The 108,786-nt window shown below is 41.1% G+C and overlaps 2 protein-coding genes across 5 annotated transcripts; one reads left to right on the top strand and one right to left on the bottom strand.

Moving 5' to 3' along the window:
• Window positions 1-11,150: 11,150 nt before the first annotated feature.
• On the bottom strand, window positions 11,151-70,981 carry DNAI3 (dynein axonemal intermediate chain 3). The gene is made up of 23 exons (XM_081144601.1): window positions 70,811-70,981; window positions 68,571-68,669; window positions 68,149-68,187; window positions 61,757-61,938; window positions 60,666-60,770; window positions 56,969-57,127; window positions 55,720-55,919; window positions 50,258-50,374; window positions 46,073-46,263; window positions 44,965-45,089; window positions 42,710-42,799; window positions 41,291-41,377; window positions 39,982-40,110; window positions 37,011-37,084; window positions 33,627-33,771; window positions 31,902-31,989; window positions 27,706-27,830; window positions 24,244-24,307; window positions 20,774-20,904; window positions 18,803-19,007; window positions 17,276-17,367; window positions 16,105-16,227; window positions 11,151-11,449 (listed from the first exon to the last, which is right to left on the bottom strand). Exons 2-23 carry the CDS (start codon window positions 68,653-68,655, stop codon window positions 11,306-11,308), a joined length of 2,700 nt encoding a protein of 899 aa, XP_081000727.1. The 5' UTR covers window positions 68,656-68,669; window positions 70,811-70,981; the 3' UTR covers window positions 11,151-11,305.
• A 3,590-nt stretch (window positions 70,982-74,571) lies between these two features.
• Window positions 74,572-102,073, top strand: MCOLN3 (mucolipin TRP cation channel 3). 4 transcript variants are annotated; one of them, XM_081145156.1, is made up of 13 exons: window positions 74,572-74,771; window positions 77,753-77,982; window positions 81,467-81,634; window positions 86,272-86,425; window positions 87,582-87,666; window positions 87,746-87,842; window positions 91,939-92,038; window positions 95,036-95,148; window positions 95,232-95,381; window positions 97,475-97,576; window positions 97,686-97,808; window positions 98,621-98,827; window positions 100,659-102,073. In XM_081145156.1, the coding sequence occupies exons 2-13, from the start codon at window positions 77,755-77,757 to the stop codon at window positions 100,791-100,793; spliced, it is 1,662 nt and encodes a 553-aa protein (XP_081001282.1). In that variant the 5' UTR covers window positions 74,572-74,771; window positions 77,753-77,754; the 3' UTR covers window positions 100,794-102,073. The 4 variants fall into 4 exon arrangements, with proteins under 4 accessions (XP_081001282.1, XP_081001280.1, XP_081001283.1 ...); XM_081145154.1 differs by lacking the exon at window positions 74,572-74,771 and adding an exon at window positions 74,809-74,979; XM_081145155.1 differs by lacking the exon at window positions 74,572-74,771 and adding an exon at window positions 75,803-75,907.
• The last annotated feature ends 6,713 nt before the right edge of the window (window positions 102,074-108,786 follow it).

Here is a 108,786-nt window from a genome sequence, read left to right as displayed (position 1 = left end):
TCCACATGCTGCTTAGGCTGGGAATCCTGCTCTTCAAACTGAACTCTTCCAAGGAGAGTTTGAAATTCCAACTCTAGAAGGCACAGTGGACAGTCAGTCAAGAAAAGGGACAGTCCTTGGCCTCTGTGTGAAAGTTACGAGACAGCCAAGCCCGCTGCCCACATTCTCCCGCAGCTGCCGCGATGGGACAGCGGCCCCTCGTTCCCGACCTTTGCTCACGCCAAGGGGGGCCGGCCGCCAGCCTGTGTGTGTCTGTTCTTGCCTCCCTTCCCCCCCATGGCCATTGTAAAGCCCACATTTTAACCTAGGAGCAAGTTTGAATCATCGGGCAAATAAGTGAAAACAGCTTGTCTAAACTGGTAGATAAGAAATGTCAGAGCATAAAGTGCCATCTGTCCAAGGCTATGAATTTGCGTTTGATCTGTACCCGACGTCAGAGCTCACTTGCAAAGCCAGCCGAACTACACGTAAAAGAAGGTGCATTCGTGTATTTTTCTACCAACATTTTATTGTGACCATTTTAAAATATAAAGATAAGTTGAAGATTATTCAGTGACTACCCATGTGTCTACCAGCTAGATTCTATAATTGTAAACATTTTGCTATATTTGTTTGATCATCTATATATCCACCATTAACTCTCTAAATTTTTTTTTTTTAATGTATCTTTATTGATTTCAGAGAGAGGAAAGGAGAGGGAGAGAGAGAGACAGAAACATCAATGATGAGAGAGTCATCGATCAAGCCCACAACCGGGCATGTGCCCTGACTGGGAATCGAACCCTGATCGCCTGGATCACAGGTCGACGCTCAACCGCTGAGCCACGCCTGGCCAGGCAACTCTCTAAATTTTGGTACATTTTAAAACAAGTTGAAGACTTCAGTACACTTCACATTGTGTCATTTTGGAAGCAAAGACAAAACAAAACAAAACTGAGTTGGAGATGAACTCTGTGTGATTATGATTAACCTCTAAAAGAGTCACATAACGTGCTCACCACAAATCCTAGGTCTCATCATGGTTAGAAAGATCCAACATTGCTATCAATAAGCTCTAAGAAGTAATACGTGTTTGGGGGACCTTGGGATCCTTTCACCTCGCTGCTAGCCATCCTGACTTCATCACTCACAACCTTCGCAGTTTCCACCAGATTCAAGTTCTATGGGGAATATTTTCTTATTTTCTCTAAAATATTTTTTTTTCAATTAAGTTTAACTTTAGAGTCAAACTTTATATTGCCACCATCAATGGAAAATCGGTATAATTTGTCACAAGTTCACCATATATTTTTTCCATATACTAACATACATTTATTTATAACATACACCTTGGCATGCAATACCACACTTTGGGAAATCCTGAGTTCTGGTTCCCATCCTTCCCCCTTTTCTATCACAACTATTGGACACGAGGAAAGTCAAAGCTGCATTGGAAGTTGAACACAGATGACACCAGGCCGTTCTCTTTTTCAGGGACAAAAACACCAAACTCAGGTTTGCTGAAGTCTCACCTTGACCCGGCAGTGGGAGAGCTGAAGGGTTTCCTGTAGCAGGGCTGAGAAGGGTCGGCAGCCTGTCTGAGATTTTGTCCCAAGCAGGGCCCATTCTTCATGAGCCATCGGTTGTCAATCCCAGCTGCCCTGAAGGCCCCACCCCGACAAGAACAGAGGGAAAAAAGCCCAGCCCTTGCATCCTGAGTTTCTACTTTGTGGACGTCTCAGAGCTACGGCCCCGACCACACTTTCGTTTGGTTTCCTCTTGTACTTCTATCCCTCGCCCACCAGCGGACGTTCTCCAAACTACCTGTGTGTTACCATAGGTGTTGGGAGACCACAGCACACGTATCTTCCCTTCCTGAAATCAGAACCAAGATGTAGGAGGCAGGCATATGGAGGTCAGAAGGCCAGGTTGACTACCGATAGAGGTGAACTGGAGAACGCAGCTTGGGCGTATGGCCCAGTGGGCTGCTTCCCACATCCCCTGTGATGTGATCATTTCCACTCAGTCACTGGCGGCGCTGGTTGAAAACAAGCCTTTCCTGGCAGAGGTAGAGGGCCTGTCAGTGCTACAGAAAAACATGTGCTGGCGCTGCGGGTGAGAACACAGGAGGCATCCAGCCAAGCATGCGAGAGCCCTGCTCGCTTCGCCACCGGGTGAGTCAGTCTTGTGACTTGGGAGCAGTAAACGAGGGAGGCAGAGAGAAGCTGGAAGGGATCCTCTCGAGGCGGAGAAGTTCCCTCCCTTTTATGGAAACAGAAGTCCAGGATGTTATCCCCTGACAATTACCTCCTATTGCTTCCTCCTATAGTGACTAAACGTCACAGGATGAACTTTGGGACCCTGCGGCACATGGAGCCGGAAACGGGACTGCCAACTGCGAGCTGCAGCTGGCAGCCAAGAACAACATGCAAAGATTTTGCAGGTACTTGCTGGCATTGCTGCCATTGGGCACTCTGGTTAATCTGCAGAGTGGCCAAAACTGGGCATATTCTCCCCTCTCTGGATAAATCCTGTGGTCCTGAGCCAGCTCTGAGCCCCAGGACCCCAAATAGGCATGCCCTTTTCTCCCATTCTCAGGGGAATCTGCTTCCTTCTCCGCCTCCAGGGAAAACTTGCCTTCCATTTGGTTCTACAGTCTCCCCTGTGAGTATGCAGTCTGATTACCTGATTAAAATCCTAGGGTGCTAATGGTGGTAGGGTTTATTTGTACTTCATTTTTAAATGAGAGCTTATTAAACCACTTTTAAAGAATATGCGTGAGAGAATATCTGAGGAACTTCTTTTGATTCAGTTTTGTTAAACGTGGGTCCCTCGATGCTGCTGCTACCTTCCAGGTCATGTTCACTTCTGAAAGATTGTTAGCTTTTGTATTAGCTGTCTCACCTTCCCATGTCTGCTTATGTCCTCAGCTGCCAGAGAACTGCACGTAAGCTGTTGTTAGTGCACTGACACAGGGCCTGAGTAATGAAGAGGTTGGGCTTCTAGCAAATCACCTAGTGGAAATTTTATAAAAGTCAGATTTGCATCTGTAAATTAGCATAAATATACGCACGAAGGGCCTAGACTAGCTAGAACAACTTTGAAAAACACAAAACAAAACAGTGTTGGAAGACAAACACTATCTGATTTTATGATGACTTATAAAGTGACAGTTATCAAGATAGTGTGGTATTGCCCAGCAGGCGTGGCTCAGCATTTAAGCGTCGATCTATGGACCTGGAGGTCTGGGTTCGATTCCTGGTCAGGGCACATGCCCGGGTTTCGGGCTCGATTTCCAGTGGGGGGCGTGCAGGAGGCAGTCGATCAATGACTCTCTCATAATTGATATTTCTATCTCCCTCTCCCTCTCCCTTGCTCTCTCTGAAATCAATAAAAAAATATATATTTTTAAAAAAGACAGTGTGGTATTGGCATCAGGATAGACAAATAACTCCATGGAACACAGTGGAGAGTTCAGAAATAGACCCATACCTATACGTAGAACTGACTTTTGAAAAAGGCAACCCAGTGTAGAAAGAATAGTCTTTTCAACAAATGGTGCTGGAATAATTGGATATTCATATGCAAAAAAAAAAAAAAAAAACAAAGCAAACTTTGATTCACACCTCATACTACATGTAAAAGTCAACTTGAAATGATCATAGACCTAAAAGTAAGTCCTATAAGTATAAAATTTCTAGAAGAAAAGCTTGGGTTATGCAAACATTTCTCAGGTCACCAAAACTCTGATTCACAAAACAAATTGATAAACTAAACTTTATCAAAATGAAAAACTCCGCCCTTTCAAAAGACACTGTTGAGGAAACGAAAAGATAGACCACAGATGGGGAGTAAATGTTCGCATGTTTCTGGCAAAAGACTTATATTGAGAATATGTAAAGAACTTTCAAATCTCAATAATAGAAAAAAATAACCCTTTAAAAATAATGAGCAAAATATGTGAACAAACATTTCATGAAAGAAGATATGTGGATGGGAAATAAACACCTGAAAGTAATTCCGCATTACCAGTCATTAGGGAAAGGCAAATTGAAACTACTATGTGATAACACTACACCTTCGTTGGAGTGGCCGCATTCGCAGGCTGAGCACACCGGCGAGAAGGGAGAGGAGCCGGGCCCCTCGTGCGCCGCTGGCGGGAATGTGAATGGCACCATCCCCTGGAAAACACTTGGCAATGTCTTAAAAAGCTGAACATACACGCACCATATGACCCAGACATTCGACTCCTGGGTATTTATCCAAGAGAAACGAAAGCATATGTCCATAAAAAGACTTCTATGTAAGTGATCATGGAGGACTAATTTGTAATAACTTGAAACTGGAAATGACCAAATCAAATGTCCATCAAAGACATTGTGGTAGTACAGGGTGCGGCAAAAGTAGATTTCCACATGTTGACATGAAAAAATAATACAGTAATTAATAAATAATAATACAAGAATAAACTGTTTCACATACAACTGTAAACCTACTTTTGCCCCACCCGGCATAGCCGTGCCGTGGAATACTACTCAGCAGTAAAAAGTAATGGAGTATCGCTATGATACACACAACATGGGTGAATCTCAGAAGTGAAAAAATAAGACAAAAATAAGAAAATACCATATGATTCTATTTACATAAAATAGAAAACGCAGAGAGACTAATCTATAGTAAGAGAAAGCAGACCAATGATTGCCTGAGAATTGGGAGAGAGATGCTAGAGGGAGCTATTAAAAAGGGGCATGCAGAAACTTTTGGGGGTGATGGATATGTTTATTTTTTTATCTTGGTGACAATTTCATGTGTATGTACATATGTCAAAACTTAACCAGTTGTATGCTTCAAATATATACAGTGTATTTTATGTAAGTTATAACTCAATAGCACTATTAAAAGTGTGTATATGTGTGTATTATACATGAGACTCATGGAGGAGCATAATATTGCAGGTGAAAGCATAAACTCTGGAGCCAGACGGTCTTGCTTTGTGTCTTGTTATTTATCTTGGGAAAGGAACTTACTTTTTCAGTGTCTCAGTTTTCTTAACTATAAAATGGGCATAACCATAGTCCCACTACCTCATAAAATTGTTGAGGGATTAAACAAGTTAATATATTTAAAGTATTTAGAACAGTACCTGACCCTGTAGCAAGGGCTCATGAAATGTTAGCTATTGTTATTAGTAGTGTGGCATCTAATTTTCAGCAGTAAACACAACCACTGTCAAATCAGAAAGGTCTATTATAAAATATTCAAATAATACAGGTCTATTAAAAGTAAAAGTCCCTTTGCTTCAAATAATCTGGAAGAAAGGGTTAATAGATTTAAAAAGATTAGCTATGCACTGATCTTTATTAGAGCTGGAATGGTGAAGTTCTCGTCTCCCATTCCATCCCTCAGAAATAAACATAATTAACATTTTGATGGCTATACTTCTAGGCCTTTCTGTACATATACATTGACATATGAATATCTACATATTTGTACAAATACATATACAAACTTGATATATGGGGTCATATTATATAAATTGTCACACAACTTGATTTTCCCCTAAATAATTTGTGGCTATCTTTGTTGTCAGAATGAATAAATCTGTATCATTCCTCAACTCAGCTGAAGAGTAGCTCTTCCTCTGGTTGAATATAACATATTTTGTCATTTTCCTATTGATGGGCATGTGGATTCCTTCTACACGTTATGAGTTTGTTCTGGCTCATTTTTACTCTGTTTAGTACCAGAAGTTTACACTTCGTCTTAGTCAGCAACTCCATCAGCACTCTTAACAATAAGACTCTTATTTGTCTTCTGTTGTCATAATAAATGTTCATTGCAGAACTAGGAAATAATGAAGTTCTAGTTTTGGTTGTTAGGGTTCTCGAAAATGGGAATTTTATTCTCTTATTCTCTTAAATTTGTTATATTTAGAGCCATACAGTCTAGATAGCTCATTAAAAGTGAAAAAGAGTTACCAATTTCAATTGTTAATTTAGTTTGTTTATTAAGGCTGAAATAAAGCAGACACTGGCCATATTTTAGATTTCACTTAGTGTTGTTTTCTTTTTAGAGGTTTGTGTGTGTGTGTGTGTGTGTGTGTGTGTGTGTGTGTGTGTGTGTCGGGGGGGATTCTTCTTTAAAATATGGCTCCTAAAAAGGGCTGGAAAATGTATCTTTAGTTGATAGGCAAGAATGTGAAATCTTCTGTTTTACTAAATCTTCTTGAGTTCCCTTTAAGAAAAAATAATAAAAGAGCCTAGAATGTCACCTGGACAGGTGACTTAGAGCAAACTGATTTTCTGTGGTTTTAAGTTTGGAGCATTGGCATTATTGCAGGAAAACACAACCTATATTATTTACCATACTTACTGTGTCTATTTTTAATGTCCTCTTTGTGAACAAGAAAGCATTTGGAAGCAATGACACTTATTTTTCTTAAACCATTGTTTCCCCCAATAAAGTTGCCTGGTTGGTTTCTTTGGTGTTTGGGATTCTGCTCTGATTGTGTGTGCGGTTCTTTTACACGAGCCTGTGACCCTCAAACAGCTCATCAGCCATGGGAAGCATGAATTCATCGCACAGGGTTTAATTTGCCCTTCGCTGAGATATTTAATTTCCGTTGCGGGTCCTTGCTCAGTTGCATGGTGCCTGACCTGGCAATGGCAGCCTAGCAACCTGGTGGGACTCCACCTCCCCAAGCAATGCTGCAGGGTTGAGGGCCCACAGAAATGTTAATTATTTACAGTGGTGAATGAAAGAAGCTGCTGGAGTGGACCGGGCCACCATCTACTGGAGTCAATTGCCTTTTCAACTTAAATGCACACAGGTGATGTTTATCTGAGGACCTGAACATTGGCTTAATCTACAACATTTCTTCGCCAGTAAAAGGCAGCTTGTAAAGTTGAATGGTAATTAAACTTAATCTAAATAAATCAAGCATTATTAGAATGATTAATTTTCTGAGTATCCATTAGCATTTTAAGTTATGCAGGAAAGAAAGCTACTGTTCAGATTTTAAATACTAGGTCCAATATGTCTGGTCATACTAAATGATCAAAGACTAATTTTAAACTAGGCATGTGGGACCCCTGCGTTTTAAGTCCTATTTGAGAGGGAGAGATGCTCCCATTATTATTATTAATAACAATGTTAAAATGAAAGATTATTGCATAGGACAGACAGAAAACACTACGGTTTCTCTGGGGTCTGTGTGTGGGTGGGTGGGTGTGTGTACGTACCTGAGACCAAGCAAGAAAACAAGGCACTACATTTATTAAGCACCAACTATATGCCAGGCATTTTACATATATTGTCTTTGTATGAGACAGGTACAATTATTATCCCCATTTTACAGATGATATAAGTAAGACTCAGGAGACAGTGCAGCTTGCCTAGGGTGATGAATTTGGGATTTGGACTCATCTGCTAGGATGCCAAGCTCCCTTTCTTTTCAGTACATTGCATGCCAGACTGAAGGGCAGAAAAAGAAGGCCGGATTGAGCCCATGGTGCACATGGAAAGGGGAAAAGGTTGGAGTCAAGGGGAATGCAAGGAGGCACACCGGTTAATTCCGTTTTTATTCATGCTTAATATTCCTACATCTTCAGTTATAGGCATTTAGCTTCCTGGCTTGAGACTTGACTGCTTTCTTCTGGGATTCAGCAGGTCTGGCCTGTCTGCCCAGTGGAGAGTCTGGGCCAAAGAAAAAGCCATTAGCCTGAGGAGCTGAAGGGCGGAGGGACCTCATCCCAGGGGAGGGGGAGGCAGCAGGTGAGTTTGCCCCCAGTGCCACAGTCGGAGGGAAGTGCACATGCGGAGCGGTCCGAGACATTCCACCCTGTCTTCTTTCCTTCCCTCCCTCCTTCCACAGGCACCAGGCCCGCGGAGGTCTGAAGGCTCCCCCTGGCTTCTCCTGCTCTCTCCCCCTGCACCTCTTCTACCTGTGAGCCTACCTTGGCCTTTGCTTTTGCAGGACCTGGGCTAGCACAGGGGCCTTGTCCCAGCATCTCCTCCCCATGTTACAGGCCATCAGACATATTGAGAGATGGGAGCCTTGAGTGCCTGGTGATTTCAGGCTTGTTTTTAAACATATTTGACTCCACCTTTGTCCCAGGGACGACAGGACACACCTGGAGGCCCTTTGCAGAAGATGAGATACCCAGTAAGCAGGTGGGGCAGAATCTCATAGAACTTGGGCTGTGGCTGTTTTATGTGATCCCACGGGTGGCCATAGGCTGGTGAGTGGGTGAGCCCTGGAAAAACTGAGGTTATGAACACACAATGCAAATATCATACTGAATCAATAATAATTGCTGTCATAAGTAAGACGAACCCCATGTTTTAGTTTCTATATCAATAATACTATAATCATGTTGTATTTTTAAATTAGGTGAAATGATAGCAAACATGTTCACTGCTTGCTGCATGCCAGACGCTATACTAAACTTCACTTGATAACCCTGAGACACTTATTCGTTCTTCATTACCCACTTCTTCTGTGCTAATAAAACCTTGCTTTTGTTTGAGACAACAATGTGCCAGCCCCAGGTAATTGCTTTTGTCACACAATCAGGACACTCCTGTTCTCTGTAGTCCCAGCTTCTTCTGCACTGAGGGGTGTCCTCACAGTCCAGTTCTGTCCAGCAGACCTAAGCAGTAGTCGGCTGGGGGTGGGGATGGGGCGCTGGGTCACAGAACATGCTTCTTCTGGAACACTGCAGGGCACAGTCCCTCACCCTCTGGGGTCTTTGCTTAAATGTCACCTTCCCAGTAAGACCTACCCTGGACACCCTGTTTAAAACTATAAACCCTGGCCCAGCCGCGGCTCAGGGGTTGAACATCAACCTAGGATCCAGGAGATGGAGGTTCGATTCCCAGTCAGGGCACATGCCCGGGTTGCAGGAGGCAGCCGATCAATGACTCTCATCATTGATGTTTCTCTCTCTCTCCCTCCCCCTTCCTTTCTCTGAAATCAATAAAGATATATTAAGAAAATAAAAAAAACCTATAAACCCTGGCACACAGTAGGCACTCATAATGTATATTTTTTTCTTTGCATGACCACTTGAAAACAAAGCAGGGAAAGTGACTGGAGAAAATGCAGCGCAGCAAGCACAGATATCCTGGGACAATCACATGCCTGCCGTGTGCGGTGACGAGGAGGAGGCCAGCGTGACAGGTGGTGTGGAGGGGAGGACAGTGAGAGACGGAACCAGGGTGACAGTGGAGAGCCTGACCACAGAGGGCTTGTGGTCACAGTGAAGCCCTCGGCTCGTACTCTGAGTGCTCTGGGAAGCCCAGGAGGCGGCCGACAGCCTTCGAGTTGCATCAAAACTGCCACCTGGCTGCTGCTGGGAAACGGGAGCGGGTCACAGACGCAGGGGGAATAGTCAGGGGGTTCCCGCAACAATCCAAGCCAGTGGTGAGGGTGGCTTGGTCCATGGTGGTAGCAGTGAGAAAGGAGAGCCGTGGCCAGGTCCTGTATATATTTTAAAGGTACGGTCAGGAAGATTTGCTCACAGGTTGGGTGTAGCTTGTGAGAGAAAAAGAGGAATGGAAGATGACTTCAAGGTTTTTGCTCAAGAAACTAGAAGCAAGGTGCTTGGGAGGACTGCAGAGAAAAAGTGGGTTTTGGAGGGAAAACCAGGCACTCACTTTTGGACATGTTTCAATGTGAGGTGCCTACGGTCCATTCCGGCAGAGGCATCAAGGAGTCAAATGGACATACAGCTCTTGATTTCACCGAGAGGTCCAGGCCGGCGACACAGGTAGTGTTTAAAGTGATGGGACTGGATGGGTTCGCCCAAGACATGAGTGTGGTTGTTAACAAGAGGAACAGGAAGAAGAAAAATGTTTGAGTGCGAGAATGAATCCTGGGACCTTCCCACCGCGGTGATGACAGGTGCTGGGTGCTGGGTGTGGCCGCCCCGACGTGCAGGTGCTCACCCCTCATCCAAAACGCTGCAAGGTAAACACTCAACCCGACTTGATGGAAGTGGAATCTGTTACACAGTGAAGAAACACCTGTCCCAAGGGACCCAGCTGGTATCTACCTGACTTTTGTAGGAAATAAAACTTTGAGTTCATTTCCTCTGGCGCCTTAACTTACAAATCTTAGCGTCAGCCCTCCTATCCAATCAGCCTTTCATTCTCTCTTCACGCTGAGCTTCAGTACCGGCTATGCCAACCTTCCCGCTGGAACCTTCCCTACAGTTTCCTGATGGGATTCCCTGCCGGGAGCCTCCCCCTCGGCTAATCCATTCCGTATCTTCCTGAATATCAGGTCGATTGCGCCACCTTCCTGCTTAGCCCTCCTGTGAATCCCTCACTATCTGCAAACTATAATCCTTCTCTAGTTTGGCTTACAGGAGCCTTCACAATCTGGCTCCAAACTGCTTCTCCAGGCCCATCTCCTTCCAGCCTCCCCCCAAGCCTACTTTTCTGACATTGAATCTCTTCCTGAGGTACGCCGAGCTCTTTCGCCACTGGGTTTCACACGCGGTTTCCTCCTCTGCCCACACGGCTTAACCCCCAGTGCAATGTCGCCGAGACGGTGGGCACCGTGTCTTGTTCCACGGATCAGGGTCAAGCTTTCAACTTCGCACCGTGAAGTGGACGCTTGTTGTATGACTGCTTTACCTTCCCTGCGTCAGACTAAGGAAGTTCCCTTCTTTTTGAGGTTGCCAAGAATTTATTGTTGCTTTATCAGGAATGGATATAAAATTTTATCAGATGATTTCCTGCATCTACTTGGTATCATAATTTCTCTCCTTTAATCAATCATTGATTTATTTTCTATTGTTAAATGAACTTTATATTCCCTGGATGAACCTGGCATAATCTTCACTTCTTGTCCTTTCTTGATACATATATTTCTGGATTCCTTTTGCTAATGTTTTGTTTAGCACATGGCCTTACAATCTGTGCAGTGGCCCAAAGGGAGCTCTTTTTGGAGAGGTGACCAAAAGCACTCTGACAGTTAGGAGCAAAGTTTAATTTCCACTTCTGTCTGGGATTGGGGCCCTGAATGGATGTCGAGGACTGGGGGTGGAGGGGATGTGTGAAGCTGTGTGTTTCTATAGGGAAATGAAAGTTCCATTATCCATAACTTTCATATTTGGCACAAAGTTCAGTATACAATCTAAAAAATCAAAGCAATACTAATTGTTATAATTCAAAAGTTTTAATAGCAATGAAATAAAAGCCCACCATTTATAAATAACCTATTTAATGTTTAGTTTCATAGTTCACCTTACATTAAAATAAGGAGTAGAAAGAAAAGAAAGCCTCAGGAAGCCCCCGAGACACCCCCCCAGGAAGCTTTCTACATCATCTCCATGAATGGCATCGTGTCCTGCGGTTTGATTAGGCCCAGCTTGATGAGGACGGACTTCTCCAGGTCCAAATAAGTCTCGTAGTCCATTTTCAATTCAGCCTCCAATTGTTCTTTTCCCTTGTGATACGTTTTCTAGGGAGCGAAAAACACAAGTCATCCCTACAAGATACTGACAGCTAGAAATACCGAAGGATGAGACCGGGCTGTTTCTGAACAGTGGGCCTGGAGATGTTCCCGGGAGAGGGGCGTCTCTTGCCCAGTCGGGGAGTGGCCCTGCTGGCTCTGAAGGGGGGTGGCAGGGACAGCGCGGGGAAGTGCGTGCAGATTCACGGTGCCTCCCGGAGGTTGCTGAAGGGCTGGATGTGGGCTCCCGGGGACAGCGGGGAATCCAGGCTGGCCTGCAAGCTCCTGCCACTGACTGAGGGAGGAGCACACGGAGAAGGGAAGTAACGACGACTAGGAGCATTTATCCCGCTAATGTTCCCAGTACCACTTGCTGAGTAACCTGGATCTTTGACCCGTCAGTGTTTGTAATTATTGTGGCCTTTTAATTCTTTGTAACACCGGCTAGGGCAGTCATGATTTTTAAGATGAGTCTTCTCACCCGTGTCTTCTTTCAGAAGCGTTAGGGACGTTCCGCGTTGGTGTGTCGCCCCTGTGTCGCCTGTGTTTCTCCCCCTCTAGTCATGTTCTTACCCTGCTGCCCTCCTGTGCCTTCCCCTCCTTTGTCACAAAGCCCTGTCTTCGTGGATTCCATCAAGGGGACCAGTGCTCTGGGCTTTTATTCTAGTGTCTTTAGAGAATCATTTTTAAGAGCTATCTTCCTCTTTTATTTTTATTTACTTATTTCTTAAAATATGTCTTTATTGATTTCAGAGAGAGGAAGGGAGAGGGAGAGAGAGAGACAGAAACATCAGTGATGAGAGAGTCATTGATCGGCTGCCTCCTGCAGGCCCCTGCCCGGGGATCAAGCCCGCAACCCGGGCATGTGCCCTGACCTGGAATTGAACCTCGATCTCCTAGATCATAAGTCGATGGTCAACCACTGAGCAACGCTGGCCGGACTATTTTCCTCTTTTAAATGTTCACAATGATTGATGCTCCCTTCCCTTTGCTGTATTCTTTCCATATGTTTGCTTTTCTCTCTCTTTTTTTTAGCTGCTGTCTCAGATTCCTTGTGTCTAATTGTTGTTGTACCTACTTCATAGCTCTATTAGGACTAAATGAATTATTAAACACGTCGAGCCCTCAGAATAGTGCCTGACACCCAGTAAGCACTCAGAAGGTGTTAGCTATAGTAACCAATTCACAAAAGAGCAGGACTTGATAGGGTGAGAGCGGAAAAATGTTATTCTTTTAACCCCAGTCTTTGCAACATATGGGACAGATCCCGTAGCATTTCCTATCACTTTTAGATACTAGGAATAGTGTAATTTTCAGGTATTGGAAGACCCAGGCCAGTCTAATATTAAAGTGGCAACTGCCCCTCAGGGCCACTGCATTGTGCCCCTTCAGCCTCTTTCTGCAGGGGTTTACTCATCCCAGTTAGAAATCCTGTTGGCACTTTTGAGCCTCGCTTCTTTCCAAGGGTCTACTCAGCACCCCTCACTCTGTCACCAGTAGAAGCTCATTTCCCACGGGCCCTCTCTCCACCCTCTGACAGAGCAGTTTAAATCAATCTCTTGCCTGTAGACCTTCCAGCCTTAGGAGTCCAGGCCCTAGTCTCTGGGTTCCCCAAACTGCCCCTGGATATTCTACTCTGGTCACCTGGTAATTCCTGGCTTTGGATTTCTGTGGCTCAGCAAGTCTGCGGTTGCAGAAGTGGGAAGTGAGGAATACGTAGCCCTCTGACGCCTCTCTGCAGAAAAACATGCCCTCTTTCAGTCTTCTTCCACATAACGTTTGCTTCCCTTACGGAGCCTGGAGTGTGAATTGACTAGAGGTCGGGGAATTCTCTTCTAAGCCTCATATAGGTGGCATAGCTTATGGATCCATGGAAACTGCTATCTTCCCCAGCTTTGGGTCTCCGGCTGAAATTCCAGTTAGGAGAATTCCTATTTCATGTGCTGTTTGAGCTGTAATTACTATTGTTTTTCAAAAAGTGAGCTGTATCCAGACTCAGTGTTTACAAGGAGGTGGGTGTGTGATGTCCCTGGGATCCATGGGCTGAAGTGCACAGCCCCATCCCTGTCAACTGGGGGGCAGACGTGTGGTGTTCTTCTGTCCTCTGTAGTAATACTAACGGTAAACACTTACTAGCACTTTCCATGCGCCAGTTACTGGCTAAGTGTTCTCAACATTTTAATTCATTTTAACTGCACTCCTCTGAGGTTGTTACAGTTTGTTTCCATTTTCCCTTTTATCAGCAGTTGCTTATGAACAGGTGTGTCTGACTAACGTTAGTTGTTTATCCTTAGTGACCTTTTCGTGTTCTAAATGTAACAGAGGAGCCCTTTAAAAATTCATTCACTTAGCCACAGTCTAGCTCCAGAGAAAATCTGAGAAGTGGTAGCAATGTCAAGTGGGAATAAAGTCACAAGAAAGAGTTGGAAAAGTTTTGGAAGCTATTATTATTATAACATTCAGGTGTTTTAATAGTATTTTACAGGGAAATTATTTTTGTATTATCCACAATTTTACTTGCTTCTACTGATGTGGATAATTAGGAGCTGTTGCTATGGTACTTAAACACTCATAATAGTCGGAGATAATTGCTGGCACAGTGAAAGGGAGGCAGGGTGTCTCCTACAGCAAAATTTCAACCAATATTTGGAGTGCACAAAAAAACAAACCAAGACCTTTTTTTTTTTTAGCTGGGGAAAACAATGAGAAGTTAGTTAATCTGTATTCTTTTATACCTTGTCCCCACTAAACAATTTGTGAAATGAGGCCCTCTGCTTTTATTACATTAGTTAATATCTATCTATAAGTGATCATGTTAATTCAGCAATTTTTCAACCGTGTGTTGCAGGAATTTTTAAAACATACAATACCTGACTATTTAGTCAGGGGCACTGACCTCTTTTTCCTTAGATCGGGGTTGGGGAACCTTTTTCTGCCAAGGGCGATTTGGATATTTATAACATCATTCGAGGGCCATATAAAATTATTCACTTAAAAAATTAGCCTGCTATATTTGGTCAAACATTTAATGTGATGGCTGAAACTGCTTCTCTTTGGTGAGGCCTTGGCAGGGCCAGACCAAATGATTTCGTGGGCCAGACGTTCCCCACCCCTGCCTTAGATTGTCAAATAAAAAAAAAAAAAGACAACAGCCAACACAACAATAGCCATACAGTGTGAATGAATCAAAATTATACCTATTTTTTCTGTCATTTCAGCAAAAAATAGATTTTTTGGCATGCTGCAGAATTTTAGTAATTAGTTTATGTGTGCCATGAGATGAAAAAGCGTTGAAGATCGCTGTGTTAATCTATGTGCTAATCCGCTACATGAAACTGTTTCCACCTACTTGTGCTTTTGAGACCCAGGATCTCACATGAGAAATTAGGTGTGAGGATGCTACATATTTGGCTAGAAGGAAACTACAGGTGGGATCAGTGATGAAAATGCTGGTGACAAAAGGGCAAGGAAGAGAATGAATGAGAGAAATAAAAATATGGGCTAAGATGACCTCAAGTGACAGAGAGAGAGAGAGAGGGAGAGAGAGAGAGGCTGAATTCACAGAATATTTAAAGGCCTCACATTCTGTCAGGCCAAGGGAAGGCCAACAGAGTGACAGAATTCATACCAAACAGCGGGACTGAAAAAGGGGAGGATGGGGCATATTCAGAGCATTGGGTTCCTTTTTGGTAGAGTTTAAGATGAACGGGAACTGGAACAAATTCTCTCAAGTTTCACATCGCCAGTATTTTATAGTGAAATTCCTATCTATCTGTCCTCTGTTTGTATACTAGCTCCCATTTCATGAAAGTTTACTATTTGTCAGGTTACTTAACTGAAAGCCTTATAGTCATCTGAAAAGGTAGTTATTAGTTTTTCCATTTAATTAATTATTATTTTTTTTTTTAAATCCTCAGCTGAGGATATTTTTTCCATTGCTTTTTCAGAAAGAGTGGAAGGGAGAGAGCGAGAGAGAGCGAGAGCGAGAGAGAGAGAGAGAGAGAGGAACATCGTATGTAAGAGAGACACATCGATCGGTTGCCTCCCGCACGAGTCCCAACCGGGGCTGGGGACACAGCCTGCGACAGAGGAACAAGCCCCTGGCTGGAATGGAGCCCGGGACCCTTCAGTCTGCGGGCCGACGCTCTAACCACTGAGCCAGGCCGGCCAGGGCTGGTTTCCCATTTTAAAGACAAGAGAATGGAGGCTCAGCAAAGATCTGAGCCTTGCTCCGGGTCTCACAGTAGGTAAGAGGCGGAGTTGGGATTTGAGCTCACGTGTCCTGATTCCATATTCCACTTTTTTTTGTACCACCTGTTTTAATGCATTATTTACCAGATATTAAAATTCTGTATAATGAAAGCATTCAGATTTTGAATCATTGTGCGTATAAATGGTATTGAGGTGCCGCTGTATCTAAAAGACTTCAGCGTTATAGAAAATTTCAGAAATTTCAATTAGATAGAATCTTCCTAGGGGTCCAGTGATAGCTGCTTACTCATAGTAAGCTAGGAAATCAGGGAGATGCCCCCTTGACCCTCTTGAGAATGAGAGAAGAATGTGACAAGGCATAGTTTTCCCATTCAAATTTCAGAATGAGCCAAAGATACATGTTTCCACTGGGGTTAGAGGAAACCAACTTTCGTTTCTGAAATTTAACTTACAACTTTTTTCTTCTCCATCTCCAGCTCCATCTCTTCCTTTTCTTGCTCACGGATTTTCTTGCGCTGTTCCACATATTCCAGGTGCTTGACTTCTCTTTCAAAGTAGTGGCTTATGCTTGATACCTGTTAGAAACACAGGCCCACGAGAGAGGAGCGCCCCAGCCCCCCGCCATGCTCTTTACAAGGCTCTGGAAGAATTCCTGCTGCTTCTAATTGACCAGATAGTTTACCTACTTTGGGATGCTGCCCACAGGCCCACCACCAGAGAAGCCAGCTCAATTTGGGGGCAACTGTGCTAAGTTTTACACCAATAGTGCGAATTACACTATTCCCAGAAGGGAGTGAGGTTGGAAAGAGAGAGCTGCAAAAAACTTTTTACAATTTCGTAGAAGGAAATTTCAGGGATTGCTTTTTCCCCTTTCCTTCCTTCTCATCCTAACACTGAAGGAAGTTTCATATTATCAACACAACTTGAAAAACCCAGATGAAGGCATCGCTGTAGATCCTAAAAGCCCTGGGAGCGGAGTTGAGTTGCTGGTCCCCTGGAGGGTGTGGCATGTAGGCATAAGGACAGAAACAGGAAAATGGACAAGAGACCTTGGACAAGGTGACCAGGGGAGGGAAAGCTTTTTGCCCGACATTAGCTAGGCTGATGTTGTTGGGAGTTGCAACAGATTGCAATCTATACATTCAATGTTGGGTGTACGTATATTTATGTATTTCTAGTTACTGATCTTTTCATAACCTCCTTATGAACACTGCCTGCAACCCTTGGGTGGTAGGTATGGTGGGGCAGAATCTTGCCACCTCAGACACCCTGCTGGCAGCACACCAAGCTAGGGGAAGATGAGGTGGTGACGGGCAATGAAAACATGCATAAAAACGTCAGATGTGCCCTCTGCGAAGGGCATCACTAAAGTAAGGGTCCCATGCTTCAGTTACAACCTGAAAATAACATCTTATGAGTATTGACTTGGCCTCCCTCTCATTGCATGTTTGTTTTTTTCTAGCTTCAAACTATTTAACTCATCAAACAGAAATACAACCCTTTATTTTCGACTGTATGATTCTTCTGTTCTCTTATAAACATGCTGTCATTTCTGAACACACTTTTAAAACATGCCACAGTCATATTCAGCCACATAAATCCTCAAAATCAAAAGTTACTGACCTCATTGAGGGAAGGGTGACTTAACGTCCAAGGAATTTCTAATATATGCAGTGTCCCATAATAATCAGCTACGGCTAAGAATTGCTGCTTAGCTGAAAGATTAAAAAAAATTGGGGGAAAAACAACTCAGCAACCAGAAAGCTGTAATAGAGGTTAAACAGGAAATGTGGTTTGTTTTGTGGTCTCCCAAAAGGCCTACAGTGCTTACGATCTTGGCGTCTTCATCAGACATTCGTGACTGGGGACCATATTAACATGTAAGTCGCTTTTTCCAGTTGATGAAATGAAGGCTGAGACCCTGAGCCCTTGTCAGCCCCCCTGCCCCCCTTAGATCTTCTTTTCTTGGTGTCTGCGTGAAGAGTGTGGCTCCTCACTGAGGCTGACTCTCGCTGTGGTGGGGCCCAGTGGGGGGACTCGGGAAGAAAGCAGGGAAAACACATGGAAAGATTTTCAGAGAAAAATCATGACGCCAACATTTGCCAAAGACACAGCAAGGGCTAAAAGGATACCATTACACAGATGAATTTCAAAGACACAGCCAGAACCAGAAGCTAGAATAAACACCACATTGTTTCCTTTGAGCATTTAAAATGGATATGAAACACAAATGTGTTTGAGCATTTAAATTTTCTGTCTCATCATGCGAATTTTTTTCTCTTCTCGTTTTCAGAAAATCTGGTTCAAATTGCTAAATTCTACATTTGTAATCCCTGTAGGTATACAGTTTTGTAGCAAAGATAGGAAAACACACTTTGGTGACATATGGCTCAGCAGGAGCCAGGCTGTGACCTTCTAGAGACCCTGAAGGCTGAATTTCTCAAGGTGATGCTTCTGAGAGAGAAATGAATAGAAAGACAATTGTATGCCTGCACACCTTTGGAAACAAAGAAAATCTTTTTTTAAAAGAGGCGAATATGCCTGGCCGGGCGTGGCTCAGCGGTTGAGCATCGACCAGGGATCCAGGAGATGGTGGTTCGATTCCCGGTCAGGGCACAGGCCCGGGTTGGGGGCTCCATCCCCAGCCGGGGGCGTGCAGGAGGCAGCCCATCAATGACTCTCTCATCATTGATGTTTTTATCTCTCTCTCTCCCTCTTCCTTTCTCTCTTTAAAATCAATAAAGATATATATAAAAAAGAGGTGAATATATTGGATTTACATAGAAAGCAGTGCTTGGTTGAAACAGAGAAATTAGGACAAAGGAAATAAATTATTAGGAGGAGATGAGAAAGATGCTTTGTGTCGTGTGGTTCAAAATCCCCCTCTGCTTGGCATATTTAATGTGTCTCGGAAATAACTGTTGATGAAGAAATTACTGAGAGAAGCTCAGGTTGTATCCAAGGTAGCGCAAGAGAGAAGAGGCAGGATGGGAGGAAAAGGGGGAAGAGGAGAGAAGGGAGGGAAAGGAATGGGAGAAAAACAAAAACCTGAGGAACGACAGTGGAGGCTGTCCAGGCAAATGCCAACGTTTTCCTGAGCCACCCAGAAAAGGCAAAGTGACTGATTATGTTTGCTCAGAATGAACATACCAGAAAAGGTCTGGGGTTTGATGTAGGTGATCATAGTTATGCAGATGTTTTGTGACTGGGCTGGTTCATGGGTTTTCTCCAGAAGGTCCCAGATGTCGACGTATCCATCTTCTCGGCCAATATAGAAGACGCCGGGCCTTGTCAGAGACCAGTGCCCCGAGGTGTACCTTTTTGGAGCACAGGATGACTGAAGGAGGGGTCCGGTCTTTAAGCAAAGTTTTAAAAAGACAAATTAAAAGCTTGCGTTACTGTTAAAGGGATATTCACGACGACTTTAAATACAGATAGCTATAATCATATAATAGCAAAATTATGCCTACTGAGAAGTCTTAGTTCTATTATTTGTAGGATTTTTGTTAACACCTTTTTCTTCTTATTTCAGTTGCTTTTTAGCAAAGATCAAACCCTTCGAATCGAGCCATTGACGGTTCTAATAATCTAACTGCTACTGAAGCCCACTGCTGTTTCTCTGGAGACTGGTGGACATCAGATTAGGAAGAATATTTCGCTCATGCCTTTATTTTGCTGTCAGGTGTCTCCTTCCCATGAAAACAGCTCTGGGAGCCAGGAAAAGCAAATAAAAAATCAATTCTAGCCGTGAGCGGCATCCAATGACTTATAAATATTATTGGGAAGAGATTTTAGACCAGCAAAGCACTTATAAGTTCATCTTGTCTTTTTTCTACCGTGGGGTCGTTTGCCTTCTTCGGGAGGTTTTCATGTGCTTTCTTCCCACTGTCACGCTCCACCTGGCAACCACGCAGACCCGTTTATCTATTGACATCTGCGGGAACTAAACCAAGCAGTGGAACTGCCTCCTACCTTCCAGTACATGCACAAGAAGCCTTCCTGCGGAGATGGAAGAATGTCTCAGATTCATGGACTCCTTAGAGGTGCCGCTCAAACCTGTTCTTGGCCACTTTGCCCAGATCCTTCCTTTTCTGTGTATAACCAGGTTCCTGCCCCTGCAGTCTTTGGACAATCTTGCCTAAATTTTCTTTTTCTTTTTCTTCAGTTACAAAACTAACACTTGCTCATTGTAAAAAAAAAAAAAAAAAAAAAAAATACAGAGTGCACTGATATAAAGGAGTAGAAGTCCTTTTGTGGACAGACACATAAGTAGTTTCCAATCCTTTCAATGAAAAACTTGTACATGTATTCACACATTTTTTAATTTTATTTTTTGAGATTTGTGTTACAGTCCCAGAAGTGAAAGCATTAGGTAAAAGAAAAAAATATTCAGAAAATTTTATATGTATATGTAAATATATTACACATTATTTATTCAAAGGATATGTATATATATAGTACAGCTGTGAAATATACATATTTCAGATTTTGATAATCTTAAATTTGCTCACCAAAGGGATATATCATATTGATTTTTCCACACCCTTATTTCACTGTTTTTTTCTCAGTCATTCTAGTTTTTGGCAGTTAAGCTTCTGTGCCCTGTCCTAATCTTGATCACCAGATTTTCTTGTCACTGTTTCACTTTGACCCACACACCCCTCTGCTCTGCCTGATGACAGACCCTTTAGCTTTTTTACTCCCACTTCCTGAACCTGCTGACATATTCCTGGTGCAGAAGCAAAGGTTACAGACCTAGTGTTTCTCCTTGGAGTTCATGTAGTAATCAGCATCCCTTCTTGTATTCTAAGGGGAGAAAAAACGCAAACCAAGCCAACTGAACATTGTACATATATATGTGTGTATATGCTTTTCTTTCCTGAGGGAAGGAAACATTTAAAAGTCACTTGTTCTCTCAAAGCTAACAGTCTTTTATGAAAACCCAAATGGTTGGGTTTTCAAAGGGCATATAGCAGTTCTGCAGACAAGCTGGAGCCAGGCCATCTGTTTCAATCTCTCTAAAAAGTGTCCTGAAGGCACTGTTATGTCAGAACAGTCTGTCAGTTCCTGTTGTCTTTCTCAATAACAAAGGACCATTCCTCCATGCTGCAAGCAACTTACCATGACACCTTCCTTCCAGATGGCCACGTTCCATCCCCCTACGGTGAGGATGATGTCCTTGTAAAAAGGTGACCTCTGAACAGTGTGGACGGCACCATCATGGACGGTGCTGAGGCTCACTGGCTTCTTTGCTGTTGGAATGGAAAAGGCCATTTCATCTTTAATTACTCTCTATACATTTCTGCAATAAAGGGCGAAGTGACTTCCACTGGACAGACGGGTCTTGACTAATGAGAGCCAAGAGTAAAGAACCAGAGGTCAGTTGGGGGGAATGAATCAAGGAATAGCTCCCCTTCTTTTTATAAAATGTCCAGGGAATTTCCCATGAAGGCCTCTTTTCAGAGGAATGCTTCATGTTCTCATTTATTCATTCATTCATTCATTCATTCATTCATTCATTCATTCATTCAATTAGTCAATAAATATCTGTGCATTGCCTATATGTAACAGGTACTATAGATGGCCGGGCAAACAATGGTTAATAAACAAACATGATCCTGCCCTTATGGAGCTCACAGTCTAGTGGGAAAGACATATATGCACCCACTGGACAAATTCCAAAGTACAGAATAAAAAATACGACAAGTGTTATGAAGGAAAAAAGTATTACAAGAAAAGTAACAAGGGACATGCATGAATTAGACTGAATGCTCAAAAGAGTCTTCTCTGAAGATGAGTCATTTAGGCCTGATAGCAGCAGTTTGACTGGGGGAGATTTTGGTGTGGAGGAGCACTCCAGACAGAGGGAGCAACATACACCAAAATCCCAAGGAAGAAGTGTTTCACATCTTTATAAAATTTGAAGAGGGCAATAAGATCGAATCTGGTAATCCCAGTGTGAGACACGTAAAACAAACGGGGACTAGGAGTTTCCAGACCAAGCAGGGCCTTGTAGGAAAGGCCTTTAGGATATATTCCAAGTGCAATGTGTTTTAATGAGTGCTTCAGGCCTAGAAGACAATCCGATTGACATTTCCAGAAGATCCTCTGGCTGCTATGGGGAGAATGGATTGGTGGCAGGTAAAAGCAAAGAGGAAACACCAGAGGAGGCTATTGTGGTGGTTCTGGTGAGAGCAGATGGTGGCTTGGATGACGGTGCAGTAGGGGAGGGTAGCTAATCAAGACATATTTGCAAGCTAGAATTGACAGGGGTTGGACATGGCTTGAACAGGAGTGGTGAGAGAGACGACTGCTGAGACTAACAGCCAGGTTTCTGGTAAAAGCAGCTGGCTCCACGGAGTTTCTATTTATGGAAACTGGGAAGACTAGAGGAGGAGCAGGTTTCCATTTAAAGATCAAGACTTCCCTATAGTCTCAGCCCCAGGCCCCAAGGGGAACTCTTCTCTGGTCTCTTCACTGCGCCATTGCTTGGGTTTCCTTTCCCCGAGGCCTGTTCTCAGAGCTGGATGTGTCCCACTCCTTGCTGCCCACACCCACAAACCCCCGGGGGGGCCATTGCAAGTCTCGCCAATCAATTAATCCAGCTCCTGTTCTCCTGCAAAGAGTGATTTTCTGATTTATACAGTAGCTCTAGAAGAAATCCCCAAACTCAAGTCTCTTGGCCATCTGGACCTAAATGTCTTTCCTGGCACCTCTCCTGCTGCTGTTGCCCTTTCTATTGCTATGAAGACATGTCCCTGTTTCCTCATTGTCCCCAGATCTTTGGGTTTCCATTTCTTTGCACTTGTTACTCCCTCTACCTGAAATGTCTTTCTCCATCAGCAAAATTGCAGTGCACCCTTCAGGACCCAGCTCCACTGTCTCTTTCTTCAGTGGGGCCTTTTCTTAAGAACCCAAGAGCATCAGTCATCATTTGTTTATGTGTCTGACTTTTCCAACAGACCATGGGACTCCTCTAGGAGAGGATAATATCTTGCTTGTCTTTATACTACCAGTGTCTGGCACATAGTAGGTCTCAACAGTGATCTGATGAATGAATAAATGAAAGTAAGAGCAAACAAACATCAGGGAGGTTCAAACATAAAGCTCTTGGTTTTTAAGTTTATTGTCATTGGTTATTCTATAAATGGGAGTAAAACTCATTAAAAAAAAAATAACTAAACCTCTTTGTTATGGGCCTCCTCAAAAACAGTTTAGGAAGCTGCAGGAGGAGGTAAGGCCCCTAGAAAAAAATCTCTGAGACCAGAAGGCACCAGTGTCCACCTGTGTGTAATCAAGTCATGGCATCAAACTTGTGCCCCAACTGCCATGTTACATAGTACCTGGCATGCAGTACATGCACAGTGAACATTAATAAAGTATTAGATAAACAGAAACATGAATAAGCATAAAAGTAGTTGATTGTAATTCATTATATCCAATATATAATTTTGAATTCAACTTCAAATCACAGAATTGGGAATAAATGGAAGGTGGAAAATCAGCCTCGGTTCTGCATGCACTTGACTCTCCTTGGGTCATATCCAATCCACTCTCAATGCCACTCTTATCCACAACACACATTTGGGTTTCTGGTCAGGGAACACCTTGTTAGAAAAGCAGGAATGCTTTTGTTTCCAGATTAAAATGGCTACCTGGAGGCAATGCTGACAAAGCGAGTCTTCCCAGGCCTGAGGCAGCCTCTAGTCTAGGGACCCGACTCAGTCGATAGAAGTGAAGGGGGTGAAGTTTGAGGCAGAGACCTGAGTCCCAGCAGCCGTTCCCTGCAGGCTGTGGTTCTGACCTCCAGCCCTGTCATTCACTCATGTGTCCATTTGTCCAAACACTCACAGGGTTGAGCAGGTTCCCTCGTGCAAACCTAGCCTGGCTGCTCCGCCTCGCTGCTCTACGGTGTTCTTGCAGTCCCAGGAGCTTCCTTTTCCTGCGCTTATGGTTATTTCGTGCTTCAAAATGCGATTCAAACATACTTTAATGCCATGAAACCCCAAAGCTTCAAAGTAAGTAGTTGTCATTGTAGGAAACCCTAAGGCTCTGAGCTTTGAGGGAGCTTTGCTTGTTGAGGAGCCTGAATCTTGACTGATTCTGCTCACACCTGGGTGTGACCCTCAGACCTCTGCTCAGCTGCCCCAAAGGAGGGCCCTACAGGTTCTTCTCCCATACTGTCCTGAGGTTTTCAAGATCATCATCAATTTAGCTTATAATTTCACAGCTACTCAGATTTTCCACACAGATAAACTACCAGGTTGTTGGATTACTGAAACAGCCTGGTTATTTTTAAATCGTGATCTTTAAATTTTGCTGTGCAAACAAATCACATCTGGCCAATTTTATTAAAATCCATGTTCAGATTCAGTAGGCCTGGGGTGGGGTCCAGGATTCTGTATTTCCAACAGGCTCCCAGTTGACAACTGTGCTGCTTATCCGAGGCCCTCACTCTGAGTAACAAGTGTAGAGCCAGAACCTCAGGTGCCCTCCCTTCCATCAGCAAGACCAGGGTTACTCAGTACTTTGTAAAAAAAAAAAAAAAAAATGAACCACCTATTAATAATAGGACACTCATCAAAACTTACTCATCAGTCGGCCAGTTTCAGAGTCTCTTTCCATTTTCCAATCTGCGTATAACACTTCACCTTCCTAAAAAGATTGCAGGTTCCTGATGAGTACAGTGGCCACTTAAGAGGCAAACCCCCCTCATATTCATGTGCTAAGACCTACTGTAACAAACACAAAGCAACAGGTCAATTTAATCAAATGATAATTTGGTACAATGGTGGGAAAAGGCTCAGATTGAGCTTTTGTTTGCACACAGTGACGTGGAGAACACAGGCCAGTTTGGAGATAATCTATGTACACAAGTTCCAACTGCCGGGTTTCCACAGTGTCTGTTGTCAACAGGAAATTGTCCCCATGGACTGGAAAGCTCTAGGAGGAGAGGGATCTCATTCAACTTACTCAGCGGCTTATTCTCGCACGTTACACGTTAGTACTAGATCAAAATTTGTGGGAACAGAGAGAAAGAGGGAATATGAGTTCATAATATGGCATCCATTACCACTTAAAGCTGAGAACAGGAGACATAAAGCTCCACCCAAGTAACATAATAAGCAATATATATTCCAGTTCCACTTATGGCCACTTTTCAGGAGAGGGGAAGGCAGAGGGACCTGTTTAAGGAAGAGGCAGTTCCTTCCCTGGGAAAGAAGGAACCAGGGAACGGCAGAGGTTGGTGAGGTCTAGAAAAAAATTCAGTCTTACAGATGCAAAAACTGAGACTCTGAGAGGTTGAATGACTTACTCAAGGTCACCCAAACGCAGTCTCCTGATTTCAGTTTCCTCCACAGGATAATCAGAGAGCAACACAGAGAAGGTTTCATAGAAATAGAAGTTGAGAGGACTCGGAGGACAGGATGGAATAGTTTGAACCAGGTCAATAGATCTGTGTTGAGCGCCCACTACATGATCAGCCACGTAGTCGGAAATCTTCACTTCCTTCCCCATCCAGTTACCTGGTTCTCACAATCCCACTTCCCTCAACCTCTGTGTGAACATTCTTGGCCCCCCCTTGGCCAGGTCCTTTTTTTTTTACATACTAGAATGTTTTATTCTGAAACAAGATTCTGGATTTTTTTTTTTAAGTTTCTTTATCTTTATTGTTGAAAATATTACAGATGTCCCCGTTTTACCCCCACTGATCCCCTCCACCCCACATCCACCTACCCCCAGGCCTTCCCCAGACCAATGTCTGTGCCCATGGGTTATGCTTATAAACATGTAAGTTCTTTGATTAATCTCTCCCTGCCCACTCCCCCCACCCCGCCTTCCCTCTGAGATCCCTCAGCCTGTTCCATGCTTCTGTGTCTCTGGATCCACTCTGTTCATCGGTTTATTTCGTTTGTTATAATCTATGTACAAGGACAGAGAATTTTGTCTGTTTTATTCACTGCTCTATTCCCTGGGCCAAGAACAGTGCCAGGCATACCTTAAATGCTCAAGGGTATCTGTTGAATGATGGAAGATGTTAATCACAAGCAGGGCAAGGGCTGGACAGGCAGGAGAGAATCTGGTGTATAAGAAGAATAAGAGAAAGAGCAGAGAGGCCGAGTGAGGGAGGGAGACTGCTGCAGACGGGGTCGGAGAGCAAGGAAGGGGCCAGATTATGCAGAATCTTACAGGCCACAGTGTGAGGAGTTCAGATTTGAATCCATGTTTTGCTGAGTCATCACTGGAGAATTTAAGCAGTGTTAAGCTTTAATCTCTTCAAAAATTTTTTTATTGATTGATTTGGGGGGGGGGGGAGAAACATTGATTTGTTGTTCCACTTACTTATGACTCATAGGTTGATTCTTGTATGTGCCCTGGCCGGGGATCAAACCCCAAACCTTGTCTTACCGGGATGATGCCCTAACCCACTGAGCACCCCAGCCAGGGCTGTTTTAATTTCTGTTTTAAGATCCTACAGTTATTTATCTTTCTAAAGTGGTCATTTCCCTGCTTTAAAATTTTGGTGTATGCAGGGACAAAAGTTATATGATTCCACTTACACGAGGAACCTAGAATAGTCAGATTCATAGAGACGGAAAGTACCATGCTGGCGCCCATGGCTGGGGCAGGAGGAGATGGTGAGCTCCTGCTTTCACGGGTCCCGAACTTCAGTTTGGGACAGCGGAAGAGTTCCAGTGATGAGTGGTGCTGGTGGTTGCTCAAGGATATAAAAGTATCTGATGCCACTGACTTGTACACTTAAAAATGGTTAAGATAGTAAATTTTGTTATATTTTTTTTCAGAATTAAAAAAAAATCTAAAAACTTTGGCGTGAAGCCCAAGTTATAAAACACATATCTATTTGGTAGTGCTCCGTTGCTTACCAAATGAAATTCAAATTACCTAACATGGCAGGAAAGGCCCTGGGGCTGGACCCCGACCGAGCATTCTAGGCAGAGCTTTCGCTCTTGCACCAAACTACTCCACATCTCCAGACAAACCTCAGACTCTCGTAACTCCAACATACTGTCCAGGCTGTTACTCCTGCAAAACATACTCTCACCCTGATCTTCCAGGTGCCTCCTGAACCTCCAAAGTCCAGCCAGCTCACAGATCACCTTCCCCCACCTCTTCCTTCCTGCCCTTTGGCCTCTGGACTGGGGTTGGTGTGCTCTCAGCGTATCTGCTCCGTAACTAGGCAGCGAGCACCCTGAGGACAGGGCCTGTGCTGTTGACTCATTTCTGATCTGGGGTCCATCGCTGTGCTTGGCAGGCAATACACTCCCCAGAGCTGGTGGAACTGCCTCATCCCCTCATGACACTAAAGTGTGAATGCAGATTGCATTTGGTGAGACTGAGCTATGGTGTCTTCCCACAGTGGTCTGATCTGGGGGAAAAGCCTTTTATTTCAGGAAAATAGAGTCAGGAATGAAAAGGCATCTCTGCTTCTGTATGACAGTAAGCCTCATTCCTTCATCTGTAAAATGGGAACAATAATATCACGTTTACAAGACTATTAAGATTAAATGAGATATAATTAGGAAAATACCTGGGACAGATCCTGCTATATAGAAAATGTCCAATAAATGTGAGCCTGCTTTGCTTATTATAGTAGATACTAAAAATGGCAGCCATTAGTGTTATTATACCCAGCTGTTATTTACCTTTTGAACTGAGTGAGCTTTTTTACTATCTTTCCTAGATGGTGCTGGCCTAACAAAACAATACATTTTCTTAGTAAATCTCTAACACTTAGCATAGTTTCTTCCATGTGATATAGGTGTTCGATAAAATTTGCAGGTCAATCAATACTGTTAGTAAAAAGGGTCACGCTTAGTTTTACAGATTTTTTCCACGTTTGTTCAGGAATATTTTAAATATGAACCTATGAGGCATTGAGGTTAAAAATTTTAAGTGCAAATAAGCATTTTAAAATATAAAAGAGGTATAAATATTATAAGCTTTCATAAAACAAACATGTACAATAGGGGTTATCATATATTTCAGTGTCATTAAAATATTAATTTTAAAAACAGGTAATTCCAACTCACCTCTGTTCCCACAAAGAACTTCGTGCAGAAGTCATCTACTGGCTTGAGCATATTGGCCAACCCACTCTCCAGGTTCTGGTAGGGGTTCATGTCTCCAGCCTTTACAACCATGTTCTGAGCTAACGCTTTGATTTTCAGAGGAGTATGGGTAGAAGAAGCACATATTTATAGTGAATGATCTTTAAAAACATACTTAGTTTATATTTTCTGTCCATTGCCATCCATATCTGCCCCATTTCCTCCTCAGTGGGGTGGGTGAAAATCCAATCATTTTTAGACTTCTAATTCAGCAGTGGGATGTTTTTTCCCTCCCTTAACCAAAGCTTATGCAGGAGCTCTGTATGTAAAACTGATGGAAGCTGCATTGCTCTTTGAAGTATTACCTGGGTGGAAATGGGGAGATCTCTTTGCCTACCTTGTGTGTGTGTATGGGGGGGCTCTAAAAGTTTTCATGGTACACAGTTTGAAAATCACATCTATGTATTTCCATCATTTCAAAATTATTTACAGTAAAAATTGGACACTAAATATATCCCCTGAGTTATAGTGCCCTTGATATTCTTAATAAGAGTTTCTAATGAGAAACTCATGTTATTTTGATTCAGTTGGCATCCTATAGAAAAATTTCAAACTATTCAAGATTAGCCTTTTAAGTGTAAAAAATTCTTTAACTTCTAGAAAATAAATCCATCTAAAATGTACCACTTGTTTGTCATTAGCACAGCATATATAACATTATTTGTTTTCTGATTGGCCTAGATTTATTATTTATGAATATCAATGATTGTACTATATTAGAGCTATAACTATACATGCAAACAGTAAAAGCACAGCTAATCTGTAAGCAGAAATTCAAATGTCATCCGAAACTATTTTCTTCTTAAAAGTATCTGATGTCATTTTTACTTAAAACAAAAATCTTTTTATGATCTAAAATTAGTAAATGTTATTTACTGAAACTTTGGCAAAGAGCAAAAAGCATGAGAAAAATTACAAAACTTACCTATTATCATATCTAGCAGAGATAACCACTATTAAAATATTGGTATATTTTCCTCTAGTTATTTTTCTATGTGTGTGTGTGTGTATATATATATATATATATATATATATATATATATGCAGATTTTTAAAAATTGGGTATTTTAGTCCTATATTCTACTTTTCTATTTTTCAAAGCTATATCTTGGACACTTTCCCAGGTCACTTAATAGTTTTTGAATAATTAGGAATGTGATATTAAATTTCAGGGAAAGATGGTAGGGAAAATATGCTCATAAAATCCTCCTCACCCCATCTCCTCAATATATCCTCATTTCCCATGGGTTATATCACCCATGGGAAAACAAAAAACAAACATAAAAACCAACTAACAAACATAAATGAAAACTAAAATAGGAGAAGAAAACATCATATAGGAGAAGAAAAATACATGTATTGCATTTCAAAAAAATTTTAGCATAATTCTGGATGAAAGTAAAAAATAATTATCATTAGTAGGTTCATACCAACACTTCCATTGTCTGGAATCTATGTGTTCTGAGGGGCCCCTTTTCCCATTAGGTAAGACATTAAAAACAAGTATCCAAGTCAAGCGAACCATGGATCCAGGTCTTTAAAGAACTGTGTTACTGTCAGTCAACATTCAGAAATAACAAGGCACGTCCAAACACATTGTTCTTACTAAAAGACATTCATAATACAGTTAGCAAGAGCAACAAGGCATTTTGTATCCATTTAATATATAAAATTAAAGTCATTAAAATATTTATTTCAGATTCTTCAGTCTTATTTCAGTGTCTGTTTTTCTCTTTTTAAATAACATACATAAATATATTAGTAGGACCTCACGTATATGTGGAATCTAAAGAACAGTATAAATGAACAAACAACAGAAACAGACTCATAGATAGAGAAAACAGACTGATGGTTGCAGGGGGAGGGTGAGGAGACTGGGTGGAAAAAGTGAAGGGATTGAGAAATACAGATTGGTAGTTGCAAAATACTGATGGGGATGTAAAGTACAGCATAGGAAATGCAGTCAATAATATTATAATAATTATATATGGTGCCAGGTGAGTACTAGAAATATCAGGGGGAACACTTTGTAAAGTATATGATTCTCTAACCACTCTGCATACACCTGAAACTAATACAAAATAATATTGACTGTAAGCTGTAATTGAAAAACAATTGAAAAAAAGAAAAAAGAAAAGAAAAAGAGTGTAAATCATGTTTAAAGTAAAACAAGCTATAAGGGGATTAGAGACCAAACCTAATAAAGCTGGCAAACAAATTGGAATATATATATATATATATGTATATGTTAGTAGAGTAGAACATGTATATATTTTTTAAATAAACATATGTTCATTGGGAATATGTGCTCATAATAGTTTCCCGAGGGGGTGCAAGATGGGAAACTGTGGAGCCCTCTGATCTACACGGGAGCACAAGAGCCTGGTCCCTGGTCACTGCAGGTGAGCAAAGGAAGAGGCACAGGTGAGGTGCACTGTGAATGACAGCTATCCCGAGGGAGAGACCGGACATGGGGGGCCTGAGGACAGAGTCCCGGGCGACACGAATTCTGCTCTGGACAGACGGACTTTGAGGGAAAGGTTAGGTTCAAGCCCAGAGGAGAGGGAGGCGGGAGAGGATTCTTGGCAGAGGCAGGAGAGTCGACCCCGTCGCCAAGGGAGGCCGCGGTGGGCCGGGTGCTGCAGCTGGAACCTGGGCTCGCTCGGCGACGGGACGGGGACAGGGCAGCGAGGCGATGGAGCCAGGCCAGGAGCCGGGGAGAAGCGAAGACGCGGCAGACAACTCACGAAAGCCCAGGAAGGGATTAGTCCACAGCCTGTCATGTGGTCGAGTCAAAGAGAGGTGGCCGAAGGAAAATGTTGCCATGGGCTGCGTTCGCTCGGACTCGGCCCAAACAGCTTGGGTGCTTAGGAAATGCCGCAGCGCCCTCGCAGGGCACGGGCCATCAGCCAGGCGGCGGTGCCAACAGCAGCTGGCCCCGCGCCGCGCTCCAGTCGGCCCCCACAGCTCAAGGGGGTGAAACATCAATCCTCCTTCGGGAGCGAGCCAGCTGAGGCTTAAGGAGCTTGGCCAAGGTCTCACACCGGGTGGCTCACACTGACTGCGAGTTGATGATGTGCTTAGAGTTTTACATTATCAACTCATTTGACCTTCATAGTACTCTATGAGGCACTTATCTTTATTATTCACCCCACTCCACCCCCTCCTATCTTATCAAACAGTTTTTGTTTTTTTTTTTAAAAAAGTAAAGCACAGGGTGGTAAAGTAATTTGACCTGGTCAAACAATAAATTGCAGCTTAGGGATATAAACCCAAACCATTGACTCCAGAATCCACACCCTAGGCCGTTACACCACATTGCTGAGAAGACTGTAACGCGGGCTCTAAGGGAATCCCCAAAGAGGAATTCCAAAACCATTTACAGCAAAGGCTTCCTCACTGGAATAAATACTGAAATAAGGAGGGCACCCTTACGGCCTAAAATGGCAGGCAAAGGGTGAGTGGCCTGTGGCCACTAGATGGCAACAGAGTTCCTGACGCTGACACCGAGACAGCGAGGCCTTGAGAAGAGCCTGGATTTGTGATCTATAGCTGAAGAACATGAGCGTGTTTCAGTCAACAGGTCCAAGTCATCTTTCGACCACTTCAACAAAGGTGTATGGGTTGAGTTGAGATCGATTTTAAAGTCAATTATTATTTCTTTACTCAGTTTTATAGTGGTGCTGTAAAATATTAATTTTTCTATTATATTCAGATTGAGAATGGTAACTTTGTTTCTTAGTACTTCATAACCTATTTTGCTAGGCTTGAGGTATGTTCCATTCCACAGGATTATTCCTTGAGAACATATATATTCATTAAGTGGGCTTCATTAATTTTTTTTAATGTATTAAGTTCTCAAAAATACATGAATGTGCTCAATAAATGCTTGTGAAACTGGACTAAAGTGAATTCTTTAAAATATTTTTGTGTGTAAAGGCAGTTTTAATGTGTTGGCTAGAGCTATTACAACCATTATAAAGTTCCATGTTGGAGGGATTGACTTTTTGTACTCTTTTAACAAATTAGACTATTCTAGCAAGTAACCTTAGACGTATAAGCCACTAACACTCAAACTATATCAAATGCTTTTTTAATTTAAAAAAAAAGGCAGTTACCTTGTGTTTTTTCAAAGAGATGGTCTTTATTCAGACTTAACTTGGTTGGGCAGTGGTCTAAACTTGTTTCACCTTTAGACAGTCTTAGCTTTTGGGAGAACATACAAGACATATTATTTCCATATGTCCTTAAATTATCCTTGCTTTTCCCTTCCGCCCTCAGATTGTTTTCCACCTCCCTGTCTTTCTCCCTTCTCCATTCTCTCTCAGGTTTTTAGTTGCCTTTCCCCATGGAAAGCACCTAAACCACAGTTTCTAAAACCATGCTACTCAAGGGAACTTACCTGGGGGCTCATTTCCAAATCCCAGTCTTATGTGTTGCGTAATTTCTGAAAATGTTGTGTATTCTATTTCCTAACACATCCTTATTGGTTTTAATATAAAACAATGGCTCATTCTCCTGTTCCCTAAATCTTTCAGTTAAAGAATCTCCAGAAAGAGGTGCAGGAACCTTTCATGGTCAGGGCACCGCCGAGTCCCTTCCAGGGGAGACACGTGCCCCTGAGTTCCAGCAGAGGCCTGGGTCTGCCCCGGAATGGAAAACGGTCACATGTTACATTTTCCCCTCATGGCTCCCTGCCAGCCTTTCTCCATCAGGATGTTTGTCCACAAGCTGTACAATTATTCTCAGGTGAGTTTTTGTTTGCTTGTTCCTTTTTGAACTATTTCAAGCTTAGTGAATCCTAGCCCAGGAAATTTCTAACCTTCTCTTTCTAATTTCGAATCCCAGTTACTTCAGGAAAATTCTCACCCCTTCTCGCTCTCTCTTCTATTGGAAACAAATATAAAATAATGTAATTCTAGGGATACTTACAAATCAATTTTTTAAAAAAGTTTTACGTTTGGCATTAGACTTAGACATTCCAAAGAAGAGAACCATCCATGTCAGCAGCCCATTCATACTTTCCACACACAACCCGCTACAGCCATTTCTTCCTTTTTCTAAAAAATTTTTACCTTTATTGTTGTAAGTATTACAGATGTCCCCTTTTCCCACCCCGCTGACTCCCTCCACCCTACTCCCACCCCCTCTCCAGGCTTCCACTGCACTGTTTAAAACTTGCTTTTTTTTTAATTAAAAAAAATTATTGATTTTTAGAGAGAAAGGGACAGAGAGAAAGAGACAGAGAGATTTGTTGTTCCACTTATTGGTGGATTCTTTGGTTGGTTCTTGTCTGTGTCCTGACCAGAGATCGAACCCACCACCAGGATGATGCTCCAACCAACTGAGCTACTTGGCCAGGGCACTAAATTAAAATTGCTTTTGTTGCAGCTCTGCTGCTCAAGATAAGTACAAGTAATTTCTCGTTCAATTACTTTTCAGTTTTGTTTGGTTATAGGTATTACAATACTGTTTCAACTATTGATATGCAAAATATCCAGAGTTTTGCCTACAACAGAGGTAAAATTAGCTTTTGGGGGCTAATCTGAGAACATATCCATCTTCAAGCAACTGATATGCAATTGAATAATTATTATGCAAACTATTTGTAAATTGTGGCTTGCTTACACGGGAGCAAATGTTAATTTCTAGTTCACGATAATTGTGATTTTGGCCTGATGAGGTCAGGCATCATAGTAACTCAATCAAGGAATTTATTGGATGAATGGTACATGAATTGTAAAGTCCTGTGTTAGCCTGAGCTGCTCTTCTTTTAGAGTGTAGGTAGGTATGTCTATGCATATAAATTGTATAGTGTATGGAATAAATTCTATATTACTTACCTTAGAGAGAGGTTTCCAGGAGAGATCTAGATGCAAAAAAGTAGGGGGTATGTCACTAGGAACTTCAATATTTTCCTCTTTTTTTTTCTCTGTTGGTTGAGTGGTTGCATATTTCTGTTGTCTGATATCCCAAAAGCATATTGTGCTTTAAAAAAAGTTTACATTTTATTTTTTTGTTAAGTAGAAGTAATAGGAGTAACCTCAGGACTGTTATTCTTGCTGCTACGCATTAGCAACGTGACCATGGTTATATCTTAATATCTCTGAAAATAAGATTCTTATGAAATGGAATTATTTCTTATTTCCTATCTTAGAGAATTATACAGTTCATAGGGTTACTTAATAACCTTGCTGGTCTTTAGACTAATATTATCAAATATGAGAATTGAGTTAGGAGATTGACACAATCTTCTTTTTTTAACATAACAGCTTTTTAAAAATATAACTCATATACCCCCCCAAATTCATTCATTTATTTATTTTTAAATTTATCTTTATTGCTGAAAGTATACAGATGCTCCCCCCATTAATCCCCTCCACCTTGCATCCATCCCACCACCAGGCCTTGCCCACAATATTGTCTGTGTCCATGGGTTATGTATATGTGCATATAAGTTCTTTGATGAATCTCCCCCCACCCACTCCCTGACCTAGGCCTTCCCTCTGAGATGTGTCGGTCTGTTTCATGCTTCTGTGTCTCTGGTTTTATTTTGTTCATCCATTTAAAATGTACAATTCAATGGTTTTTAATGTATTCACAGAGTTTTGTAACCATCACCATATCTGTTTTAGGAGATTTTTATCACCTCCAAAAGAAATCCTGTACAGATTAGCAGTCACTCCCCATTCATATATACATAGTGGAAACACCACATATACAGATGGAGTTGGATTTAATGTGCTTCTTACATAGTAGGCATCCAATACATATTATTTCTCTTATTTCTCCTTCCTCATGGGTTATGAAAATCAGATGAGATAATGTATGTGAAAATTATTTTTAAGTTCCACACATATATAGTGTTATTTTTAGTGCAATTAACTTGGTAAAAAATATATAATAAAACTTGTACAGTACTGTAGTATAAAGGGTCTCTGTATCAATTACATAAAAACCACAAAAACTCTGTCATATTAGCTCCCTAATTTCTATCACTGAGGTTATGAGTAACCTGATTTAATACATTTAAGATATTATTAAAGATTTTGATGTATATGTATTTAGATAAATGGAAGGTAACTAAAGAGTAATAAAATTTGTATTCATTTATGTGAACTATTTAATTAATACTAATAATTTATTAATCTTAACAATGAATAAAGAGTTAAAATTAAATTAATCAAATTAATTTTGATAAAATTATTAAAAATAGTAATCATTTTTATGTTGTAAAGACATAAATCTTTGGGAGAGTGCCACAAATGATGAAATAAGACCCATTTTAAAATATAAGTATAGCTGATTTAAAACTTTCAAAATTACATAGCTCTTCTTGAATCTCATTTATGCCATTGACTTGTGAAATTGGTTATGCTAAATACATAAAATCAGTTGAACTTTCTGTATAGATCAGTCACACATTCTTAATTAATGGAACTTTATTTTATCTTATCCTAGTATATTATAAAACCTTTAGCATGGCTGAAATATAAAGGTTAGGACTGATGAGTTTTCCAGATAACTAAAAGTTAGCTTTTCCAAATGCATAAACTTTTTCTTTTTACTTTAACAACTTCTGAAGGAACTATTCTTAGAATATTTCTAAATTCAAGGACCATCATTATAAACAACAATCAAGGATCTATATCTTCAATATAGAACATGTAACATTTTTAGTCTGCTCAGTGTTTCTAAATGTTTTCCAAGGCTACTGAAGAGTGATGTAGCTCTGCATTTGTAGTTCACAATCAACATTATACCATAAGCATTTCTCCATTAAAAAATAATATAATTTTAATTTTGGCATAATATTCTATATGGCCCTATAAATGATGTGTTGCTTTTGCCTGGGGAATAATTACTGTCTCCCCACCATTTTTTAGCAAAAGCATTCTAAATGTTTGGAGGGAGCTGCTTCTTTCCTATCGGATACATTCAAGTTGGAACTGTCACTCAAGGTGCTCTGCCATTCCTTCCCTGGCCAAAGGGCTGAGTTCATAACAGAAGTTAATCAGGCTCTCTAGTGATACAAAGGTTGGGACTGATTCATTCATGATGAAGACGTTGGCCATTTATCCCTGCGACCCAAATCCCTGGGGCTCTTTCTGTGGCCTGAGTTAGCTCTTCATTTTATTCAGCAACATCATTATTTACTAGCTACAATATAGGACATAACTATATATATAACCACTATATACAGTGAGCTTTGCCTTCAGAGCCTTATTTCCTTTATCCATAAGTATTTTTCAGGGTTGTTGCAAATATGAAAAAGTTAACCTATTAAAGCACCTAGTAGAGTTTCAGCATAAACTTCCAATAAATGTATTTCCAGTAAATTTATTTTGTCTTTTTAAGCAAGCCATGGTCAATTTCTGTTGCTTGCAACCACAGAACCTTACCCAATACATGCCCACAGGATTACTCAGATCTCCCCACCCCTTGCCCATGCTGATGTTAATGATGCCTTTGGCTGCCACCCCATAGCTGCTGCTGCTGCTGTCAGAGTCTACGGCCTGAGGTGTCATTGTTTCTATTGGGATCAAAGCTACTTGGAATGGTAAAATTTTGCCAGTATTTGGATGCTAGATAATAGTGTATTACTCTTCATATTTCCTATTTCATTATGAATTTTGAGTTCTTATAAATTGGGAGGTGCAATTTTCAAAATAAATATTCTTCAACATAGTTACCAAATTGTTTATAAAAACATTTTTATAAATAGGCAGTAAAAATATAAAACTCTCACTTTTTAAAAGCTTTCCAAATTAAATATTGTACTCTTCATAATTGTGAGATAAAATTAAATGTAAACAATGCAAACCGCAAATTTACAAATATGAAAATGTGAAGAAGCAGAATAACTTTGGATAATGTTATACAACAGCATCCACCATGAAACCTCGTTAATTCTTTTTACAATATATTTCTCTCTATAAAAATAGTGCGGTGAAGGCCTGGGGAGGGGGCAGGAGGGGGTCAATGAAGGAAAAGAGGTGGCATCTGTAATACTTTCAACAATAAATATAAATAAAAATATATAAAAAAAATATATATTTTTTTAACCAGCAACAGTCTATAAAATTTTTTCCTTTAGTTATATAAGGTTTAATGACTACAATAAAAGTTATTTAAGGAACAGAAAGAGACAGTGATTTTAGAAACATCTAGGAAAGAAGAATATACTGTATGAAAACGTATTAGGCAGCATTTAAGGTAAGGCATACCAATCTCCCGAGCAGGTGACAAGTTGACAGCATATCCCACTTCGATTCTCAAAGACGGAGCCCATTCTGTTAATCTATTTTTTAAAAAAATGCAGGAAGTAAATTCTGTGTACTTAGAATAGTAATGTCTTTTTACTCATAACTTTTTAAATTTTTAATTTTTTCTTCTTTGTTTTAATTTTTATTAAAAGGGTATAACACTATCACAGAAATTTGGAAAACAGAAGGTTTTAAAATCAAATGCAATTCTGTCACATACTTTCCAGTCTTTTCCCACAGAAACATTTTTGGGTAGTTTTAATTAGTATGCATATAAATTTCTATCCCGAGATTATAATTCGAGTGCTTACCTGTGTACTCATGAGTCATTCTATTAGTTGAGTAAGACATAGATGATGCATCAGAATAACATTACCCATCATTATGAGGAATGTAGGCTCTGTTTTTCACTATTATTTGTGGAGTCAAACAAAAGAGCTTTTGAGATTGTTAAACAGGTAAAACCAACAGGGAAGAGGCTGAGTGTTAAATTCGACACCAACAGCATGTGGTGAATGTCGTGGCCCCTACATTTGTTGAGGAGCCAGTGGCCCAGGTCTGCTGGCACACAGAGGGTTCCAAGGAAGGTTAATGCTCCTCGGGGTCCTGGAAGGTCCAAAATTCCCACCAGCTTGCTCTCAAATGAGGTGAAAGGTTTTGGGGCAACTTGTGAAGTTGCTGCTCTCAAATCAATGGGAAATATGACTTTCCCCAATTCTCTACCCTCCTGGCAAAAAGGCAGAGATGGGGCTTCCAGCAGCAAATAAACAGTGAAGTAGGGGGAGGAGGAAGGCTACAGGGAAGGCCTGTTGGCCTCACAGGAGCTGGGACCCTGGAAACCTGGCTGACACTGCTGTGGCTGATCCAGGTAAGGTCAGTAACAGCTGCCAACCTCCACTCACATCTGAGAAACAATCCAGACCCACGTTGCTTCTCCTTCTAATGAGCTTCCCTGGTGTAGAAAGGGACTCCAGAGGTGTGCTTGCTCCGGGGTTTTATGTTTTATTTAAAAAATATTATAGAGCCCTGGCCAGGTAGCTCAGTTGGTTAGAGCATCACCCCAATATGTCAAGGTTGCAGGTTCAATCCCTGGTCAGGGCACATACAAGAATCAACCAATGAATGCATGAATAAGTGGAACAATAAATCGGTATTTCTCTCAAATCAATAAATAAAATTAAAAAGTATATATTATAGAGGTCCAGAAAATAGGTTTTAAAAATCAAATATAATTCCACCTTGTATTTCTTCCAATCTTCTTTTACGGATACATTTTGGTATGATTTGTCAGGGTGTGCATATGATTTTGTATCTTGAGACACAAATTGCATAATTTCTTTGTATGAATTGCCAAAATATGAATTACTGGTCAAAAGTTTGAAAATTTGGATGCTTTAAGAACCACATTGAGCCTGGCCGGGCGTGGCTCAGCGGTTGAGCGTTGACCTAGGATCCAGGCGATCTCAGTTCTATTCCCAGTCAGGGCACATGCCCGGGTTGCGGGCTCAATCCCCAGTCGGGGGCCTGCAGGAGGCAGCCGATCAATGACTCTCTCATCATTGATGTTTCTCTCTCTCTCTCCCTCTCTTTTCCTCTCTCTGAAATCAATAAAGATATATTTTTAAAAAAAGAAAAGAACCACATTTATTAACTGTATGGAACCACATTGATTAACTTTTATGTTGGAACCAACAGTGTTGGAGTTTATTGGTTACACCATCTCATTGTTTCTAACACAGGGTATTATTTAAATTTTTCACTCAAAAATTAAATAGGTCCAAAATAGTACGTTATTGTTGCTCTATTATTAATTTCTTTGATAATAGAGAGGTTAAATGATTTTCATGTTTATACACTAATTGTTTTTCAGTCAGTATATGTCTTTTGCTTATTTACTGGAAATTTTGTACTTACCATATTTGGGACAAATATTTTCCTTCATTTTTTATTTGCTCTTATTTTTTAATTGAGATATCTACATGTATGTTTTAAATTTCTTTTAAAATATATTAGTTTAAGGAAACTATCTCCAATCCAGAAATATGATATTTTATTCTGACTTGTTGTAATTTTCCTGTGATGTTATTTTTATTTAAATTTATCATCACCTGAATTAATTTGTGTGTATGGTGTGAGTTGAAATGGAGTTCCTTCTCTTGGGTTGTAACTTCCATTACCATATGTTAAACTTTTATATCTAACAGAAACTATATCTGGGCTATTCATTTGGTGCATTTTAACTTTTTGAAATGTTGTTGCTTTGCATAATCCATTTGAATACCTTAAAGTTCTAATCACTTTTCACAGCCGAATTTTTCAGATATTCTTTTATATTCTCCCTTGTTAATTCTTCAAAGTACCACAGTAAACCTTTAGTGTCCCTGAGTGAGACATTTGGGAATCTCACTAGCTTCCAGATTCACAAAAATGACAGTTGAGTGCAGAAGCGCAGAGCCAAACTGCAGCGCTGATGCTGGGCAGTGGGCCGGGCTCGCTCGCTGTACAGCTCGTATTGGCCTCAGTTTCACAGTGCGCTCAGTTCAAGGCTGCCTTGGCAAAATTACACATTCCTGTATGTCACAGGTCTTCAGACTTGCCTGCTCCAAAGAGCTGACATTACAAATGTGAAATCTGCAAAGACTAAGGGTGTAAAATATCTACATTCTGCTTTTACTTACCAAACCTTCTCCGCTATTGTATTATATCAATGTGGACACCCCCTACCTTTTCCATGGAGATTGAAACATTGGCCTTACTCTCATCCCCAAGTCAGTTATGGGTCTGGTAACAGTGACACAACTGTTTGGTGCCTAGTTCCTGGTAATTCCACATTTAAACGTAAATAGATTATTGACTTGAAATATCCTCTTTAAACAGTCTTCCGAACATTTTCAGTCCAGCAGAAGAAAACTACGAAGCCACTGAGACTCACCTCAAATGTGTCCGACAGCCAGTGTATATCTGTAATTACTTTCTTATGTCCACTTTCTATGGAGGAGACTGCACAGTGTCTGATATACATTGCTTCTTTATTATAGTCTGGTTCAAGGAGAAACATGGGCTGGGAAATTGTGAAAAGAAAGTTATGTGCTAACTTCAGAGAGCTGATGAAAGAACTCATGCTTTACTCATCCTACCAATTAAAATTAATGACTTGGAGAAATAGCAGTTCAAAGGAAAAACAGAAACTAGTATTTCTATGCATTATATATTTAGGTAATAAGATTATGTACTTTCCCCCTTCAGTTTAGCCTAAGATTTTGTCTCTAAACTTAACAAAACTTGTTGACCCGCTCCCTAAAGAATCAACGAGGTCCTGTTCTTGAAGGAGTATTTCTTTGTGTGCCCAGAAGGCCACATCCCGTGGCTTCTCGGTGGGAGACCTGCTGATATTCAGGTGGAAGAACTGTGGGGGAGGTGTGCAAATGGCGGGTAAGGACTGAGTTGGGAGCTCAGGAAACTTTCCCCAGCCCTCTCGGCGTAATCCACAGCTTCACAAAATCATAGTATATTTATTACCCCCTTCATTTTATGCAATGAGAAAATTGATGTTTACTGAGGTGGGGGAAATGTCCACACTTACAGGACTGTGACCCAGAGCCTGGGGACACGGTCACCTGTCCAGTGCTCCTTCAACTACATCACTTTAGGAAACTTACCTGGCCCCTTCATTTTATTTAAAGACAATAACAACAACAGAAAGACCTTAACAGCCCTGGCTGGTGTGGCCCACTGGTTAGGGTACTGGCCCCCACACAAAAGGGTCCTGGGCTCTATTACACGGCACATACCTGGGCTGCAGTTTCCACCCCCAGCCCCGGTCGGGGCGTGGGAGTCAACCAGCCAATGAGTCTCTCACATCCATGTCTCTCTCTCTCTCTCTCTCTTTCCCTCCCTCCCTCCCTCCCTCCCTCCCTCCCTCCCTCCCTCCCTCCCTCCCTCCCTCTCTAAAAATGAATGGAAAAAATATCCTAGGGCGAGATTAACAAAAAAAAAGAACTTAGCCTGGGACGCGTGCTGCCGGCCACCGGCTCTGTGATGTTTTTAATCAGGGGCCTACGTCAAAGTGCTTCAGGACAATGTGCGAAGCAGACGGGAAGGTTTGGGGAATAGCTCTCCCCCCACTCCCCCTCCACTGAGTCTCTGTTCAACTTGGCAACTGTGTTGTGTTCCTTTTGATACACTTCTGAATGGGAAAAAAAAAAAAAAAACTTGCAAGAGAAAAATTATAAAAAGCTAACCTTGAGCGCGGCTTTTTTGTTTCTACTACTCCCCGTCTTGATGTGTTCTATGCGATCGGCCTGTGCGGTGATGTCCCACATGACAATCTGAAACAGAAACAAATGTTGTTAAATATTTTCAGGATTAAACATTTTTTTTTAAAAAAAAGACACCTGTTCATATTGGTACGCACTTGGGTAAATCATCACCTTGAGGGATCATCAAAGTTAGCCTACATCTTAGGTGAGGCAGCAACTTTTAAAGCTAATGTAAAACAAGAATGTTTTCTTCTCTATAAAAGCATTTTCAACACTTTGATTTTTGTGCTTGTGTTAATAAAATGCCAGTAATTTTTGAAATCCAGGGCAAGCACCCTGCAATCCCCCCTCTTTGGGAAGGGCTCGCCTCCACGGTGGAGGAGGGGGCGCGGGGGATGTGCTGTGACTGTCGGGACAGCTGTTTTAGACCCAGGACGAAACGGCTTGTTCTCCAGAATTAAATACAAACACTCGATCGTCCAAAAAGTCTAGAAAACGGTGATTTCTACTTAATTATGGCCAAGTCCAAATTTGCACATACATGAATGATCGTTTGTTGAAAAATCAGAATAAAGTAGAATTTGCAACACTAAATTAGATTAATTTTTAATGATTAAAGGCCATTTCAGTACACTAAAATGTTAACAAAATGTCAGAATTACAGAATTATGAGTGGTTTTATTTTCATCATTTGCTTTTCTAAAAAAACCCGCTAAAACTAAAAGTTGCATTACCTTCCTAATGAGTAAAAAAGGTATTTCAGGACTTGCAGGGCTTGGAGGATGGTCTCCGGGTCATCATTATGACCACCAGTTATTGCTGGACAAGACCAAGGGAGACATTTTTGTTTCCCCGGATGCTTTTGTCCTGGATATAAATGGGCATGGATGCTGCAGGCATTTCAATTTCAACCACAAGGAAGCTTTCCTGCTACACCAAAAAGATAGTGTACTCTTGTATGGGTCAAATTCACTGGGTCACAGTGAATTTAAACTTCGGCTATAAAATAGCTTTACAATTTTTGTTTGTCTTTATTGGAGAAACAGGCAATTGGAGGGTAGAATCTAAATTTTATATAAATTAGATAACAAAGGAAAAAATAACCAAAAAACCAAACATGCTATCAAATTATTCACACATAAATTCAATGATATATGTATGTTTTCCAGTGAATTTCTGTTTAAATTCTGTATTACCTCCTAACCCCTACATCTAGGAAACTTTTAAGAGGCCTCATGACCAAGGGCTATTAATGCTTGTGGGTTTTGTTCTTTGAAATCTGGTTCAATGTGTGATTCTGTCTCAGCAATACAAGTAGATTTGGCCCATTTTTCCCCCAATCAAAATGTATTATAGAATGTCGTCTAAATTAGTAAGTAGCTGAAAAAAATCCATACATACCTGCCCATTTAGGCAGCCTCCAGCAATAATATTAGGGTCACTTGGACAGAACTTGAAGCAGAAAATGTCATCTGGGCTCTCAAGCATTAACTAAAGAAAACCCCACAAATTCAAGAGAGTGAGAAAACCTATTAAGGTCATGGCTAAAAAATAATATTAAGACAGTCAAAAGTCTAATTTTATAGCTATGTATAAGAAACATGCACAGAGAGTCCATTCCCAGAATTCTGCCTCTGAATTAGAAGCTGCTTTTGTTGAATTTTATTGTGGGCATTAGCCATATGTATGAGAGCAGGTCTGCTTTCAAGGGGACCATTTCTGCCCTCCCCCGTATCCCATGGGCCATTGTTAGGACAAACATCTTATAATTTTTCATAAACAAATGGACAGGTAAATCAGTGTTTTTGAAAAGAAAATGTGAAAAGTAAGCTCTGGGAAGGCAGGATAGTCGTCTGTTTTGTTCCCTGCTGTATACCTTGCCTGGCACATAGTGAGCACGCAAAAATAAAATATGTTGTATAAGAGAAGATGAAGGTATTGCCAGTGATACTATTTCAAATTTTAAAATAATACAGAAGCCATGAGGTAAACAAATTCAAGTGCTTGCAGGGTAGGGAGGAAGCTCTCTGCAAGGAATACACCAGTGTGAAGGAATTGGCATGCTAACCAATAGGTGGCGCTACTGGGTTACCACTAAGCAAAACACTTGCACTATTACTGTTCTTCTATAAACATACCTACCAAAAATATATGCCCCAAGGCCATTGGTTTGCCATCACTGAGCTAAAGATTGCAAACTAGAATTAGAGTTAATTATCTTAGTTAATTTGGTACCTGTAGATTCTAGAGAAACTTCTACTTTTGAAAATAAAATCTTTTAATACTCTCCTATGGTTTTTATTAGAACAAATATTAGAACATAATTTCTTTAAGAAATTATTTGTCTTTTCAAAGCTATTCTTCGAAATAGAGGAAAAGAGAGTCTTTCCTCTTGCTTTGTGCCTGGAAGTTCAGGCACACTCCCACGTCACGTAGTAGAGAGTAGTTCTACACTACTAGGAAATAATAGAAAACCCCATGGAGAGAATGGGGCCATTTTTGTGGGAAGTAGGCTGATAAGAAATAACTAGAGAGTTGTCATTTTGATCTCTGAGTCCGTAATAATTAAAGTATCTAGACTCTATTACAAAAACTCTTTACAGGAGACCAAGGAAGAAGAAAGAAGGGGAGGCTAGGGTTTATTAGGGAAAGCCTTAATCATACAATACTTTATAGAAACAAATTATTATTATGCTTAAGTACATTGAAAAAAACTTCATCTAACCCTATAAAGTGCCCTCCCCTAAGCAGAACGCTTCCTGAGCAGATATTAGAAATGCAACGCCATGGGGCAAACAGCCTTCAGCCTTTTTAAATTTGCATTGCTGTGTGTTTTGGTTTGGCTTTAAAAAATAGTATTTACAATTTTGGAGATTTCACACAAAATTTCCAATTGCTGGGTTCTCTTGAGAAGTGGAACCACCTGGCAATAACAGGCCTGAAGAGTAGCTGTCCCCACAGGTGGCTGTGCACTCACTAGGGCCACAGTCCCCGTGGCTCTCATCACACTCCTACACACTCATCTTTACTCATTACCACCACCTACTGGTGATCCTTGGAATTGAGGGAATTCCTGTGAAATTAAAATCTACTTGCATTTGAACAATTAGTATTTAAATAAAGACTATAAAAGAGTTTGCACTTTAAAATCAGTTGAATGTTCCTCTTACAATCTTTTATTTTTATTTTTGTTTTTATTTTTATTATTTTTATTTTTATTCTTTAAAATCCTCACCCAAGAATATGTTTTTATTGATTTTAGACAGAGGAGCAGGAAGAGGGAGAGAGAGAGAAAGAAATATCAGTTGGTTGCCTCCCCGCACCCTGACCTACTGGGAGCAAACCTACAACCTGTAGGTATGTGCCCTGATTGGGAATCAATGCTCCAACCAACTGTACCACATTGGCCAGGGCTTTTTTTTTTTTTTTAAATAACATCTTGATTTGTTCAGTGAACCTTCTCAATAAACTTCAGTATAAACTTTTGTTTTGCTCAAATTAAATGATCACAAATTCAGAAACGAAGAAAGCCTGACTTTATAAGGATTTAGAGCATTTAGTGATTATAAAGGACTTTGCAATTAAAACTGCTAAAAGAGACACATGAAAGTAACATTTGAAATTTTTAGACTATGTGGAAGGCTCTTCTTCATTACCTGAGGATGTATGGGATCGGAGAAACTCCAGAAAAGAATCAGGGACGGCTGCAGCAATAATTTACCAGAAAAGTGAACTCTGTCTTCCAAGGAGAGTCGCACGGCCACCGACACAGCTATCAGCCCTGATTGAAACACAGTTAAAATGAAGACCTGCAGCAACTGTACATGGTGAAGCATTTGTAGGTTTTGCTTTTCTACATAGTCATTGTTCATTTCTCTTTGGATGAAACTTGAGTAAAAATATTCTATAGGAGACGAAGAGTTTTCTTAGAGCTCCATGTGGTTGCTAGCAGCTATGCATCGCTTAATTAGCACTTGAAATGTGCCTGGTCCAAATTGAGATGCACTGGTAGTCTAAAATAAATACTGGACTTTAAAGAATTAGTAAGAAAAAAAGTTTTTTTGTGGGGGAGAAAGAGGGGAGGAAGAATGAAAGCAAAGACCTCTCTCTCTGAAGTCCCACCATCTCACAGTCCTACCTCCCTTGACTGCTTAGAGCTTTGAAGGAGGTGCAGCTGCTCTGTTGTCTGGTAATCAGAGAGGCAGTGGGTCCAGGGGGGTAAAATTGGCCTTGGGCATCCAACAGGCCTGAGTCAAATCCAGATTCGGCGTCACACCAGCTGGGTGACCCGAGCCAGTCACCTCCCTTGTAAAGTAGTGGTCACAGTGGGTATCCCAGAGTGGCCAGGAGGCCACGCATGACTGAGAGAAGGTATGGAAAGGGAGTGCTTAGCGGGTGCCTGGCACTCAGCAAGTGGAAGTTGTATTGAACTTGAGCTAATTTTCAAATTTTTCTTAATTCTCACCTGAGGATATTTTCTCCACTGATTTTTAGAGATAGTGGAAGGGAGAGAGGAGGGGGGAGAGAGAGAAACATCGACGTGAGAGAGACATTGATTGGTTGCCTCCTGCACTCGCCTTGACCAGGACTGGGGATCAAACGTGCAACCAAGGTATGTGCCCTTGACCGGGAATTGAACCTGCAACCCTTTGGTCCGCAGGCCAACGCTCTAACCACTGAGCCAAACCGGCCAGGGCTAACACATAAAAGCAACAGACTGTTTCAATGTCATCACAAAGGGAATCTCAGTCTTTTCCATCTCACCATAGATATCCGGATGCCACGAGACACAGGTGATCATTTTCTCTGTTAGGGTGTGAAGGTCGGTAAAGGACTGGTACTCCTTCAGGTGGGTATTGGTCTTGTCCCCAAAGGTGCTCTCTTCTTCTGCTAGGTTTTTCCAGTCATCAATGAATGTGTTTGTGATTTCATTTTGTTGTAGGGCTATTTCAACACTATTTCGTAAAAAAGAAAATAAGAGCAGTGAAGACAATTGGATTTTAGTATTCAATGACATGCTTTCAGTAGCTCTTCCTGCTTCATTTGTACCGAAAGAAAAATATATTCTCAATTATATTTGGTAACTAGGGATTAACCCCGTGTGAAATAAATGATGTAAGGGCTGAAGAGAAAAAAACTCACGGCAGTGTGCTGCTCAGAGTTTCTAAGAACTTGCTGTTCAGCTTCCGGGATGTGGTTAGCTGGCGCCCTCCAGCACCTTCAGCACCTGCCTGGGCTCCCAGGCCAACGAACGTGGCAGCTGTGGGGACGCCAGGGCCCGCCAGCTCTGCCTCCAGCACGACTCCTCCAGCGGGCCTCCTCACTCTGCAGCTCCCTGCTGGGCTGGCCGAGACCACCTGAAGCCCTCCTCCCCGATCCGCCTTCCCCTTTCATTTTTTATCCACGGCGTACCCCCCAGTAAACCTTCACTTTGACTTGGTCTTATTTCGCTTCCTGAAAATCCCAAACTGACAGAAAAGGCAATTTTCTTAGCTATATTCAGCACCAAATAATCATGTGTACTAATTATTATACTAATATATTCATAGGATTATGTGTGTGTGTGTGTAATTCAAAACAACAAATTAGAGATTCTTAAGGGGAGATTTAGAATTTAGGTGAGTGTGAGTGTGTGTGTGTGTGTGTGTGGTGGTGGTAGTGGTTTTAGTTGCGGCAAAGTCTGGGAGGAACTAATGTGTTTAATTCCGTTACTGAACCTCCTGCAATGCATGAGACAGTCCCTAAAATGGAGAATTATCCTGCTAAAAGTGCTACTATTGCTTCTTTAGAAAGCAATTTGAGTGCTAGGCTCATCTCTTAATGTTCTAAGGTCCCTGGTTTGACAGGCTCAGGTCTTAAGTTTCTATAAGTTACTTTAAAGTAACAGCTGTAAGTTACTGTAAGTTACTATAAAGCTCAGCTCACTCCCAGGGCCTCTAGGAGGTTTCCCACAAGTAGAATGCCACCCAAGGTTTTATCCTAATGATTTAAAGTCCAAATGCTTGGTGTTTTAATGAGTGTGGTAAGCTGAGAGAGTGGATCTGAATTATGAATTTCCTAGAATAAGGAAAAAACCTCACTTTATTTAGACAATTATATACAAGCACTAAATATAATATATACACCTCAAAATGTAAAGCAGCAAGGGTACCATTTAACACCTGTTACTGAGCATTAGCACCACCATTCACCGCTTAACTGAATACTCTTTGGGTTAAATTCTTCTCCTACTTCATCTTTCAAACTAGAAGCATTTCCTGGGACCATCAGGATCAGCATGACCTGGAACTGTCAGAAACGCAGAGTCATGCCCCCCAGTGTGGCTCAGCGGGGGAGCATCCCACCTGGGACCCAGGCGATCGGGGTTCGATTCCCAGTCAGGGCCCGTGCTGGGTTGCGGGCTCGATGCCCAGCAGGGGGCGTGCAGGAGGCAGCCGATCCATGACTCTCATCATTGACGTTTCTATGTTTCTCTCGCTCCCTTACTCTCTCTGAAATCAATAAAAATATATTTAAAAAAAAGAAAAACAAGGAAATGCAGAGTCATGGGCTTCCGCCCAGACCTACTGATTCAGAACCTGCTTTTTTTTTTTTAACAAGATGCGCAGGTGGCTCCTAGGCGCGTGAAAATGTGAGTAACTGTGTGTAGGGTGGGTTCGCCCCCGGGAGCTTCAAGGTTAACCCCAGTTTCAAGTAGAGGCATTTGTTAACATGTCAAAGCCTTCTTTCTTTCCGTTTCAGCCAGAATGAGAAAGGAATTCCAGGGTAGAAGTTAAAGACCGGGCCTCTGCTCTGGCTCCCGGCGCTTCCCTCTGGGGCTGCGGGGGAAGCAGTTCACCGGGAGGGCGCGGAGGCGGCGGGGCTCCTCGGGCCCCCTGTTTCTTGGTTTCCCTGCGCTCTACCACTCGGTTACTGCGCGCGATGAATTGGAGGCTGGCAAAACCCACTGTTATTTCATTTTATTTTTTAAAAATGTCTATTGATTACAGAGAGAGGAAGGGAGAGGGATAGAACATCAGTGATGAGGGTCATTGATCGGCTGCCTCCCGCGCGCCCCCTGCTGGGGATGGAGCAGGCTACAGGGACATGTGCCCTGCCCGGGAATCCAACCGCGATCTCCTGGATCCTAAGTCGATGCTCAACTGCTGGGCCATGCCTGCCCAGCTCACTGTTGTTATTTTTTTTAACCCCAAAATGAAAGTTTCTTAGTTGCTTTGAGAATCCCCTGGAAGTTTCTCTCTCTCCTCTAACATAATTTCCATCTTTTTTCAAATCACGCTTCCCTTAGGTTCATTCTGGATAAAATTCCATGAAAAAGAACTCATTTCTGAAAGGGCTCTCTTCCGGAACAAAACTAAGCTTATATTAATTTTTTAAAAATATAAATAAGACTTAAACAGTTTCAGAGTGGGAAGAATGACAGTGGTATAAACAGGGGTTTCTTATTTATTCTTGGCAGGTGCTATTTTAATTCCTGTGCCAATTTCCTCTTCCTTCTTACGGTTCTGGCTTCTCCTTCCCACATCTCAGGGAAGGAATTATATACCCCCCTCTTTATAAGCATGGCAACTGAAAGGGAAGAACAAAACTCCAGGACTAAAGAGAATACACAATATGGATAATTGAGAATTGGCTCTAGGCCATTTATTCCCTTGAAACGGATTATACAGGGGCAGACTTCTCATTTTTTAATACTCTTAGCAGGAAAATTTAAATACTTCATTTTGATAAGGGGAAAAAGAAACCTTAGGTTTTCTTGTTTCTTTCTCTTTGCCCACATAGGAAAAAACTATAGCATACTTCCTGTGAGTGGCAAATAATTAATGCACTCTCTGAATCATTGATGAATTTTGGAACCAGATTCTCCCTAGGTATACGTAATTTTCAGAACACTTAATCCAGTCTGAAAGAACTAATGATGTTTTCTTAAAAATATAAAAGCTTAACTCGGGCTATCTGTGAACTAGACCACCACATTTTTTAATTTTGGAAAGAAATGGAAACCAACCTATTGAGCAGACCTTTCCGTCATTGGTTCCGCTTCTTTGAACTCTGGTATCAACCAGATGAGAACTTGTCCAGCCCTTTCTCTCTTAGAAGCCCCGAGGCTCTGCCCAGGGTCCCAGTACCGCTGAAAAGGCATTTTGAAGACACCTCTCTTTCAGAGCCAATGAGAGTGGCAGCAACACAGGAATTAAGAGTAAGGATGACATACCCAAGAAGGACCTCTCAGTTGAATTCAGGTTCTTATTTACAAAGAAATTTTTGTAAATTCCTGTCATCATCGTTGTAATGATCATCCTCAACATCCACAGCAGCCTCATCTTTGTAATCCTACAAAAGTCAGGGAAGCTCAGCCGGTGTGGCTCAGTGGTTGAGTATCACACACCAGGAAGTTGCGGGTTCGATTCCCAGTCAGGGCACATGCCCAGGTTTCAGGCTCGATCCCCAGCAGGGGGCGTGCAGGAGGCAGCTGGTCGGTGTTGCTGTTTCTGTTTCTCTCCTATCAATGTTTCCGTCTCCCTCTCCCTTCCTCTCTCTCTAAAATCAATTAAAGAGATTTAAAAAAAAAAAAGGAACAATAAAAAAGAAAAAAAAATGCTAATGAAGCTAAGAAGGGGAGTGAGGAGTGGAGAAAAAAAACACATCAAAGAAACCATGGTAAATAAATGTTAATTTGCTGTTAGGAAAACATGCTCACTGTATACACCTTCGGAGCTGACACTGGTTGGTGAGGCCACAGCTTCTGAGGCCTAGGGTGTTGCTTAGCAGCAGAGGGACAGACAGACTGAGAATCTGTAGAAAGTGTCGGTGCTCGTGCATACCTGAGAGCCCTCCTCACACTTTCTATCTAGATGCCGTTTATGGAGCCGTTTTTCAAGACCTACTGTTATAACTAAACATGCCCATTTTATGTTTTATTTTAAAAATGTAATATACAGTTTTTACCTTATGGACATGTTGTTGAGAAAATCAGCCAAACCCTTGGATTGCCCGAGCGCCTCTTTTTCCTTTTCTAAGAGTTCTCTCGGGTAATATTGTGTGGTAGCGTTCTTGGGATATGTCCTGATATAGTAAAAGAAGATGGAATAACATAAATCAGATCAAAGAAAAGCACATGCAGTCATAACAGGTACAGGCTTATCTCTGTGACAGTGTTAGGATATTATTTTATATTTAAATTTCCTACATCAAATTTCTTCTTTACCCTAAAAAATTGATACTGACTGCCATTCAAAGTACTTGTGTATTTCTCTCAAACATAATAAGTTCTTGTTTAAAAAAAATTATTTAGCTATCATTTTAAACTTACGGATAAGTTGTAAGAAGGATATAAGAAACTCTCAGACGCCTTTCACCCCCATTCAATTATTAACACGTTGCCACATTTGTTTGTCATTTCCTCTCTCTTCATTTCATCAAATCAGTGAGTCCTAACCAGTGCAATCCTGTTCTGCCTCCACGCCCGGGGGACATTGGGCAATGCCTGGAAACATTTTTGGTTGTTTCAGCTGGGAAGTGCTCCTGGCAGCTAGTGGTTAGAGCCCAGGGATGCTGTTAAACACCCTAAAATACACAAGACAGCCCCCCGCCCTCCGACGGATAATTATCCAGCCCAAAAGGTCAGTAGTGTTCAGGCTGAGAAACTCTCCGCTGAATATACAAAACTAGGAGCAATTTACACTTAGGCAGTGATGGCAGAGCAGTCCCTGGAGGAAAGCTGGTTCCAGCCAGGCTGACCGCCCTCAGCGCTCGCCTTCACCCTGGGACATGCCGTGTTGCATTTTACCTCTGGGCCTTGTTGGTCTCACCCACTGGACTGGGTGAGCCCTTGATCTTAGGGTGGGGGGGGGGGCACAGAAAGGTCATGTGACACAGTCCTTAACAGTGCGCACTCCGTGATGGGCTGCCTGGTTTTAAAGCCTGATTCTATCACTTACTAGCTATGTGACCCTGAGCTAATTAGTTAACTTTTCTGTGCCTTGTTTTCTCATCTCTAAATAAAATTCAAGTACCGAGCTCATAAGGTTATTGTAAGAACTGACTGTGTTAATACATGCAAAGCTTTTAAAATAGTCCTAGCACATTTTAAGTGCTCAATAAACTATTAGGTTGTATTTAACCTAAGTTTGTTGAACAAATGTCAGTAAAATGTCTCTGTGAGAGTAATCAAACAGGGGGGTAAAGGGAGTTTTGCTTATACTGAATAGAATAATTCATTCCTAGATCAGTATCCATAGCAGAGGCAGAATGATGGAAAGATACGTTGTTATTGGAACCAAAGAGTCTTGGGTTCAAATGTGAACTTCGCCTTTTAATTTCTATCCCACGGGTAGGATTAAGAAATTACATGGCACCCGGTAGTTTCATCAAAGTAGCAACATGACTAAGAGTCACTCTTATTTTTTTTAAAATGTGATTTGTTTTGTTGTTTTTCAGCATATCTATCCATTACTGATTCAAATTTAAATTATGTTCCAAATATTGAGCTTTCCCTTTTAACCTCTCTGCCTCAGTTTACTTTTAAAATGGAAACAGTGCCTCGCTCAGAGGGCGGTTGTGAAGATGAATTGAGTCGGTGTGTGCTAAGTGCTTAGAAGAGCGCCTGGTATGTGGTAAGAGCACTGTAAACATTTGCTTTCTTTGCTAGTACTCCTTGAACCTCATCTCTGATTTTTGTTTGTTTGCTTACTTCTTTCATCACAATCATATATCCCATGTTCTCATGCCAGCTGGTTTCCTGATCTTAGTAAGTGGTGCCATTCTCCGTCACCTAGATCTGAGCAAATTGAGTTCTTTCCATTCATTTTTTTTCCACTTTGTGGGTCATGATCTGCCCTTATTTCTCATCTGCTCACTCCAGCTGCTCTATAGAAACAACTGTCCATTATTATCAGTCGATACCCATTGAGAGCCTACTAAGGTCCCTGCTATCAGAAGCTCACTGTCCCTGTCTAAGTCTATATCCTGAGCCTACCCTGCTTGTCACTTTTCTGTACCCTGGCGGGAACTTAGAAGACTCTGGTTGTCTTGACTAAAAAATTTCTCTCAAAATCTAAGTTTTTTTGGTACTAATGTATCATCTCTCTGCTAGTCTCGCTCTCACCTCTTGGTATTTATGAATCTCTGATGTTCTAATTCTCTGCTGAGACTTGACTACCAATCCTTGTCTTTCTCTTCAACTGTTTGGTTCTGGGCTGTATGTTCATCTGCCTCCCTGGTTTCTGGCCCATTTCGTGTCCTGACCCCTGGGTTCATGCATGTGTGCCTTGACCTTAACATGGCATTGTCATAGTTTCTGACTCGTTGCTTCACATAGATTTGAAAAGCATGTTTTGCACTGCAAGCCACACTGCTGACGCCAGTTCTCCCGGTCACAGTCTTTCTCACTGTTTATTTCATGGCTCTTCTCTTAACATTGAACTTGAGTCAGCCATCCATTCCAACATTCTTCCTTAACTTCCTCTCTTTCTCCTTTCCTTCCTCACTCCTTTATTCCCTTCATTTAATAAATCTGTGCCAGGAACTGTCCTAGAAGTTGGGGATATAGAAGTGAACAAAACAGACCCAATCCCTGTCTCATGAGCTTAAATTCTGAGTGGTAGGTGGGCAGAAAGTGAGAAAAGAGAAACAATGACAAATACATATCAAGTGATAATAATGCCGTGAAGAAAAAAATAGAGTAAGGGGATAGATAGAAATGGGGTTGTTGCTTTTATAAAGGGGTGTTGGGGAATGCCTCATTCAAGCAGAGATCAGAATGAAGGAGGAAATGAACCCAGACGATGGGGGAAGAGCAGCCTCTGTAGAGGAACTGTGAGTGTAAGCACATCAGGTATGAGTACGCTTGGTGAATTCAAGGAACAGGGGAGCCAGTGTGGCCGGAAGGGATGAGCCAGGGGAATTATGGCAAATGAGGGCAGCAGGGCAAATGGGATCCAGATTAGTCTGACTTTTCTATGGAGAACAGAATGTAGGAGGTCAAGGGCAGATGGAGGAAGCCCAGTTGGGAGGCATTATAGTAATCCAGGAAAGAGATGGCTTGGTCCAAGATGACAGCAATGAATATATTTTGAAGGTAGACCCAAAAAAGTCTAAGGTTTGGGGTCTGAGTAATTACAAGAATATCATTGCCCTTTACAGAGATGAGGAAGATTCAGAGAGTTGCAGATTTGGAGGTAGAACATTTAAAAAAAATTGGTTTGGGGCATGTTAAATTTCAGACCCTTATTAGACATCCAAGTAAGAGGAATATAAGTGTGTGGAGTTCAGGGGAGAGATTAAGGTTAAAGGCATAGATCTGGGAGTCATCAGAAAACAGATAATCGTCAACACCAAAGGACTAGATAAACTCACCCAGGGACTAAGTGTAGTTAGAGAAAACATCAAGAGGGGTTAGCCTTGGGTTCCTCTAATATTTAGAAGTTGGGAAGAGGAGGATCCAGCGAAGGACACTGAGAAGAAGCTGCCAGTGAGTTAGGAGGGGTACAGTAAGCATTGTCCATAGGCCAGTGGAAACGTGTTGTAAGGAGGAGAAATAGTCAACCATGTTACATACTGCTGAGAAGTGGAGAAAGAAGAGGTATTTAAAGTTGGATTGGCCATCAGATCATTGGAAGTCTTTGGTGACCTAAGGACTGGAATGGGGTCAAGATAGGATGGTAGAAGAGCAAGTGTCCACTCCTGTGTGGACAACTACTGTGAGGTGTTCCTTTGTAAAGAAAAGCAGAGAAATTAGATAATAGCCTGAGAGGTCAAGAAAGTCAGGTTTTGTTTGTTCGTTTGAATGATGGAGTTGCAGCATTTTGTACTTACATGTCTCCTTTCCACCCTTTCCTCTCAGTTGACTGCCACCACCTTACTTTAGACACTGGTCACATTGTTACCTGGTTTAGTGACAGCAGACTCCTATTTGGCCAGTCTCTTCACTCCAATACACACTGCCCTGCTCATCTTTTAACACTGTACCATCCTGCCTCTCCCTTTCACTTCAGAATTTGTCCGAGTTCCCTGCTGTCTGCCACAGAAACCACTTCTCTGTCTACCTCTGCTACTCCCTTCCTTATACCCAGGCAGGTCTCCTCATGGTCCCATTCCAAATCTCTTTTTCCCATTTTCTTGAATTATGCAGGTCATTTTTAAAAATGTGGGCTGCTTTTTCTTTCTCCAAATTATATGTAACATTTGTGGCCTATTGTCTATAAATCTAAAATTATTTCAAAATAAACTGTATTTTAATTCTAAGAAACCACATAGCTTAGCTAAATATGTCTCCAAATTTATACAACATTCAAAGCCTAACTCAAGTCCCCAAAATATTCCCTGGACAGCCCGCTTCAATTCATTCACTGAATACATTTTAATAGAGCTTGATGTGTGAAATGATATGGTTTGTAGCCTCCCAGTGCTCTGGATCTAAGGCAGATGGACAGGTAAGCACATGAGTACAATGTGGGTCCCCAGTGTTGTGATCAAGGTACCTTCAAACTCTAGTGGGGTCTTAGAGGGGGGAGTGATCAACTCTACCTGGTGTTTTCAGGAAATCACAGAGGAGGGGGCACTGAACTTAAAGGGTGACGGAGGACAGGGTGGACAAGGCAATGAAGCGCATTTTATACAGAGGAACAGCATTGGCAAAGGCAGGGAGAGTGGGTATCCTGGGAGATGAAAGCAGCTCCTAGGACTAGAGCACAGAGGACTTGCTTGGGAATGGGGGGCGGGGAGAGGCTGGAGAGGCCAACAGTGCCTTGACATGGAGGAGGGAGAACCTTATAATGCCATGCCAAGGCCTCTGGATGCGATAGGGGGCCAAAGAAGAGATTTAGGCAGTGAAGTAACACAATCTGATGTGTAAGAATGATAACTTAGGTAGACTAGAGCAGTTAGGAGGCAATGGTAATATTCCAGGTGAGAGCGTACTGTAATGCTTATTTTTTATTTTTTAAAATTTATCTTTATTACTGAAAGTATTACAGACGTCCCCTATTCCCCCCATTGATACCTTCCACCCCGCATCCACCCCACCCCCAGGCCTTCCCCATACCAATGGCTGTGCCCATGGGTTATGCATATAAACATATAGGCTCTTTGATTAATCTCTCCCCACCCACTCCCCCACCCCCAATACTGTAATTATTAACAGCATCCCTGGAGTTATTAACAGCATCTGCCATTTTCCCAATACATAGTCTTTACAGCCTTATATGCTTTTATCTCATTTTCCCATTAAGATTTTAAAAGGCATAGATGAAAGCAATTAGAACTTCCTGAATTGAGTTACTTTATGGAAATATATGTTGTCATTGTCAATCCATTTCTATTTATTATAAAGATCTCTCAAACTAACCATGGACGTTGCTAGGTTTTAGTATAACTGCCTTTGCAAATACACAAACCCACCGCACACTTACCATCTTGTCTGAGTGCTTGAGTCCTTGACTTGGGGGACTACTTGCAGGCCAACATCTTTCTCAAGTTGCTTAATAGCAAAATGTTTATCTGGGTAGGCTGTACATTCAATATAGGCATCTTTTACACTGGAAACATTGTGGTCACTGAATTTAATTGGTGCACCAAATTCACTTTGTTTCCGAGAAATCATGTATGTAATCTGCAACACGGGGAAGCAGTAAAGGCAAAGTAATCAGGGCCCTGGAGAAAAATGGGTGTGTGGCAGACGACGCGGGTGCTCTGCCCAGGTCCTCTCAGGCCTCTCTGTAAACTCTCTGTGCCCCTCCCGCTCCCCATGGCCGCCACTGCTGCTCTCCTGTGAAGCACTGTCCCAGGGCTACTGGACCAGTTTGCCCGCAGGTACAAGAACGGGAATTGACCTGCTGTTTACATCTCAACCCATGATGGGCTAGCGGGAGATATATGGAAGCTCATCTCTTTGGCTTCTCTTTGGGACAACCCTGAGGAGTAATTTACCCTCCCGAGTTCCGCTAGGGGTTCAGGCCGAAGCCTTCCCTCTGCTGAAATCCTGCCTGAGATTGCGCCTTGCAGGGCTTGTGCCAGTGTTGTCCCTCTCCAGCTGCTTTCCCTGTTCTCTTACGGGGCACTTTCAAAACTAGTCACTCACATTCAAATCCTCTTTCCTCTGTGTCAGCGTCTTAGCGCTGCTATAACCGAGCACCGCAGGGTGGGTGGCTTAAAACAACAGGAATTCCTTCTCGCCCAGTTGTGGAGGCCAGGAGTCCGAGGCCAAGGTGTTGGGGGTGGGTTTTTTTCTGTGGTCTCTGAGGGAGAATCTGTTGCTTGCCTCTCTCTAGCTTCTGGTGACACCAGCAGTTCCTGGGGCTCCTTGGCTTGTGGGCAGAGTGCTCCAGTCTCTGCCTCCTTCACATGCTGTTCTTTCCCCGGGTCTCTGCGTCTTCCAGCGGCCCCCTCTCTATAAGGCCCCCGGCCTTACTGGAACAGCGCCCTCCCATTTCCTAACAGTCACCTTCTGAGGTACTGGGGGGGAAGTTAGGACTTTATATCTTTTGGGGGCAACACAATTCAATTAAACCCATAATACACGCCTAAGTCAATGGCCATTCTTTTATCCAAAGACAAACCACACGCCCGTAGCAAACACAGAAGCCTTACAGATCCTTCAGGAATAGGTGCTATTTGGCTATAGGGAGGTAGTGACTGGAAAGAACAATTCAGGCCTCTGACCTGCTTTGTAGATCCCTTAACTGATTCTTCCTCAATTTCCTTTTCACTGCCCAAAGAAACCCATGGTTTGGAGAGGGGTGGCTTATAAATATATATCTCTTCAGGAACATAATCTTTAAATTCTTTATGTTCTTCTTGTTCTTCTGGAACTTCTAGGAGCTAGAGCAAAACAGATAACATTCTAACATACACAACCATGTTTAGGTTATAGCTACATCTGTACGTTTTGCAATGGACAACTTTCATATAAATTCATTAATCACTTCCTTATTATTTCTCTTTGTTCTGCTTTTCAATTATGAGAAAGAAATCAAGAAAGAAGAAAAAAGGAAGAATAAAGAACAAAAAAACCCCATCAAGGATACAGACAGGAGGTGACAGAAGGAAAAAAAATGAGAGTAGAAAAGGAAAAGATATGTGATAAGAAGACAGCATTTACTGCACATCTTCATGAATATGAGATACTGAACAATGTCGAATATAAAGCTAGCTTTCTCTGACTTAACAAAATTTCCTTGGTAAAAGGATTATAAATATGAATAAACATGATATATATTAAATAATGAGTGAATGTTTTTGTGTGTATGTGTGTTTTGGTTTTTTTTTTTTGGTTAGTCTTCACCCAAGGATATTTTTTCCATTGTTTTTTTTTTTTTTTTTTTTAGAGAGAGTGGAAAGGAGGGGAGGAAGGGGAGGGTGAGAGAGAGAGAGAGAAAGATTAATGTGAAAGAGACACAAGGACTGGTTGCCTTGTGCCCTGCAAACCAAGGTACATGCCCTTGACCGGGAATGGAATTTACGACCCTTCGGTGCATGAGCCGATGCTCTGACCACTGAAGCACACTGCCCAGGGCACGAGTGAATGTTTTTAAATCAAGATGTCCACAAGGAGATATAGAGAGAGACATATATCAATACCTGTGTCTATATCTCTATAGCTATCTATCCGTCTATAAACTGAATAAGTATCAATAGGTGAGTGAACTGATACGTGGTGCTATCATCATAAAATAAAAACCCATTAAGCAATAGTAGTGAACAAACTTGATCTACATATATATTATACCTAAATGTACCAACATAGGTGGGGCCTAGAATTTTATAATTTAGTGAAAAACAAAAATTGTAGAATGATTTGTATAATTTTATGTGACTTTTAAATAAAATAATATAACACATTATTTGTGGAGCATTCATATATGGTAAAAACATAAAACCATGGACAGGAAGGATATACAACTTTTGAATAATGGTTCCTTATAGAGAGAGGTGGAATTACAGAGGATGCAAGAGGGAGTGAAGCATTCTCTATTATATTTTATTTCTTTGTAAAAATGAAGTAAAAAACTATGGTAAGATATTAACCCTTTGCGGTAGTATTAAATTTGGACATGGGTGTCGTACTGGTCGGAATTAATTTCCATTGAAAGAGCAGTGACACATAACATGCAAGATTATGAAGGATAAACAAGAGAAATTATGAACTGATACATGAATGAATAGAGTTAAGATTCATACGGTTCCTTGCTGTGGTGGCTGAGAGCAGACATACGACCGGAACGGTAAAAAAACTTTGGTGGCTGAGAGTAGACAAATGACCACAAAGGGTTAATATTTGTTAATTCTGGGTAGTGATTGTGTGGATATTTGTTATACTATTATCTGTACTTTTCCATGCACTTTAAAATATTTCACTATACACAGTCATGCTCTGTATAATGATGTTTCAGTCAATGATGACAGACCTATAAGATTATAATGAAGCTGAAAAATTCCTATTGCCTAGTGACGTTGTAGCCAAGGTGACGTCATAACACAATGCACTTCTTACATGGTGGTGGTGATGCTGGTGCAAACAAACCTGCTGCGGCTGTCGGATATATAAAAGTATAGCACATACAACTGTGTACATAATACCTGATAATGATAATAAACAACTATGTTATTGGTTTATGCATTTACTGTACTATACTTTTTATCATTATTGTAGAGTGTACTCTTTCTACTTATTAGAAAAAATCGTTTGCTATAGGACACAATATGCTGCAACTGACCAATGTTTCTCTCTCACATTGATGTTCTCTCTTTCTCTCTCCCCTCCTCTCTCTTAAATCAATAAAAAAAAGAGGCTCTTAGATTTGAAAAAACACCACCACCACAATATGCCGTGTTATGCTGGCAGCAGCCTCAAACATCTCGTGTTCACATCATCTCTCCATTGCATCGTTTTGTCCTGTGCTTGGTTTAATCTCCTGTTGCTCGTACAGCAGTGGTAGCCTGGGAGCAGTGGGCTAGACCACCCAGGATTGCGTAGGTGTGCCCTAGGATATTCCCACAACAGGAAATCACCTAATGACGCATTCCTCAGATGTGGCCCCGCTGTTAAGCGGTGCAAGACTGTAATAAAAAAATTGAAAGCACAGAGAAAAGCAACGATAAAAATAAAATTGAAAACGTTAAGGCTGAGTAAATGATTATTTTTAGTTTAAAAAGTGCTACATATTTTTAAATTCTCTGCTTTCCTCTATTTTTCTTGCTTGTTGAGCAACCACTCAAACCCCTCTGTCTACCTCAGTTTGACCAAACCTTCCACATGGATGCCAGGCCGGAAGGCAAGTCTCAGACACTCGTCACCTTCCATGACCACCTTGAACAAAACACTTTGAAAGTGAACAGATTTTTTTTTCCTTTGGAAACTACCAGTTTTTAATGTTCTACTTTCTTCCCCATCAGCTTCCTACTGACCAAGTCATTCTTTTAAAAAATCTTGCTTCTACAAAGCTGACTAATAAAGTCAATCAGTCTAAAACAAATAGAGTCTAATATAGTGAAAAGTAATGGTGATTCAGTATTATGCTAATGGTTAGAGAATGATACAAGTTTATATGGACTAAAATCTGAATTATAAATAAGCTTTTGCTACCATTTGGAAATAAAAAAAAAATATCTTCCATAAGATTATTGAAGAATGAAAAGGCTTTAAAATCTGAATTACCTAGATAACCATCTACATAGTCATAGCTAAGTCAAAATGCATTGATTTATCTACAGGATTCAAGCAATCATGATAGATACAATAAATAATTAGGTTTTTGTTTGGGGTGGGTACTCTTTGTTCTTTTGGACTGAGGTATTAGAACTGATTTAGTTTTGCCATTTCTCCATTTGCTTTGTTTATTAATAAATCCTAAAGCTGAAAAAATAAAAATAAATTAAAGATCTTGCTTCTAAATAACCATAGTGAACACTCATGGAATACCAGCTTTGTGTCAGGCACTCTACAAAGGGCTTTACCTTGTGTTAGTCCATTTAATTTTCACAACAGCCCTGGAAATGGTCACTGTCGGTGCCACCGTTTTGCAGACGAGTGGTTCGGTAACTTACCCCAAGTTACCGAGATGGCAAGGGGAGAACCAGGAATTTGGGCCAAGGAGTGGCTGAGAGCAGTGGTGCTCCAGATTGCTCTCTCCACTCTCATGGGGTCAATAAAGGCAAATAAGTAGAGTATCTGCTGCCCTGAGATGTCTGACTTAGTTCATCCCACATTTACTGTTCACCTCCTCTGGGTGCCAGAATGCGATCCAGGGCCCAGGGCAACAGGGCTGAACAAGAGGAACCATAACCGTGCAGAGGTCTCCCCCAGAGGTTCCTCTCCCTTTTCACCACCCGTAAAACGCAAGGCCTTGGGTGTGCTTACATTGAAATAGTTTTCCTTGCCCTCTTCCGTTCCAATAACATAAAAGTTAAGTCCATATTTGAAGTCTCTGTCATAAACAACCAGAATTTCATCTCCAGGATATTCCTACGGGAATGTAATCAACAGAGAAGGTTACAGAACACTCCGTCCAAAAGCACTAGAATATTCAGGGGTGGGCAAAAGGAGGCTTACGGGTCTCTGTATGGAAAATAATACAATAATTACTCAATAATAATACCAGAATAAACTTTGTGTTTTGTGTCCTCACAACTAACTGTAAGCCTACTTTTGCCAACCTCTGTACATTCTTTTCAAGTGCACATGGAACATTTTAAATGACAGATTATATATCAGGCCACAAAACAAGTCTTAATAAATTTAAGATGATTGAAATAATATCAAGCATATTTTTTATCACAGTGGTATGAAACTATAAATTAGTTACACAAAGTAAACTGGAAAATTCACAAATACGTGGAGATTAAAGAAGATGCTACTGAATAGTATGAGAGAGCTAATGCAGTTTAATGACGTCCAGTGGTCATTCAATTTATTCAGACACCAACATGAAATTGATGCTTCTCTAATCAATTAATCACAAAAGGTAAGCATAGTGCTAGTCTATGGCTAATAAGCCCAAATTGAGAAATTATTTTACTAACTCTAAAAAGCTTTTAAAACACAATAGGTCCAGGGAAATTCACCAGGCAATTTTATTTTTAACAGGAAAAAAAGAAGCATTCCCTTTATTTGGTGTGGTGCTCTGCTGCCTGCTTGGAGACAAATCAGGACCAAAATTATAAATTAAACAATTAAAACAGTATAGGAAAAAGAAGGGTAGATTCCTACTCTAGTTAACATTGGGCAAGGATCAGCTTTTCTGGGTGTGGAATAAAATGATCACTGATAAGTTTTTGCTTTTCTCAGAGGATCATCAAGCAGGGTTCCCAGGGAGATGTGGGCAAGCCAGTATTTGCCCAAAGTAATGGCAAATGCCAGATTTGAATGCAGCAATCTTTCGAACTTTCATTGGTATATACCAGGAGCCCCTTAAAACAAGATTGAACAATAAAAAGGGATGCAATAGTTACCTGGATAACTTTTTTGACTGGGTAGAAATCAGATACTGCAGCTCTGTTGTGAAAATCTGCCAAAATATCCTGTTTTTTGATAAGTTTATAAGGGCGTTCTTCTGTCATATCTTCATCTACTCGGCAGTTGAATATTTCTTGGGTCTTGGTAGTTAACACTAAAGGATAAATTTCTGGATGACCTGGGAAAGACAAAGTCCAATTTTGACATTAAATGTAACCACTTAAAATCTTAGCAATGGGAAACATGCAATTGTTTGCTTTAAATTCTTGTCTTGGTTAAAAATTTTAAAAGACTTTAACATTATTGTTCTTATTTTTAAAGTAAGTTTATCCGTTATTTTTAAAATGTCAAAAAGATTTTTTAAAAAAAGAACATAACAATTACCTATACTACTATGTCTCAAGAGAGAACCTCTATTAATAGCTTGCTCTGTTTTCTTCTAGCCACTCCATATGTACTATCCTGCCTTTAACACTTAGCGTATGTCACAAGTATTCTGCTAATCTAACATATCAGTTTAAATTAATGCAACCCTGTAGCATAACTTTTAACTGTTCTGTTGTTGATAAAACATTACGTTTTTTTCTCTCATTTGTTTCCAATGATTGTAAACAACTCTACAAACAGGTATCTACTAGTGCATAATTTTTAAAACCATGTTTAAAAATATTTTTTAAAAGTGAAATTATTGGTTCAAAGGTAAGAATACCTTTCCAGGCTCTATGAAACCTGTATTGCTTTTCTGAAGGATCCCCACCTTCATCCCTCACCTGCTGCTCTCTCTAACTAGGTGGCCTCACTTTCTATCTCACAGAAGAAACTGCGTATGTTCAGCACAGAGCCCTGGTGGCCCCGCAGCCCTGTCTGCCAGCTGACTGGCACAGGCACCACCTTCCCACCCTCCCCTCCACTTGGAAGAGGGAAGACAGGCGACGTGCCCGCCCCTCCCCACCCTTCTCAGCCCTGGAGGCCCAGTCACTTTCCCTCCCCTTCAGCTTTCCCTGCCTCTGGGCAGTTTTCCCTCAGCATGCGATTTGCTCAAAGGCCTCCTGTTTTAAAGAAACCTTCTCTCGATCTTGTACAGGTCCCCTTGCTCCCTAGAGTTCCTTCTTTTCACAGTTAGACTTGTCACCCCATTCTTCCCATTTTAAAGCTACTGGCTTCCCAATTAAGTTGTATTAGCAAACCCTCGGAAGTGGGGAGCAAGGCGGGGTGGGGAATCCCTCTTCCCTCCTCTGGGTCCTCAGTCCTAGGTTTGTCCTTAGAGAGGAGGGAGGCTAGGTATTTCCATTCCTGTTCTTCCTGTCCCTTTCTCCCCCACCCCAGGCCAGTCCTCTGCAGCAGCAGGCCCTGGGACAGGCGATGGACTTCTCATTTTCTCACCACCATCAGCTTCCAACACCCCAGTCTGAGCTCTGTATCTGCCCGCAGAACTCTCTCCCCAGCCCCATGCCCACAGCCCACTCCCATCTTCTCCAGGCCCTACACACCCGGGTATCCTGATATGCTCCCTCCCACTGCTCAACAGGTACGGAGTCAGGGGGAGACGTGCATGTGGCTTCTCACATTGAAATTCTGAATTTATTTTCCCACAGAAGCATTTACTTTCACCCTTGTGGCTCTATGGTATACAATTATTCAGGTGATTTTGGGGCTTTAATGACTGTGTGAATGACATTGATTTATATGGAAATATATTCCAAATTGCAATCTGTTGGCATAATAAACATTTGGAGTACAAGTTGTTCATAAATGATGGACAAACAGCCCATTTTTATCTCCCTCGAAATGCTAATCCTAAATTTTGGCATGTAAGAGACGCTCACTAAACTGTTGTGTTGATTCACATAAAGCTTATCCTTTGAAAACATTTTGCCAAGGATAATTCATAGTGTCTAATGCATAATAAAAGTTGTGCAGTTTTGCCTTTGAAAACCACTAGGTGGAACTGTGAGGCCCACACTGAGCTACAGCCAAAAAGGGAGGTGGTGTCCTTCGTGAACGGAGGCATTCACAAGGGCCAGAGAGCCTTCTACCACCCAAGGAACAAGAAAGACAGTGACGAAGATTGTGGTCCATGTCACTTGCCCCCACTAAACATACTTCAAATTCTGCTAGGTGGACCCTGTTCACTAAAATGCCCCTTTCACACTAACTGGACTTTATCAAGGCACTTTTAACATAGAATCTAATTTTCCTTTATCTCGAAGTTAGTAAAACTGGTAGGCTGTTTCTAGTTGCAATTGGCAGTCATGAATAACTTCAGGCAATACTCCCACAGTTATTACTTTCAAGCCCTACCAGAACAATGGCCAAACTAAACAGGACAAGGCCTGAGGCTTCTGGCCACCCCAAGGGTCTCTGGCAAAATTCAACAAAAGAATACTGCTAGTTAGGCTTTGAGGCCTCCGCTGCTAACAGCACCCCAGGCATACAGCAATGAGGCTAAGGTGACAGGTGGGCTGTGGGCTCAGTTACACCTCCAGCCTAGTGGGATGCTGGTTGCTCCAGGAGGGTGAGAAAATGGTTGGAGCAGAGGAAAAGGCCTGCAAATCCTCCTGAAGCTTAGGGGGTGGTGGATGGGGTGGGGGTGGGGGGAGTGAATAACAATGTGGGTGAATAACAGCCAGGTTAAATATAGTCACTTCTGTAGAGCACCTCTGCTCCGAGGGGCTGCTCTAAGCACTTTATGTGTACCATTAATTCATTTAATCTTCACAACAACATTCTGAGGTGGTTACTAGAATTGTATCCTTTTTTTTTAACTAAGCAAAGGGAGGTCTACAGAGTTCAAGTACCATATCCAAGGTCAGGAGCTAGGAGTTGGAAATAGGGGAGCTGGGATTCACACCAAGGTCCCTGCAGTGTATCTTTAGCTGAAAATGTAAGGAAACATTATCCTCAGAGACCCTGGAAGGAACCAGCCCTGCTAACACCTGGACTTTAGCTCAGTAAAAGTAATTTCAGACTCCTGTTTCCAAACTGTAAGAGAATAAATTTGTGGTAATTTGCTATGGCAGCAATAAGCAACTAATATACCACTGATACTCTAACCTGTGTTAAAGTATGGCTTATAATTATAATTTGGGAAAATTATTTAACTTTTGGGAGCCACAGCTCCTCCATCTTGTCATGGCCATAATAATGTTTACATTATAGAACTAAGAGGATGAGAGAATGGAGCCTGGCACAAAGCTGTTGCTCCATAAATGTTAGCTATGTGTAAACACTATATGTATTCTCTAGCAACCTCTAGACGATGCCCTTTAGGTCCTTAGGAGACAGTTGTTTAGCTAGTCTGTGGATCCCTTGGTATCTTTGCAGGAAAGGGAACCCTTGTTCCCTGGATCACGACAGCCATGAGCCCTGAGTGACATTGATAATGTCAGGACCCCATAGCAAGGAAGTCAAAGGGATCCTGATGTTACCCTGAGAGGAGTCTTGGAGAAGAGGAGGGAGGTTCTAGTGTAATGTGACGATTAATCAAAATCTACCCTCAAGTCTTACTATGAAGTACAGTACTGAGGTTCGTTTCATTGTTTTATTTTCCTTAAACAAATATACTCGCTTGTGTTTTTCAGTCCTTTCACTTCCGGTTGAAACATCTCTGCCATGTCTCTTCTTAAGCTAATGGATATTTTTTCACCAGTCAATTATTTAGTCAGGAAATATTTATTGAGCACCTACTATGTGAAAGCATGATGCTAGTGCCAGGGTATACAGTCTAGAGGGGGAGACACATTAAACAGACAAATACACTCAGACACATGTAAGTACAAATTGTGATGAGCGCTAACTAGAAGAAAACAGGGTGAGAGATGGAACTAAAGGGGGTAGAGTGGTGTTGGGTTTACTTAGACAGGGAGAACAGAGAAAGCAATTCATCCATCCATCCATTCATTCATGCAGTCAATCAACACGTATTTATTCAGTACATATTATGTGCCAAGATCTGTCCTAGGCATTGGGGTACAATGGTGAACAAGAGAGTTTTTGTTCCCCTAGAGCACGTGTGTGTGTGTTTGTGTATGTGAGAAGGTGTGTGTGTAAATAGATTATAAATGCGTTAACAACTAAATACAGTTGATTCTCATTATTTACAGATTTTGTATTTGCAAATTCACTTGCTAAAATTTATTTGTAACCCTAAAATCAATACTTGTGGCACTTCCGTGGTCATTAGTGGACATGCTTAGAGTGGCCAAAAAAATAGAGTTGTCCCATGAGCATGTTGCCGGCTGAGGTTAAACAAGCCAATGCTCAGCCTTCTTGTTTCAGCTCATACTGGAACAAGTGCCCTTTCTACTGCCATTTATGCCACATTTCCCACATTTTTGTGCTTTTTGTTGGTGATTTTGTTATTTAAAATGGTCCCCAAGTGTGGTGCTGAAGGGCTGGACAGTGTTCCTAAGCGTCAGAAGGCTGTGATGTGCTCTGTGGAGGAGATACATATATTAGATAAGTATGGTTAAGGCATGAGTTATAGTGCTGTCATCTGTGAGTTCAGTGTTAATGAATTAACAATATATACTAAATAAAGTGTCTTTAAAAAGAAACACACATAAAAAGGTTACATATTGATCGGTTAATGAAAGTGTTATGACCAGAGGCTCATAGGACTCTAACCCTGTATTTCCCCGAAGAGCAATGGCTCAGTATTTACTAATTCAGTGTGCACAGCAACTGTCTAGAACTCCCATAAATAATGAGAATCGACTGTGCTTTAACTTCAGAATTATGGCAAGTGCTATGAAGGCAAGGGTACTAGGCGAATGAGAGGCCTTCAGGAAAGGCCTCTTCCAGAGATGGGATCTGAATGAGGAGGAGATAGTTGCATAAAGATCTGGGGAAAGAGCTCCCCGGGTGCCTGGAGCAACAGCAAAGGCCCCGAGGCAAGAACAAATTTGGTATGTTCTGTGCTAGGCAAGAGAAGAGATCGGACAAGAAGGCAGAGCCAGGGCCACTATAAGGACAAAGAAGAGCCTTGGGAGAGTTTAAGCAAGAAAGAGACGAGGCAGGTTGCTGTGTGCAGAATGGACTGAAGGAGGCTGAGTGGGAGCAGTGGCCTCAGGTGGGAACTAAGGAGCTAGTCTAAGTGAGGAACGCGGGGGCCCGGGCTGAGGTAGTAAGGGGATGTGACATGAGCAAGGCTGAGGAATATCTCAGAGGGGGAGTTCACGCGAGTCGAGATGGTTTAAACGGAGTGGGGGTGTGGCAGGCGAAAGGGTCAAAAATGGCTCCCATGTTTAAGGGTGGTGCATTCATTAATTCAGTAGACATTTGTTGGGCCGCACAGTCTGCCCCAATGCCGTTTACTGTTAGCTGACATCCCCGGACCACCTCCACACTCCCGTCTCCTTGTCCTCCGCCCCCCCCCCCCCCCGGGTTGTTGCTATATAGCTCCCTAACCAGCCTCTGCTACTGCTCTTGCTCCTGCAGTTCTCACCAGAACAGCCGGGGTGCTCCGTTCAAAACGCAAGGCAGGTCACCCCACTGCTCTGCTTAATACCACCAGGGGCTGCCTGTCCTGCATGATTAACAGCCCAAGTCTTCACAACGGCCCACAGGCTCTTAGATCTTTCTCTTTTCCACCCTCGCTGTTTCCTCTGTTTCCAAACGCGAAGTATGTCAGCTAAGTCAACCCTAAGAGGAAGTTTCAACAGCAGCGAAAGCAAAGCCTTGCTAGTTATTTAGCCTCTAAAAGAAGTAACAACATTAGTTTGGCTGTCTAAGTTCTAGCTTCTTGGCTTAAAAATCAGCCTTTCTCCTAGAAATAGAATCTTACTGTGAAGCACAGATAAATATTGCTCAAGAGCCAGAGTTTTAAAAATATTATTCTAATAAAAGTAATAACGTGCAGATTTACCACACTTTATAATTACAAAAGGTCTCTCAATAATCATTCAATTTGGATTTTGAAAGGATGGGTTGGCCTGAGTCTATTTCTCAGTTTAAAATTCTCTCTTCTGCCCAGCCGGTATGGTTCAGTGGTTGAGCATCAACATGTGATCTAGGAGATCATGGTTTGATTCCTGGTTAGGGCACATGCCTGGGTTTTGGGCTCTATCCCCAGTGGGCACAGAGCCCAAAACCCAGGAGGCAGGAGGCAGCCGATCAATGACCGTCTCTCATCATTGATGTTTCTATCTCTCCTCCCTTCCTCTCTCTGAAATCAATAAAAACATATTTAAAAAAAATAAAATTCCCTCTTCCACTCTACTTTTTATTCTTTCTTTAAAAATATTTTATTTTATATTCTAAATGACCTGATGTAATTTTTGTCCATGTGCATTTTGGTCAATTGCTTCAATTTGTACTCTTCTCACTTGCTTATTGCATATTGAAGTATTGTACCTGGAGACAATTTCTAAATTGCATTTTGACTTACCCATGCTCTCCATATTTACAGGTTCCACTTCTTCAACAACTAGAATAGAATAAAATAATGTCAAATTTACATTTTTGAATCAAATATATATCTTCGTTTATTACAATTTTTTTTAATCAGGTCTCAAAACACGAAACATAAATGCAAATGTACAGTGAAGTCTTAAACTATTCTATGAATAATTAAATAAACATAATTACCTCTTAATGATGTTTCCTATGGCGTTTCATTGATATGGTAATAAAATAAATACAAAATGAGAACAAATACTCATATTTTTAATTCTGCTTGTGTTTACCTTTATGACAACCAAAATATTTAAGTTTATTTGATACAAAAAACCATGATCATTTTGGCTGCTAACATATGTACAAATACTAAATAAAACCATACAAATCCTATTAGTGAAAAGATAATCCTACCAGGTAATAGATCCTTATTTTCGATAAGGTCTGTCGTCTTTTTTTTGACACCAGCCTTCTTTTTTCGTGGAGACTTTGGAGCCATGGCTCTGACGTAGGCTGCACAAAGAGAGAATGTCATTAGAAGTCTGGCTTACAGTTTCAAATAGTGAGCATTAACACTTAGTAAACATAAGAATATGTTTTCTAAGTTGAGTCTTCGGCTAAATCAACATGTATCTTCATAGAATGGGTGTTCAGCCTGGTGAATATAGTCTAAACTGAAAAGGATTACTTTGGAAGTAGCTACCTTACATAATATTTGTGTTTGAGGCAAAATTGTTTAGTTTGCTTTAGTAATTGCAAATAATAAAAACTCTACCAATATTGTGTCTAGAAAGTAAATCACTTTTAATTGGTGATATCTAAATCAAATGAATAGCCTGCATAATTTCAAAAAACATACTTATTCAGATTTACTTTTATGCAGATTTCCCTTTTAAAAAATAAGTCCCAAATAAAAGATATTGCTTTTAAATGACAGCAGAGCTTACTAAATTCTTTTCATAAAATTGCATATTTTATGTGGTGAATGTGCTGTATTACACTTTCCAAAACTTTCCCTATTAAATTGACTCATAAAAGATTTTAAATACAAATATTTTACTAAGATTACTCTGAAATGCTCGCCCCACTTTTCATGCTCCCAACTAAAGTAAATTTACTATTATTAAAAGTAGCAGAAGAGTTAATTCATCTATTCCTGAAATAAAGGTTATGCTTACCTCAGTGGCTTGTATTACAATTGCTTTGCAAAGTCACTATAGCTGATTGAATTTCAAAGCAGAATTTGTTGAAGATATAAATATTTAAGCATTCCACTTAAATATTTTTATATTAAAACCACTTATTTTCTTTGCACACTAATTCACCATTCCAGAATACCTTTCTTCTAACAATGTAGCAAAGGACACATATTCTACCTTCCACATTAGCGGCAAAAAATATTAGAGAGCGATGAGAGAAGTGAGTACTGGGACAGTCCTCTGTGTACCAGTTCAAGACCTGTGAGGACACTCCAGTGATTATGAGGAACATTGCATTCAGAGCTGTCCATGACCTTGTTCCAAACTAACTTTCAAGACCTGTCTGTGACTATCTTTTTATGAATCTTTTATTATTTATGAAGATAACGATTACATATGAAGGAATAAGTGACAAGTTATAATTGATATAATACAGCGGTTTAAACAGTTATTCGTGTCTTCTCTTCACTTTATTTGGCTATAACGCACACACCTGCTTACATGTTCCCATTTGCTACCTGTAGGCCTGAGTGGCTTACTCCGTCAGCAGATCTTGAAATCTGAGAAGACCAGTAGCACTGGCGCCGTCTCCCTCTCTGGGGAATCCCTTTCCCTCCCCCTGCTCCTGTTCCACACCATGCACACATTTCTCTGCTTGCTTGAATTTTACTCATCCTGCGAGGCCCAACTCCAATAGGACCTTCTCCCTGAAGCCTCTCCAACGTTCTCACGCAGAGGCTTCAACAATTTTGTTCTCCTTGATGCTTTCTAATCACACTGCAGTGTCGTTAATCATGCCAGGCTTTTGCAAAGGCAGAGGGCCTCAGACTCAGAGGTGCCTGGAAATTGCTGTGAATTCATTCAGCATCCAGTACACACTGGGTAGAAGGAGAGAGAAATTATTGAGCAGCAAGTAGGTACCAGAGGTCACCAGATGAGGAAGGCAAGGTCCTTACTTTCAAAAAATTAATGTTTCCCGCTTCATTTTCTTCACTCTTTATCTACTCCAGCCCTTTCTTAATCGTCCTGAAGTCATCCCTGTAACTACTTGATCTTTAGATACAAATACACATTGATCCCCTCTTCTGCGGTCTCCAATACCGATGACTAACCAGGATCATGCTGCTCCCCTTTCCACGCATGCATCATTCTCCCGGTACTTGCGGAGCTCCCACTGTGTGCCAGGCAACGTGCCGAGCTCCCACTATGTGCCAGACCTGGGAACGAGACTCAGGACCTGCCCTCAGCGTTCTTAAGAAGGTCGTTAACTGCTCTCTCGTTGCTGTTTTTGTCTCCTGGCGAGACGGGAAGGTCTCTGAAAGCAGGAAACGTTTCGTACTTTTTTGTGGTCTTCCCCGCGTTCAGCACGGAGCCGGCACCGCGAGCGTTTCAACGCCCTCCAAGGACTAAAATGCTTGTTTTCCGAGCCTCCTTTCCGCTCGGAGCTTCTCTTACCTGACCCCGCTGACCTGAAGAGAAAGACGCCTCCTTGCAGTTCCCTAGGGAGAAGCTCCTCTGGCGCTGGAGATGGACGTGTGACTCTCCTCTCAAGAAAACAAACCCTAAGGGCCCCAAAAGCAGCTCCTCCGCGGGCGGTTGCTGGGACGCACCCGTTGCTAAGAGAAAAAGGGCGGCGGCTCGGCAGAGATTGACAGAGCACCAACACCAATAGTCTCCGTTTCCTGACCGTCTCTCTCAGAACGGGCTTGTGATTGGTCGCTCTGATGAAACGTCACATTCCTTGAAACTGGGAGGGGCCCGCAGGTTTACTCCCGCAGGGAAGGGGTTGCGCAACTGAAGTATATTGAGAACAGCGGCCCCGCCTGACCGCGGGGGTGACGTGCTGGGTCCAGCGCAAGCGGACCTGAAGGAGAACCCTTTTAGGGTGTGGCCTCCAGCGGCGGGGAGGGGAGGGTGATGCGAAGATTGCGGGGGTAGCGCCCTCGGGGCAGCTGCCCTGCCTTCCCTGGGGGCGAGCTGGGCCCCCCAGAAACCCGCCCAGCTCCCGGGGTGAAGGAAGAGAGAATGTATTTAAATTACCTGTAAGAAGGACTGCTACCTGCCAGAGACATTTCGTAATAAAAGGCATTAAAAGGAGGAAGCTTCAATGCAAAATCAATTCTAAAGTCATTATTAAAAGTAAAAAATTAATATTTAAAAAGCTATTCTTTAGGACAATGGACACAGACATTGGTATGGGGAAGGCCTGGGGGTAGGGTGGATGTGGGGTGGAGGGGATCAGTAGGGATAAAAAGGGACATCTGTAATATTCTCAACAATAAAGGAACATTAAAAAAATAAAAAAAATAAAATAGCAAAAAAAAAAAAGAGGAAATTTTATTAAAGAAAATACTCAGATGGTAAATAAATATGTCAAAAAATGAAAAAAAAAGTCAAAGAAATATAGAAAACTAAAGTGAGGGCCACAACAATGAAAGATAACAGTGGTAACACCATCAATATTTGTATCACAAAATAAAATGCATGATTATTACATAAAAAAGTTATTCTTTAAATGACAATTTAAAACAACACATTATTGTCTTATCCAACAGATTTGATCTTTGTTTTATGACAAATATTCCAGATAAGGGAAATTTTCTCTCATTCTGTGACATTGGCTCCGTTGTTAAAGTTGCTTACAAAAGCATTATCAGATTGGGCATTAGGGCATCTGTTGCTTTATATAAGCTCGTTTACTTTCTCTTGAAATCTTTTCATTTTTTAAAATCTGATAAGATTTCTTCTGTTGGTGACCAGTTTACAGCCTTTGCCCAATTTTTAAAAAATTTATTTTTCAATTGCAGTTGACTTACAATATTATATTAGTTTCAGGTGCACAACATAGTGAGTAGATATTTATATAACTTAAGTGGCCACCCTGATGAGTCTAGTACCCACCTGACAACATACATAGTTACTAAAACATGATTGACTGTATTCCCTATACTGTACTTTCTATCCCAGTGACTGTTTTTATAACTCGCAATTTGTACTTCTTAATCCTTTCACCTTTTGCATCCATGCCCCCAAACCCCCATTCACCTGGCAACTATTAATTTGTCTTCTGTATCTGTGGGTTTGTTTCTGTTTTATTTTTGTCATTTATTTTCTGTTCTAGGTTCCACATATAAGTGAAATCATATGGTATTTGCCTTTCTCTACATGACTTACTTCAATTAGCATAATACTCTCTAGGTTCATCCATGTTGTTGACAAGATTTCATTCCTTTTTATGGTCTAGTATTATTCCATTTTATATAAGTACCACATCTTCTTTATCCATTCACTATCAATGGACACGTAGGCTACTTCCATATCTTGGCTATTGTAAACAATGCTGTGATGAACGTAGGGGTGCATATGTCTTTTGGAATTAGTGTTTTAGATTTCTTTGGATAAATACCTAGAAGTGGAATTGCTGGATCATATGGCAGTTCTAAGATTAATTTTTTAAAGGAAGCTCCACACCGTTTTCCAGCTGCACTAATTTACAAGCCCACCAAGAGTGCAAAATGGGTTGCCTTTTCACCAAACAATTGTTTGTTGATTTATTGATGATAGACATTCTGATATGAGTGAGGTGATACCTCATTGTGGTTAATTTGCGTTTCCCTTATGATTAGTGATGTTGAGCATCTTTTCATATGTCTGTTGGCCATCTGTATGTCCTCTTTGGAGAAATGTTTATTCAGGTCCTCTGCCCAGGGGACCTTTTTATTGAATTTATTTTTCCTTTTTATTGAATTTATTAGGATAACACTGGTTAACAAAATTATACAGGTTTCAGGTGCATGATTCTACAACACATCATCTGTACACTGTATTGTGTGTTTACCACCCCAAGTCAATTCTCCATCCATCACCATTTATCCCCCCCATGCCCTCCTCCACCTCTCTTCACCCCCCCCCCGCCAGTTTTTAAATCAGATTCTTTCTTTTAAGGTGTTGAGGTGTATGAGTTTCTTATATATTTTGACTATTAACTCCTTACTGGATTATCATTGGCAAATATCTTCTCTCATTCAGGAGGTTGTCCTTTCATCTTTTCTTTATAAAGATATCTTTATGGATTTCAGAGAGAGGGAGAGAGGGCTAGAAACATCAATGATGACAATCATCTCTTGGCTGCCTCCTGCATGTCCCCTACTGGGGAGGAGCCGGCAACCCCAGCACCTGCCCTGCCCGGGAATCCAACCGTGATCTCCTGGATCCGAGGCGGGGCAGGAGGTCTACTCTTAAAGGAAAAAAATATTCAATGGCACTTGTTAAAGACAGAATGCAGACTTTATTTGGGGCCATGGAGATAGTTATAGCGACCACTGCAGTGGGATGTTACAGTGGGGGAGAGAGAGATGGGGCTCAACTCTATATTGGGTGTGGTCAGCTGGATGAAAAATTACTAAGAGAAAACAACAGGGGTGAGGGACGTTCTGGCTAAACCTACCTAACTGAAAACAGGCCAGGTGATCAGGCATCACCCAAGGGATGGTGGAAGATGAGGAGCCCCAGACATTGAGGAGGATCAGATATTGAGGGTGTGTGTTTGGGGAGGGGGGGGCTTGTTAAACGGACGTGGCAGGGTTCTTGCTAAAACTGGATTTTACAAGGACGTGCAGAGGTGAAAGCAGGAGAAAGTTTAGGAGCCTGACTAAAGTTTGGCCAGTCCCATTTCTTCTAAGAACTTTCCAGGGCACTCTCTGTCCCAGCACCCAGTCTAGAGGAGTCTGGTCAACAGTAAATTAATTTCACAGCAATTTTGGGAAACTGGAAGGCCTGGAGAGGGTACAAGTCTCAGGCTGGAAGAGTCTTACCCTGTAACGATTTCCCCTGCATACAAAAATCAGAACGGACAGCTGTTAGGACTGCGACCTCACCAGCAGCCAGGCTCTTCGCCCACCTTCGCGCCCGGTCCCCCTCCCCCCTCCCCCCTAACCAAGCGAGAAGAATGGGACAGGGGGGTGGCAAAGCCCAGAGCCCAGGTCCTTTCGTTTCGCCTCCAAGCGGCTCCCGCTCAATCAGAGAGAACCCGAGTAGGGTGGTGCGAGTTGCTTACCCAGCCAGACCCAGAGGGGCGTGGAGGGGCAGGGTGGGTGCCCGGAGAAGGGTGGGCTCATCCCACGGCCCCCTCGCCCCGCCTGTGCCCCTGAAAGACGGCCCCAGAAAGGGCGTGGGAGGGAACCGGAGCAGTGGGGCTGAGGGGCACGAGCTAAAGCGGGGGGAGGAGGGAAGATGCCGCGGGCAGCGGCTCTGGCAGCTCCTCCCGGCCGGGCCGAGCCTCTGAGGTCTGCAGGGCGGCGCCCCGACCAACCGCGCGCCCCGGCCGCTGGGAAGACCTGAGCCCTCCCCGCCCGCCCGCCGACCGCGCCCCCCCCGCCCGGCGCCCCCTCCGCCCCCTCCGCGCGGGCTGCGGCAGGTGAGTCCAGCCCGCGCCGCCCAGAGGCATCACGTGTCGTGGGAACGGCGCCCGCGGGGCCTGGAGGAACCGAGATGTCGCGAGCCATTGGTGACACCAGGAGGGAGGGTCGGGACCCCGGACGTCCGCTCTATGGAAGAGACACGCGGGGCAGCGGGGTACCAGCTGCAGGTGTTGGGCACAGCGCCCACTTGGCCGCCCCGCCGAGGTCAGTGGGGGCGCGCACGGGCCCAGGGTCGGGCGGGGGCCCCTGCGGGTCGGCGCGTCCCCCAGCCTGGGGTACCCCGGACGCAAGCTGCGGTGGCTGGGAGGATCTGCGCCCGGCCGGGCCCCCGCCCATCGAGAAGCCCGAGGGCGACTTCCCCAGACCGTGAGGTCGGCTCGCCCCAGATGGGCTGGGAGGGGCGGCGGTCTGCGTGCGCCCGGCGCAGGGATGGCCTGGAGGTTGCACAGCCAGCGTCTTTTCACCCGGATGTCGCGTTATTAGAGGAATGGGGGCAGATGGAAACGGGGGGGTGAAGCCGGGGTCCCTGCGCCGGACGAGAGCTCGGGCAGTCGAAGGGGCTCGGGCGCAGTGGCCCGGGAGGAGGTCTGGCCGAGCTCTGGCAGGATCGCGGTGGCTTTCGCGCTCTCCGGCGAAGGGCCGGCCTGGTAAAGTTAGCCTGAGCGCTCGTTGAAGAAAGAAAAAAGAAAAAACGATGAAGGAAGAAAGAAAGAACGGGAAAGAGACCGAAGTCTTATGTCTGATGAAGCGAGAACGCGCTTTAGAAGAAATGGGGTTGCGTTACTTGGTCACCCACTGTGAGGCTTTTGCTATTTGCACACACTCCCTGGTGTTCTCTATTTTCTGCAGCTCAATCCAATTAAGCCCCTCACCCCCCCCATAGTCGTCTGTGTGTGTTAGTTTATTGATTCCCAGAGCAGGCCTAACCCCTCCGCAACTGCGCTCGGAGCCGCAGCCCCGCCCCGCGGCCCTGCGCCCCGCGCTCCGGGGAGGGAAGGGGCGTGTGCGGGGGTGTGGCCGCCCCGCTTCAGCCGCCAGGGTCCTGGGCAGGTCGCGGTTTCCACAGTGCGCCCCGCTCCGAGGGGCATCTGTGATGCTTTCGGGACAGCTAACGTTTGCAGCAAGTTTAGAGGTCAGTCCTTGTATAATGGAATGCCTGGTTTCTGGGACAACTAAGTGCGATGTGCTGCATAAATTAATCGGGGTTGGCTCCTTTTCTCTTGTTCCTGTGGGTTACTGTTACATGGCTTGTGGCTAGTTTGTTTAAAGTTTAATTTTCCCTGTATCACAATAAAAAGGGCTTAAAGTGACTTCAAATCTGTAATTCACCAACATGCTTTATTATTAAGAGCTTTATTATGTTGGTGTTCATATGTGAGTTTTGAGCAATATAAAACCACGTTCAAGTCCCATATTAAGTCTTTTTAAATGCCGATTTAAAATATCATACCTTTCTGAAGAAGGAAATAACATGTACTTGAGTGAAAATCTTATGGTATTGATAAACTTTTTCTCTCTTTTATGTCCTTACCTAAGAGTTACTGTACTCCTATGTTGAAAGGCATTTTAACATACACACAAGCCACACTTGACTGAGTTCTATCATAATTATTTCATTTTGAAGGTGTTCATATGCTACTGTAAATGTTTTATGCATTGACTCAGCAATGTCCTTATTATTCATTTTTTAAAATCAAGAGTTTAAAGACTTTTTCCATGCCTAGTTTTTATAGCCAATATCTATTGTTTGAGATGTTGTGTTTGCTAACAATGTTTGAATCAGAACCGAAAGTGGGATTCTAGACTTGAAAAACTGTGGTGCCTCAGCAGTGACTTGTCAGATAGCATATTAATATAGTTTGAATTTCCCTTACTGGGAAAAGATCAATCAGAGCTAGCTTTTTATATGGAAGGACTCTACTCTCCCTGGTGGTTTGGAGTATTTTATTTTGAACAGGTTTCCATAATACCAATATTAGTCTGAGGAAAATTCCAAGATAGGTCCCAGCTTGAGAGTGAATTCTTTGTCACGTTGGAAAAGCTGACTTTAAAGACAATAAAACTGGTCCTATTCTTTTAAAAGGGAAAAAGGAAATAATAGGTATGAAGTACTCTGAAAAGTAAAATGTGCTACAGAAATAGAAAGTCTCCAACAAAAAGCAAATACAAATGATATGGCTGATTGAGCTTTGGACTTAAATTGAGCCTCTGTGTTCTCCTTTGGAGAACAATAAAGTCCCCTGAGGCTCACATGTCCACTTAAGAACCTTGTTTGCCATTTAGGAAACTGCTGGGGCTGTAGAGAAAGTGAGGCTGCTTGCTTAGTGTTAGACCCTATGCAAGGGCTTTATTTGCATTTTTATTTAACACTCAATACAATCACATGAGGGCAGCTACTGTTATTCTCATTTTGCAGAAGAGAAAACAGGCTCAGAGAGGCTGAGTGACTTGCCTCATGTCACAAAAGTATCAAGTTGTAGAATCAGGATTAAAAGTCAGACAGAACTCAGTGGTTTAAAACTATTTTGATAAGCTGATAGAAGTCTCTCCCGAAGAAAAATGGCCATATCCATATATACAAAAAATTTTGCATGTAATTTCAAGGACCCTCTGAAACTCTGACGTGGGCTTTCAGGTCACAACTCATGCTCTAATTATATGTTACAGAATGAGACACAAAGCCTATACATACCCTATATGTATAAGTACATATAACCTTTTTCAAATAGAAGCAGCCCTTGAATTTGGTAAATTTTAACAGAGTAGAAACTCATTTAATACCTGAAACAAAAAGAAAAGTGACACGTAACATTGTAATTGGGCCCGTAAACAACTAACGTGCAGTTTAGAACAATGGTGCTTATTTGAAACCAGATCTTCTGTTGACACTCCTTCAACTATCCTGCAATGGCAAAGAATACAAACTTGTGTCTTTACTTACAGAATGGAAACAGTTTTGTTTTTTCTTTCCCTCCAGAGATGACAAATCCCGAGGTGGCTATAAATAGCTGCAGCTTTCAGCAGGAGGGAAATGGCTCCACGTTTAACCAGAACACATCTCCCTCTGAGGAGCTTCTGCTAGAAGACCAGATGAGGCGAAAGCTAAAGTTTTTTTTCATGAATCCCTGTGAGAAATTCTGGGCTCGAGGCAGGAAACCATGGAAACTTGTCATACAAATTATAAAACTTGCAATGGTGACTATCCAGGTGAGCATCTCAGGTCAGGAGTCTGGCGAAGGCCTCTTTTAATAACAAAGAGGCCTGGGGCCTGTATGCAAAGTGGAAAACAAGAAATAAGGAAACTTGAAATCTTAAACCCTTCTCTCTCCAGTGTTTGTGAAAGACGACTTTGGGTTGTTTTTTTCTTACTTTTTTACTTCTCATCTTTCCTTAAGTTATCATTTCAGTCATGTAATCTAATTCGTTTTCGGGAAAAGAAAGTTTTAATATTTGGCTTCCAACCGAGAGGGTTAGCTGAGGGTTTCTGAATCCGCCATGGAAATGAGCTGCTGTCCAGTCAGAAGAGACTTTTCCTTCCTCGTTGGCTTCCTGGGAAAGCTCTTGAGAAACTTTGAGGGTTTCTGTACTTGGATTTCACAGCCCTGTGACCTTGGGAGTCCTGCAGTAGAAGACTGTGGAGTTAACTGAAAAGGAGTGGCATAGGTAGGGAATGAAATATGAGGCTTCATTTTAGGAGATTTCGAATCTCATTTCCTTGGTCTCTCTTAACATTTTATATTGGTTGTGATTCACTCTCATGCAGATATATTTTTCTGTCGGTGAGAGCAATTATCTCTCATTAAAAGCAAATAGGCAAAAATAAAAGCAGGTTTAACTCAGAGAAATAGATGCGATAGGTTTATTTTTATTAGCATTTTCTCTTCTTGGTGAAAAACCACGTAAGTAAATAAATAAGTAGTATTCAAGGATAAAAAAATTTTAAAACTTGTTATTGAGGACAAATGCTTAAGACTGTTAGGAGCTACACTGATTTCCACAATCATATAAAGTTGGTAGGATTCCTGCATAAGTTTCTGATGATGCTAGCTGTTTTTCAAGGAAAATGGGCATTTGAGTGACTACTCTGTTCCAGGACATTATTTCATTTAATTCTAGCAACATTCCTGTTAGGTAAATACTAGCATCCTGTATTTTACAGAGAAAGAAACTGATGTTAATAGAATTTTAAAAAGCAACATGCCTAGTCAGTGGCTGAATCAAGACTTTAGAGACAGGGGCGCTGTCTCTAATATATCACCATAAAAATGGAGGATTAATGCTCAGAATAATATTTGTCAAGTTGGAAAAGCCTGTATTTTGTGATTCTTTATACTGGTTGGGATCTGCTCTTGGGCAGACGTGTTTTTCTGTTGGTAAGAGTAATTATCTTTCTTAAAAGCAAATGGTAGAACATGAGTATTTTCTGCTTAGAATGAGTGCTGTGTTTTGGGCTAAACATTGTACAGGTCATTATCATGTTCAGTTCTTAAAACAAATTGGAGAGAGTGGTATTCCCATTTCACAGATTAGAACACTGACGCTTAGCGAGGTAAAATAGTCTGTCATAGTCAGGAAACTAGAACAGCAGACCTGAAATTCAAACTCAGATTTATTCCCTCTAAGAATTATGATGATCTTAATTGCTCCTAACTCTTTTAGGGAGCTCATCTAACCTTCCTGTGTTTCCTAGAGTGGTCAAGAGAAAAATTGGCCAATGGTTTAAATGTTAAGCCTGTTGGTAATAAACATGTGGAAGGTGTTTAGGTTAACGTTTTTGAAAGGAACTGAGAGTTTCTCAATTGAGATGGTTTCTTAATTTATATCTGAGCAATCAAGCAAATATTACATAAAGACAACTTTGTAATTGATCAAATAAGGGGTGACTTGGTGACAGAGTCCCTCTTTTCAGGGAAAAGAAGATGGTCTTTCTCTTAAGTTGGAGACTTTGTGTCTCGGTAGCAAAAGAAAAATGTGTACAACGATAGATACCACCTAAAAGTTTTATTCTCCTCACTTCCTGGCTCAGTCTGAATTACAGCAGTTCTGTCTCAGCCACTGGTCCTCCTGTCTGCCTCTAGGCCGAAAGGGCAGGGGCTGTTACCTTCTCATTGTATGCTCAGTGCCTAACTCAGGCCTGGCGTCTGGGACGTCCTCCGGGATTTGAGTGAATTGGCAAGGATGTTTGTGAATTCTCTGGAGGCTTTTTGGTCATCAACATCAATAGATATGAAATCCTTGGAATATCAAAGTGTCATCTTATTGGGATTTAAAAAGGACTTTTAGCTGAGAGAGGCTGTTCAGTGATGGGAGTTGAGTTAGGTGGAGAGAGATGACACGTACAGGGTCCAGGGCGTGCATTTACAAGGGGGTAAGGAAGGGGAAAGGTGTATCTACTCTATATTTTTCCTGATCAGACCCTGGATTCCTTTGTGGAGCTTGAATTTAGTCCGTTAGATGGGTTCCAATTTTAACTATACACTTTTTGGTAATGTGACTTGGAAAAATTATTTAAGCCTTTTTGTACTGATCTTGTAAAATCGGTCCATTAGGAGCTATATGGTGGGGTTAGAGTGAGGACAGTTGCTGGACTAGAGTATGGCACATAGGGGCTCAGTGTCCTTCCTCTTTTCCATATAAAATACACCCTGCCTCACTCTGGGATCGAAGTCAGAGTGTATGTTCTAAACTACGGGCACATCCCTGCGTGTGTGTGTGTGTGTGTGTGTGTGTGTGTGTGTGGTGTATGAAATAGAAATCGATTGAGGTAGTTTCAGAGGGAAGAGAAGGTGAAAGAGAGACTTGCAGTAAAGTAAGGTTTTGGATATGACTGACAGAGTTTATGTTACCATGATAGCAGTGCAGTTAAATAACCTTTCTGGGTGTGAACAACTGGTTTCATGTGAAAGTCTACGGTCAATGTTGCATAAATATTAAGGATATGCCATATCAGTATACTTTTAGAGATTAGTGGAAAGGATATTTTTATTTTGGGTCTTATTGTCACAGTTTTGGTCATTAGACCTAGGAATATAGTTTGATTGTAGAATTTAGATTTAGTTAAGATATTTCTTACATTATATTATATACCTTCTTCATCTTACATTATATTATATACCTTCTGACATCCTACAGAGCTCAGTTTCAAACTCTTCTAACTGCTGTTCAGGGCCCTGCCCCCCCCCCCCCCCCCCCCGTCTCCACTTCTTTTGCTAATATTTTCCCCTCAGTGCTCTTCCAGTTGAATTGTGCCCTCTAACAGTGCTAAGTCCCGTCTACCTTCTTAGCTCCTCAAATGTCCTCTGCCCAAGTTCTGCGCCTACTGCAGGGTTTCTGTCGTTCTTTCTTTAAGTTCACCTTCCTATGTCTGTAGCCAACGTGACCTTGTTCATCTGAACACCTGAGGAGCTCTGGAAGGACTCCTCCGAGCTCCCGAAACTTTGATGGTGGGCAATGCCGTAAGTGAGATCAGACATGAAAATAAATGTTGGGGAGATGCAAAGCCACTTCCTTTTACTTTAGAACTAGAAGCCTGCCTGAACTTTAAGGACAAATTCATTCACAGCTACCAAAGATTAATTTCTATTGAACATACTCAGGATTAATTAGACACTGGATCTTGAGTAGATAAATTGACTATTATACGGAGACCTTTATTTTCTTGCCTTCTCACTGTCTTACTTTTTCTCTTAAGCTGGTCTTTTTTGGACTAAGTAACCAGATGGTGGTGGCTTTCAAGGAAGATAACACTATAGCATTCAAACACCTCTTCCTAAAAGAATATGTGGACCAAGCGGATGACACGTATGCAGTGTACACACAGAGTGATGTATACAGTCAAATCATCTTCTCAGTAAACCAGGTAAATCAAGCATTCCCCCCACCAAAACGCAGAGATGCTTTAATGGAATTTACTTGAGTTCCCCCTCTCGGGGTGCATGTACACTCCTTACTTTGGAGAAAGAATAAACTGGAAAATAGTTAGCAATGTACAGAACAGAAACTGACATTCAAATGGAGAAGGGTGAACATTTCTGTAATGACATGTATAAATGACATGTATAAAATCATTAAAAAAAAATTTTTTTTTAAATATTGCCAACAAACTTTTACAAAACTGAAAACTGAGAAGAGTTTTTGGTTAGTAACACAGAGACAGAACCTTTAAAGAATTAATTAAAAGAATCAGAACTAGAGCTTGCTATGAAAGCCTCAAAGATTTAGAATTATTAACCATGACCCTGGCTGTAACTGGTCATTAAGTTCTCAGAGTTCATAGTTTCAGAGGCCTTTAACACTTAATGAGAATATTCACTTTGCAGAGTGTATGTAGCAACCAAGACCTGAAAGTTCATTTAAAAATAAGTAAGGCCTTTGTATCATCCATGACAATGATCTTATTGTGACATTAACTGTCAAAAAAGTAAGCTTGTTTTTCATACAGATGAGTCAAATTCCTACTCTGGGTTTCTAATTGATTTGTTTTTGCTATAAACAGTACTTTCTCAAGATCCTAAATCTCTAATTTTGTAGGTATCATTAAAAGTGTTCTTGAAATCACTACTTCCAACCTGGGTTAGTTTGCAGATCACATTTCAAAATTATTACAACCCGTCTTCAAACAATTGTTATAATGCAATCATGGCTCTTCATTATCTAGAGACAATCTGTGCACAGTGAGATGGTAAATTGCTAAGATGGGATATGTAATTATGGCACCAAGGCTTTCTGTTAGCATTCTGATTGCAAGAATTGGCCCAAAATCTACAGTAATAGAAGTAAGCTGCGTAAGTTGTTAAATAGAATTATGTCCTACAATTTGTAAGGGAAAAAAATAGTATAAGGCTGGAGATATTCAGTTTTGAGATTTTGTTTTAAGCTTATTAAGTTTCTCTAAAACTACTCTGAACCAAATTGGTAGTTTTTTGGGGGGGCATACAGGCAAGGAGTAAACAGTTCATTAAATTCATCCTAAAACATTTTTAGCTTTATTAGTAGACTTAAAATTAGTTTTAAAAATACAGTACTGCCCAGCCAGCATGGCTCAGTGGTTGAGCATTGATCCAGGAGATCGCAATTTGATTCCCGGTCAGGGCACATGCCCAGGTTTCGGGCTCCTTCCCCCAGCAGGGGTTGTGCAGGAGGCAGCCGATCAATGACTGTCCCTTATCATTGATGTTTCTATCTCTCACTCTCCCTTGCTCTCTCTGTAATCAATAAAGATTATTTTTAAAAAATAAATAAATAAAATAAAATAAAAATAGAGTACTATTTGGCATTCAGGCCATTCTGTTGGTCAGACTTCCATATTCTTTATAGAAATGCATGTAGATTCCTTACTCTCTAGTATATAAGTAGATAATATTAATTGGGATGGTTTACCTTGGACAGATCATTGCATAGCATCTTTTAAGCAACTGTCAAGCATTTTTAGCTGATGGTAAAAATATCTTTGATCACAATTTTCATGAATAACGAGATTTTGTGGTTAATGAGGTCAGTCACTCTACATGATTTCAGAGAACCCAAACGGGACAATATGGACTGATGTTAAAGAGGGATCTTTGTTTGCTGTAAGGAGATATCCTGATAGTTGAGGTGATAGTCCCTGAGGGGAGCTAACAGATGGGACAGTGGCTTCTCAGCTCTTAGAGGTATTTCCATGACTAATTAGTTATCCCGGAGGGTTTAGCCCCTAGATGTCCTCTAAGTAGACCATCTCTAGGGCTTATTCTGATCCAATGCTGATAATAACATTACTCTTTGTTTCTTATATAAGCTTGTCGATTTGAATGTCAAAACACTATTTTGTTTTAAATTATATCTTGGCTTTTCTCAACAATTTGTGGGTCATCTTTACCGGGTTCCTTTCTTTCATCTGCCCCTTAAGTTTGGGCAATCCTCAGAGGTGTCCTTTTCCTTCAAAATCTCCCCCACTCTACAGCCATCACCAAGATGAGGTGACCCCTCAGCAGTCCCTCACACTGCTACATGCCCAGCAGCTCACAGGCCCTTGAGAACCACCTGCTCCCCTGTTTCTCTTTCTGGCCAGTCGCTTAGATGTACAGGCCTCGGGGTCTTTGAATCATTTACTCGTGCAGCTTAAGCATAGTCTATACGTCCCTACTGCTGACTGGCTTCCTTTCTTGCCTACCCACTGCCCTACCACTTCTTTGCTGTTTTCTAAAGGATTCACGTAAAGTCACAGATTTAACTGTACAATACTCCTCATTTATTATACATAGAACAGTGTTCAGTGCCAGGGCATTTAATGTACTTATTCTTTGAAGGCAGAGGTAAATGACAGGCACTCAGATTTTTGTAAATGAACAAATGAACTCAAAGGCTCATTACATGTGTTAAGATCAAGTGATCACAGGACCACAGAAAAGTAATGGTTTTAACGAACTTTACTTTGGATGCCACATCGCTCAGATAAGAATCTTGTATGTATTTTTATACTGTCTCCCAAAGGATGACTTGGGACCCATGAATCTACCTGAAAAATTCCTCTCAAAGCAGAGCTGCAAAGACAAGTGAGGCAAGGTGCCCAACCTGAATTAACCCCCACAGAAGCCACAGCCGCTTAGAAGCCCCATCGGTCAGTCCCACAGGTCTCTGCCTCCCAGCCATAGTTCCACACCACGTTCTTGTCCTAGAGTCCTCTGACTTGGGCTCTAGAGACACAGCCCTGCCTTTTACCCCTGACCATCCAGCTCTTGCAAGAGTCATATCAGCACAGCAAGGAAGTCTGCCTGTAGCATAGCTTATAAAGTTACAGATACCTGCAGCCATGTGCCTCAGATCTTCTGTGTTTTAAGACCTTATAAGCTTTAAGATACAGTTTCTGTGGTGAGGAGTTTCAGATCTTTAGGTAATTCCTGTAAGGATTGCCTCACAGGTAGAGGGCACTCAGGGGCACTAAAGGACTCCACTTGGGTATGACTCTACTTCAAGACCCCTGCTTGCCTTTCCAGCTTTACCTCCATTACACACCCCACATTCTGAACACACCGTCTACTTGGTTCCTTGGTGTGTTACATGCTGTTGAGTCAGCTCCAGCTCCCGGAGACTCTATGTGTGAGTGGTGTCCACAGTGTCCTGTCCTCAACAGCCCTGCTCAGCTCTTGTAGACTCCTGCCTATGACTCTTTTATGGAGTCAGTCCATCTCATATTTGGTCTTCCTCTTTCCTGCTGCCCTCTATTTTCCCAGCATTATTGTCTTTTCCAAAGAACCCTGCCTTCTTATGATGTGCCTGAAGTGGATTACCACACTCAGTGTCCTTTACTTTCTTTTTCATTTACAGCACTTTTTACCTCTGCCTCCTCCCCCCTTATAAAACTACTAATTTGACTCAGAGTGCCTTTAGAAAGACTTAATATACTATTTCCTTGAATAGAAAACAAAAATCTCAAAATGGAATATCCCCAGCATTATACTAGTTCCCCCTACATGTAGGGCAAAATGTTATTTAACAGTTTATGCCACTTACTTCTATTCCCATAGATTTCTGGCTCATTTTCCCAGTCCCAATGCTGGCAGAAAGCTCGGTGCCATAATCACACAAATTATCCTAGCAGTTTCCTGTGCATAGATTAGCTCTAGTAAATGAAGAGCCACTGTGGCATTATAATAATTTTTTTAAATCAAGTTTTTATTGATTTAGAGAGAGAGAGGGAGAGGGAGAGAGAAACATCTATGAGTTAGAAAAACATTGATGGGCTGCTTCCTGCACTCCCCCCACTGGGGATCAAGCCCGCAACCTGGCATGTGCCCTGATGGGGATACATGTTTCACATGTATCTTTTAGTAGAATTATTTATCTATGTGTCTACCCCACTAAATTTTTAACTCCAAGAGACAGATACCATATGCTTATCTTTGTATTACTAATTGTGCCAAACGGTATTGTTCAAAATAAGCTCTGAAATACTTAGTTTTGTGTTTTTCAGCTACAGAAGTACATTAAGAGGTTTAAATGGACAATTATTCCAAGATACTAGAAGATTCTCATTTGCAGTAGTAACATTCTGTTTTAGTTAGAGGATTCACTAGGACAGAGGGATATTGTTATGGAAGTGACTAAACTGTATTCTTACAGTAGTAAAACAAAACTCTGACCATATGGGAAGTAAGTCAAAGATAAATAAGATTTGTATTCACACTGAATGTAAAAACCAGTTCCTGATCATAGATTTTTAAAGGAGGGAAGAAGATTATGTGGTTTAAAACTTTTATTTTGCAGATAGTTTGTGATTTGCCTAAGGTCACAGAATTGACACTTGAACTCAGAACTCTGAAGTTCTCAGGCGCTCTAAGCCCCTCTGTTGTCTTGGGGCACAGTCACATGTCACTTAACTCTCATGTTAGTGGGAAGGTCTCCACTCAGAGTGGAAGTGGGAACCTGCCAGTTTCAAAGGCAGGGAGGGAGGGGAATCATGGCTTCACTTCTGCCCTGGCTGGCATTCCCACTTTCTGTTTCTCTTTTTGGTTGAAGTACTTGCAGCTACGCAACATCTCAATTGGGAATCATGCTTATGAGAATAAGGGCGCGGAACAGTCTGGTATGGCGATCTGTCAGTACTTCTACAAGCAAGGAAACATCTGTCCTGGCAATGATACCTTTGACATTGATCCAAAAATTGAAACTGGTAATGTTCTTCTGTAAGCTAGAACTTCCATTTTTAAGTCCTTGATTTATGTTTAAAATCAGTAATTTCATCTCTGAAAACGTTGATTTGGTCTGTGCTAAGAGGTCATCAGAAACACCATATAGAAGTTATTGTGTGTCAGCCAGGTACTGTTCTAAGTTTTTATCGTAACTTATGATTCTTAAAAAAAAAAAAGCTCCAACAAAGTAAGGTTTATTATTACCCCCATATTATAGAAGACTAAAGTATGGCTCAGAGAGTTAAATGATCTGCTCAAGATGGAGATGGTAAGAGGCAGAGCTGACATCTGACCCAGGCGGTCTGGGCTCTTAACCACTATATTCCACTGCCTCTCATTCTGGATAAACTAGGCAGATATTATCCTTATAAAAAAGTATGCTTGCAAATTCTTGATTTATATAAAACTACCTCCCTTCACTATTCAGTATCTACGTGGGTGGGTTGGGGTAGGAATGAGAACCAGAACTTAGAAGAGCACAGTTTATTCTTATTAGCAAAGTGTTACTTGTAATTTGTACCTGAAACATTAGCTCAGCTCATTCAGTTTAAAAAAAAAAAAGTAAGATTAACATTGGTTAATCTTATTAACCAATGTCACCCCAATAAATTTAATAAAAAGAAAATAAAGTATTTGAATGCTTTCATCAATAGCCACTGGGAATTTTTTTTGAGAGGGGTAGTAAAGGATTATAGTACTGATTAGTGAAAACCTTCTAAGATACCTTTTTTTTTTTAAGTGCTTATTGAGGAAAAATAGTCAACACATAATATTTAAAAAGTAGATCCTTTATACTTAGAAAATTTTGTCTTCAACTCTGCAAATGCTTCAAACTTATGTTTAGGATACAAAAAAGGAGGAAGGACTGAACATTTAGGCTTAAGGGACAGGAAGGAAGATAGCATCCTATAGGAGACTGAGACAGTTCACATCTTATCCACTGCAGAACTGTAGCCACTTACGTCTTAAAAACAAAGGCGTCATTGTAACCAAGTGGTGTAGATGCCTAGATTTTAAAATCTTAATTCAGAAAAATACTAGAGTCTGAATACCTAGTTTTGAATATACATTATCTTTTCAAGATGCAGTTTTATTTATTTTGGCTGCTATATTATGTTTTGTGCCTTTCTATGGCAGAATGTTTCTCTGTGGAGCCAGATGAATCTTTTTACATTGGAACGCCGGAAGAAAATAAGCTCAACTTAACACTGGACTTTCACAGGTGAGGGACGCAGACAGGAGTGTGGCTTATGCTTGTCTCTGCATATTTTTGCTGCACTGAAGTCTCCTCTGTTTTCTAGACTCCTAACGGTGGAGCTAAAGTTTAAACTGAAGGCCATTAATCTGCAGACTATTCGTCATCACGAGCTCCCTGACTGTTACGACTTCACTCTGACTGTAAGTATGGGCTGGGCTGAATTTGGTTCCAGTCTGGAGAAAAACGTTTTATCTAGTTATATGTTTCATCTGCTTGTATTAAAGCATGATCAGATATGTAGGATGTTTCCTCTTGAATGTGCGTAAGGGATGCATTGGTATAGCTGGCTCTGTTTTGTTTTAATAATTTACCTGCTTGTTAATTATCTGTCTTCTGCACCTCAACCTAAGTTCTGTGAGGACAGGGAATTTGCCTTGTTCATTGCTGTGTCTTCAGTAGAAAGACAAGTGTCTGGCACAGGATCGGTGTTCAAATACAAAAGAAGAAGAGTTTTGTCTGTTCTGTACCGTTAGCATTTAGCAGTCTGTGGCTGTGTGCTTACAGTCATTGTCAAGGGTTCCTGCTAACTGACTTTTCTCACCATGAATGAATGCTTGTAACCTTTGGGTTATTGCTCACAGTGCCTTCCTTGTGCCGCCTCTGAATGCTCTGGTGAGTTTCTCCCCCTTCAGCCCATCCAATCACTTGTACGTTCTCCACATTCAGTTCTAAATGGAGCTATTAATGCTCTCTAGAGAGCACAAGATGCCTCTCATGTGAGTCTATCATCTCACGAGGATCAGAGTCAGTAACCCCCCCAATGCTGTGTGGTCATATGCAAGAAAGCATTTTCTACAACTTGCTTTCATATGATACAGATTTCTATTACTTCAGCAGTAGTTTGTATCAAAAGCTGTGTCCACAGTACTCAACTAATTGGCTGTAAGAAATCAAGTTTTCAGAGACTGAGGTTAAAAAACATTCAGAATATAGTATAATATAGTAATTATTCATAATACTTGATAAGAAAAGCACTAATACTGTACGACTATTTTGTTTTTGTTTTTTTTAAAATATATCTTTATTGATTTCAGAGAGAGGAAAGGAGAGGGAGAGAGAGAGAAACATCAATGATGAGAGTCACTGATCGAGCCCGCAACCCGGGCATGTGCCCTGACCGGGAATCGAACCCTGATCGCCTGGATCCTAGGTCGATGCTCAACCGCTGAGCCACGCCTGGCCAGGCTGTAAGACTATTTTGAATTAAGCCACAAGGTTTGATCCTAATATTAACCACGTTACGAATTTTCAATATTACTTAATGTTTTAAAAATCAAGTTATTCACTGTCTTGTCTTCTCTCCCCACCCCTTTCTCTCTCTCTCTCTCTCTCTCCCTTGAATTGGAACTTTTCAGAATTTTTATAAGTCTTCAAGGCTTAGCTCAACTGACACCTCCTTCATAGAGCCTTTTGTGATTCTTCAGTTAGAAATTCATTCTGTGCTTTGAACTCCCAGATTTTGATTTTGTTTTTGTATTTTCTATGGTCTTACCACCTTCTCCTTTGTTTTAGGGTTTTCTAGGTTGTCTGTCACCAACTCTACTAGATTGAAAGCTCCTTGAAGGCAGGAACCATTTTATTAATCTTTTCATCCTTCAAAGGACATAGTAGGTGTCTCAAATATTTGTTGAATGAATAAATGAAACACTTGTGAAATGGAAAATTTTTAAAATGACTTGATATAGTGGTAAAAACAACCTGACCTGTTAGCCACAAGCAGACATCATATTTTCACCATTACTGTAGAATCATCCCAAGCTATGCCTGTGCATTGTGGATTTAACAGTGCATCTCACAGGACTGTGGTAGAACTTACATCCTATATGGTAGTTTAATAATAAAAGCCATTAGGGCAATTTCATTATCATAGGAAAACATGAACTGGGGCAGCATGCACCTGATGTAAAATGCAGGTATTTTGCAGTCAAACGAGCCTAGATTTTAATTCCAGCTCACCAGTTGGTAGCTATGTAACTTTAGGGAAATTACTTAATTGGCTTGAGCTTTTGTTTTCTCATTTGTTAAACAAAATTAATGCCTGCCTACTGGACAAAGTTGTTGTCAAGATAGAAGATAACTTATATAAAGGATCTACCGAAGTGTCTGGTATATAGTACATATTCAAATCATTCAACAGCTACTTATTAAATCTTTTCTGTGTGTGCTAGTTGGATTTATAATGTAGAAGTAGTACATTAGCATTCATTCATAAATTCTTGCATTATGTATTTTGAAGCTCTTTATTAGGTGTATAAACATGTAGGATTCTTGTGTTCACTTGAACTGATTCTTTTATCATTATAAAATAGCACTCTTTAACCCTGGTCATAGTCTTTGCTCTAAAATTTACTTTGTCTGATGTTAATATAGCCACTTCGGCTTTCTTTTGATTAGCGTTAGCATGGTATATCTTCTTTAATCCTTTTGGACCTTTTTGTGGCTTATATTTAAAGTGAATTTCTTATTAGTCAACATATAGTTGAGTCTTGGTTTTATGCAAACTTGCAATCTCTTTTCATTAGAGTGCTTAGACCATTTAAATTGCATGTGATTATTAATATGGTTTCTCTCTTTCTCTGCCTCCTTTTGGATTGAGTATTTTTATGATTCCATTTTATCTCATTTGTTAGCTTATAAGCTATAACTGTTGTATTATTTTAGGGCATATAGTGCACATATTTAGCTTATTACACTCTACAGTCAGATGATATACCACTACATGAATAGTATAAGAACCTAACATCAATATACTGGGGTGGGCAAAAGTAGGTTATAATAATAATAAATAATATTATAATTAATAAATAAATAATAATACAAGGATAAACTCTGTGTTTTGTGTACTCACAACTATAAATCTACTTTTGCCTACCCCTGTATTTCCATTTCTCTAATCTTGGCCTTTATGTTATCGTTACAGTTTACTTTCCGGGTGTGTTTCAAAATACATGGTGCATTGTTATTATTTTTGCTTTAAGCAGTCAATTATCTTTTATAGCCATTTAAATAATAAGAAAAAAGTATTTATATTTGCCCACGTAGTTACCATTTCTCGTGTGCTTCATTTCTTTGTGGAGCTCCAGATTTCCATTTGGCATCGTTTTCCTTCTGCTCAAAGGGCCTCCTTTAACATTTCTTATAGTGCAGGCCTTCCGGAGATGAATTCTCTCAGCTTTTGTATGTCTGAAAATGTTATTTCACCTTCATTTTTAAAGGTAGTTTTAGTGTGTATAGAATTCTAGGTTGTTTTTTCCCCTCTGTACTTTAAAGATGCTGCTCTTCCAGCTGGCATTGTTTCTAATGAGAAATCTGCTGTCATCTTCATTTTTGTTCTTCTGTATGGGATGTATTTCCCTCCTCTGGGTGCTTTTAAATGTCTTTTATTGACTGATTGGTTGATTGACTGATTGATCTTCAGAGAGAGAGAGGGAAACACTGATTTGTTGTTCCACTTATTTATGTATTCACTGGATCCCCTGGGGCCACCTCCTTGGTAGTAAATATGGTTCTAGAATGACTAAGAAATCTAGGTCCAGAAGGAAAATCAAAAAAGTTTCACCTAAAATGTTTCCTCTTGAAAAAATGAACCTCTTGTGTTAGTAAGAATTGCAACAGTCCTAAAAATCTATCCCTAGCTGAGGAACAGCTGGAAGGTGGGGGAAAGCACAATTTTATGAGCATTTTAAAAAAATTATTAAAGTGTAGTTGGCACACAATAGTATATTAGTTTCAGGTATACAACATAGTGACTCTACATTTATATACCCTATGATATGATCACCACACCAAGTCTAGTAACCATCTGTCACCATGCAGTGTTATGACAATATTATGAACTGTATTCCTTGTGCTGTACACTGCATCTCTGTGGCTTATTTATTTTATAACTGGAAGCTTCGTACCAGCTCTTACTCATTTCGAGAGGGCATTTAGAGGTACTTAGAATGGAAGGAGGGGAAGGTTTTTTGTTTTAGAAGTTGTCCAAAGCTGGAATACTGTCCTAGAAACACAGGATTTTAGATACCAAAAGTTCTCTGTAGAAGATGTAGTTCAAACTTTTTATTTCACAGAGAAATAAAGTGAACTTACTAAGATTAAACAGCGTTACCAATACAGCAGGGATGAGACTCTGGGTCTCCTCTCGCATTAAAAGAATTATCTCCTAATTAACGCATGGAGGTATCTTGGCTTCAAAAACTAAAGGTGTGTTTTTGACTCTTTTTCTTTTCTTTGCAGATAACATTTGACAACAAAGCCCATAGTGGAAGAATTAAGATAAGTTTAGATAATGACATTTCCATCAGAGAATGTAAAGACTGGCATGTATCTGGATCAGGTAACATACATTTTACTAGTTTTCAAAAATGGTTATTAAATGGATTGTGGGGCACCAAATGAAAGAATTATACTATTTCCAAGTCCCCAATTCTCTGCATATAGATCAATTCACTGTAGTTATCGGATGTTCCAAGCAATACATAAATTATTAATAATTGAAATGACTTTTCCTGCCTTCTCCATGTGCCTTCATTGGTTCACTCCTTACTAAAATATTACTACTACTACTACTGCTACTACTACTACTAAATTCTTACAACACCCCCGGCAAAAAAAAAAAAATCACATACACTGAAACTAATATTTTTGAATGTTTACTGCATACGTTCTTCCACTGGTATTTTCCTCATTTTAATATTTTGAAATATCCTTGAGATATACAGCATCCCTATTTTTATAGATAGACGAGGCCCCTGACCTTGTGTAACTCTATTCTACTTCAGTGAGACAAGCAAGGAAGGAACAAGTAAATGAACAAAATACTTTCGGATAAAAGAATATGAAGAAAGTAAAGCATCATAGCTAGCATGTATTGACACGCTACACAGAGCTCTGAGCACCCCACATGAGCTACCCCATTGTATCCTCACAGCAGCCCCAGCGAGACAGGCGTGATTATCCCCGCTTCTCAGGTGATTAAACTGGAGCACGGAGAGGTTACAGACTTGTCCAAGGTTACACAGGCAGTAAGTGGCAGAGTTAGGTTCAAACCTTTGCAGTCCGTCCCCAGTGTCTGTCACTCTATATTAGTGGTTCTTGGAGTCCCTTGGCAACTTGTCAGAAATGCACATTCTCCAGCCCTACCCAGTGAATCGGAAACCATTTTCATGAGCTCTCCAGGTGACACCAAGGTTTGAGAACCATGGCTCAATATGCATGAGAATGGTGTGGGGAGAGAGAGGGCATTTATATTGTGTAGTAAAGGAAAGCCTCACCAAGGGGGCAGAAGGTTTTAGCTGAGACCTGAGTGATGAGACAGAGCCACCCATGCAGAGATTCTGGAGACTCACAAGTGCAAAGTCCTGGCCAGCATGAGTGGAGCCCCGTGAGGAGGTGGGCAGAGGCCTCAGCCATCACGTGCTCTGCTACAGAGCTTGCCTTTATTTAACGAGTTAGACTGCTCTTTACTGATAAAGCCTGTAGACTAGTTCTGTAATGAAGCATCCCATTACAGTGGCCAAGGGGCATCTAGTTGTTATACAAATGCCTAAATCTACTTTAGAAAAACTTAAGAACCAAGAAACAAACATTTGTGAGAAAGCCTATGTGTCAGGCACTTTCATATGCTCTCAGTTTCAAATAAACAATTTGTGATTGAAATAAAATTTGTGATTCAAGAGCCTCATATATTTGCAGTTACCTATTAGTGAAAAGAATACTAGAATGAATAAATTTCATTTTACTTACCTTTTCTATCTCTTTATACTACTTCTGAACTTTGTTCATCAATCCATAAGAAACCTTAAAGCAACTATTATCCAAGTATGGTATGAGTAAGGACTGCCTGCATATTCCTAGGCCCCACCACAGACACACTGGCTGTCTTCCATGGAGCTGGGAAACCTGCATCTGAGGTATCTGGGACGATTCTTCTGCTCACAAGAATGCAAGAGTCCCTGACTTACTCATTAAGTCTAGCACAATGTACCCTTACGTTACTTACATGGTACTAGAGAACAAGATTAATTCTTTCCAGTCAATTTTCTCCAGTTCAGCTCCAACATTCTCGATGGCATTCAGTCTAAGGATGGACCCTTTCCTCATTTAGTCTACCTTTGACCTGGATAAAGACAACTATAATGTGTGAGATGCTTCAGGGTCAAATCCTACTTGCCTTCTCCCTGGCTGTATGACCAAGACACCAAGATTCTCTTCTGAGCCTTAGTTTCTTCACCTATAAAAATAGGAATGCTGTCTATCTCGTTGATCATTGTATCTTTAGCATCTAGATAAACACCTGGCATGTAGTGGGTTTTTAATAAATATTTTATACCTAGATTTTAATAGGATATGCAGGGAGGCTAGCTGTGTTAAGGACAAGAGACCACAAGCTGTTAATTAAAGATATTTGATTGATGGTTGTGGTGATTTTTAAAAGAAGGACTTTGAACCTTCTAAATACTAATAGGAAGAACATTTATCAGGGTTTTTTCCTCTTTGCTGTCTTTGTGTAAAGAATGCTTGAATTATTTAAATTACTCTAAAAAGGAGTGTGAAGGATCCATATAAAATTTGAAAATTCTTCAGAAGGATGCCAAAAGACTTGAATCAATGGGAAGGCACACCATGTGTTTGGCCAAGAGATTCAACATCATGAGTATGTCAATTCTCCCTAAAGTAATCTATAAATTTGACATGATCCCCTCCCAGAAATTTCCAGTAAGGTTTTTATTAGAATTTGACAATTTCATCCTAAAGAATATATGAAAAAATAAACAAGGAAGAAAAGCCAGCAAAAATTCCAGGAAAGGTAATGAGTGGTATTTGTCTCAGGCATTAAAATACTCAAAAACATCAAAAGGGTAAGGTATATATACAGTATTTTGGTACATGATAAAGATGGCATTTCAAACCATTGGGACTAATAGATTTCCTCTTTTGATTGGCAAAAATTAAAGATTACTAATATCCAGTAGTGGAAGAGATGTGGAGATATCTGTTCGCATGATCTTTTTGGAGAACAATTTTTTAGGATCTCTTTTTAGATACATGCATATGTCTTAACCCAACAATTCCGCCTTTAGATACTCATTCACCTAAAGAACCTTGCACCTGTGCACAGAGAGGACTTGGAGAATTGTTTCTAAGTTTATAGATATACAATCACAGATTGTAAAACAGTAACAATCTGAGTGTATTGTAACGTATTGTACATCTATACTGTGGTACGCATCACAGCGCTGAAAAGAAATGAGATTAAAAACGAAAAGAAAAAAAAGTAGCTGTCATCAAATTTATGTCCCATTTCATAAACAGGTAATCCTTTTCTTTCCAGTTCAGAGGAACACTCATTATATGATGATATTTGATGGCTTTGTTATCCTGATGTGCTTGGCTTCATTAATCCTGTGCTTTCGATCTGTGATCAAAGGAATTCAGCTTCAACAGGTAGGGCTTGTGGCTTTCTAGGCATGTGACAGCCTTTATGACTGACTGAGAAACTCACTGTGCCTCCCCTCTTCTCCCTAAAGGAATTTGTCAGATTTTTCCTATTCCATTATAAGAAGGAGGTTCCTGTTTCTGATCAAATGGAATTTGTCAGTGGATGGTACATTATGATTATTATTAGTGACTTACTGACAATCATTGGATCGATTCTGAAAATGGAAATCCAAGCCAAGGTAAATTTTTTTCCTACTTATGCCATTGTTACTATCAGATTTGCATTAATAGTAATTTATTTTTCCAGAATGTGAGAATTTGTAAATGACTCTTTCAAACATTATATTGAGTAAAGTTGGAATTGACAGCAACAGTTTTCTTAAATCTAGTCAGGAAATCTTTTAGGCAGAGTTTTTAAAAAATGTGAGCCACAGATGTCTGCCTTAGAATCATCTGGATACCTGGTAAATATGCCCCAGTTAGACCTACTGAATCTGAACTCTGGGATGGGGCCTGTGAATTCTTACTCACACCCAAATTCATAAACACACCAAGATAACCAAGGTAAGAGTTGTTCTTACAAGAAGTTCTTGTTCTTACAACAAGATTTCTTTTGTTGATCTTACAAGAAATGCCAGAATTTTCAACAAAAAAAGAGTAGGAGTGGCAGGTGCAGGGTGAGGCCAAACTATGATTATGTGAGTGCTGTAGTTGTTTCCTTTGTCCATCCATATTTTTATTTTTCCCATTGATGGGCTGCAAGGTTTTCCATTTTGAGTTAGGTCTAACTCAGACTACAAATCAGCCTTCTCTTCCAAAGCAAAGATCAAATTAAAAAAACTAATATTGTGCAAACTAATCTTGCTCAAATTTTTCTAGCCTTGGCTGCAACTAAAAATGAGTCTAAGCCTGTTATGATTTAGATTCCTGGGCAGAGACCCCCAAATGCAATGGCTCAGAAGAGATAGGAGCTCCTCCTACTCTCACTTACACCTGTTTCCAATCGGGCTGCCCTGCCACTCCACAGAAAGTGTTCTTGCCAAGGACCTCCCATGTTGCTAAGTCCAATAATCAATTATTTCAATTATTTACCCTCATTTTGACCTATTAGCAGCTTTTGACATTGTCAACACTCCCTCCTTGTTGATACACTTTCTTTGCTGGGCCATCACTTTCCTGGCTTTCTTCCTACGTCACGGGCTGGTCTGACTTTCCTTTGCCAGTTTCCTCTCATCTCTCCAACCGATTAAAGTGACAGTGCTCCAAGGCATAGTGCTTGGACATCTTTTATTTTCTGCCGCCATCTCGATGATCTCATTCCGTTCTATGTTTTTAAACATCATCTATTTGCCAATGATTTCCACATTTGTGTCTCCAGCTTGGAATTCTTCCTTCAACTTGTCTCAAATATCCAACTGTCTATTCCACACCTTCACCTGGGTGTCTACTTGGCCCCTCAAATTTAACATACCTAAAACAGAATTCCTAAGGTCCCCTCCTCCACAGTCCAAACCTGCTTCTCCTTTCTAACTTTAGTTAATACCAACTCTTTTCAGTTGCTCAAGACAAACGTCATAGATTCATCCTTGACTCCTCTCTCATTGATCCCCTCTCCTCCACACCTAACCCAAAAGGAAATCCTATAGATCTGCTTTCAAAACCCACCTCATCGTCTCCACCACCAAGTCGCCATCGGCTCTCACATTATTGCAGTGGCCTCCTCACTCCTCTAACAGTCTTTGCTCAGCCACAGCAGCTAATATTTGATCACATCACTCCTGTTCAGAGCTCTCAGATCTCTCTACCCTGTTCAGAGTAAAAATAAAGGTGTTAAATTACCCACAAGGCCCTTAATCCCTGCCCCCTGTGACTTCATGCTATCCCCATCGCTCACACCAGCCAGACTCACTATCTTGCCAGATGCCCTCCCGCCTCGGGGCCTTTGCACTTGCTGGTTCCTATGCCGAAAGAGCTTTTCCCCTCAGATTTTGCTTGGTTTGCTCCACACTCCCTTCAGGTCTTCACTCAGGTGCCACCTTTTCAGCAAGACCTTGCCTGATCACCCTACTTAAAATGCAAGCCCCTATGCATTCCTTACCCCCTTTCCTGAATTTTCCCCTCCACACTTACCATCAGCCCATGTGGCAGGTGCTCATTAATTTATTGCTGCCATCTCTCTCCCCTCACTAGAATGTAAGCTTGATGAGAGTAGGAAATTTTGCGTGTTCACTGCTCTGTCCGTAGCACCTGGAACAGTGCCCAACTCATAGCTACCCAATAAATAGCCTTTGCTCGTATGAATTTCTGATTACTTTTTCCCACTCTGTTTTAGAGCCTAGCCAGTTATGACATCTGCAGCATCCTTCTTGGGACCTCCACCTTGCTTGTGTGGCTTGGCGTCATCAGATACCTCAGTTTCTTTCAGAAGTACAACGTAAGACATTTCGGGGCTCTCTGTGCTGTTGGCCTTTCTCCCCTACATAGTTAACGCACCGCTGCGGCTGAAGGGCGAAGGGATCTAATGCCCTCTCTTGCTTCCCCAGCTCCTTATCCTGACCCTGCAGGCAGCGCTGCCCAATGTCATGCGGTTCTGCTGCTGCGCCGCTGTGATTTACTTCGGCTATTGCTTCTGCGGATGGATTGTGCTGGGTCCTTACCATGAAAAGGTACTGATCTTCAGTTTCTTTTCTCGGTGCCGTTAAGCTCTTAGAATGGTGCCGGTGGCTTGTTTTCTCCTTTCAAACGAACGCCTTTTCTTTTGCGACTCAGCTTTAATATGTTGAAGGTGGCATGTCTATTGCCACGTTGATACACCGGTTGTGTGTGACCAACTTGAGAGAGTGATCAATCCACGCAACTTCCTCAATTTCTTTGGTGGAATTTGCCAAATACTTGAGTCCTTTTTACCACCAGTGAAGTAAAGTTTGTTCAGTTCGATTCATCATTATATATTAGAGTAGGCTGTTTGGGTAAGGTGCCTTGAAATGTGATTTTATTTAAAAAGTAGTACATGGAGAACCTTGTAGAACATTTGAATATTTGTTACCGGAGCTATAGTCTTAACTATAATGCTGTTATCTTAAGTGGCATGAACTTTAAAACACGAAGTATGATCCTGCATGGTTGGGACCTGGGTTTCTCTGAAGAAGCATTTCAAGGATCTCTTTCCATGAAGGTAAAGAGGGCGGATAAGGCTTGACTCACAAAAGCCCTGAGGGCATAGGCCAAGCCTCTTCTACCTTCAGTTCAGCCTGCTCCTGTGAACAGGAGCATCACGAAGTAGCTGCTTGTCCCAGAAAAAATAGTAGGCCTGTATCTGTTGTGTGTATCACCCGAGCAAATGTGTGCAGTTACCTCAGGTTATTGGTAAAGGGTAACTTGGGGTGTCTGGTCCCATTATTTTTAATACGATGGAATGGATGACGTCTCTCATGGGAAGGAACGTGGAATAAAGTGCACTTTTCTCTTTTTTTTTCAGTTCCGTTCTCTGAACTTGGTCTCTGAGTGCCTTTTTTCTCTGATAAATGGAGATGACATGTTTGCCACGTTTGCAGGAATGCACCAAAAAAGTTACTTGGTCTGGCTGTTTAGCAGAATTTACCTCTACACGTTCATCAGCCTCTTTGTGTATATGATTTTAAGTCTTTTCATTGCACTGATCACTGATACATATGAAACAATTAAGGTAGGTTGATCAGCAGCCGTAAGCGGCAGCATTTTCCAGCACTTGTAGAATGACAATAAAATATTGTCCTATTGTACCTATTGGGGAGGGGAATCGATGGAATGTTCATTTCTTTAGGGTAGACAAGGGCTTCAATTTTAGATACCGAGAAACAAGTAGAAGAGAAACAGAACTTTTAGAATGTTGAGAGTTTTGTCCTCATGTAATTGTGCTTTTTCATGTAAGCTTTCCAACCTTTTATTAGAATTATAAGGACCAGTAGGTATTGGGTGAGTAAAACAGATAGCATTTCAAAAAGCCAAAATTTGGGGTGGGGAACTTTTAAAATCCAATTTTCATAAAGAAAATTGACTTCATTTGGTGTGTGCTGTCACTGAACCCCTTACTCTTTGCAAGGCTCTGCATGGTCCCCTCTCCAGCTGGAAACTTGATTTGAAAAATCAGTTTAATATATTAGGTATATGGGGACAGAAGATGATTTGACTTTGGGTGGTGGGAACACAGTGTGATATAGAGAGCTTATAACACAGAAATCCACACCTGAAACCTATATGATCATATTAACCAATGTCACCCCAATTAATTTAATTTAAAAAATAAAATAAAAAATCACTTTAAGCCCTTTGAAATATGGAAAGGAAGAATAAATATCCACATATATTTAAATTTCTAATAACCTTGTATTGTTAGATATACTACTGGCATAGACACTATTCATACGGGGAATTTTCTTTCTGGGCATGAGAGGAGTAATGAAACCTGATGGTCCAGGGACAAAGAGAAGGCCACCGGGAGTTGATGGATTACGAGTTGATGATTATGAAAATCTTGCTCAGGAAGCCAGGGCCATGACTTCCTTCTCATTGAATAAGATTTTTGAGAACTGACTGTCCTCAACAATTGCTTGGCAGATTTGTGCTTAGAGTCCCTGAAGTGACTGGGAAAGAATTGTAGTAGAACCTGTCCAAATCCCTCTATGCTCTAAACACTTACTACCTTGCACTCTGCATGCAAAGAACTATATGTTATTTAAAGGTGACATCCATTATCTCTAAGGGTATCATGACTTGACAACTCTCTGTAACACAAAGCTGAGACTCAGTTTAGATGTTAACCTCTTTTCATGGGCTCAGAGCACTTCCAAATGAGAAAGCTAAGTTATTTCTAATCCTTTCTGGTCAGGGCACATTCTAGAGGTCTTAGACCCCCAAACTGATATCAATATGAGGCCTTTAAACAAGCCTATCTGTCCAGAAGAGAGACTGCCAAAGGGTGTGCAGAGTGGAAAGGTCTCTCACAGCATTCAGATCTTTGTCCAGACACCTGGACCAGTGTAGAAGCATTCAGGGCTGGGCTGAGCTCTCCCGGGGAAGGCTAGGTATGCCCGCCCCTCAGCCCCCAACACCACCACTGTTCATCTGCATCAGCTGGGCTACCTGTGGCCTGAACCATGTTCCATCCAAGGTGCCTGCCACACACTGGCTTGCAAGTCATGGGCTGCAGGGTGAAGTGGTGACACAGGTTCTCAGACTGGGAACAGGACTGGCTGGAGGGCTCAGACTGACTTAGATTCAACATACTCATTTTGGGTTGAACCAAACCCACAAAAGAGAGGCCTGGAGGGCACTGCCGAATCCCAGACCCACTTAACTTTAGCTAAACCCAAGAGTGGCTGCATGATCTAGAGACTACATCTCACTGAAAGGACTTGGAAGTGACTAAACTATCCCTCCGGAAAGATCTCCTTGCCAAACGAGCTATTTTAAATGAGGAATAAAGCTGTTTTCAAGGGGCTTATTAATAAGAAGTACTTTTTTATTCTTCCGTACAGCATTACCAACAAGACGGCTTCCCAGACACTGAACTTCGTACATTTATAGCAGAGTGCAAAGATCTACCCAACTCTGGAAAATACAGATTAGACGACGACCCTCCAGACTCTATATTCTGTTGCTGTAAAAAGTAGCTGTCACGCTTATGTGTGCTTTAGAGGAAAATGTGACATGTAGCTGAGTTGGGAAACTATATGGATATTTTAAGATCTGCTGGAGTATGTTTGAAGACTATTATTTTGAGCAAATTCATAGTTGTAATTGATTAAGAACTCATTAGGTTTATAATTTTAAGAGCAGTAATTGTTGTCTTTTCAGCTCTATGTTGAGTTTATTAAAAACAAAACAAAACAAAAACCACCTAACTTTGACTAGGGAAGCTATTGGCTTCCTGTTCCTTCTTTATTTTACCAGAGCTTTAGAACAGGGGTGGGGAACATCCACCCATGGACCATATAAGGCCTGCGAAATCATTTGGTCTGGCCCTGCCAAGGCAACCACAGGTGGGTCTCGAAAGTCAATAAATCTAGGAGCTTTTTTCATAGCAACAATAATTTTGTATGGCCTGTGAATGATGTTATAAATATCCAAATGGCTCTTGGCAGAAGAAAGTTTCCCCATCCCTGCTTTGGAAGGTGTTTTCTATGTCACTCTTTACGCCAGCTCTTGACCTCCTGCTTACAGAGATTCGGACTGTGTTACTGTGTCATTGGTGGAAAACAATGCCTGGCCTGACAGTGGCTTCAGACAACTCACTAACCCTGGACTGGACTGCTCTCAGGTCCATTGGTGAGAGGGAGGGGATGGTTGCTGTATATCCAGTACTCATCGCCTTTTAAGACCAGGCCACACTAAGAAACAACCATCACCAGCTAGCAATCCAGTATTTGGTTGTGAAGGACAACTGTTCTATGCTTCTTGTAGTTCTGGAGAGGATCAGGACTTTTAGTGTTCATGTATAAGTTTTCTCTTCTTCTACAGTATTAAAGTAAAAAGTTGAAAGAGTACCTTATACATATATGAAAATTAAAGCACATATCCAATTCATGTTTGATCCCAAGAGGATCATTTTATCAGTACGTACATGGCCTTGTGAACACTCTGGGATGTACTGTGTGCTCGTCGTAGGCACATTCGGTCTCCTATAAAGGAGCAGCATTTTAGGGTTGGGAACTGTGGTTTCGTGGGGAGAGGTTCCATAATTCACATTAAAAATATTTTAAAAAATAGTTATCCTCAGAATTTAAAAATAAGTGGGAAATGTATGCCTTTAAAAGACACAAAACCAAAGTCTCTATCCTTGCAAAATACTGATGAGAAGTTTCAGGGATTTTCACAACATGAATCTTTGTTTTGTGTACTGTTTGTTCAAATAGAAATGAACTTGATGTGCAATAAAGGTTTTCGCAAAGCAAACTCTTTTTTCTGTGTGTGAAGGAAACTGATTTGTTAATTTTTTATTTTGGTTTAAGGACTAAATGAAGATAGCCTTGAGACACTAAAATCTTACTAGTTAAAAATGATCGTGCCCGGCCGGGCGTGGCTCAGCGGTTGAGCATTGACCTAGGATCCAGGAGATCAGGGTTTGATTCCCGGTCAGAACATATGCCCGGGTTGCGGGCTCCATCCCTAGTTGGGGGCGTGCAGGAGGCAGCCGATCAATGACTCTCTCATCACTGATATTTTCTATCTCTCTCTCTCCCCCTCTCCTTCCCTCTCTCTGAAATCAATAAAAGATACATTAAAAAAAAAATCATGATAATGACTCCAGGTGTTGAAATGTGAGGTTTTACAACAAATATAAACTACGTTTGTGGTGCCTTTGGCTTTTTAGAAATGAAAAAAAATCTAAAACTCTAGGTGAGTTTTTCCCCTTAGTTCTAATATTTATATCATGATCATTTTTAGAATTTACTAGAATGCAATGTAAATTTTTAAATTGTTCTCATTATCTATCTGGTCAATACTTTACTTGTGGGATTTTGGGATTGGCAATAATACTTTAATGGAAACATAAAACCACTGACCCAGTGTTGGGCCTGGGGCTTTGCTTTGCCCTGAAGTCATGTTCCTGCTGCAGAATTAAAGCCAGTGACTTGGCCCCTTCATGACTCTCTCCTGATTCTCCAAGCTTTCCTACTGTGGCAGGAGTGAGTCCCTGATAAATTTCAGGGTGTACTTTTTAGTAATGATGCCCATGAGAGAATATCTCTTCTATTTCCTGAAAGAAACAGCACTGACTTTTTAGAACTGTCCTCAAACAGTACAATGGCTTGCTCTGGGTAGGCCGATAAATTGTGGGCCAGTCATTTTCATGTTTTCCTTTTATGTATCTACACCATAAGGAATGGCAAGGTTCTTGTAAGAAGAAGGGAGAATAGAAATCTCTATTTCTTCTCCCAGGCTTCTATACTGGGGAGCAAGGAGATGGGAGCTGGACTTTTGTTGGTGATGTCCATTTGTCTGGAGGTCAGGTTCTATGCTCTCTCCCCCTGACATAAATGATTCTCAAGCTTATAGACATAAGAATCATTGGGGATGGAGGGTTCATGTTAAAATTGTGGATGTCCAGGTAATATCAGCAGAGATTTCTTATTTTTAAAGTCTTGGGTGAGGCTAGGAATCTTCATTTTTATCAGGCACACAAGGTAATTCTGATGCAAGTGGCTGGAGGGGGCTGCATGGTCTAGAGCTGGACCAGGAACAGTTAAATCCCTTCATTGGGGCTAAAATAAGGAACTATATCCATAAAGCTCAGGATTCAGACTGAATTCTGTTTCTTGACTACATTAGTCAAGAGAGTTTATAGACATCAAAATAGTTATCTTAGGATATGCGTTGTCTGTTACAATCATTTTTAGGTAAATTTTTATTTTGTTGATGCCACATTTTCTTTAAACAATTTAGATGCCATTTTCTCGTATCACTTTTAAAAAGCTTTGAAAAATCTTATGAATATTGAATTTTAATCTTTTTGTCTCAGCATACCATTTTCAAATTAAATGAATACATATAAATGGAGAAGTGATGGTTTAGGGAAAAAAGATAAAATTCTCGTTAATTGATGATATATCATAATCTACATAGAAAACCTAATGTAGTTAACAACTTTTCAAAACTAAAGTATTCAGTAAGGTTGTTGTATGTAAGATCAATTTAACAACTCTCTAAGCTTCCTCTCTGTATTAATAATAATCTTGAAAAGATAACAGAAATTATTCACAATAGAAACAAAAATTAGAAATTATCCAGCAATTATCCTAAGGTGGAATGTGCAAGTCCCTCCCAGAGAAATTTTCAAAAACTCCATTACAAGACATAAAAGATCTGAATAATTGCAGAGATAATGTATTCATGAATGGGGGAAACTTTGCAGACCAAAAATTCAATTCCCTTCAAATTAATCTATAAATTCAATGTAACAGCAATTAAAAACTCTAGGTGATTTTTTTGAACCTCAAAAGTTGAATTCTAAAATTCATAGGACAAGATCTATATGAAGAAAATGACAAAACTCTAATGAAAGAAATAAGAGAACTAAATTAGTTGGAGAAATATTCCATGTTCATGGATAAGAAAACTCAATATGGTCAAGATGTCAGTTCTTCCAAACTTGATCTATAAATTCAAAACAATCCCAATCAAAATCCTAGTGATATGTTTTGTGGATCTTGACAAACTGATTCTAAAGTTTCCATGGAGAGGCAAAGACCCAAAATAGCCAACACAATATTGAAAGAGAACAAAGTTGGAAAAATAACACTACCCAACATCAGCGCTTCCTATAAAAACTAGTAATCAAGAAAGTGTGGCGTTGGTGAAAGAATAGATAAATAGATCAATGGAACAGAATAGAGAGCCCAGAAATAGACTCATGCAAATATAGTCAATCGATCTTTGACAAAGGACAAAGATAGTCTTTTCAACAAATGGAGCAACTGGATATCCACATGCAAAAAAATAAGTGTAGGCATAAACCTTACACCCATGATAAGAACTGACTCAAAATGGATCATCAATGTATATGTAAAATGAAAAATTATAAAACTCCTAAAAGGTAACATAGTAGAAAATCTAGATGATCTTGGGTTTGGTGATGACTTTTTAGATGCAACAGCAAACACACAATCTGTGGGGGAAAATTACAAGACTTCATTAAATTAAAAACTTCTGTTCTGCAAAAGATACAATCAAGAGAATGAGAAGACAAGCCATAGACTAGGAGAAACTATTTGCAAAAGACACATCTGATAAACACTGTTATACAAAATATGCAAAGAGCTCTTCAAAGTCGACAAGAAGAAAACAACCTGATTTTAAAATGGGCCAAAAACCCAAACAGGCACCTTACTAAAAAGAAGATATACAGATGGCAAATAAGCGTATGAAAAGGTGCCCAACATTATATGGCAGTAGGGAATTGCAAATAAATCAACAGTGAGATACTGCTACAAACCTAATAGAGTGGCCAATATCCAAAACACTAACAACACCAAATGCTGACAAGGGTGTGGAGCAACATGAACGCTTGTTTGTTTCTTGTGGGAATGCAAAATGGTACAGCCACTTCAGAAAAGAGTCTGGCAATTTTTTACAAAACTATACTCTTACCATACAATCCAGCAATTGTGCTCCTTGGTATTTATGCAGATAAGTTGGAAACTTACGCCCACGCAAAAACCTGCACATGAATGTGTCCAGCAGCTTTATTCATAATTGCCAAAACCTGGAAGCAGCCAAGATATCATTCAATAAATGAATGGGGAAATAAACTGTGGTACATTCAGATTATAAAATATTAGTGCTACAAAGAAATGAGTTATCAAGTCATGAAAAGACTTAGTGAAAGAAGCCAATCTGAAAAGGCCATATACTATGTAATTCCAACTAAATGAAATTCTGGAAAAGGCAAACCCATGGAGATAATAAAAAGATGAGTGGTTGTCAGGGGTTGACGTAGGGGAAAAAATGAATAGGCAGATCTCAGAGGATTATTAGGGCAGTGTCTCAATCCTGTTGGGCTGCTATAAAAAAATACCATAAACAGAGTGGCTTATAAACAACAGAAATGATTTTTCACTGTTCTGAAGGCAGGGAAGTCCAAGATCAAGGCACCAGCAGACCTAGTACTTGGTGAGAGCCTGCTTTCGGTTTATAGACAGCTTTCTTTTAGCTGTGTTCTCACATTGTCCAAGTGGGCAAGGGACCTCTTTTATAATGACTCTAATCCCATTCATGAGGGCTCAATCCAATCATCTCCCAAAAACTCTACTCCCAAATACCATCACATAGGGTGTTAGGATTTAACATACGAATTTTGGGGGGACACAAATATTCAGTCTATAGGAGGTAGTGAAACTATTCTGTATGAAACTATACTGGTGGATACATGTCATTACATACATGTCAAAACCCATACACTGCACAGCAACAAGAGTGAAACCTAATGTAAAGTATGGACTTTGGGTGATGAAGTGGCAATGTAGATTCATCAGTTGTAACAAACGTACCACTCTGGTGTGGGATGTTGATAGTGGGGGCAGGAAGTATATGGGAACCTTCTGTACTTTCTGCTTAATTTTTATGTGAAGCTGAAACTCACCAAAAATGAAACCTATTATTTAAAATTTAAAATAAAAATAATATTTTGTGATATGTGGAACACAAGTGCTCTCTTTTGTTTACATATTGTCTGTGACTGCCTCCACACTACAACAGCAGAGCTGAGTAGTTGCAACAGAGACAGTACATCTTCCAATGCCTACAAAATTTACTCTCTGGCCCTTTACAGAAAAGGTTTGCCAATCCCTGATTCATAGGATAATTTGCTGAAAACTGACTTAGTTATATAGAAAAATTGAGATGTCTTCCTCTCTCCCACCATATGCAAATTTGAAGTACAATGGACTTTGATGTGAAAGATAAAATTAAAATAATGTAAAAAATGCAGAAAAATATTTGTGACTTAAGAGTAGAGAAAAACTTGTTAAGATTGCAAAAACACAAGCCATAAGGATCAATATTCTTAATTTTGGTTTCATAAAATCAATTAAGAACTATCCAAGGAAAAACCCCATGGACAAAGTTAAGAGACAGGCGAAGACTGGAAGAAGATATTTATAATGTCTACAACTGGCAAGGGATTGATAACTAGAATGTACAAAGACTACTTGCACATCAATAAAAATTGAAAGGATGTAAGTAAATGAAAGGCACCATGGTTTCTCCTCTTTGACTTGTTCTTTCTCCATATAAACTTCACGGTGAATATTGTTCTTGCCAGCCTATCCCAGAAAATTCATGCATTTTTACTATTAGCCTGTCTTATATTTTCTAGACTTTAAAAAAATTTCCCTTTAACATTGTAAATCAATGCAACTTTCATATGAAGGCAACCTGCTAAAGAAATTCCAGGTCTATAAATTAAAAATTCATAGTACACTATTGAGCAAAAGATGCTTTTGTTATGTGCTTATTGGTCATTACAAGTTTGAGTCAGGGTACATAACATTTTGTACTATGCACTACAGAACAGAATACAGATGTCTGAAAGAAACAAACGCATAGCATAAAACAATGACTGTCACTGCCAGTGATAATAGAGCCAGGATCCTTACCATAAGCACTGACTTTTGAAAGTGAAAAACTTAATGCCTATTGTGAACTAATTATAAAATGGTTAGATTAGGTACCTTAGAAATAATAATTCATATATTTTAGTTTGTGTAATATTCACAACTTTCAGCCACAAGGCTCCAAGTATTTTCTATTCTCACTCTCCTCCCATCTTCTCCATCCCCAAACCCCTCCACACATTCAAGTTAAATAATTCCTAGAATCTTGCTACTTAAAGAGTGATGCATAGACCAGCAGTATCAGCAGCATTTTCTAGTTAGAAATGCAAAACCTCAAGTCCTATCCCAGACCTACTGAATCAGAGTTGGCTTCAGTAAGATCCCCTGGTGTTTCATTTGCACATTAAAATTTGAGATCCTTGGAGTTCTCTTTTGCAACTATTTCCCCCCTACAGTGTTCTATAAGAATTTCCTTACTGTTACTTTTATATCTATTGATAATATATGCATCCAGCTATTTATGTACATGTACCTCGCCTCCACTTTGTGCAACTGTTTATAGATTGTTACAGATGTGCAATTGTTTACAGAAACTTCTCCAGATCAGTAAAGCTGCTGAGGGCAGTAACTATGAATCATGTCTCTATCAAGGTAGCAGTGCAGTGAGAATAAAGATTTTGGGGGGGCCAACCACCTGAATAGAAATCTTGGACCTACTACACATCCTCTGGGAAGTAACTTCAACCTAGAGAGATGACAGTGCAGAGTACTGAGCATGCAGTGAGATCACAGGCACATCAACCTTCCTACCTAGCAGATGCTCAAGTACCTCTGGCCTCTTTGAAGCACAGAGCCCTTGCACATGGTAAATGTTCTTAGTAAATGCAATATTAACGATTATTTTCCTTTTTAATTATTTGCTGGTTATTGTGAAGAATTGCCAGGACTTTTTTAACACTAACAGTGAGAAGTGTGCTGATAGGAAAAACGTTTCCCAGTTTACAATCCTCTTCTACAGGAATGATTGTCCCTGTGGTGTCCCAGCATTTTGAGGTTAATAGGGTTGTCCCTTCATGATGGCTTTTCTCCAACGCGAGCCAGTCAAGCCACAGTGGCCTCCTTCACAGAAATACCCTCCCTCCCCGCGAGAACAGCGCTTTAACATTTCCTGCCAGTTTCTTCTAAAAAGGAACCTGCCCCGCCGCTGCGGCACCCACCTTGGGGGCTGTGCCTACACCCACGGGCTCTTCCCGGCCTGCCTGTGCCCACCGGGCGCCTCTGATGAAGGGGGCTCTAAAGTAAGGCTTTTTTTTTCTTTGCCTAATAGCCTATCGGAAGTGACTTTCAAAAGAGGGGCAATTATGCTTTTGTATATATTATTCTATCCAACTGCTTCTACCTGGAGACGCATATTAAAATAATGACCTGGCAGGGTGCTGTGCCCTAGCTACGCACCCACAGGCCTTTTAAGCATCTGCGAGCCCCAACGGCCTGCGACTCGGGACTCCCAGTCCTGCTGCCGCCACCGCCTGCAAGGGAGGGACAGACCGAC

The sequence above is a fragment of the Miniopterus schreibersii genome, assembly GCF_964146895.1.
Source record: "Miniopterus schreibersii genome assembly, chromosome: 8".
NCBI classification, from domain to species: Eukaryota; Metazoa; Chordata; class Mammalia; order Chiroptera; family Miniopteridae; genus Miniopterus; species Miniopterus schreibersii.
The sequence above is the reverse complement of the archived record's forward strand: the minus strand, read 5'-3'. Positions and strand labels throughout refer to the sequence as shown.

Coding starts and splice junctions, on each gene's coding strand:
- DNAI3 (XM_081144601.1), bottom strand. CDS start 68,655: ATGGCTCCAAAGTCTCCACGAAAAAAGAAGGCTGGTGTCAAAAAAAAG. Junction 27,831..31,901: donor TCTCTTTGAAAAAACACAAG/GTAACTGCCTTT, acceptor TGAAAATCAAAG/CGTTAGCTCAGAACATGGTT. Junction 20,905..24,243: donor TGAAACTGGCCGACTGATGA/GTAAGTTTTGAT, acceptor CCATTCCAACAG/CAAAGAAGCCAGTGAGCCTC.
- MCOLN3 (XM_081145154.1), top strand. CDS start 74,904: ATGGAAGAGACACGCGGGGCAGCGGGGTACCAGCTGCAGGTGTTGGGC. Junction 86,426..87,581: donor TGATCCAAAAATTGAAACTG/GTAATGTTCTTC, acceptor TTTCTATGGCAG/AATGTTTCTCTGTGGAGCCA. Junction 95,149..95,231: donor AAGGAATTCAGCTTCAACAG/GTAGGGCTTGTG, acceptor TTCTCCCTAAAG/GAATTTGTCAGATTTTTCCT.